Source organism: Sphaeramia orbicularis, chromosome 12 (genome assembly GCF_902148855.1).
Source record: "Sphaeramia orbicularis chromosome 12, fSphaOr1.1, whole genome shotgun sequence".
NCBI lineage: Eukaryota > Metazoa > Chordata > Actinopteri > Kurtiformes > Apogonidae > Sphaeramia > Sphaeramia orbicularis.
Window position 1 is genome coordinate 48,903,713 of NC_043968.1, and position 144,179 is coordinate 49,047,891.

At 37.4% G+C, this 144,179-nt stretch overlaps 1 protein-coding gene across 4 annotated transcripts; it reads right to left on the reverse strand.

The window, feature by feature from the left end:
- Positions 1–488: 488 nt before the first annotated feature.
- Positions 489–64,636, reverse strand: sfswap (splicing factor SWAP). 4 transcript variants are annotated; one of them, XM_030149090.1, is made up of 20 exons: positions 64,277–64,380; positions 63,160–63,303; positions 62,564–62,727; positions 59,833–59,964; positions 56,684–56,760; positions 52,665–52,890; positions 52,357–52,457; positions 50,565–50,715; positions 48,303–48,558; positions 47,988–48,143; positions 47,717–47,810; positions 40,184–40,277; positions 39,145–39,248; positions 37,813–37,942; positions 31,231–31,427; positions 19,548–19,903; positions 15,770–15,901; positions 14,459–14,599; positions 11,081–11,153; positions 489–1,257 (listed from the first exon to the last, which is right to left on the reverse strand). In XM_030149090.1, the coding sequence occupies exons 2-20, from the start codon at positions 63,186–63,188 to the stop codon at positions 1,192–1,194; spliced, it is 2,679 nt and encodes an 892-aa protein (XP_030004950.1). In that variant the 5' UTR covers positions 63,189–63,303; positions 64,277–64,380; the 3' UTR covers positions 489–1,191. The 4 variants fall into 4 exon arrangements, with proteins under 4 accessions (XP_030004950.1, XP_030004948.1, XP_030004949.1 ...); XM_030149088.1 differs by lacking the exon at positions 63,160–63,303 and having other exon boundaries at positions 47,988–48,140; positions 64,277–64,636; XM_030149089.1 differs by lacking the exon at positions 63,160–63,303 and having other exon boundaries at positions 19,548–19,897; positions 64,277–64,636.
- Between the last annotated feature and the right edge of the window lie 79,543 nt (positions 64,637–144,179).

Here is a 144,179-nt window from a genome sequence, read left to right on the forward strand (position 1 = left end):
TTTAAGTTTCCCCAGCAGCCTTCCAGGGTTTATCTTTGTGAATATTTAATTCCTTATGAGTTTGTACTCTACCTGAGGTCTTCTGGACAGATCTTACTAACACTGTGTTGTTTAACTGTGCAGGTCACAGGTTCTATCTCTACAGCAGCAACAGAGTCCTACAAGATATCAGCAAATCAAGTCTTAAGTTTATCAGCAATGTTGGTGTGATACTCGACGTAAACAATGAACATAGATGAAGGTATCAGACCAGTAAACATTATTTCTTATCAGTAAACCTCAAATAAAACAAGGTTAAGAGAACAGCTGTATAGGGGGCAGAGTACAATATAGTACCAGTGAGTGTTTTATAAGTGTTCATTAAGGTAACACAGGCATCAAAAAACTGACGTCTTTATAACTTTTAGAGGTTGTTTGGTATTAAACTCAGTTACATGTCATTTTTGTGCATGAAAATCATACCGAACAAAAAGAGCCAAGGCCAGAGGTAAATCACAATTGAAATTTTATTGACAGTTTGGATTAGAAAGTACTTCTGCAATAAAGTCATTACAGTACAAACCAGGAACAGAAATACAAGGCCACGCACTAGAGCTGAGGAATAGGGTAAAAAATTAAAACAGCCTCTCAAGAAGATGGTTGAAGTGCGTGAGAGAAAAGACAGCTGAGGATGAAATGAGAATTAAAATAACAGCAAAGAAAAATAATAAATGAAGTTATCAAAACAAAACAAGCCTTCATAGAAGGACAGAAATACAGACCCTTGGCAACTTCTTCTAATTCCACCAAAAATTACTGTCATGGGGGAAAAAACAAGTCATTTTAAAATATTTTTTAACAGGCTGCATGACAACATATTTGTTTTCTCCACTTTTCACACTCCTGCACCAAAATACATCCATTACTGACAAGATTGCCTGTCTGATGAGCCGTCTTCTCAGGTTAGGTGTGGAACCAGATTTTTCTGTTTTGGTGAGTGCCTTTACTCATTCTTTGCTGCAGGGAATGCACATTTACTAAACTGAATCTGTCGATGCTTAAAAAAAAAAAAAAAAAAAAAAAAAAAAAAAAGACAAAATAACAGACACAGCAAGTCAGAACAGTTTCAGGCTAAATAAATCTCCAGGACTCAGGAGAAAACACTTGATGATCAACTGAGCATGACAGTGGCGCATAGTAGAGAGTCAGGAATCAGGAATTAGGAGGATGGAAGGTCTTGGAGGTGGCAAGCATGGCTCGCACTTTGGCCATCAGATCCTGAGAAACGGGAGGACAGAGAGACAGAGGTAAGTTTCCTGGACTTAACCTGGAGACACAGCCTGTCCAGCCACATTAACCAGCAGCCTGAACCACAAACAGGAAGGTCTGAAGGACGTTTCCATCACATGTGTGTGTTGAGGCCGTGTCTGGAACCCAGATGAATGTGAGCGCTCATGTTTCATTTGCTCTGGCAGATGTGTCAGGTCCCCATCGTGTTCAAACAGATCCCCATCCAGATTAACACACAGCAGACCAATCACAACAGTTTATCTCATTTATGGAGTGCGTCTAATGCCATGTCTGCCACAGGAGTGTTTTTGAACAAAGATGGTCGGCTAGGATCTGCTGTCATGTCATCGTAATACACACCTGACAGTTTATTTTCTCTAAAATAACAAACAAATGATCTGTAATTATAGACTTCATTGATAATGATATGATGTGCTGTACATGTGACAACATTTGGGAAAAGTTTAATTGACCAAATGGCCCAAATGCCACACTGACATTTGACTGGTTCTACAACAGTTTTCCGTGGCCTTCAATTAGAAAGTGACAATTACCAGACTTTAACCTGAATTTTTAGTTTGTCACGGCCTGTTTCCAAAGCAGCTTGAAGGTAATTAAATTAATTTACTGTAATGAATGAAAACAACACTAATACAAGTAATAAACTGTAATATGGAATGGGATTGTCACTAAAGTCGGCAGTGAACTGGTGAAGATACTGCATATGTTGGATGAAATAAAGAACATAATGCTGGGAGAGGAGAGCTCCAATACTGTACTGAGGTGAAAGATGGGATTTATAGCAGGGCAGACTCCATGCATCTGCCATCCCCTCTGACGGCTCCACTTACTCCCACACCACAGCAGAGGTTGAACATACAAGCTGGCCATTACAGTTTTCACTTTTACTCCTTATATTCTAACAAAAGTATCTGCACTTTCTACTCATTATCATTTTAAAAGGCTTCTAATGATGTTTTTAATGCATCCGAGGGGGATCGTAGATTATTTCGCATCATGAGGATATGATAAACACACACAGAAAAGATGACCCTGGATGTCGCAAAACATCGGTTTTACACAAAATGTTAAGATGACTGCTGATTGACTGTGCATAGCTACGAACAATTACTCCCATTTTCTTTGAAATCTATCTTGATTGCAGTAGTTGTAATTTCCTGATAAACAGAGATAAAAGGAAGCAGGTTTTGACTCAGGCACCACAAGGTTCCTCTTTTAATGGGCAGGAATGGAAAATCCTGCTAGCATACCCAACCTGGTCCAATCAGTGCAGGGAGGGGCCATAGGTTCTAGAGAACAGGTTACGTGAAAAGGAATAATCAAGCAAAAAATATGCTGGGCATTTCAGCCAAAAAACTGGGCTGAAATGAGTTTACAGAATCCTAAAATGTGTTCACTAGCTGTAAAATGAAGAGACGTTCACATTTTGATGCTCCCTTGTGTGACTCAAAGATCCATTTATTTATTCATTTATTTTTACATTTTTTAGTAGAAGAAATAGGACTGCAACTAACAATAGCCCCAGTTGCCCAAAATGTAGTGCGTCATAGGATTTTGGCCATTTTTTTCTTCATATTCAAGTTTTGTTACATAAATGGCACACAATGTTTTGGCCAAACGGGGCTGCTGTGGTCACTGCGAACATAATGTAAACCTAGCCTCAATAATTTGGCCCAGCATCCAAAGCCTCAGCCATGCTGCTGTGTGTTTTCCTCTATTACATTACACAGTGTGTGGGCATGCCTCAATACTAACGTGCTCTAGACCCAACGAATCAACTGCCGAATTTGCTGCCAACTCTTAACAATCGATTTGGATCAAATTTAATCGATTCATTGTTGCAACACTAATACGAAACAATTAAGATCATCCAAAACGAAGCCTACCACATACTGCAAGAACAGAAAATTGTTGGCTTTCTTGCAGAGGCAAGAACAAGTACAAACTTTGTTCCGACTAGGATATTCCATACTTCTGAAGAAATTCAAATACTGAACTGCAGGGAGGTCCTCTGCTTTTCCGCATTAACCACGCCCACTTCAAATTTGTGACCAATCACACAATAGTTCTCGGATGATGTGGAGAACATTCTGTGAAAACACCTAAACCTGGGTTGTGAGAACAAAATGACGTCATTCTTTTCAGCCCTGAGGCAGCCCTGGGAGCGAAAAGAAATGTCTCTGTTCTTGAGGAGTATGCAGCAGGCTTTACTCTGTAGTGTTCTTGAAATTAAAAAGACAACCTGTAGAGCAGTGTACAGTATATCCCATATGACAGACATAACCTAGCAAACTAAAACAACACCAGAGAAAATGGACAATAGAGGAAGACTTAACAAGTAGAGAATGGTCACCTTGTAAATGAGACGTCCAAGACCAGGACAACAAACACACTTTTTACTTCTGTTGAGAACACTTCAGAGCTTGCACTTCAGTGACTAAAGAAGTTTCATCAGTACTTTTATCGAGTATTTTCTGCCTAAGTATCTGCGCCACTACTTGAGGAAACAATGTGTGTACTTTTTCAAAGGATATCTCATTAAAGAACTGGTCTGGTCATTCCAGGTGAGCAGACTCCAGCGACAACTCCTAATCTCATTTTTCTCCCTCCCTGTTCTTCACTGTTCCCTCTGCAAGTTCAACAAGAATGGAAGAATTGGAATCAACAGTGGAGCTGTTTACAATCACTGCAGAGCACAGAGTATTCTGAGAAAAGCTGTGAGAAAAATGTGTTTATTTGGAGGAAAATGTGCTTATTTTGAAGACACCGATAAATGGGATTGGATGAATGGGGTACGTATTATTTTATTAATGGTGTAATAAAGCTGCTGGGTAAAGACTGAGTCAATCTAATTACTCTGATGTGAAAGAGCTGCTGGTAATGCTGATCCCACTGGGAATGGGCTCCCCAGTCTGCAGCTCAATGCATAGGCTTAGATCCACCATTTTGTTCCTTGGTCTGTATGACTGGGTCTCCCCTGTCCAAGGACGACTTTGGAGGCAACGTCCAGCTGATAAGCTCACAAAAGCCAAGTGTGCTTACTCACAGTGAAATGGCTGGAGAAGAGCCACACAATGAGCAAGACACGGAGACACTGGTATTTTTCTCATGAGCTGTCAAACCGAACCAGAGCGAAAAGGCAGGTGAAATTACAGAATCTGTATTTGACAGCTGATAGAAAGGTCTCCGGTGGGATTCTCATGCTATTCTGAAACTGGAAACCATAATTGCACATATTTATCTCTAAACTATCTCAATACAATCCTCAGTCTGAGCAGTAGTACCCAATGAATGTAAACAGGTCAGGGAAACCAAGGACAATGTAGTGTTTAGAAAAAATTCTGTTTCAATACGCAGAGTTCATACATATTTTTCAAGATCAAATTCAAGCACTTTTAAGGGTCATTTTCAAATTTGTCCAGCACAACAACTTATTGCTGAGGTAAAATCTGCAGGAATATATATACTCATGATTATATTTTTTCACTTTTTAGCACAATGATGTACATTGTATTATGCTATAAACATCTAAGATTATATTTCATAATAGCAAAAAGTTTAGAAATTAAAGGAGAACACAAAGTTTTATCCAAGAAAAGGGAAGCCAATTGGTGTTCTTCAGGCACACGGGCACCGAGATAAAGATGAACATAAAATGTACGCAAATTTTCTTTTTTTGACATAAAGTTGTATTTTTCACTATGTATCACCTCTCTGTAAGTAGCTTCGGCCTGCCATCTAACCTGGCAGAGTTACTATTGAAAATAAATAAATACATCACATCACAGAGTTAGAATTAATTTAAGCGCTTAAACTAAAATTCAAGCACTTTCCAAACCCTGAAAACACAACATTGAAATTCAAGCATTTTCAAGGATTTCAAGCACCCGTATGAACCTTGAATATGTAAGAGTAAGTCTACAATATACAGAAAATATAGAGTTTAAAGTAGGAGGCCGGAGAAATGCCCTTTTTTTTCCCAGGCAGAACTATAAATTTCGCTGATCAGAGATCAAATGGATGCTTCTATGAAACTGGGTTCATTTTGGTACCTGGCACTATGCCAGCTTTTTAGACCCAATAATAAAAGAGACATTTAGACATATTTCCCCCCAGGATGTACCTAATGATGACCTCAGATAAATGCAAACAAATTTTTACTCTTGCTCTGAGCCATCCCAAAATAAATCATTTTTTAAATAAAATATTGGGGCCAAAAATAGGACCAAAATTGGGACATGAAAACCTACCTAGGTGTCAGTGCATTTGATCTGGAAAACATGGCTGGAAATGGTCTAATATACAACTATAAATGAAGACACTGTGTTAAATTTGACAAACCTAGTGGTTTTTCTAATCCAGACATGCAGGTTTTTCATGAATTGGCAGTCTCATTCCAGGTTTCGTGTATAACCCATCATGTCCACTCATGTTACACGCAGAACCTGCCCAGTTAAATGCATATAAATCATGAGTGATTTTGCAACAGCAGTAATTTTTGTGAAACACTCTCCCTTGCATAATTAGTTTTGACCAGGACACTCTTGAAAAAGAGATTCTTAATCTCAATTAGGTTTTCCTGGTTAAATAAAGGTAAAATAAAATAAAAAAAAGTTTGATTCCCAAAATGTACATGTGAGAGAATAAAAAGATATATGTTTAAAAAAAAAAATTGTAGCACATAATTTTCGTGTCCTTTTTACCATGTTACATGCAGATTTTTGTACAGAAAAATAATATTAAAAAATATAAAAATGTGATTTATCAGAAAAATAGTTTCTCTTTTATCTCAGTAAATATCTATTTTTAAAACAGACTCAAAGTGCTTCCAAACTTGCTTCATAACATTAGCCTACATCTGGTTTGAATTTTTAGCCCACATGTCCTGTTTTTAGGGACCAGTTTCATAGAAGCATCCAAATGCTTACACTGCTGTGAAGGAAGTGTTAATTTACATCCCAAGAGTGATTCATCCACGCATGGACAAATATCCATCCTTGCGCTTTCCTGAGAGATGAGACAAATTAATAGTTAGAATCACTGAGGGAAGGAGCTGTCATATCAGATCAGTGAAAAAGCTGTTTCTCACTAAACCCTGTGTCCCAGTATTCCCAAACACACAAACAAACATACTCACAGTGTTTATAAAACCAGCTCGGCTACTACTGAATGAATTACAGAGAAATGATATCACACTAGAAATATTCACTAGAAATATTACGCATACAAACGGAACAAATACTATGCCTGCTTATCACAAGACTGAGATAGATGAATAAATGGCAGGATGTTTACCTGAATATATTGTGTATTATCCAACCGAAATAAAAGATTAACACAAACAATTTCATCTTAAACCCTGAGATTCTTCTAAGCCTGACACTACATATGTAAAGATGATGTGGTTTGTTTTAGTACAATGTGAATTTTTTGTGTCTATATTGTGAGCAGATGCCAAAATTACTGGGCCTGTGACATGAGTGAACATTACCTTAACAGTAACCAGAACAGTAACTTAAACAAAAATTCAGATCTATAATATTGTATAACGGACACAAAATCTTACAGTTTCCATGTTTTTTTTTACAACTCATTTTATCTTGATATTTGTCGTGTCCTGGTTCCTCTTCACCACCAATCATCTATTATTGAACCTATCCCTCACAAAAAAGTGACCAAAACCTTGTTTGCAGTTTTCCACCATGGACATTAGGATCACAATGGTCCCATATCCATTTTGAACAAATCCAGAAGAAGTGTAAATGGGACAGTTACATGGATTACGTGTTTTTTTTAACCTTGAAATTATAAGTTTGTCCAAATATTTGCCTCTGCAAACATTTTAGACAAGCAGCAGTTCTGTCAGAGAATATTACTGTGTGTTTCATTTATTACTAGAAGCACTCGGAGAGCGCAGGCCTCCGCCAAGGCAGATCAGTGTCACGGATTTGGATGAAAATTTCAGGAAATGTTGATACTGGCACAAGGAACAAATTATTAAATTTTGGTGGTGACTGAGCGTGGGGGTGGGGGGGCCACTGATCTTCCTTGGCGGAGGTCTGCGCTGTCTGTTCTAGAAAAGCACTCGTAGAGCACAGACCTCCGCCAAGGCAGATCAATGCCCCCCACCCCCGATCACCACCAAAACTTAATCATTTGTTCCCTGTGCCAGTATCAACATTTCCTGAAATTTTCATCCAAATCCGTCCATAACTTTTTGAGTTACCTTGCACACAGACAGACAAACCAACGCTGACAAAAACATAAACTCTTTGGCGGAGGTAAAAATTCTCAACTGAGCAAACAGGAAGGTCTTAGGAATCAAATAGAGGGCATAAAAAGAATTCAAAGAGATGTACATTAAATTGCAATGAAATAAGTAAATAATCATAAAATCAAAGGCTTTAGCAATGACTTCTACCACTCCCTGAGCTTCATGTCTTTCCTAGACAAACACAACCATACACACTGTAATTTTATCTGCTTTGATGTCTCAAAGGACAAGTTACTCTACACTGGACCTCACCTCTGAACGATAACAGCCTTCAAAAGCACAACACATGAACACCATCTTCAAAATTTCACATAAGTCTGGAGAAACAGAATAAAACACGATGTGGTTAGAGGTGTGAAGGGCTACACTTTCAACCGCACCATGTATCTATCAAACAGAATAGACCCCGACAAAGAAAGAGTGTGAAAAGGAGAGAAGAGGAGACAAACAAAGACAAACAGAAGGCAAAGAAGAGATGGGATGAGGCGAATAGCAACCGGGCACCCTCAGGGAAGAAGAGACCATTAGGCAGATGAGGATGCGCTGAATTATTCAGGATGTGTTTGTAAAACATCACAGATGGGTACAAGTAGTTAGTGGTTGTGAATATGTGCATGTTGCAACAGCAGCAGTGAACAGCGTGTTTTCATCAGATGGCTCACGTTGGTATGTTTGACGTGATGAGAGGCAGTGTGATGCGGAGAACAGAATACGATAAAGAAAACACAATGTTTTGTTGATGAGAAAAGTATCAGGGGATATAAGATATGTGCTTTGCAATATGTGCTACATCTGAAAAGTAAACAGTGGAAACTCATTCTGAAAGCCATTTTCAATCTCACCCACTCTCAGCCTATGGCCACTGGCCAGCAGAGAGAATAGGTTTCAAAGTCTGCGTATCACGGTGTACACTGTACCAGTACTCACAGAATAGGCCCTGAATTCACACTCTATTGACCTCTATTAGTTCAAGTCCCAATGCTTCTTGGATTCTGAGGTACACTGCAGGCTGTCTACGTTCAATGCAACACTAGTTTTCTTGTAAATACGCTTCAGCATCTAGTTTCAGCGTTAAATGAGTCGATGGAAACCAAGGGCCAGAGTGGATTTGAATAACTGATTAAGCAGTTACTCACAATCAAAGCTACTATTTTGACAGTTTAACCAGGTCACTATGCACAGTTAGAAAGTCACATCTGAATATGACTTGAAAAAGCCTCCACACACAGTCTCTAATCTTGAAGTTGAACAACCTTCATCAGATGTGTCATATAGACAGAGTTAAAAGAAACAAGACAGATTGCAGGAGCATTTTCTTGTATTCACTTATTTCTCAACAAAAATGACCACATCTCTTTGTCCCAGCATGTTCTCTTTGAGAATTTATGTCTTTTTTTTTTTTCTTTTTTTTTTTTTTTTTATATGAACCACAGCAAGCATTTTCAAAGCATGGGCTGCACAGAACAATAAGACAACATTCAGCATGTTCTGACATTTTACAGATTAAGCTATCACTTCACTAGATTATTCAGGCCCTGAAGACTCTCAGTTGCATACTGGTTGCGTGTTGGCCAAACAGAGTCCGATAAGAGAATCAATATGTCAAAAATATTGCATCATTTCACACAATTCTGTGACAAGAAGCCAAGATAAAGCTGGCATTTCTCTGTTATGATGACCTAGACTAATAATGCAAAGAATGGACATAATTTACAGCCAGAGACAGTTCTTTCATCTTGGGTTTTGAAAAATGGAGGACGTGGAATTTTACTTTAAGGGGTATTTCCACAGCAACCAGAGAGTACATGATCAGTAGAGCACAGTCTTAGACTGAGCTGCATGTATATGCATAATTACAAAACAAAAAAAAACAGAGAAAAGAAAACTGTGACATTTGCTCTAATTACAAACGGCTGAACCCAACACCTTGTATCCCACATTAAAGCTGACAGCTCTCCGGAAAGCAGATTGGTGCTGCCTGTAAAAAGACACTAAATTAACACACAGCAAGTGAGAAGAGTATTTTAAATACAGTATACTGTGGGCTCTTATTCACACCTTTCACTCTACCTTGTTTATGTGCCTTTAATGACTAATATTCATGTATTTGATTACAGTGTGTTTTCGGAGAGCAGCAGTCATAAATTAAAGGCTGTGAATGTAAACGGGGTGGAGCAGGGAGAATTTAAATCTACGGCTTTTGCCTCACTGAAATGTCCAAAACGTCACTTTGTCAACTGCTATTTTAGTTAATAATGCTGTCAAGCTCAAACCTACAGAGGTCATATAATTCTATTCACTCTGACAGCATACACCTTCATGAAAATGCACACACAGTGACATAAGACAGGTAGATAAATAGTTGCGTGTGTGGTTACGTCTAGTATTTTCCAGACAAATGAGACAGTAAGTACAACTCTAGAGAATTAATACTGACACACATTCAACCTTCAGGGACCTGTGAGGTAGACAAAGACTTCACGAGTCAGACAATTTTCAGCTGAGCAGCTTTACAAACTAACTGAGGTCACGATTCTTTGAAGACGGGCTGTACATGGCTCAAATAAAAAATAATAATGGATTACATTTATATAGTGCTTTTCTGTGAACACATACTCAAAGTGTGTACAGTGGATCCATTATTCATTCACTCACACACATTCGCACTCTGGTGGTGGTAAACTACATTTGTATCCACAGCTGCCCTGGGGCAGACTGTTGAAAGTGTGGCTGCCAATTCCAGCCTACAGCCCCTCTGACCACCACCAAACATTCATACACATTCAAACACCAGTGTGAGTAGCAGCACTGGAGACAAGGAGGGAGAAGTGTCTTGCCCAAGGACAAAACAGTACATGACTAGGACAGAGTGGGATTCGAACCGCCAACCCTTATTGGACAACCCGCTCTACCTCCTTGAGCCACAGCCGCCCCAAATAACACCCAATACATGGCTTGGCCAAAAAATAAATTTCATTCTCAAGTATTAATCTTTGATTGCAGCACACACTGGCCTTTTCAATAACCTTATGTAATGTCACAACATTTATTTCTGTGATTTCTTGGACATGATGTCATGATACCAAACCCAGACCTGACCAACTGAAACAACCCCAGATCATAACACTGCCCACACAGGCCTGTAATGTAGACACTAGGCATGATGGGTAATCATTTCAGCCGCTCTGGAACAGGATCAATCTGGGCTCATCAGACCACATGATCTACTTCCATTGAAGTAGATCATGAAGTAGATTATGCTCTCTATCACACATGATATGCTTGGTTAAATCCAGCTGGGGACTTTTTTGTGGCTCGATAGCATGTCATCCAATGTTATACTGTATGGAAGTATCCATAAAATGTGGACAATACAAAGAACATACAAACATTAGTCCAAAATGTCTTTTGTCTTGTACAGAAAAAAAAACAAAAACATGGAGTACTTTGATTTGGCTTCAAAGTTCAGTAGCGAGCGCATGTGAGATAAAAGCCATTAAAAGCTTAGAACCATACCTGAGTTATTTTGGACTGAACTGAAGATACTATGGATGAGGACACAGCCTTGTCTTTCTCCTGAGAGCCATCCCTGTAGAGCGAAAAGAGGGAGACAAAGAAAGAAACAAAGAAAGAAAGAGAAAGCCAATCATGTTAACAGGAGAGCATATACAATATTTATCACATCGTTCTGAAATGCTCAATGTTGGACAGACATCAGAACAATGGAAGGCAGAGCAGAAGGCGAGTGAAGAAGCAAAGAGCAAAGAGAGGAAAGGCACATGACCTGTAAAAACTAAAATATCTACCAGAGATAAAATCCACCGCAAAAACAATATCAGGTGCAGCCGAGTATAAAATCATGCACACACAGTTTAAGTGCCATGTCGATGTCTCTCTTCCTTTCTGACATTTCATTAAAAATTCAAAGTCTGAAGTCTGAATTCAGTTCATTAGATTCAACAGGTGACATGAAGTAGCAGGGTGGATGGCGGCTGATGCTTTTGAGGTTTCAGACTTCTGGAAGAGGGACAGTGCTGGACGCAGTGCTCTGACAGTTTGAGGATGTGAATTTCAGCATTAAAAGTTGGTCTTATGATGGTGTAGCACTCTATCCATACCCTGTACAGATACATGTCAACCAAAACCACATGGAAATCATGTTAACCTGTATTAGTAAGCTGCTTCAAAAGAAATTGTGGAAAAAAAAATAAGGCAATGTTGTGTCAAAATAATCTGGCTCATATAGTGGCTCTGATAATTGCTGCTCTGAACAGGACAGAGCAATTACTGCGGTCACCCAACAAAGGGAAAAAACAACCCATCTTTAAAAAAAAACAAAAAAAAACAACAGAATTATCTGCCTATTGAGGTTGGCTGTGCTTATACAAATATAATGTTTTTAAATTATAGTGTTCAGTCTGTCTTTGCACAGAAAGGAGCTTTCATCTCCATCTATTATTATGGCACAAATATTTACAAAAGTATCCATTAAAAATATATTTAAAGGGAGCGGCAAGGGTGGAAACAAAAAATTGAAATCACTAGGTACGCTGACCAGCACATTTTCAAGCTAAACATTCCCTTAAAATCAATTAAACCCATGCATAATAATTTATTAGCCAAGCTGGATGGGTCCTGAATTTGACAGTTGACGTTATGTTTGAGAACAGAAACTGAAAACGCAGCATATAATCAGGCTGTGACCTGCACCTCTGTTTAACATGTAATAGGTGGTTCTTTCCATCTTCCTCTTGACGACCACTGGAAAATGTGAGGCTCCTACACATTTCAAGTCAAAGTAACACTGGAACAAAGGAAACTGACTCTCTGCGGACCGGATACTTCAATGAAAGGGTTTTGAGCTGTGTGGGAGATGTTCTTTATCCAGACTTCAAAGTGACATTGCAGCAGATTAATTCAATTTCAATGTTCAATAAGAATGTTTTTTTTTTTTAAAGCTGAAATAATTACTGTAATATTGGCATTTGCTCTTGCTGCTGTATGCCCCTTGTCATCACACACCTGCCTGTCAGCTTGTTAACAGTTTCCACCTCCCTTGTGTTCTTTGCTGAATCAATGACGAACTCCGCGGCAGCTTCCACACTCATCTTTCGAGCCCAATCTCTGTGGAATTCCTCTGCAAACAGCTCATTTCTTGAAAGTTAATGTCACACTGGCTTTAAAAGAATTTACCCTGTACACCACTGTTTCTCAACCTTTTTTTGAACAAAGGCCCACGAACGGCATTATGTGTCTCTGTTACTGTGCTATACGTTGGAGTTTACAGGGAGTCTTTACACAGGGGTCCCACCCCAGTAGACAAACACTGTAATAGTAAACCACCATCGACATGGGGGGAATCTGCTGCATCTCCTTTGTACTAATAACCAATGAGTCAGTGATTTTTTCCCTTCCCATCCTGTGCTCGCTGCTGTACACCTTTTCACTTATCATGTCTCCACATGTAATTACTGAATTCTTTGTTTGTTTGTTTCAGTTTTAATTGTGATGGTTTGGTGTGACAGAAGGCTTGTCCTACTCAGCCATCACAGTACAGTAGGCATACATTTAGAGAGTGTAAGGAGGTTGAGCTTTGCATTTGTTGTCCACTGCCTACATTGTGTCTTCTGCCATTTGAAACATAATTTTTGGTGCTTTTTACTGTTTTCGCTGGTGAAAATTATTCAAAAGCAAAAAAGCAAAAATGGCTGATGTTGTAAGCATGTTTGAAGTTACAACTGTCATCCCTAGAACTCACTTTCATGTTCTTGTTTTGTAAAATTAAAATGTTTATAAATAAAAAGCGTCAAAAAAAAAAAAAGCAAGATCAGCAAGATTAAGTTTCTGTTATCATGGTCATCCATAGCTCTTTACACATAGCATTATATGCTTCTATCCAAACTCCATTCAAAACCCCTTTCAAACCAAGAGCACAGCATTATTCATATTCATTATTGTTCCATATTTCATATTAACAGTTTTTTTTTAAACATATCTTTTCAAAGACTGTTACCTGGTATCTACTTATTTTGGTCTCAATGCAAAGTAATGGAATGAAACATTGCTACATCACTGTATAATGTCAATGATTTCATTATGTAATGATAGAAATGTGAAATTTTGTATCTTGCAAAACATTTAAAGTTAGACATTTCAGTGTTTGGTTGTATTATCATATGTCTTATGTCCGACTGTGGAACAAAGTTGATATACACTTAAGTAAGAGCCAAGAATGGACAAGGGAAAAAAAAAAAAAAAGGAAAAAAGAGTGTTTATGGCCACCATAGATGGGTGGGGGGTGTTTAGTTTAGAATCTGAACCTTCACCACTGCGTATTATTTTATATTACATTTTCAAACGTTAAAATGTCACCAAATCTAATGAGCAAATCTTTAAGCAACATCCAGTCAGCTACAAAATACCAGCAAGGTGAGACTAAATAAAAACATTAGCTCCTGAACATTTTCACAGGACTATGACTGTTACTCCTAGGGGGAAAGCAATCTATTCAGAAATGAGAAATTTCTTCAAAACAGAATTTTTAGGTGGACAAAACCATTAGATTAGAGAACAAAGTGCATCACATTTTTGACAGGTTGCTAAAGCCAACCCTTTGTTTCCAAAAGGTTTAAGATCTTACATTTATATATATATAAAAAAAAAAAAATTGCATGACTTTTAATAAAAAGCTCAGAGAGAAATAGTATCTCAATTCTCTGTGTGCTTTGTGCATCTAGTGGATTGACAATAAAATAAATAAATAAAAAAATAAAAATCTTTGAATCTTGAGTCCAACCATGACTCTTTGATGCTGTAGAGAACAGACTTTAAGTTAAATGTGGGAATGCAATCTAAACAGTTCTTTGTCTGACTGACAGTCTCGTAGAGGATTACCTGGAGTGGGCCAGGCTGGAGGCGGGGCTAGCTGCTGGCGACAAAACTCTGCCTGGTGAGGAGTATGGGGAGAGAGAGGAACCCACAGCTTTCATCTGTCCTGAAGATGACAAGGAGCTCCTCCTTTTTTCAGCAGGGGATCTGCATCACAAAGACATGGCAGTGACAGCTTGAGTAAAAATATTCCAAATTCAGGCAGTAACATCAGTCAGGGCACAATATATAAAGTGAGTCGAATTATTTCTGTAGGGAATGCTCATGTACAAGCAAAGCCTACATGAAATTCACATAATTCATTGAAGCAGATGATGTCCACTCCAGCCTATGTTGGCGGATATTTTGTTTATTGAATGTCTTTTTTCTTCTTCTTCTAATATGCTTAAAAAAAAAAAAAAAAAAAAAAAAAATAGGACCAATGGCCCTGTAGCTTACCGGCCAAATTAAAAGCTTGGGGAAATGTATCCAGATACCATTTATTATCACCCAGTTATGTGTATTTATTATATTACAGAAATAGCCCACGTTTTGGTCATATTCCAATCAGATCTGTAAAAAATTCCAATTCCAACTTGATATCATTGATACTTACTGATTTATTGGATCAATCCACTTCCTATCTCTTATAATGAGAACATCTTTCAAAGTCGCACCAAATCCAGAATCAGATCCGGATCAAAATAATTTCAATACCTTGTGTTGACATCATCATAAAGAAGCTGTATACCAAGTCTGAAGTCAATCAGAACTGGAGATCCTGATCAGCATGTGGCCATTATGTTTTGGTCATCTCCCCATCAGGGCTGGACTGGAGAAATTTCAACTTGATATCATTTATATTTACTGAGTTATTGCATCGATCCACTTCCTATCTCTTATAATGGGGACATTTTTCAAAGTGGCACCAAATCCAGATCAGATCCAAATAATTTCACTAACTTTTGTTGACATGATCATAAAGAAGCCGTATGCCAAGTTTGAAGTCAATGGGAACTGTAGTTTTGGAGAAGAAGACGATTGAAATTTTTGTAACGGACAATGGACGACAGACGACGACGACAGATGACGACAAACGACGCTGACGGATGCCGCTTGACAACAATAGCTTACGGCCTGTCGGGCGGTAAGCTAAAAAACTATCGTCTCACATGACCTCTTAACACTTGTAAGAAATAAACACACACTGTGGCACTGGGGCCGACTCTTGGTAGATGTGAGTCAGTGTTTCCTGTGTTAGAATAAACAGAGGAGTATGTGAGGCCTGATGGTATCCCCATGCCCCAGAGATGTTATGACACCTGCCGTTACATTTACCTGGATCTGGAATGCCCCTGGGGCACGTTAGAGCTGCTGCTGTGATGATAGCGCTCCCTCTCCCTCTCCTCACGCCTTCTTTCTGATGACGGGCCCCTCCTGCTTCTTCTCCCGGGAGAATATGAACGGGATCTGACCAGGCAACAGGACAAAAAAAGTGTAAGGAGGAGAAAAACCGGTGCCAAAACAGGAATAAAAACTGATGAAAGTGAATTGACTGAGAAAAAACAGTGAACAAAAGACTGAAAGAAAAAAACTGTGGAAAAGATTACCTAAAAATGTTTAGGAATTCAAAACATATTTCCAACATATCGTGCTTAAAAAGCTACTACAGCATGTCAAACAAGAACAAAAACATGTGTTACAATGATACATATATATATATATATATATATATATATATATATATATATATAAAATATGTTACAACACCATTGTTTCATTGTGTCTGTAAAAGCTGAGGTATCATGTGGAGTTCTGCAAAAGTCAGTTCTGCCAAATAATGAACTCCCTTTTAATTAATTTTTAGAGATGATAAGGATCAAACGCTGGTACCTACATTATATTTTGGTCTGTTTTAGCTTATTAATGCTCATTAGCGCATTTCAATCCTGTGGGGACCTGTTATTTAGCAGAATTAATTTTGTATCTGCACACTTTTCCATTTCCTGTGTTTTTTTAGGCCAAGATGAGTGTTACATGTATGAAATGCATGTTAATAAAAGCTAAAAGAGACCAAATATAAAATAAGTAATACTTGATAAAAGTGGGTGTATTATTAGGCAACATTTAGCACTTTTAATTCTTTGTGGTTTTCTTTTTTCTACTTGTAGTAAGTGCTATACATATTTCTGAACCATGACGTATTAGAAATATATTTGTAAAAGATGGTTTGTTTGTTGCAGAGAAATTAGCTCCATTGTTCAAAAACAAGGAAAGGAGCCATGAAACAGAAATAAATAAAACAAATAAATACTACTTAGAAGAATTAAATAAGAACCAAATATTACCATTGTGATACGCATTTGTGCTACAGAACTCAGCCAAAGGGTAAAAACAGAAAAAAACATTGTTATATGAATTACTTTAATAAAATCACATATATTGTCTATGTGTAAATACTGATTTTCTAAACCAGCATGAAAACAAAACATGATTAAATATTTATGGTTATTATGAGACGTGAATTTACTTCTATGATTTGCCTCCATAAAAGGTCAGTGCTAGCAACATTTTCTCCCACTGACTGGAATGCAGAGCACATCAATGCTTTACAAAAAATGAAAAAGCCAAAGTTAAGAAAATAAATGATACCTCTCTCATACAAACAATGGTAAAAGAGAAGGCTGTGCTCGGGTGGTAAAAAAAAATTAGTTATTTTTAGCAAATTAAATTTATTGGGATAAAATCCCTGAGATTGAACAATAGCAATATTGCACAATTTAAATACAAAACATGAAGACAAAACAATTTACTGTTAAGCTTTAAGCTCTTTTTCTGCACTTCCTTTTTACCATTTCATCTTAATTTTGTTTGAAATTCTTTTTTTTTTTTTTTTAATATAGTTTCTTTTTATTCTTCATACTATTTTGCCTATTTCCATTATCTTGTAAAGTTCCATCTTTTTCACAAGAAGAGGAGAGGAAAAAAAAGGCAAGGATGAGAGACAAGTGAAGCAACAAATTATTTTCTATTAATATTTTGTTCATATGAGCACAGCGTTCGTTCAAGATCAAGCTGCGGTGAGATGTAAATCAGAGGGTTATTAATCATGTTCTCAGCCTGTCACATTACATGTCTAATACCTTTAACAGCAGCTACACTGATCTGGTGTCTGGCCTCTTTCAGGTGGTTGTATTATAGATGCGCTGTATATATTCAATAGTGACAAGTGACATTTTATGGCTATGTGACATTAGTGAGACTAATGGCTTTAAATGAGATTTAAACATGATATCTGAAGTTTGGATGAAGCAGTAAGAGTGCATCTGGGTAAAGTTGCACAGCTTTGGAGACACAAAGAATGCTTACCCTTGTTAAGCTGTTTTCTTGACAACACAACAGGACATTCAAACTGTTGTCAAAATGTATATATAACCAAAGACATAATGAAACTAGAGGACAGTCTACAGAGAGATTAAGTCATACTCCATCTTGTGTGTCACATGGGAACCAATTTTCAGCGAAAGATAAATTTTCTGACCCCATTTGAATGTTATCAATTACACATAGGATGTCTGTATCAAATCGAATCAAATCACAGTTCGTTATAAAGACAAAAAAGCATAATTTAGTTTTGTGTGAAATCATTTAGTGAACCAATATCTGTTTTGTGTAGTATACATCACCTACACAAACATGACCTTGCAAAAAGTATTAAAAGGAAAAGAAAAGGGAAAGTTGGTTGGTTATGATGGCATTTGAGTGTGTAGTATTCAGAATTATATATTTACAATTCAGTGGTTTTACAACAACCTGCAACTTTGTTAACTTAAAAAATGTTTAGATTGCTAAACATTATAAATAGGGTTCCTACAGGTTTCTACAAGTCAAATTTAAGACTTTTTAAGACCTTTTAACGACTACTTCAAACATAATTTAATACCCATTTCACAGCTGTTCCCTGCCACTCATGTCAACCAGGCTGAGAATGATCTTTTCTCCAACCAGACATTATTACATTTGTACTTCCTCATGTTTACTTTTCCCTTAAGGTTCCCAAAGTCAGCTGCATCTGTATTGGGCTGAATGTTTCTCACCAGGGGTGACAACGTTAACAATAACTAGTTCCAAATTTCAATATAAATTGTCAGGTGTGAAAGGGTGGAACTGAGTAGAATAATGTTACTTTCTTTGCAGTTTGGACATTTCCCAGACACATTTAAATACAATACAGCCAACATGTTTATGGCAACATAACTAAAGACCTACCATATGGAATCTAATAAATTTTACAAACTTTTTTAAGGAATTAAATGCAGATTTGTAAACTCAAGACATTTAAGGCTTTTTAAGACACTGCGGGAATCCTGATAGATGTAATTAGTGACACAAGTCAATCGAAAAGTCTTGTTTCTTGTCACTGCCTACTGTACATTATTATTCCAAAATGAACTCTATAGTGGTACGTCAGAAAGAGCAGCTCTTCACCTATGTACATTTACCTGTAAGAGGCGAAAGTAGATCCGAGACAAGCATTTTTCACAATAAACTGATAAGTAAAATAGTAATATTTAATGTTACTGAAGCATGACAAATGAAATTAACGTGCATTTAAGAACTACTTTTTGTGTTAAATAATCTGATGGAGAAAACAGAGGAAGAAGTGTTTTTTAAATCGCAAGATGTCTTGTGTGGTTCACAACCCAAACATATTCAGTTAACTGACAGAGGAGAAAAGAAACCAGAAAATACTTCAAATTGAAGAATCTTATAGCTCAAACGTTAATTGTAAAATTAGTGCAGCTCTAGTGAGGATGATAATATGAATAATCATTCCAATGTTAATGTGCAGTTGTAGCCAAACGTTTAGCAGTGACACCCATTGGCTCGTTAAATAAAAGGGATTTCTTTTTGCCTTTGAAACGTGCTTATACTTGTTCTTCAGTGAACACGTGGAACACAGGAAAAAAAAAGTCAAAAATTTGAAGTAGCAAAGCTTGTGAAAACAAAATTTATGTCACTGCCAACTGTTTTGGCCACGACTGAAGTTAAATAGTCAGAAATGACTCCAGTCAAAACAGCCAGAATCATCTTGGTCTAAACCACAGTGTCTTACCGGGACCTGTGGCCTCTCCTGTAGGCACTAGGAAGGGAGTGCCTATTCTTTGATCTTGACCTCGATCTGGATCTTGACCTCCTCTTGTGTTTCTTCTTCTTTTTGTCTTTGTCTCTTCCTTTATTCCGGTCTCTGTCTCTGTCTTTGTCTCTTTCTCTGACCTTGTCTCTGTTTCTGTCTCTGTCCCGGTTTGACCCTTTGGAGGTAGTATAGGAGGATGATGAGGACGGGGCCTCCCTGCTGCGATAGGTTCCCTGGCTCTCCATGGGGGGCCTTTGATCCTGAGGATACGCAGGTGGCACAGAAGACACTTGTGTAGGCAGCTGGTCAGACAAAGCAGAAAGGGCTTCCTGCATCTGATGACAAAAGAAAGCAGAGAGGAAAATATCAGTGGCCGCATTATTAATGAGTTTGAAGATAAAAAGAAAACAGTCCATTGATCAGTCAGTCTTGTTCTTTGACATTAGGGACAAAGGGAATTCCCAAATGACGAGTATCTTTGTACTTCCATGGGCAATCAATATATGTATCAGCCTATCTAATGAGATGCAGGAGTTACACAAGGTTGAGTGGGTAAAAAGATTAAAGGTGTATCTTTGCAGCACTGAAGTATCCACTCTCACAAATGTTTGTCAGATGTCAATCTGATAATCGGTGTATACAAGATACAACGTGTAGAAATATGGACAAAAAAAAGAGTCAATTCATTAATGACTGCAGTTTTTATCTAATGATGTGAAGGATTTCTTTTTTACTTCTGGCAGAACTGATGTAGCTAAAATTCAAGGGCAGCATTTAAGACTGTTTGTGGAAAACACGATAGTAAAGAGTGAATCACTGTGAAACATGAATATTTCTGAATACTTTCTTCAAACAGCACTTCACTCAGCATTTTTGAGTGAGTGAAGCCACAGCCACTCAATCGCTGATATGGTTACATTGTTAACATTTCTCCAAACTGATCGAGTACGCAGTTTACTATGAGTTATTTCATTTTGCTTTGATGTAGAACAAATTCTCTAGTTACCGAGACAGTCACAGTGATGTCTTCAACTGCTCCCAGTCAACTTGTTGCCTTCTTTTACAGCAGGTAAATTGTAAAGACTTGGAAATTTCTCAATTTTAAGATGCGTCACAATGTGGACTTCTACATCAATCAAGTAAATCAATGATCAGGAGATTTCAGTTCACATAAAATTACACTATGCTAATGCTCATTAATAACTTTTCTACCTCAGCCCGGACTATTCATTTGCAAAATTATGTCACTTCTGCACCAACATGCATTGAAGTATGGGTTAACTTTAGGCTGATGTTTCATCTGACTTGGCATGTGGCGTTAGATAAACTACACACATAGCATTTTGAAAGCGGACATGTGGAACATTATGGATTTTATGAACTTGCTGAAAAGCATGAACTGGACTACTAAATCTACTGTCGGGATCCAACGAGTCTGAAGGACCACATTAGTCATTTTCACCCTGGACTAAAATGTGCAACCATAAACACACCAACCCCTTTTAAGCCAAAAAGAAAAGAAGAACCGCTTTTAACTTTTCTGGTCAATTCCAACAGGGTTAAGTGAATTATCCTGTGGCCTGTGTCTGTGGAAACCTTCATGGCATAAGGATTTACATTCTTATTCGAGCGATGAAACCCGTGGGTTTTGCTGTTAGTTCAGGACCATGGTATCATGAAGCCACGTTACTGAAATAGCTAGAATTATATCTGCAGTAAATGAAATCAAAGCCCAGATACCTGGAAGTCATTTGAAATATTCAGTCCTGGCAGTGATGTGACCTTTCTTAGAGATACAGTGTGAGAATAAACTTTATTTTCATGCATCAGTAGTTCTTGTACTGTCTGCAGATAGATCTCTGTTTTGTTTTTTTTGACAGCTATGTACAGATACTGGTATGCACAGCTGTTTATATTACGGACTGCTGAGGTCTGATTCATGAAACAAGTTAAGATTTGCCTGACCGCTAGTATTGAGTAATGACATGCAGAACTACAGAAAACTGAGGATGTAACATCAGGATTTATTTTGAATCACTGGCAGTTGGATTATGAAGATTCACACCGATCGTAAATTGTTGAAGTAACTTAAAATGTGTAAAACGTACACAATAAATAGATGCTTATTAGCAGAGTGTGTGAAAACAGCTTTATTACCTCCCTTATAACCAGAATTTTACAACAATTTTGCACGATGAGCTGATAAGTTGAAAACTGTATGAAGTTTTCTGAAGCTTTTTTTCCATTCTTGATTAGTGTCATTCCATAGCTAGCAAGCACTGGTTGCAAAATACAATACAGGCAAATTATGAAATGGTGCAATTTATTTTAATTTAATTCAATATTATTTATTTAGTGCAGAATTAGGGCAATTATCATCTTGAGGCACTTGAAATGGTAAGGTCTATTGTTTAAATGAGTAAATAAAAACCACTATGAATTGTAATATTGACATGCAATGCTTGTAGAATCACAATATATGCTGACTTAGGAAACAAGTGCATCATACCTGCCCTACAACTTTAAACATTAAACAGTTTACAGTTTTTGTATATTAGTATGTTTGCTTTATCTGGTATAATATCAGCAGACCCTCATAGATTTAGTGGGGCAGAGAATTAGTAGTTATGGCAGTGATATTTCTTGCTCATATATATATATATATATATATATATATATATATATATATATATATATATATATATATATATATATATATATATATACACACACACACACACACACTTAGTGGGAATGAAGCAAATACAGCTGTTAACTGTGTTACTCATCTCATGAGCAACTTATACAAAACAGGCACCAGAGCAAATAATTTTCTGGAAATTACATGTTTGGACCGTGTGTTTTTAATGGCGCTAAGTGTGTGTGTGTGTGTATATATATATATATATATATATATATATATATATATATATATATATATATATATATATATAAACTGTTTCGGTACGCACCTGTTCAGTTCATCACACAGCTGTACTGAAACAGCACAGTATGTTGAGAAAATGAAACGGGAACGAAAGACGTTGTTTGATGCAGAACTTTAAATCCGTGCAAGTTCCACACGGACATATGGAAGGACGCGCACATTGACCCAAAATACAAAATAGCAGCTGTTATAAGGTAAAAAAAAACAACAACAAATATGATATCAACCTGGAAGGAAGAGACTGAAGACCCTCCACCATCATTACAGTCCTGTTTGGGATCACTTCGGGCTCGGGTGAAAGACAACAACGGGGAAAGAGATGGCGATAAAACGGACATTATTTGCCGCCAATATCCAGTAGTTCTCAAACACTTACACTTGCTCTCTCTCTCACTCTCTCTCTCACACTCATTCATGCTGTATAATAGAGGAATAGAACCCAGGAGTTGGATGTTGAAAGTATGTAAAGCTTCACACCAGCATTAGCTATGGACACCCCCCATGTTTTTGATAAATTACATCCTGCATGCGCGCACACACACATACACAAATACACAATGTGGCCTATGCAGTTTGTTAGCTGTCCTAAAATAAATAATTTGGTTAATTTTGTTGTCAGTGTTGCTCTTAAGTTTGTTAAAAGAGAATATGAGTTTGCTCTTTTCTTAATATTGCACTTCATGTGGAATTTTTTTGTTGTTATTTTAATGCAGAATGTGAACTGACAGAACTGTGATTTGATTTTTGTTGTTTGTTCAAAATCACCTTTCAGGGAAAAGTGCAATACTAATGTTTAAAATACATTTACCAATATTTTATTTATTTATTTTCTATTTGATTTATAGCAGCAGAATTATATGAGTCCTGTTTTTATATATTCTATTGTCTCCAATGATTTGGGGAAAAATGTTCAAAAATTCATAATAAATGCATTAAAGACATTTTGAGGGGTTTTCTTTCTTCCCATACCAAATCCAAAAAACCCCCAAAAAAACCCAGAACCGTGGCTTTCAAAACCGAAAACGTACCAAACCAAAATTTTTGTGTACCATTACAGGCCTTATATATATATATGTATATATGTTTATTTATTAACATCCTTTCCAAATTACTGCTGATTAAAAGATGGTACAGATTAGACAACACAATGCAGCCCTCTGGCTACACACCGGGTTCTAAGTGTCAGCTGTTAAGTGGCTCTAATTACTCCAATGTGCTGCTGGATTTACCATGTAAAAAAGATGCTCCATCAGTGGATTAAACACAACAATAAATCTTCCAAGGTCAGACTTTATTTTCAAGGGTTAGCTCTTCAGTTGCCTCTAGGTGCAGCCATGTTACATATGTATGCACTCATGGCACCAGAAAGGAGTCTTCGTAATGACAACTGTCAAATGGCATATTTATATACCAACGTTAACATCAATTTTATAAATGGTACAGTTTTAAGTAATGAACATGGAAGCCAGAAAGAAAATGAATGTGTGTGTCTCCACAAATGAAAAAGGAACACCAAATAAATTAAACTGTCCCAGTTCAGCTCCATAAATTTAGATGTTCACTGTTATAACTTCAATCTCTCCATTTCAATCACCCCACCCCATAACTATCTACTTAAATTGGAAAGAAATGGGTGGAGCATAAATAGAGAGAATGAGGGAGGAGTGTGTGTGTGTGTGTGGGGGGGGGGTGATGATGAAAGAAGATGAAAGGAAAGGGGTAAATGAGGTAAAGAAGTACAGATGAGAAGGAAAAAAAGAAAGGACATACTGCAGACGACGATCAATAAGTATCTATAAACACATGGAGGTGTAGTGAGAGAAAGAAACAATATTTATAATACCTCTCTGTTTGCTTATGATGGGGTGTCTGGGCTAAGGGACAGATAATGAAATGATGGGAAGCACGTTTCAGGTTAAAGTTAGGACTGACATATGGGAAGCTTATCCCAACTCCCAGATGGAGAAAATGTCTGCCCCTTACACCTGCTCTGCCAAGATACCAAAGTTTAGAGGAGAGGAGGAAATGAGGAGAGGAGAGGAGAGGAGAGGAGAGGAGAGGAGAGGAGAGGAGAGGAGAGGAGGAACAAGGGGAATTGAGAAAATGAGATGAAAAATGAAGAGTGGAGAAACGAGGAGAAGAGGAAAGAGAAGAAATGAGGAAGAAGGGAGGGGCAAGAGGAATAAGGGGAGGAAGGGGGAGGAGAAATCACCTTTTTTAATTGCAATAAACCATCCAATTAATACTTGTTTAACTAAGACTCTTCTCATCATCAAATATTTGGCCCAATAATCAGGTTTTTTTTTTTTAATAATACATTTTCAACTTAAAAGGTTAAGTTAGATGTGACTCAAGAATCAGAATAAGAATACTTTAATAATCCCAGGGGAACTTATTGAAAGGGAAGGAGATGAGAAGAAATGAGGAGAAAAAATGAAAGTGTCCGTCCTCTAAAAGCCATCATAGGAATAGTACAGATGGATACAATACTAAAGTGTGTACAAATAACACAGAAAACTGACCAACTGTCAAGGTTTAAACACAAAAACCCTAACCAAGGGTTCCACAGTGCTTCCTCCACAAGAGAATCCAAAAAGAACATTGCAACAGCATCTGCACAGAACCAGTCTGAACTAAAGGAAAGCTTAGCAAAGCTTATTCAGCGGGTTCCCTTTCCTCATGACAGCTTACACTGGCTGCTTCAGTGCTGTGGCATAAACATGATGAGCGCTATGGGAAACAAGGCGAGCTTACATAAAAAAGATCAAGTCAGCTCATTTTGTCAACTCTACAAAGACATGCCATCAGCACTCACACCCGTCCCCAAACTATCTGAAGCCTTATACTGTACCTCTGCAACGCTCTGTTTTATGGCTTTTCAAAGAATAGCGCTGAGCAAAGGAGGTGGCTGTTGCCAGACAATTCACTGTAAACAGTTTCATATGACATTCTTTAGTGCATTTCATCTGAAGACATGTTCAGGCCAAACGTGGAGAGAATTTGAGTGGGTGGTTTCAATTAATAATAAAAATACACATATTTGAGTTGGATGGTGCAAGTACATATGAAAAATCAACACATACTGGTATTATCATAAACTCAAAAGCCACCTGTACTCATGGATTTATGTCATTGCCTATGTTGCATAACTTGAACAAAACATGTGAAACTACCTGTAAATATAATGGGACAAATTACAGAACTGCTCTATGTATCGGAACATGCAGAAGATTTTAGCTGATGTCCATGATGTTTGCTTCTACTATCTTCTCTACCTCCCAACATTCCCTCCTGCATTCTAAATTACTATTACTGTTAATGTTCACTGAACGCTATGATTAAATCGACAAAGACTGGTGAAATTGAAGGACAACCTGAGAAGTCTTAAAAATGTGCATATGTTGTTTGCTTTCAGATAATGGTTATACTTAACCAGAGGTGTCAAAAGCATTCCCATTCATTCCTCAGGTAGAAGTATAGACGCTAGGGTTTAAACCGACTTCTGTAGAAGCTGAAATATCAACTCAAGCTTTTTAGTCAAATAAAAATGTAAAAGTACTGGTTTCAAAACTACTTAAAGTGGACAATGTAGGAGTATGTATGACAGGAATGTACACTTATCTTAACACTGTAATCCCAAGGAATGTACATTTATACGAATGGAAGATGTATACATGAAAGGCTGCATTTTGCTTTTGTTTTATTCGTCTTACTGTATGATGAAATCTCATACATCTATTTATGTACAGAGAAAGACACTCTCAAGGTAATCTTGTTATGTACTGTTAATTACCTATCTTTTGTTGATAATGGCAATAAAGTAAAAAAAAAAAAAATGCCTAAAACAGTATAAAAGTAAATGTAAGAGGAAAAAAATGCCATTAGGACAAAAGGTTAGGCAGCGCCACAGGGGCTTATAGTACACTACCCCACCTCCCCAAAAAACATTTTTCTAAAGGCCATAATGACTATAATGTTATATTAAAATGTTACTGTTGAAACATTGAAACAACACTAGTCTACCCGTTTCAGCTACATATATGCCCATTGAAAATGAACGCATTTTAGTCCAATGCAAATGTATGCAATGCAAATTAATTTTAATGTTTCTTTTATATTCATATACCTGCCTTTTGCACCTGCTTTTTATCTGTTTTTAATGTGTTTGGTTTCTGTTTTTATCTGCTGTATCTAAAGTGTCTGAGTTCTATGAAAAGCACTATACAAATAAAATGTATTATTATTATTATTATTATTATTATTATGTGTCCTACTGAGCATGAACATGTGTTTTATGGAGCAGACAATATGATGACTAGTTGTTTATAAGTAGTGGAATGGTGCAAAAAGTCAGGTGTGATGGATCACGTACAAACCAATAGGGTGTCTGAATGGCATATGTAATTACAGTGGGGCAAAAAAGTATTTAGTCAGCCACTGATTTTGCAAGGTCTCCTACTTAGAAAGATGAGAGAGGTCTGTAATTTTCATCAGAGGTACACTTCAACTATGAGAGACAAAATGAGAAAAAAAAAATCCAGGAAATCACATTGTAGGATTTTTAAAGAATTTATTTGTAAATTATGGTGGAAAATAAGCAGTTGGTCAATAACAAAAGTTCAACTCAATACTTTGCAACATAACCTTTGCTGGCAATGACAGAGGTCAAACGTTTCCTGTAAGTCTTCAGCAGGTTTGCACACACTGTAGCTGGTATTTTGGCCCATTCCTCCATGCAGATCTCCTCTAAAGCAGTGATGTTTTGGGGCTGTCGCTGGGCAACACGGAGTTTCAACTCCCTCCACAAATTTTCTATGGGGTTGAGGTCTGGAGACTGGCTAGGCCACTCCAGGACCTTGAAATGCTTTTTACGGAGCCACGCCTTCGTTGCCCAAGCGGTGTATTTGGGATCATTGTTAGGCTGGAAGACCCAGCCACGTTCCATCTTCAATGCTCTCACTGATGGAAGGAGGTTTTGGCTTAAAATCTCACAATACATGGCCCCGTTCATTCTTCCCTTAACACGGATCAGTCATCCTGTCCCCTTTGCAGAAAAACAGCCCCAAAAGCATGAGGTTTCCACCCCCATGCTTCACAGTAGGTATGGTGTTCTTGGGATGCAACTCAGCATTCTTCTTCCTCCAAACATGACGAGTTGAGTTTTGACCAAAAAGTTCTATTTTGGTTTCATCTGACCACATGATATTCTCCCAATCCTCTTCTGGATCATCCATATGCTCTCTGGCAAACTTCAGACGGGCATGAACATGTACTGGCTTAAGCAGGGGGACATGCCTGGTGCTGTAGGATTTGAGTCTCTCTCGGCGTAGTGTGTTACTGATGGTAGCTTTTGTTACTTTGGTCCCAGCTCTCTGCAGGTCATTCATCAGGTCCCTCTGTGTAGTTCTGGGATTTTTGCTCACTGTTCTCATGATCATTTCAACCCCACAGGATGAGATCTTGCGTGGGGCCCCAGATCGAGGGATATCATCAATGGTCTTGTTTGTCTTCTGTTTTCTTACAATTGCTCCCACAGTTGATTTATTCACACCAACCTGCTTGCCTATTGTAGACTCACTCTTCCCAGCCTGGTGCAGGTCTACAATTTTCTTCCTGGTGTCCTTGGACAGCTCTTTGGTCTTGGCCATGGTTGAGTTTGGAGTCTCACTGTTTGAGGCTGTGGACACATGTCTTTCATACAGATAACGAGTTCAGACAGGTGCCATTAATACAGGTAACGAGTGGAGGACAGAAGAGCTTCTTAAAGAAGAAGTTACAGGTCTGTGAGAGCCAGAAATCTTGCTTGTTTGTGGGCGACCAAACACTTATTTTCCACCATAATTTACAAGTAAATTCTTTAAAAATCCTACAATGTGATTTCCTGGATTTTTTTTTCTGATTTTCTCTCATAGTTGAATTGTACCTCTGATAAAAATTACAGACCTCTCTCATCTTTCTAAGTAAGAGAACTTGCAAAATCAGTGGCTGACTAAATACTTTTTGCCCCACTGTATACTTCTCATCCAACCACAATCATATTCACTCTATCCGGATGGTGCCATTTATCTGGATAGTTTTTTTTTTTTTTTTTTTATTTGAACGATGACAAGCCAAAATGAAGTAGGAGTAACAAGGCTATTTTTAAAATGTAAGGAGTAGAAGTAAAAAGTCGGCTGAAAAATAATTACTCTAGTAAAGTATAGATAACCAAAATTTCTACTTAAGTAAGGTAACAAAGTATTTGTACTTTGTTACTTGACACCTCTGTACAAAACCATCAACCATGAAAGCACTAGTGTTTGCTTCTGTAGTGTCCATCTGTGGCATTTTATATAATACTTCAAACACTCCAGTGGGTGTACACCTGTTGGTACAGCAGTGTTGACTTAACATTAGGTCTGAACACAGCTAGACACAGGGCTAACACTGAATCATTATAGGTACTTTTTAAGTTGCCTGGTTGTGAGTCAGAAAAGCTACCTGCCTAAAGCCAATTTTTAAACCAAAGATTAAAGTTAACTGTCTTGTTTGGGAGGGATTCCTGGTTGCCATGCAAGTGAAACAGTGTAGGAGATTAGGCTCTATTATGGCACTCAAACTTAAGTAAACTGTGCAATATGTAATTGGAGTTCGACCTACAGCTTCTCATTGCACCCAGTTTAAGTCCTTTTTCCTCAATTCCCCCAAAACTCCATTTTAGTTTTCAAACTGGAAGGGAAAAAGAGTATTTTTTCTCTTATAATTAAAATTGGTGAAACACTATTAGTCAGTTCACCACCAATACCTTTCCAGTCCCTAAATCCAGTGCTTTCCACAGAATACATTCATCCCCTATCAGTGGTCAATGACCCGAATGCCAGTGGCTTTATAAAGATAGGAATGCTCTACTACTACTGTAGTCACAGAACATCTGGAGAAGAATGACAGACCTGGCTCAGCAGTGACGGGAGCCTGCCCATGGCCACCTGGCCTACCAGGCACAAGGCCAGTGTACCACGTATTAGCCGGGTTCACATGAGGCAATGACACGAAACATCCATCAAATAGACAGGCCATCTACACATCAAATGACCACCACCAGAACTTATTTACACTACAAAGAATTCATGCTAATTTTATCTGTGCTCGTTGTGAAAGACAAAAGACTTATTATTAATGCAGTCATGCATTGAACTTTACAAGGGATAATTATAAAACTTCCTTGCATTACTTCCAGATGTCTGGAACACTAAAGATTGGAGATGGTGGATAGAAAGAGTTCAGGCTCCTATGATTTTTATTTACACTGCTAATTTTTAAGGTTATTGGCTATTTGGTATTGATACTCTAAACTTTCATGTCACTTAAAGAAGTGATATTTTGCTTTTTTAAATGGAATTATGCATTTTAAACATTTCCCTGTGGTCTACATAAACTGTAAATGCTATGCTTGGGTCTGAATTCTTCATTAATTCAACTCCACAGGTCCATTTTCAACCCTATTTCTGAGTAATGACACCAGAAAGGTCATTTTGAGCACTGGCCCTTTAAATATAAATGAGCCACTTCTTGCCCCACCCCCTCCAGGTTGTTGACTGTGTGCTCTGTCCTGTTGAGCCACTCATGTTCATTAATACAACCAACAACTGAACATTTTGGGTAATCAGCTTGAAGTTTGGACATATTTTCAGCATGGACTACAACCGCTGCCGCTGAGAAAAATTATGGCGTACTTGGATAAATGTTTGTCAAAAGTCTTGACCTTATATGTGCAAATGTCGTGAAGTGACTAGTTATAAAATGTAACAAATTAAGCAGGAATTGAAATGGGTTGTAGAAGTCCACTTGATTTTTACCAGAATGAATATAAAGATAGCTTTGCTGCACCTGGAAGATTCAAATTCAAACTTTATGAACTGTTAGGGTCCAAATACAAAAATAAATGTACCAAAGTCTAATAAAAGTGGGTTTAGCAAAATATGACTTTTTTAAAAAATTTTAATAAAGAAGCCCATTAACTGTAACCAAAATTGATTGATCATTTATTCCATTTACACTAAGTGGCAGATTAATGCATAAAATATGCATCCAATTCAATGGGTAAGCAACACAATGCTTATTCAAATACCAGGATAACATAACCATACAGGTAATGCAGTCAACTGTAACTTTTTACCTTGGCAATTGCTTGTTGCAGTTAAGAGTAGAAAAGTTGCAGACAGCATTATATTTACCTCCGCCAAGAGCAACGGCGAAGGTTATGTTTTCATCGGGGTTTGTCTGTCTGTCTGTCTTTTAGCAAGATAACTCAAAAAGTTATGGACGGATTTTCATGAAATTTTCAGGAAATGTTGATACTGGCACAAGGAACAAATGATTACATTTTGGTGGTGATGGGGGGGCACGACTGATCTGCCTTGGCGGAGGTCTGCGCTGTCCGAGTGCTTTTGTAGTTCGTTTGTTGTTTCAACTTAGTTTTAAGTCTTTACATTCACAAATATAGTTAAGATTTTCAATTCGGAAAACACTTTTTATATGGTAAATTTGTCAGGGGTGAGATTTACGAAGGAACAAATATGCTTGCTTATGTATGTAAACACACTGTACAGTTTCAGTTATTTATTTCAGTGTGTTTTTTCACTCCTACTTTTGGTTACTCCATTAGTTTTCATTAATGCTAATAACCCTGGCACACACACTTAATGACAAATACTGATGAATCAACCGTTTACTTACCTCAAACTGCGCAGATGAGTCTAGCTCAGCTCTCTTAGCCTCCAGCTCTCCAGCAAAAGGGCTGCGGAGGGTTTGTAGGAAGAGTGCTGCTTTTCTCTTCCTCTCTGCCTGTAACTGTTTCTCTTTGGACTCCTTAGATGCCTGAGCCAGCTTCTCTCGGGCTGCAGCTGCCAGTCGATCCTCCAGTTTCTGCTTGGCTATGGATGGGGACATGAGTGGGTAAAACAGAAGGGAAAATGGTTAGATAAAGAATGGATTTTGAAACCTAAAAGATATAGTATATACCGCACCTTCAATATAAGTGGGCGTGAGGGAATGACAAAAAACAGAGAAAAGAAGTTGTTGATTTAATAAGTTTAAAATTTATGCAGGTAACATATAGCGGGGTGGGGGAGAGAATGACCTGGATATTTGGGTAACAATGGTGAGTATGCACAAGAACGATCAAGTCTGAGAGAGAAGGTAAAGAGAGGAAATGACAGAAAATGGCAGGTATGGAAAGAAACTAGATGAGCCACAGAGAAGAACTTGATGAGTGAGAAAGAAAAAAAAAAAAAAAACAGACAAAACTCTAAAGGATGAAGTGGATGAACGAGGGAAAATGTGCTGTTTAAGTTATGCAACCTCTGTGGCTACTGTTATCTCCTCAGTGTTAAAAATAGGCTGGCTGCCAAGACAAATCATATTTGAGTGTAGTGTGAACAAGTGGAGCAGAATCCCATCTGTACTGTGCTGACGGTGCACAGTCCTGGACAGTGTGATTTGGAGTACATGTAGATGTGTTCAGAGCACTGCAACTAGAGGATAAGACAAAACATAAAACAGTATTGGGCATTTTTAATTAAGATGTTGAGGAGTAAGCAAATATACACAGCCTGGCCTAAACTTAAAGTCACAATATTTTGTTGGACTGCATTTTCTGTGATGACAGTATTATACGTTTGCACCGTTTATGCTACACAATACTTACACCGTGTCACAATAAATGTCACAACCTTCTTTTCTGTCTAGAGTTGCATTAATATTTTGCTCAGATCTTGTATTGATCCTCAGGGTGTTGGTTGTGTTACATTTTCTCCATCACACATCACATCCCAAATATTCTCAATGGGGTTCAGATCTAGACTCTGCAGAACACAACCCATGTGTGAAAATGATGTCTCATGCTCTCTAAACCACACAATTTGACGCCATTGAAGCCTAGCGTCGTCATTATCTTGGACGTCTATGTCATCAGAGCAGAAATAAAATCCTCTGATGTTAAAACCTGGTCATTCACTAAATTCAGGTTCAGCTGACCTCATTTTATGGGCACAAAGTTACTGAACCTACACCTGACCAACTGAATCAGCCCCAGATCAAAACACTGCCCTCACAGGCTTGTACTATAGGCACTAGGCATGAAGGGTAATCACTTCATCCATTTCTGGTCTCACCCTGATGCATCTATCACTCTGGAACAGGGTCAGTCTGGTCTCATCAGATCACATGACTTTTTTTTCCCATTGAAACCAGGTCAAATCTTTATGCTCTCTACCACAGACTACTTGCTTGGTTATATCCAGGTGGGGATGTTTTTGTGGCTGAGCAATGTGTAATCACATGGTATACTGTATGAACAGTGTCCATAAAATGTGGAAACCTACAAAGAGGATACAAACATTCGACTAGACCACATGACCTTTTTCCATGGCTACAAACTGAAAAACTACTCAAGGCATCAGTTAGGGCTAAATAACATTACAACATCTCTATCACTATCATAATCATCCAATGGAAGGTTCTGTTCATAAAGTTAAATTCTGATGGGGAGTTTTATTTGTTTATCTACTTACAACAAAGCAGTACATATATAAATATGAGTAAAATGAAAAAAAAAAAAAAAAAACTCACTCAAAAAATTATTCATCAAGCAAAAATATCCATTTCTGCTACTTAGCTTTATTACTTGCTCTCAGATTAACAGCATCACTCTCTTAAAACAATTGACCAAAAACAAACAAAAAAATATCACATGCTTTATATTTGGTTCAGTTATTTTCTGTTTTTGGAAAAACCTGAACATTTAGGCCATTATTTTAAGACAGTGACAATTGTAACCCTGAGCGGATACTGGCTGTTATTTGAACAAAAGAAATAAAGTGAAATCTTATCCAGCCTTAAAATGAAATGTCAGCATTAAAAAAAATGCAGTTTATTAAACATCATCTCTTCACTGCTTAAATATATACGCAGCATTTTCTGCCACACAATAAAACATGCACATCCACTGGGAAATGGCTGCAGTCTAAACCACTCATGTACTTATCACTAGAAACTACATTGGGAGTGTGTGGCTGTTTTCCAGCCCATCAATACAGATTAGTGTTCAACTGTCTGCCACTGATTCTCCTGCTATCTGATCAAGTTAGGCCCGCTGACTGACAGCCACTTTGCCGCACAGCAAAGCCAATTCAGTCAGCTATTTATTAGCCTTTTCCAGCTTCTTTCTCTGGCCGTCTGTCAGCTCCAAGAAAGACCATTAGCTCTGTGACTGTTCTGCTGAACCTAAACAGGATCTGTCACCACCCATGACGGTGAAATGTAGCACATTTATCTTTACCTGTCCATCTGTCCGTCTTCCCAGTCACTTGCTTGCACCAAGATTACTAAATTTTTGCTCCATTGTACTAAACCTCATGAAATGCTAAAAACCACAGTTGTTAGAGCCCTACACTGTCTTTATGACACTTGACTGAACAGCTGACAGGTGGATTGGCACTTCAACCATGTATCTCTGATAGGCAGCCTCAGCCTCATTAGAGCTCTTTAAGTTTGACACTGTGACGTGAAGGACATAGTGAACATCTTGACTCAGCTCTGAAACTTAATTTATACCTAAGAGAGGAGTGCATACACAACAGAGAGAAGAAATGAAAAGGAACTAAAGCACAATCTGAAGACATGAAGAGAACGTAGGGAGTGAATAAAAAGAAACACACACAGCAAGGAATGGACACAAACACACAGAGGGCTGAACAGCATGCAGAGCAGGAAAATAGACAATAAATCAACAGTCCAACAGACAGGCAGAAAAAGAGGACGCCAGACAGTAATGCTTCACAATACTAAGCTTAGATAATACCATAATTATATTCACTACAAATGAACATAGATACAACCCGATGTTTACATAATTTCAAATACTTAAAGTGACTGTTGTACAACATTAAGTCCCTATGAAGCAACACTGTAAAAAAAAAAAAAAAAAAAAAAAAAATCTAATACATTTTGCATTGATCACTTTTGTTGCTATTTTTGGCCATAAAGACCCTGTTGAGAGCTCGTGTGAAGTCCTTATAAATAACACTGTACTCGCATATGCATTCTGATCTAATTCAATCATCCAAATAACTAAACATTTTATATGGGATGCAAAAACCAAATGTGCATAGCTGTTTGCTTAAAAAAGAAAATAAAAACCGCAAAGGGTAGATTTGATATATATAACTTACAATACACAAAGGAATTAGTGATACTACAGGTACAAATAGAAAGTTAAGCATTATCCATATGTTGTTGCATCTTGCCAGTCAAATCTCAGATGAATGAATGGACATAATAGTTGTTGATAATTAAATTGTTAAATCTGGATCACTGAATAAGAAACTTATTTAAGTAATTCATTAATCACTTAATATGGAACTAACCTTCAAACTTACAGCAATTTTTAGGGCTCATGTATTTGGAAAGATAATAATGTAATAATAATGCTGATAATGATAGTTTGTAAAACACCTATCTGCATCCTGTTTTTGTCATCTCTAGGTTCAATTAGCTGTTTTTACGTGTGATTGTGCAAAATAATTGAGGTTCGCTTGCATAACTGCGGTGACGCAATAATGTAATAATTGTGACAAGCCCAGAAAATTTGAGCTCATGAAGTGTAAATTGTGCTAGAAAAAACAACTGCTTTGTTTTCCAGTTTCTTTAATATTCAGATCCAAATTGACTGATTAATTACTTTAATTTTGATGCTATGTCATCTGAATGAACACTGGAGGTGAAAAATATGCCTTAAAACTGTTTCTCTTTAGTGTTGTTTGTTTGTGCACAGATGCTGATGCACAGCTTGAGAGTACAGCAGGCTGAAGGATAGCCAGTGAGCATGATTCTGTAAATATAACTGAACAGCAGAGACAGAAAAACAGTGAGAGATGAGAGACAACACCTCCATTAGGCCAATGGGAGAGATATATGACTGCCATTTACTGTACTATACTGCTTGTTTCTTACCATCGGATACACCCTGTTTAGAGAATACATAATTCAGACTCAATAGATTTATTCATCCTCTGCTTCCCCTGTTGTTTTCCTCACTATTTCAACCCTCCAAGAATATAACAACTTGGCTGAAGACGTGACAGAAATGTCTTGTAAGCACCTCTACTTGTATGCTGAGACAAACATTCAATTTTAGCATACCAACATCAAGTGGCCATGTGTATAAGGTGAAAAAAACAAAACAAAACAATAGGCAGTATGGACTGAGGGACATAAATGGGATCTACTGCTATCGCGTTTGGACTTGGGGTTTATTTAAATTCAGTCAGTCACACAGAGAATGAGACAAGACATGGTCTGAATGCTCAAAGTGAATACCACAAAATAGGACCAATGGCCCTGTAGCTTACCGGCCAAATTAAAAGCTTTGGAACATGTATCCAGATGCCATTTATTATCACCCAGTTCTGTGTATTTATTATATTACAGAAATAGCCCATGTTTTGGTCATATTCCAATCAGATCTGTAAAAAATTCAAATTCCAACTTGATATCATTAATACTTACTGATTTATTGGATCAATCCACTTCCTATCTCTTATAATGGGAAAAGTTTTCAAAGTCGCACCAAATCCAGAATCAGATCCGGATGGAAATCATGTCGATACCTTGTGTTGACATCATCATACAGAAGCTGTATACCAAGTCTGAAGTCAATCAGAACTGGAGTTTCGGAGAAGAAGACGATTAAATTTTTTTCCCCATAAGAGCCCATGTTAAATTTTCAGTAAGTTCCCGGATCCAGAAGAAGATCCTGATCAGCATGTGGCCATTATGTTTTGGTCATCTCCCCATCAGGGCTGGACTGCAGAAATTTACACTGGATATCATTTATATTTACTGAGTTATTGCATCGATCCACTTCCTATCTCTTATAATGGGGAAATTTTTCAAAGTGGCACCAAATCCAGAATCAGATCCGTATCCAAATAATTTCACAAACTTTTGCTGACATCATCATAAAGAAGCTGTATACCAAGTTTGAAGTCAATTGGAATTGTAGTTTCAGAGAAGAAGACAATTGAAATTTTTGTAACGGACGACAGACAACGATGACAGACGACGACAGATGCCACCGGATGCTGCATGACGACAATAGCTTATGGCCTGTCGGCCGGTAAGCTAAAAAAGGAGACAATGCAAACACAGCCAGATTGATTTATTTAATGGGTTTAAATATGATGCTTTTAAGATGAAGGTAATTAAATACTACACTCAAAAATCTATATTTGTATTATTTTAGTGAGACTGAACACAATATAATGTGATTCATAATATTTTTGTGAGGGAGAAACTAACATTTATTCTAAGGCTGTAACAAATTTGAAAACCATAACAAACCTTGAACTGAATATGTATCTTCATTAAGATGAGACTTTATGTAAACAAACAGATTAAATTAACTCATGAATTCCCCTTAGCTGTTAAACTACTCATGGATTCCATCCATGTTTTATATGGTGTTCCCATCTCCTATTTAAGTGTGCATGTTTGTAGTTACCCCCCACTCACCCTTTATCACCCTGCCCCCTGAAGGGGAGGCGAGGGGTATTGTTTTTGGTTTGGTTTGTTGTTTGTTTGTTAACACTTCAGCAGAAAAACTACTGATTGAATTCATATCAAATTAGGTTTATAGATTGCCAGTGGGCCAGAATAGATATGGTTACATTTTGGGAAAAGTAGGTCAAGTTTCAAATTTTTTTAATGAATGTTTTAAATCAGTCCCCCCCCCCCCCATTTACTTAATATGGGCAAAATTTCAATTGTCTATAAAAACATCAATTTTGTTTCAATTTACTTCAAACTTGGCACATATATAGAGAAAATTGATATGATGACATCAGCACATGCATAGACATGATGACATCAGCTGGATCGATGCCAAAATAAGATACAGTACATGCAAGGGGCGGGGTTTGTTGTGCCTGGCACCACTTGTGTTTCAGTTTATTTAAACATGTATGTTACAAATACACGTTTTATTATTCACTTTTTGTTTATTGCTCACATTACTTTTTTTTTCCATTTGTCTTTTAGCCTTACACTTCCAAACTTTCTTTTATATTTACAATGTAAATATACAAACAAATGCTATCCAGTTATATCACATGTACAATTGTGCCTGATAAAAACATAAAAGACAATAAAATCAGTATTTTTCCCCTTACAGCATTACTTCAATTTCGTGAAGGTCCCTCAGTTAGCACAGAGAGCAAGATTAAACAAAGCCAAAGGGATATTTCTTTGAAACATTGTTACCTTGTTTTGCCTCCAGCTCCTCCAGGCTGAGCGAGGGTTTCTTCTCTTCTGGTGCACTGACCAGAAGAGGATCCTTGTCAACTATGTCTGCTCCTCCTATCATGGCCTCCAGCCCCTCCTCCTCCAGCAGCTTTGAGGAAAAAAAAAGAGATAAGAGAAATTATTTTTAATTTGTTTATACAAAGTGTTAAAAGATAGTAACAATTAGGGATGGGTACCGAACCCCGGTACCAAACAGGCCCCTGGGCCAAATAAGTCAAGACTGGAGACTTGATAAGCTCAGATGCTGTACATTTCCTGATGGTACGAAAGAACACAAACAGAAGAACAAGTCACATATGTATTTAAGGAACTTAAAAGTTGTTTGGATAATTTTTCTCAACAAGTCTGTTCCTAAGAGGTTTGTCTGTGATGCCTTTTTGTGATTTTCAGACCTGGGTTGGGTCTCTGAGGGACAGGTCATCTCTGTCTCATACTAAAGCTCTGAGCAGCTCAAACACACAGACATCCTAAAGACAGCAGCTGGTGTTCACAGATAACTAAAAAAGCAGTCACTTCACTCGAGGACACGAAGAAACAAGTTTTTACCTATTCGAGCGGAAACATGAGTGATCTGTCACAAAACCTAGTAAAAAGTCCATCAAGTGCAGGCAAAGATTTGAAGAGTTGGATGCATAGCTCGTAGTACATCTTTCTGCCCTGTGTATATTATGCACGGCTATGCTAGCAGCCCGGAGATCAAATACAAACACCAGTTAATGGTTAAACGTGACCGGTAGCCATTGATTGTTTCGCTACGGGTTGGTTCCTACATTTGATGTGAAATGGTCAGAGCTTAATCTCATCTGTCCTTCACAGATTAAGACCACAAGGATTTAGAGATCTGGAGGCTGAAGGAAAACCATCACGCTGTCAAAAATACTAACAGTCCTGCATTCAGTTTTATACTTACAAATGATGATTGGAAGACTACTTTCTGCAGCTGTTAAAAATGATTTATGATGCGTGTTCCATACTACAACCATAGCAAAAATAGATGATGGCGATCAGTTTAAAACAGTGTTTTTGCATTTTCTTGATAAAGAATATTAATTATATAAACCTATGTGACAAATGAGAAACTAACAAATCATTTTGTTCAGATTTTACACTGTACCACTAACCTGACAAGTATGATAAGAATACAGTTAAAATACCTGATCAATAAGCAGTATCCATAATAGAAGTATCAATACCCATCCTTAGTAGCTATACATTATCAAGATTTAATCACTCATCCATCAACTAGATAACAAAAAGAAAAACTATTCATAGGAAACAGTTTAACCAAACCTTGTCCTCATCTGAGTCATCATCCAGTCGAACTCGGTTCTTCTCTAGCGGAAGCATGTCATTTTCCTTAGCTTTTATGGCAAAACAGATGGGGGCAAAGGAGGCTAAAGGAACAGAAAAAAAGATGTACCTTAGCAACAAGTAAATGTACAGTAATTGGTTCGTTTTATTATGATCATGCTTTAGCAAATGAAAAAAAAAAAAATCTTAAAAGTTCTTAAAAAACACCTGACTTATAATGAGAAGAGAACATATGAAATATATTTACAACAAAGTGTGCAGAAAGATGAAGAAATAGAAAGAAAAAGAAGTACAAAATGGATTTGCAAGACTACAAGAAGTAAAGCAGACTAAGTACAAACAGAGAACCATATAAAACAAGAAATGCATAAATACACAGAGGGCTGTAACGCATAAAGTAGACATTAACAGTCCAGTAGACAGGCAGAAAAAGAGCTGGCCATAAAGCAACATTCTGGACAGCGCAAAGTTGCATGATGTCTCACGCCAATTTCTATTTTATTTTAATACATTTCTGTAATCAAATGTGTCTAGAGGAGATGAAAGAGAAGACGGAAGTATATGACATTCCCTAAAGGAATAACCTCATTAAAAGGGCCGTGGTCTTTCTGTAGAATCCTGGAGAGTTTACTTGTGCACTCTTCCGACTAGTTATTAGTTTCTGTGGCCTCTTCAATGACCTGTCGCCTCCATTATCAATATGTGACTACATTTGCATATATGTGCATGCTTATGTATCCCACTAGCATTCTGGTAAGGAGGCTCTTTCATCTCTGCAAAGACATTTCCAGTCCAACACAACCAAAGCAAATTGCAAGCATAAATACCAAGAGAGTCGCAGATGACGCTGTGAATACACACCAAGTTACGACACTGAGATACACACTAGACAAAAATTATGCATGCATGCTCTCATGTAGAAGCATATTTACCCAAAGGTTTTGCATCTAATTTACAAAGTGTGTCAACTTAAGACGTAGCTCTGTGTACTTATGCATTTCTGTGTGTTAGAGCCCACCTTTCGTCAGCTTGGAATCCTTGGCTGACTTGTCTGATCGAAGCTGCTCATTCTCATCATCGTCGTCATCATCATCATTATTCCCTGCCCCAGTCTAAAGGAAGAGACAAATAAGAAAACGCCATAAAATAATTTCAATCAATCCCCTCCTTGTCTTGTTTACACAAAAAAAGCAACAACTTCTGTAGGGAATATCTCTATACTACCTCAACTCATTTCAACCTCTCTATAACATTTGCTCCTATTGGTAAACAAGTGGAATTCGGTGAAATGAGACAGATGGTGTTGAAAATGAGATTCAATGAAAACCTGCTCAACTTTATATTCATATGATCTACTGTTATGATGCATTACAAGTACATAATCAAAATGAGTTTGTGGTAGGAAAGTTTTAAAAAGGAAATCACACTGAAAAAACATTGAAAGTTTAGTGGAAAAAAAACACGCACAGCACAATAAAATGACAAAACACAGAAAAATTGTATTTGTATCATACACCACTTTCAATATATCACTAGTGAAAGGGTTCAAAAGTATAAGTCACTCCAACTGTTTTACCACAAAACTGTACTTCACTACAGTGATAATTACTTTTAGCTCATACCCCCTGTTAAGACTATACTTATTATGTTATAAAAATACTGACCATATGTACAGGATACAAAAATGGTAAGAAGTATGAAACAAATTAACCGATCAGCAGTTCCAAGCAGTAATCCAAGCAGAGAGTGCAATTTCTTTTATTTTCTGAAATCACTTTAATTACTCTGGTGCTTAATCAGCATCTTCTTTAATGTTGTCTTCCCAACCATGATTGCTGTGCACTGTAATAATTGTTTCTGTACTCCCACTTAATGCCTCCCCACATTTCTGAAAAGGATTTGATCTTTTCACCATTATTTTTTCTTGCCCTTACCTCAAATCCCCTTGGGTTTTCTCGGCTAATCACTTATCTGGAAGAGTAATTAGTTGTTTAAAAAAAACTTTAGATACCTTAATTGGCTTTCTAATACACCACTATATGGTATGTTAGTTCTTACATCAATACAATATCCACACAAGGCTTTACAGCTGGCGTGTGTGCATGTTCGAGATAACGGAAACCCTCAGTATACTACCTGTGAACAAAGAGCTTTAGGATCCAGTCCAAAATAGAAACTACGATGGAATGAGAAGGCACAAGTAGCAATGAGTGCAATGCCACCGGAGAATACCAATCCTCATGGGATGCATTTTACCATGTTTGAATGATGCTTCAAAGCCAACTTCCTGTCATTCAGTTGTAATTGAACAGTGTTTTCAACAGTCAAAGGACTTCACAGAGGCACCAGAGAATCTAACTCTTTACAAAAAACAAAAACTAAAATCAAAGCTGAGAGGATCAGAAGCTTGAGGAAACTCCCTCAAAGCCAAAATGTGAAGGTGAAGGATTCACACATGTTCCCAAAAATACTGAGCCACTACACAGTTCAAAAGATAATTGCCCTTAAAGGGAATCATTGTTTCATGGTGGAGCTGCCAAATCTGTATTGGTTAGAGGTTCAACTTAGGCTAATGCTGAAATGGAAAAAATGCTTGCTGGTGATAACCTGTTAGCTCAGCTTAACAATAAGTGCAACCCACAATCAGCATAACACCCTAAACCTTTTGTTTATACAAATTACATTCAATTCACTGCAAAAATAGGCCAAAGCCAAACATAGCATCTTGTGCTTTATGTGTTAAACTGACTTCAATAGACTCAATCAGGGATAATCTGACAGCAGAGAAGATGAAGATGTGCTGTTTACAGCGCTGTGCTCAAATCTAACAGTGACTGGAAGATGTCATTTGAATAATAGCTTTTAAATGAACATGTCAATGTAGGTTCAGGCTATACTTTTCTCTTTTTTTTTTCCTTCGTTAAACTTATTTATTTCTAATGGCTGAAGTTTTTCCTTCACAGCATGAGCTGCTGTCAGCTGCTGAACAGTTGAGCAAAATTGTTTGCAATTGCTGAAATGATGTGAGAACTTCCCAGTAGTGGAGCAGGGCTTTTAGACTCTATGAGTTGCCAAAAATTTCTGAACTTGCTTAAAAAGACCCAGTGCACAACATTTAAGAGGATCTAACTACAGAATGCTATGTACTAGTGCTGCAACAATGAATCGATTAAATCGATCCAAATCAATATTTAGATTTGCCAATGAATTCGGCAGTCAATTTGCTGGGTCTTGAGCATGTTAGTATTGAGGCATGCCCTCACACTGTGAAGTGTAACAGAGGAAAACACAGAGGAGCACAGCTGAGGCTTCAGATGCCAAGCAGTCCCGTTTGGCTGAAACGTAGTGCGCTGTTTATGTAACAAAACTTGAATATGGGGGAAAAAATGACCAAAATCCCACGGCACAGTATGTTTCGGGCAAACGGGGCTGCTATGGGCACTGGGAACAATATAAACCTAGCTTAAAATGGCATACAGGTCATGATTACTTTAGCCCACTAGCTAGTTAGACACTATTGTTCTAATCAATATGTTTCCATCCATCTCCGTTTATCAGGCCACCAGACTAATATTGCTTATCACTGACTGGAACTAAAAGATACAACACTAGTTTGATAGCCTATAACCGGAGCTGGTTGAAGACTATAACTTGTTAGTCTCTAGCCATAAGAAGTCTAGGTAGTGGGCTAGTGCTCACTAACTATACCCGAAGCCACTGCTGGGATGTTATTAGTGACTGGTCTGCAGCCTATGTTGCTTATCCGATGAAGTGATTAGTTATTAAAATAATCTACAGATAAATCAATTATTAAAATCATCATTAGTTGTAGCCCTACTATGTAATACATATAATTATGTTTTCATTAATGTTTAATCATGTGAAAATAAGGACAGCATTTTTTTACTTTAGAATCAGCTGTTTATATCTACAGACTCTGGATTCTGCTGCATTCACCACCATGTTTCCACAGTAGCTCAGAATAGACTTATTCTACCCTTTTTTGGTAGCATCCCTTGTTTAAGTGTATTACTGCAACCCACGACTGTATGTTGACATGTGGACAACATTCAATTAAAAAGACCAGAGTGGATTTTTTTCTCCATCCACAAGAGTGAGGAAGGTATTCAGTTTGTCAGTGTCAGCACCTTCACCACAACCTATCACTAAATGCTACACACTTTACCTCTAAGTGATAAATGTTTGTGACTATATGGCTTTAAGTCAATCATCCCATTACATATTAAATATAGTTTGTCAGCTTTGGTATCTGACATTCTGTACACACAATGATAATCTTAAACATGGGGATTTTTGCATCTTTATATGTGCAAACTAGTGCATTGACCGGTGGGGATCCATGGATTCTAGATGTGGTAGTTTTTTATGCTGTTGCATATTCATGCATGCTGTACCGCATGTCACTGCCAAAACACTCTGGCCATAGGAACGTGACTGTGAGGCTGTTGTATTCCAAAATTACTAATATCTCCTAAAACACTGGTCTTATCAGCTTCCCATTTTCGCTAGTCTCTTCCTTGACCAAAAATATGTAAGTAAGCCAAACTGCAGCAGTCAGCTCCTTCCAGATTTTGTGTGAATCCCCGGACACACATACACACGCATGCACACAGAGGTCACTTGGCTTTTATAATACAGATGACATTTACTCACTCTTCAACTGCAAAATTCACAGAACTTTTAACTTTACATTGATATAGCCAACAACTGTGCACCCCCCCGCTGTCTGTTTTGACTGATTTTAGCTCCCATTTTCACTTTTTTCATTAACTATGAAACTCTAAATAATACCACTGACTGAGAGAAGTGATATCTGCATTCCATTAACCACAGCACAAATCACAAACACAAAGCAGGTTTCTTGATAGGAAAGCCAGGCTGCTGCTTGTTGGTGCAGCCTGAGCTGTATCCTAATGGCCCACACTTCTCTACACTCTTGACAAGCTAATGGATTTGATTCATCAGATGACAAATTGCTCTTTGCTAAACTTTTTTCAAACACTTCTTGCCTTCTTCTCTCAAAGTAAAGTCAACAAACCTGTATGTTTGTACATATTTAAAAAAGCAAATGCAAGCACATGTTGCTGTCACTTTACAAAATGTACAAAGTGACTGATTGGATCATTGTATTTAATTCAACTGACTAGGAGGAAATGAGGCCAGATGGGGTTTCTGAGACCCTATAACCTCCCTGTTAACGTAACACATGAGTGAACACCAAAGCTCACCTATGAAACCTGTCTGGCACTTAAGTTAAGAGACACAGCGTAGGTCCTTCTTGTCAAAAACAACAACTCTACACAGTTGTTAAGAGTCTTTCTAACAAGTTAAAAGAATCACAGTGGTCATTAAGTTAGAGCTGACCACAATCCAATTTTACAAAGATCTTCATTTAAGCTTGTGCCACAATAAAGAACCTGTCTATAAATTAATATATTTATGTACATATTATATCTTCTACATCATAACACTGGAGGGTCTCAGAGCGTCTGTATGTGTGCATCTGAGTGTGTATCTGCATGATTCTGAGAAATTGAGACATTTTTAACTGACCAATTTGGTACCTACATTTGAGGAATAGTCTCATCTCCACATTAAATACCTTTTTGCTTTAAAATTCACTTTATTTAAGTCAGGAGGGACTGATTTAATTCACATCGCATCACGTCTCTGGCGATGCATTTCAGGCAGTTTGTCCAAGTAGTTACCATTGCACATGTGCAAATGGGCAGTTGGTCCGGTAGTGACAGGCAGCAGAACCAACCCATAAAGATGGAAGACACTAAACAACACGTTGGCCCTCTCGATGGGAAATATGAGTACAAAAAACCCCAAGACGGAAAAGTCGGTTGACATAAAGTATTATGCATAATCTGCAGGAAGGAGTTTTCTTTTCACTGAAGCACTTCCAGGTTCAAATACCATATTAATGCAAAGCACACAGTAGTTGGGGATTCTGCTAGCTTACCAAAATACTGGAAGGTCTTAGAGCACCTGTCTGTCTGTGTGTGTATCTGTGCGGTTCAGACAAATTAAGACATTTTTTAACTGGCCACTGAATAAAATATCCAAATCTACTGCATTTTGTTCTAATTAGGGAGAGGTCTTTTGGGATAAATTCAGGAGAGGGATAATAATTCAGGATATCGTTCATATCTTGGTGTATTCAAGTTCCCATAGGGAAATCTTCCCACAGCTACAATGGTGGATTTATGCTAGTCTGTCTGTCTGTCTGTCTATCTATCTATCTATCCATACATCCATACATATACAGAATACAATACGTTATTATGATAAGCATTTACAATGAAATATCATAATTCAATATTACTTTCTTTTAGTACAGATATATGCCAAACATATGTTGTACGCGTCATTATTTTTCTGGTTAAAAACATAAATCAGAAGACCAATTCCAGTGTGTAATCAGACATGTTATCAGAAATTAAATATCACTTTCCCCGCCTTCTCTCTCTACTGGGTGCAATTGGAATTAGATAAGAGATGGGTAAGATAAGACACATAAGATAAGAATAGTCCTATATTGCAATTTCAGCATTTTGGATTACAGTTTTTCTTAATTTACTTTTAAGTGTATCAGCAATTTCAAGGTTGACTGTAAGTGCAGTGCAGTGAATGCCTCAACAACCTTTTCCCTTTGGATAAAATGTGGGAAACTGGGAGTCTCAAGACAGGAGACAAATGACTGTTTCCTGTAAGTGCAAAGATCATATGTGGGGGAGAAACTATTACCCTCAGATCTATTGGGCTTTATCTGCTAACACAGCATCTACAGCAGAGTTAAATGATATGTAATGAGAATGAATAATGATAATAATTCTGTGAGACAATTCTAATAATTACGATACAATATCACAGGAAACAATAACAAACAAATAATTTGAAAAATAAAAACACCCTGATAAGAAGAAATCCCATTGAGGACACAGTTTCATCAGCACTTTACCACTGTATTTATTTGCTATCTGCCTGTGCAGGTGTGTAAGTGGGTGTGCGTATATGTGTGTGTGTGTGTGTGTGTGTGTGTGTTTGGGAGTGAATAGGTAGCGAAGAGCTTTTAAATTTCGTTGTATTGTGCAATGCAATGACAATAAACTATTCTATTCTATTTTAAGTTTTCATACTGCTAATAGTGCAACTACAGAATCAGGGAAATGTATGACCTGAAGGTGTCAAAAGGTAACAAATATAAAAACTGTACAGATATATTATTACGGACAACATGACTTCAGTAATCTGCACGTCACTGATGGCAGTGGCTGATTTATCTCATGTTTGCATGACTGATTAAAATGTGATGACGGCTTGAAATATTTGAAATGTTTTATAATCAAGAAATATTTGTGTACATGGCGAAATTGCATAAATTTCAACATTAATGTTAAGTGTAAAGTGATCTTAACCACCCTGAATTTCAGAGCAATCTAGCCAATAGCTTCTAAGATATCAAAGTCTGGCTCAGACTGGATGAACAATACGATGCAAATGAGAGCATCTACCAAGTACAATCATGACACCCCACACACACACACACACTATATATATGTATATATATATATATATATATATATATATATATATATATATATATATATATGTATACAGGGTGAGTCAGAAAAAACGCTCTTTCCATTTAAAGAAATTGTACTGCTAAAACGGAAACACTGATTTTCCTTTTGACCATACAGTCATATTGATGTGGTTATTGAGCATGTCTGGTGATGTAGTCATAGATTTATTGCATTGCATAAGAGAGAGAAGGTCCATTGTTTATTGGGCACTGAAATACCTGCCAACACAATGTATGCCACAGTGAACAAACTTGAAATTGACAGCAATTACAGGAGTCGGGGCTTTGCTTTCACACTCAGGACATAGGCCTACATGACAGTGCCCAGGGAGTTTTCATCATGGCAAGACCACAGTTTACGGATGTGCAGAGAGCTTTCATGGTGACAAAATTCTCCCCGATCCCCGGACTTGACCCCCCTTGATTTTTTCTTGTGGGGGTATCTTAAAAACCGTGTGTATCAGACTGTTCCACAAACTCTTCAGGAACTCCGAAATTGCATCACGGCTGAAATCCAAGCCCTACGACGAACACGAATGGCGAGAAGAGCTGTGTTAGAGATGCGACAACGAGCACAGATTTGCATCAATCTGAATGGTAGCCAGGTTGAAGGTCGTGCCGGACGACTTCGTTGAGACAAAACATTTTGATGGTGAGTAAACATGCTGTAATGGTTGACAATTTCAATTTCATTCACGGTGGCATAAACTGTGTTGGCAGATATTTCGGTGCACAATAAACAATGGACATTCCCTCTGTTATGCTATGCCATAAATCAATGATTCAATCGCCAGACATGCTCAATAACCACATCAATATGACTATGATCAAAAGAAAAATAAGCATTTCCATTTCAGTGGTACAATTTCTTTAAATGAAAAGAGCGTTTTTTCTGACTCACCCTGTATATATATATATATATATATAAAAACCTCGTACCTCTGGCCAGCCTTTTCCTTCTTTCTGCATGAAGTAATTCTTCTTGAACTCATAATAGGTGTTATACTGATGCCAAGACTGCAGAAAGTCAAACCTATAGCAGACAGAGACAAGAACACTTACTGTTAAAGATGAGGTTGAGCGCTCATAAAAAAGGAGCCAAAAGATGATAAAGAGGTTCACAACTATGTATAGGGAAACTTCCTGCTAAGAGTTGCTAAAATCAAGACCTGACCTGAGTAACAAATTTATTTCTGGTAAGAACACTTACCGTGGATCATTCTTGGCACGGACACTGGCCTCAAACTTTAGCCCATTCCTGGCAACATATTCAGCTAGCTTATCTATGACAGGTTGGATGTCAGGGGGTGGAGGAATGATGGCTGGCATCACTGGTGTGGAAACTTGAACTTCAGGCTTTGAACTGTTTTTATGAGGAAAAATTAAAGATGTTTAGTGCTTGATTTGTGATAAATAAAAACACAAAATGTAAAATTCTAAAAAAAAACAACAAAAACACAAAACAAAAACAGAACATTTTATAAGTTGTGGATAGTTAGACCATAGTACAAGTGGATCTCTGTACCTGGTTTCAGGTACGCTGGCGGGAGGAGCAGCTGAAGTGGTAACCTGAGAGGTGGCTGCAGCTGGTGGTGCCATGGTGATGGTTTCAGGAGGGGTAGGTGTGGAGCTCAAATGAGGCAAAGCCCCAGAAGAAGTAGCAGGGGGGGCCATGACAGCTGATGGCATATTATTATAGTAGGAAGTGGCATCTATTCCAGGTGGAGGGGGGGCTAAGCAGAATGTTCCATCTGGAAGCATGTAGTACCCATAGTACACTGCTGCTGAGAAAAATGGAGAGGAACTTATTACATGACACAGCTCCCACCTCCCCTAAGCTGTGTCTGATTAAAGTTGCATGGTTCTTTGTCCGTGGTTGGAATGTGTGAGTTATGGATGAATGGAGGTATTGACACAGTATATTAAGAAACAATTACTCATTCGCACACAATTACCACATGAAAAGTGATCTGTGATAACAAAAACATTAGGATACCTGGCCATCATACTGACAAGAACATGCACTCTTCAACCATGTTCAATAAATATGGAGTTGTTCCCCTTGTCTTCACCATATTTCTACTGGAGTTTGACCTCAGTTAAGACTAACTGTCATGTCACATTTGTCTTCAGTTACTGTGATGACATGACATTATTATGGCTGAATGGAAATTCTGGACAAAAATATAGTCAGCCTTTAGCAACGGAACCGGTAACATTTGTGCCAACTTGTCTACCATTCTACCCCAAAACCCAAGACTTGGCTGAGAATGTGTTTTTGATTAAAAAGTGAAATACTGAATTTTTAAAAAAATCCAATCTTCTGAGTGAAGCTGTAGTGTAAGCAGCTGTCTATATATGAAGAAATCTATACCGGTTAGTGCTTTTTCAATTATACCTTTAGTAGTCCAAATTAGTTAAGTCATAGACTGTCTGGTGAAGATTATGTTTTGTAATTTCTGTCTTTTTAACGGTGCTGTTAACTGTTAGTATCTTCATAATTAATAATATGACATGAAGGTTAACATGTTTGGAACAGTGATTAATCAAACTCAGATAACAAATTACCCTTTTTACAGGTAATATGTGTGTTCAGTTGTTTAACAGAGACTGAAAAGTGCAGAAACAGAGAGGAGGGGGGAGATAATGGGGGCCATACTGGGACAGGGGCTAAATAAATGAGCAGTGTCAAACAGGAGGCAATGTAATATTAACATATTAGTCACTGTGCTGGTTGACTTTAATGACACATCCAATTTTCTCTAGTCAGGAAAATGAAATACCAAAATGGGAGTTCTCACTTACAAGCTTGACATGTGTCACAATTTAGATAAAGACTAAAAGTGAGTAAGTGGATGTCCAAATAGTACACGAGGTTGAACGGTTGACTAGACACATGGATGTCAGTTCGACAGATGCGTTGATGAAGGTAATGATAAAGTTAATTTTTTATAAGACCTGCACATTTTCAGGCATATTTACTGTGTACCTACTAGGTTTGGAAGGAATACCTATAGCTGTCAACCTAAGCAATGGAATTCAGCACAAAAGATGTAAGGAAACAACTTACACTCACATAATAGTTGCCATAACATGTTCAAAAGACAGACTGCCTAGTAGGGCCAAGCCAAGCAGAGCCACATGGATGGGCCAATTAACTGTGCAGGTTTTGAGAAACAATGAGTATCAACAACATTAAGCTGCAAGGTCATCCACAACCAATTTAACACTAACATCATCCAGATTTCAGCAGCAAAGATCAGGTCAAAGTACAACCTCCTCAACTGTCTCAGGGATGAATAAATTGCACTAATGGACCAGTAAACACTCACGGGTCACTGATGATGGCAAGTTTATTTCAGCAAAGGTTTCAGTGCTGGATGAACGCATACTGTAAGTGGAGAAGTACTTATGTAGCAGTGTAATAAATAACTTGAGAGGGAGTCGATATGACTCATAACAAATAGATACCCATATGGCCTTCCATATGGTTTGCATGAAAGACAGGCATTCCTTTCATTTGATATGAAACAGTCTAGTTTCTTTTGCTCTTGTCTCATTTATTCTAAACAGTCTTTATTCAGTCTAAAACCGTCACTCCTTCAGATCCCATACTTTTTTTTAGAATCAGAGCATTTCTCTGAGTTTTCCGCTTTTGCTGTGTTAAGAAGAGAAGAACATGGAAAAGTAAAAATAACAATAAAACAGTTGCTAAACTAGATGCCATGAGGCTGTCATTATGAGATCACATGGAATTTGCTGTCAGTATTGATAACAGGGTACCCACGGTCGGCACTGTACTGCGCTGGAGCACTGGATGGAGCCACTTCTGCCACTTCCTCTGGTTTGGCTTCTACTGCTGCAGTGCCGTTTCTTTCCTGTTGCGCTTTTCGAACGAGTGCTGCCAGAGGATGGTCCGGGTCCATGACTTGTAAAGGCTTTGGAAGACAATTCACTTTATTTTCTTTTTGTAAAGATATGTTTACTCTACTGAAAACCCTGAATGGATAGTTTAAAATATACCCATTTAGTGCCATTTCAGAGTTTAACTAAATTGAAAGCAACATTTAATACAGCACATACAGGGTGGGGAAGCAAAATTTACAATGAACATTTAGTTGCTTTTTCTCAGCAGGCACTACATCAATTGTTTTGAAACCAAACATACATTGATGTCATAATCATACCTAACACTATTATCCATACCTTTTCAGAAACTTTTGCCCATATGAGTAATCAGGAAAGCAAACGTCAAAGAGTGTGTGATTTGCTGAATGCACTCGTCACACCAAAGGAGATTTCAAAAATAGTTGGAGTGTCCATAAAGACTGTTTATAATGTAAAGAAGAGAATGACTATGAGCAAAACTATTACGAGAAAGTCTGGAAGATACTATTAAAGAAGAATGGGAGAAGTTGTCACCCGAATATTTGAGGAACACTTGCGCAAGTTTCAGGAAGCGTGTGAAGGCAGTTATTGAGAAAGGAGGACACAGAATAAAAACATTTTCTATTATGTAAATTTTCTTGTGGCAAATAAATTCTCATGACTTTCAATAAACTAATTAGTCATACACTGTCTTTCAATCCCTGCCTCAAAATATTGTAAATTTTGCTTCCCCACCCTGTAGAGGAGTGGCATTTTGGCAGGAATACCCCTGAAAAAGGTAATTAAAGCAATATTTCTGAGTGCTGAAAAAGCTGCAGCAAATTAAGTTCTTGACAGACAGTAACCTCCTACTGCCACATTTACTCCTCAACAACACTGATATCTTCTGATCAACTCATGTCTAACTCGGAAATACAACTGCATGTTTATATCTGACACAATGGAAGCAGCAATGTACCCATTTAATATCTGACTTAAGGAATTTGGAAGCAAGGGAATAACAACCTTATTTTAAATGTTATTGTATCGGGGAGAACATACTCTGCAGATGCCCTTCATCATCGCTGGTTTGCATCATAGAAGCGTTACCAGACATTCTGTTGTTCTGACAATAGCAAAAGTCCAGATATCACTATGGGTTCACTGACACCGTAAAGTCATGATGATGGGCCTAAAAGCACTTCAGATCACATTCAGCTGATGGTGGCAGATGATATGTGACCCATTCAGTAAACCTGCTTTTACACTGATGCTCTATCGATGCATTTACTCAAAACACAATGCTAGAGATCTTTTAATGGTAACTGTGAGAAGTGTGAAAATAGTGTAGCATCAATTTCAGTATCCTTAATTATGTACTATATTGTGGAAATTAGCTAAACATTTTTTCTAGGTTAACTTGTTCTATTTTCTCTTCAACCATGTTTACTCTTGACTTCATTATGCTACCTGTTATTTACCCTTGTGTCAGATCAGCAAAGCGATTGTACCTTGAGTGCAGGGAGTTACATAGCTAAAGTAAAGTCTCTATGCTTCCACAGACAGAGAATGAATAAAGTGATGCTCTTCTCATTGTACAAAGCAAAAACTTGTTTTGTTGACTCAGGTTGGCACAGGTTTACAATTGGCTATGAGACTGTGGTGAGACAAATAGAACTGTGACGGGCTGTCACAGTCCGCAGTTACATTACCTTCATCAGTTCCTCTAGACGAGAGCTCTTTTTAGGGGCAAACAGGCTGGGATGAAGGTAGCTGCCATCTCCATCCTCATCCGAGTCATCGGATTGGGATTCTACAGAGACACCATTAATAAAATCATGTATACATGTATGAATGAAAGTCATTTTAATAAGTAATGCTAAATGTTACTGTCGTCTGTTTTCCTGTTATGTTTGATCACTCATGCTTCACATATTTGACAGTTTAAATTAATTATCATACATATCACTGTAAATGTGATGTCAGATTGGGCACAAGATGGATGTTTTCTGGAACTCACCCTGTGACTGCTCTTGTTTGTTGGTTGAGACAAGGTTGTAGCGACCTTCCTTCATGGCTCGCAGGATGTGTTTGTAATAGGGATTTAGGTAATGGTCGAAACGAAGAAAATCAAACTGGGAGTTACCAGCTTGCTTAGCTTTCAGCACTATCTCAAACTGAGCTCCCTGCTGGCATACAAAGTTTGCCGTCCTCTCAATGATGGCATGGGTCTTGATAGTTGCTGGCTACAAAGACAAGACAAGAAAATGATAAGAACTAAGCACAAATATTTCAACTGAACATATACAATTTGTTGATGAATGTCTTTATAGAATAATCAAATTGATTGAATTTCTTTCTGCAAGAAATTAAGTTGCAATAGCAGTAGTTTTTTCCATTTAAAATACTTCTGAATGTGAAAAAAGAGTGAAAAAGACCAGTGGCACAGGTACAGGTGCTGCTACATTAAACATTAAGCAGAAATGCGCAGTTCATGAATAGCATCTTCATACCAAGGACAATACCAATTTTGCATCTGAAGCACTTTCATGCCAAGCACTCTTATGTTCACTGTGAGGACATTAATTCTGAAAATACACATGGGGTGGAAATCAGTGGAACAAGAAATGGTCCATTATTCATTCATTATTGTTCCCCCTGTGTGCTTTCAATGATTAATCATTGTCATTACCTAGAGACTACCCAGAACTGCAGCAATCCCAGAAAGAACACACATATCTCATCAAGATAAAAGTCATAATAAATACCACCTTTCAAGACACTGGCCAAAAAGATGCCAGTGTCTAACACTAACAGACCATTATTGTGTTCTAAGCTGCCAAGGACTTTGTGACTTACAAGGACCCTTTACACACAGCTTTTAAAACCTAGCCATTAAGAAGAAAGGGGGTTGTAATACTTTTATATGTTGCAGTGATATACACCAGGAAACATCCTCCCCTGCAACCATAAATTAACAAAAGCTCTGCTATTCCCAAGACACAAATTTTGACATATTATGTGCAACAGTCAAACAGCATACCAATACACACAGAGCACTATATTCAGTATTACAATTCTTATTTTGTATAAAGGTTAGTTAAGGTAAATACAGTTAAATTGTGGCGTGTTCCATTCCATTCTGGCCTGGACCTTGTGTTGTCTGCTAGGAAGGTTATTTTATTTACTATTTGTTAATCTGTCCACTAGATGCAAGAGACAAAAACTAACAGACCAATTTTCATGAAACGTGATGGAACGGTAGGGGATGGGCCAAGGAATGATCAAAGACTGTGTATAAACATGTATGACACGATGCATCTATGACAGTGAAGCCAAACATCTCAGTCCCATGGTTGGCTGATGCCATGTAACCTGGCCAAACTAAAAACCCAAAACACCCATTTCATTCCAAGCACATGAACATATTCTGACAAAGCGGACAGAGAAACCACACACGCACATGTGCACACACACAGACATGCAACAACATAAACTTAAATTTGAACTAAAGGCTCCAATAAACCCCAATACTGAACAAAAACATAGGCTACTAAAGTCTGAAATTGTGGCTTACATCTGATGATCAGAGCAGCAGATAACAGGCTCTGTGTTGAATTGAGAGTATTTTATTACAGTCCAATAACTCCCCAGTTTTATTTAAAGCAGAGCAGGGACCAACAGTTCAGTTTGTTTGTCATCACTAATGTCCTAACACCAATTTTTTATCTAAATTAGAGTTGAAAATAGTCTTTTAATGGTGCAGTTGGTTATGTCTATGGTGACAAGGGCCTGAAGGAGGGGATTCTTTAGCGGGAATGTCAGTAAGTCAGGAGTCAAGGTTCTCAACAAATAATGAATTCTCTCCCTCTATCTATAAGAAACAAACCCCTTTTACATAGACATTTTTTTAAACCTGTTAGGGAGCACAAGATGGGCCTGTTTTCATTGCTTAGTACACCATGCTATGCAGGAGATTTTCTGTCACGTGTAATCAAAAATTACACTGATGCAAACTTTTTAACTCAAGGCTGAAATAAGAAATGCTGTGTATCCCCAGACTTAAAAACATATTGAATGCTGTTGTGCAGGCATGTATGCTGATCCTCTCTGCTGTACGCACTCTTCACTCAGGGCTGTCTACCTGCCCACGCAACAGAAACACTGTGCAGTTCCCAGGGGATGCAACAGCCATTGGTTTGACCACAAACAATGCTGTCATAGCATACAGGGATGAGGCCCAGACCCTGACAGCCTATAGCTTTGACACAACAGCAACCTTATCACCAGGACGATAAAGGAGATTGTGCTGGACTTGAAGAGGAAATTAAGTACGAGAGCGGACAGTTTCAAATTCTTTGGGATGAAGATTGTAGAGAAATTCTCCTGGGCTACATGTACTTCCACTACCATAATAAATGCTCAATAACTATTTTTAGAGAAGACTGAGGAGAGAGACTGACCCAGGAGCTTCTCAGAAACTTCTATCAAGTGTACTGACATGTAACTTTACAGCTTGGTACGCCAGCTATGCAAGAGAAGATCAGAAGGCTCTGCAAGAGGTCACCAGAACAGCTCAACACATCAGCAGCACAACTGCTGGCAGTGGAGAACATTTATCTGTCCAGATGTCGGAGGAGGGCCTCCAAAATCATCAGGGACCTTACCCACCCTGCCTCTTCAAACTGCTCCCCTCTGGCAAGCAATATAGGACAATTCACTCATGCACCACAGGGACAAAAATAGCTTCTTTTCAAGAGCTGTAAAACAGCTGAGCACTGCCTGATTCCTCTTGCAACACACACACACACACACCTGCAACTATACCTGCACTTTGATAGTCTGTCTTATCGTTTGTTCCACTGTCTTACTGTCATACTTACATTTAGAACTATATAATTTATTTTCTTGTGTTTCATAATATTGCTTCATCACTCAGAATACCAACATAATATAATGTCTTATCTCCTCCCATGCTGACCGTTGTTGTCCTCTATTCTTCCTTTTATAACTCTCTGATTGGAGGAAATACATTATGCCTCATCTTAAAAATAATCATGACAAAAAGCTGCACTGACATGCACTTAAAGAAATAAAAATCCTACAGACTCTGGGGACTAAGAGATGAATTTATCTGTACCATATACTACAGCTACTCTGTTCTTTGTAGGGAACACACAAGCATAGTTTGGGGTTTCCACAAAATATCCACAGTCATTAGCCAAATTAAAGCTTGTATTTCTAGTCAGACATAAGACAGTGGTAAATGAATGCAGATGACAGGGGACATGAAGGCTGTGAATGTGTGTAAATTTCACAACATGGGACAACAAATAACACAATACCAAAATGGAAAAAGTCATTACAGCACACTGTTGGATTTCATCTGCCATTACATGAATAGCTTGATTAAAGGAATACATGGTAAAATCCAACAAGTGTATTTAAAGACAAAAATATTATAAATGTTAACTTTCCTAGATCCCTACAGTGCTCTGTAGCAGAGCTGTGAAGTCTGTCCTTAAATAAAGACTTCAAAAACTGAACACAAACACATTTCAATGAAACAAAGCTTCTACCTTCAGGGGAAAAGGAAAATGCTCCACTTGTGAGTTTATTGGCTATTGTTCAGACCAGCATCCACAAGACAAGAATGGCTCAGCACCTCTGCGAACCATTCCCCAGGGCTGAACTTATACAGTTTCCATTCTACAATTTCAGGCTTTCCAGTGAAGTTACACTCTGGTTTTCAGTGTAAAACTGTTACAGTGGTCACAAGCTGTCGTTGAGAAAATGAGGCACAGTACTGTTTAATGTATAATGCTTTATCCATCTTGCGAAGTTAACATGGACATGTCGGTATTGTACCTAATGAGTCAAACTGATCAAATTTTCTCCAATAAAATCTTCACAATGCAATGCACAAAACCATTATCAAGTGGATATAAACAAAAATCATTTGTATTTGCCCTTCAAGCAATTAGTGTGTATGTGTACATCAGGGAATTTATCAAAGAAAGTCAAAATATCAACACTCACCAGCTCGACATCAGGAGGGATGGCCAATCCTGGGGGTGCAATGAACGGTTCTTCACTCTCCTCAGGCTCTGCTTCTTCTGTGGTGTCAAAGTTTTAAACATTTAAAAAAAAAAAAAAAAAAAAAAAAAAAAAAAAGGAAGAAAGAAAGAAATGTCTTGTTATTTGTTACAATAAATACATAAATATATGTCCATATATATATATATATATATATATATATATAGCACTATACTGTACTATTTGGGTTAATACATTATCAGGTAAAAAAAAGTCATAAACATAATATTTGTTCCCTTTGATGATGGGATGTATTCTCCTTGGCATCATTTATACCACACAGTCATCATGCAAAGTGACGATAAATGTCATAACATTTATTTCCATCCAGAGTTGCATTAATTTTTAGCCAAGGTCTTGTATTGATGCTGGACAGTTGGCGCGCTGCATAAAGTCTCCATCACATCCCAAAGATTCTTAATGGGTTTCAACTCTGGACTCTGTGGTGGCCAATCCATGTGTGAAAATGATGTCTCAAGCTCCTTGGACCACACTTTCACAATTTGAGCCTGATGAATCCTGTTATTATCATCTCTGAATATGTCTGTGTCATCAGGTAAGAAAAAAATCCACAGACATTAAAACTTGGTCATTCAGTATATTCATGTTCACCTGAATATACTTTTTGGACAGTTAATGTTGCTGAACCTACACCTAACCAACTGAAGCAATCCGAGATCATAACACTGCCCCCACAGGCTTGTACTGTAGTCACTGGGCATGATGGGTAATCACTTAAAACTGCATCTCATCTGATTCTGATGCACCCATCACTCTGGAATAGGGTCAGTCTAGACTCATCAGACCACATGACCTTTTTTCCATCAAAAAACTGTAGTGATGTCTCAATCTGGATTTTTTTGCTTCCAATCCGATTTTTGGGATTAGTTTTGCCGATACTGATCCACTCCCGATCTAATATGGACTTTTTACAATTAAATTTTGATTTAAAATTGGAGTCATTATTTATAGGTTATCATACTACTATTTTACTTGAGATCACAATTGGGCTGAATGTGGAACCTGAACTAAAACAAGTATGACACATTTGACTCTTAATAACTTAGTATAATTTTTGCACTTTCCAAATTCATACTATGGGACAAATTAGAACTTTCTATTTTCCACTGCTGTAGTGCAGGACAGGTCCGTCCAGGTATTATATGGAGGTGCGTTCGGTGCCGTGCATTAGTGATGTGAAGCGGGTTACTCACGGGTCAGGTTGGGGCGGGCCAAAAGAATGTCAGTTTATTTGCGGGGCAGGTTGGGTCGGGTCAAATAATTCCACAAAAGCCCCGTGGGTTGAAAAAAAAAAAAAAAAACAGACTCGCACATCACAACTGGACCTCATAATGCGTATAAGCGCAGAGTAAAAGTGGAACTTAGAGACGCTTTACTAAGTCCTCTAAGCCTCCTGCTGTTGTGCAGCTTCTCCCTACCTCCGGAAACTTTCATTTGATGGGGCAGGACGTTTGTCCTCCCCCTTCCCAAACCCGGATCGGCCCGATCTCGTGACTAAATCCGATCCGATCTTCTAAAAAAGGCCAGATCAGCAGCCAATACCGATCTGTAGATCAGATCGGGACATCCCTAAAACACAGTGCATTCTTTATGCTCTCTGTCAAACTGATGGTTGTTTAGGAAATGAGAAGCATCATCAGTTAGGGTAAAAATAACTTTATACATACATATGTTAATATATACATATTAATCATTAAAATTCCAGTGGAAGGCTCATACCTCTTAGCTTAGTTAAAACCATGTGTTGACTTCTTTTGGGCCAGTCAGTAAACATATCTTATAACTATACAATAGCCAATACTTGACAAAATAAATACAGTACACTCTTCATTCAATACTGTATTAAATGTAGAGATTGGGACCGATCAAATAATTTAATGTGTGATTCATGACAATGTTACAAATTCCTGTAATTAGAAACAATACATTCAAAAGGTTGCATTAAGCAGACAACTTCTAGGTAAATATTTAAAGCTATAGAATAATTTATTTCGAAACAAGAAGGAAGCATGCTTGTAGAGAAGAATAAAACACCCTGTAGAAATAAAAGTCTAACTTAGGCATACTGTGAGGCAACTATACAACAATCAGGCGAATGTTAAAAAGAATAAATCTGTCAGTATTTGAGAGGTTTAACAGGTCAAAAATTTAACTGCAATTACCCTTCTGGCTTATCTGCCTTTCACTCAGGGACAAACATCATAGATAATGATTTAAGTTATATTATGATTCTGTGTTTCACTCAACTCCCCATATTCACTCCTTTAAGCTGGTCATTTGCGATGATAGCTTTGGTCATGAATGTGTATCTAAAACAGTATAAATATATTCTGGCTTGAACTCAGCTTCACCATCTCCATAAAATGTACCACCAAGTACGCTTGGTCATTAAGTCACTAACTGGGAGAAAAGTGCTACCAGCAAAATCCACATCATTTGCATGTGTGTATGTGTGTCAGATAATATGATATGGATCATCTGTTATATATGGATGATCTGAACCATAGTTAATGCTCATGTTTACAGGTGATGAGCAGACTAAATATATATTAATCCCAAAAGTAAATGCCATCATACCGGGGTCTGTTATAAATGATGTTCTATGACACCCTGGAGGGGACTCTGCAGATGCTCTTATGGGTAGGAATGAAAAGGATTAGAGAAAGCTACTGTGAGGTTGATAGTCGACCGCAGCAGCCCAAAAAATCAACAGCTTTACTTTACCACAAAGGGCAAAGATCTAACTCTGAGCAACATATAATACACACAAGGGACATCATGAATTTGCTGTTCGCACATGTAAATGCACATTATACGTATATTTCTTCGAATAACCTTAAGTCCAGGATATGCAGATGCCTACTGGAAGTATTACTGACTGAATGTAGGTGCAGAAAGACCAAAGAAAGACTGTGTGGGCATTTGCTGTTTTTTTGTATTCTGCTAGTTTGCCAGGTTTTGTCACTTCATCTTTTTTTTACACTGCTGCACTTGTGATGGCTGACCCGAGTGCCATCTTCATTTCTGTATGAAAATGACTGAACAGTTGCTGGATGTTTCAGAGTACTCACCAGTTTCCTTGTTAGCTTCCTCCTCCTCTGTGGGCTGAGATGGGTCATAGTAGTCTGCACTGTATTTGAAAGCCACTGCATTGTAGGAACCTTCATCAGCCAGAGCTTCACTCAGGCGTTTGTACTCCTCCTCTGTCGAGACAAGAAAATGTAACATGAACATCTAGTATTATTCAAACTAGTTGCATTATATGTAGTATATATGATAGAGTTTGAGAAATTGAAATTGTTGTTGACTGCAAAATAAGACTTTGAGGAAAGTAATATTCATTTTCCAAACTGCTTGTTCCTTGGAAGGGTCACAGGGATATTGGAGCCTATCCCTGTTACCAATGGGCAAAGACAGATCTCCAGTTCATGGCAAAGCTGACATACATATATACAAAGAGCCATACATTCTCACATTGATACCTATGGGTGAATAAGACCAATTAACATACTGAAAGCCGGAGTACCTGGAAAGACCTCATGCAAACACAGGAAGAATATGCAAACTTGCTGTGAGGTGACAGTGCTAATCCCTGCACCAAAGTAAGATAATGTTGAATAATTTTGAGCAAGATTCATATAATTATATAAAGATATTAAATTATAGAATAGCATAACCACAAGGGTTTACTTTATTACTATAATGTAAAAGGTTTGTGAGCCCCAGACTCCTTGTCTTGTCTACTGAAATTAACAGCAGACTATATCCTTATTTAAAGAAGGGGTAAAATTTGCACTAAAACTATCAATATTACTAATGGTTTCCTGCTGTCCCTTTAGTGGACAGATGGGCAATAGCCTGAGTGAATGGGGTCAGGCTTCCAAATTCAAGGGCAAACCAGCCTGTGGGATGAACATTCTGCATTCTACAGTGTCTGTGTGACACAAACCATTGGCTCACTCAGTCCCTCCTGTCGGTTTAGGGATAAGACACCATATTTCACTTAAAACTATAACTTATTAATTCAATTACTGCCATTAAATCAGTCATTCAGAGGGGTACTCTGTCATCAAAATAGCCTGTTTCATTATAATGTGAAATGACCAAGAAGCCACAACCAAAGATGAGTTGAAAGTGATTTTCATAGAAATGTCAGCTCTTGAGCTCAGAGTCTAAGCCAGCAAATTATAAGCAGAAGGTGCCTCAGTGGGAAATACACTAGAGAGAAAAATATGATGGGTCTAAATTAAATCACAATGTAGTTTTAAGAAAGGCTGCACAATTAACCAAATCACAATATCAACCTGTGCAATTACATAACCATAAATACTACAATTTAAAAAGTCCAGATTTAGGAGGATTTAGGATGATCTAAATGCAGAAATGGAAAATGATATCAATACAACCAGGGAGAAGTACTGTCTAAGACATCCAAACTCAAAGCCACAACATTTTTGCATATCTTTATGCTAGTTTAAGTTTGTATGTTTGACTTGGCATTTCTAAACGAGAAAATCTGTGCACTGTCATAGACAGTCAAGTAATTATACAACTGCAATATGACTTTTTCCCCACATCAAGCAACTCTAGTTTTAAGATAAGTCACTTATGAGTCCGATCAAGCAGTAACACATTGACACATTTTGTGTTCAACAGTCTCTGTCATGTAAGCAGAGTAACTTATATGCATGTACTATACATATTTGAGTAGGTATTTATAAGCACTTCAACATTATGTATAACAAAATTTGGGGAGATAAAATATTTAGGTGAAAAATGTCAAATTACTGCTCGGTAACACATGGACTTGAAAAGGACATCAATTTTTTAAGCTTTCAACAAACATTTAAAACATGTGGTTCTCAACAGAAATTGATATCAAGTAGGGCAAAACCTTTTAGATATTATGTTCAACTATGCTGAAAATAAATTTTGAGTAAAATACTGAAAAGTCTCTTTTTTACTGACATGAGAATGTGGTAACACATGGACAGGCTGCCATAGTAACACATGGACGACTCTTTACCGTTGTATGCATTACCTAAAATGCTGACTTATTTTTTAAAACAACAACCCAGATATAATCACAATGCTTTATTTTATGTATTTAATACTAACACACTGTTATTTACAACTTGTGGTGGTCCATACTGATATAGGTAAATTACAAATAAAGAGTAATTTCTCAGTAACAGTTCACAGGCAGTCTTTTTAAATGTGACCAGTGTTTGAATTCACAAACTTCATCATTCAGAATTTTAATTTTCTCAAAGTAACTGACAGTCTTTTGCATGTTAATTTTGTTAATTTAATACAGCCTAGCAGGTTTGGAACTTCTCCTGTAGTGTGTAAGTGGTATTTTAATAAGGATAACAGTTCCATAAAATAGAGATCTTTAGCTAAAAAATGAGCCCACTTGATAAATGTGTGTAAATTTACTTTTTCATGTTGATGTTCACTTTCGCTTGGTCAGACCCTTATTTTTACACTAAATAGATTTGGTAGTACATGAACATGCCTTATATAGATTTTGTAGGTACAGTCAATTTATATTCTCAATTTTACACATTGTTTTTTCCCCATTTACAAAACAAAAGATGAGTGTATACACCAGATTTTTACAGAACAGACAAAAAGTACATTAGATAACAGTTATCTGGCATGCCTCTGATCATGCATCACAACAAGAAAATAATGCATTTTTCTTTACTTTAGAATCACCTTGTGTGACCCAATGCAGGCAATTACACATTAATACTCGCCAAACGTATTAAAGAGTGAGTGCTGGTTGTTAATTCCCACCTTGTCTTGCCTCCTCTTCTAGCAGGTCTGTGTGAAGAGCCAGGTATCTCTCCTCATCGCACAGCGCCTCAATTCTGGCCTCTTCCTCCGACAGCTGGTAGGATGTGTTCCATGACCCACTGTCATACTCTGAAAGGTCATGTAAGTGACCACGCCCATCGTATCTGTTGGATGATAAAAAGAATTAGAGAGAAAGACATTGACATAGCATTTTCTACACAACATGGACCTACTTACCAAGGAAAATGGACCTAAAACCCAAAACTTACATCAAAACTAAACTGTTCAGATGACTGGCATGAGAGAGTATATTTGTAAAGTATTAAGTTGGAAATTCTGTCAAAAACTTAGATTGGAATAACTCCATAATCAAGTCTTAATCCTAAAAAACTCAAGATACCTAGCAAGCCTTCTGCTGCCATTTCCTTTCTGGACAAGTCTTACAAACCAAGGGCCCTATATCAAAAAGAAAAACACAAAGAAAAGCAAACAAAAAGCGACTCGTCTCTTACCTTATAGGGTTCAATCCCCCTCTCATCATTATCTCTACATCTGTAAATAAAGTTACATTCACACAAACCCGAGCACATAAATACCTATCTGTAAGAACCCAAATGGACGACATTTTCCTGCGTTCGTCCCTCTACGCCATCTCTCAGTTGCAGTTTCTTCATGGAGACAAAGAAATGGAGTGCCGTGGTTGGCATTCGGGGTTTGGCAGGACCCCTTTGCCTACCTTGCTGGGGGAAAAGACTAGTTTATGTGATAAAGACACACATACATAGGCTGTACAAATAAAACACAAGGATCACTGCAGTTCAAGGTGATTCGTACATATTCGCTTTTTTTTTTTTTTTATAGTTTTCAGCATTATTCAGCGCGTTTAGCACATGTGGCAACAAAAGTTGCAAGTGACTTTGAAATACTTTTTATTTGTCAAACATCATAGATCAGCAATGGCATTAAGACAATATGAATCACCTTACCTGCAGTGACTTTAGTTTTGCTTAGAATTTGCTCTGGCCTTAAGTTATCTGGAAAGTAGGTGGATTTGGTGATATAAAGTTCAATTAGAGAAGGACAGTTTCTTAAAGGTAGCAAAATAGCGAAACATCAGATGTTATATTCAGTTTGTATTGTGGTATTATGCAACCATTAATGAAGTCTGTAGTAAAAGTTTCCAGAGGAAATTCTCACAACATGCCAAGATGCAAATCCCATCGACCAAATTAAAGTTTACACAATTAAAGAGCAATATGCAAGTTGCACTTTTCAATGTACTCGCCCTTTTAACACGATTTTCGAGGATGACAAATCTAGGCTTTTCTCGTCCTCCAATGTGTATTTGATAAATTACTGTCAATACACTCAACCATTTTTACACTAAACCTAATAAGCCTCCAAGTGAGTGGGCTACCGCGTCAATAGTGTTAGTCTTGCTTTATCAGCATCGTGGTTAATGTTAGCAGGGACAGGTTGGGCCTTGCATCTTTGCATGCTATTCTATAAAGTACCATAAAGATACCATTTGTTGGCAATTCAAGACGTCCAAAAACAAATAATCAAGTAAGAAAATAAAACATTCGTCGTCTTTTGCAGGTATTCCCAAGCTTCTACAAGACAAACTTCAAGTGGTCCCATGAATTGTGACACAGGCTAACGGAAAAGGTAGATGGTTAGCATAATGTTTCGGTCTAAGTTTGTTCAACCGACCTATCAATCATGATGTTCTTGTCCCCCATCCATGGGATAAGATGTTTTCCATGTTCATGGTAAAGAGCCCTTTCGTCGTCTGGGAACAGTTTGCAGGCATAGCCGAAAACCAAGAGGTCGGCGTATTTATCACTGTCGCTCACATCTTTCTTCACCGGTTTGTTGTTGTGGTCTTTCTTTCCCGCTGCCCGACGATACATCTCCAAATTAATCGTGGAAACAAGTTCGTTTGCAAAATGGATTAATAAAGGCGGTAGAACTTTATCTGTTTTGTCCAAATACCTCGCTTTTGATCCAAATTACATGATAATCGGTGTTGTTCTCCTCCAAAACAAAACTCTACGCGCTGTCGGTTGCCATATTGGATAGCAAGTAAATGTAGTCATGTAGTGGGTCAGCACTTTCGAGAATTATTTACACAATTCAAACGAACTATTATGTTATTTTTTAATATTGATACACTCAATTTTTATTTATTCTTATTTCTTTATTTTTATAAGTCAAAGTAGGCGCACAGAACTCCTATTTTGCCACTATACGGATTTGTCGAATGTGCTAACCTGAATGGATCTAAGCGCATGAGCCATACAGTAAGTGGTTAGGAAACTAAATGGAGCTGATGATAAGCGTGTCACGTGCACTACTATGTAAAAATGAAAACTATGTATAATGTTTTGTATGGTAGCATGGACAGAATAAAAGGTGATAAAAGATGAGCACTCATTATATTAAGGCATAATCCAGTGGGCCCACACAGGCAGGACAAGGTGGTATTTTTTATTTATTTATTTATTTATTTATTTATTTATTTATTCTCCAGACATTGGTCCCCCCAGGATATTTATGTTATGTTCCTACTCTGTCTTCCTCTCTTTCACCCTCTCTCTCTGTCCTACTTTTCTTATAATTTCATCTGTTCTCCCCCGTTTGTTAGATAAACCTGTGGTCAAATTTTAACAAAACAATGCCAGAGGTTGTAAATAATAAAGAGGAGAATCGAGGACTGTGTATTTACAGTAAAGCTACAAAGCCTCTCTTTCTCCTTTGTGTGAATGTAGTAGTGTAGCATCTTAGCTACGTAATATAAAGATTAGAGGTACCAGATTTGTGTAAAAGGAGAAAATGCCTGTGTTCATGCATGGAAATTCTAATTAGCTTGTTAATGTGGGTGTAGTGAAAAGCCACACATCTTTACAGTTCTTGATATTTCATATTTAGCTGTTGTGGATTTTTTTAGTCATTATACAATATGACAGTATTTTATAATTCAAATTTGATTACCAAGATACATAGGACCACTGCCTGTGACAGAGCTTTTCAAAATATCAGATATTTTATACTGGAAAATAAAATTAATTAATCTCTTGAGGATCTCAGCAAGTCACATTTCACTCTGTTCCTTTGCATTGTTTCCTGTGGTACCAGTCAAAAGGAGCTGCTGTGGCAACATTCCAGAAGCCAGCCAAGTGTCTCTGTTTTACCATAAGTGTGCAGATCCTCAGCTTTGCAGTGATTCCATGCTGAGTATTGGGAAGAAATAAGCATTTACATGTTCCTGTTAAAAGACTTTACCCCACCCATGAGGTTATGTTTACACTGTTGTGTGTGTGTCTCTGCATGGTGGAAGGGTAGGGCACTGGCCAAAGAGAAGCCTGTTAAGTTTTAGAACAGTTCTTTCTTTCTTTCTTTCTTTCTTTCTTTCTTTCTTTCTTTCTTTCTTTCTTTCTTTCTTTCTTTCTTTCTTTCTTTCTTTCTTTCTTTCTGTCTTTCTTTCTTTCTTTCTTTCTTTCTTTCTTTCTTCTATCCATCCATCCATCTATTGTGGTGGAAAAATCTGTCCATAGAGAACACAAAAATCAAAGCTGGTCTTACATGTGAGTTTTATTCACCCCGTGCAAGGAGGGAAACCTCTCTAACAAAAGCACAAGGCTAAAGTGTAGGAGGAAAAGGGGTAAGGAGGAGTACAGGCAGTGAGTTTTTATACACACTAGATATGGCATGACAGACATGATTCTTACAGAAATGAGGGCAAAGTGAAAGTCAGCTGACAAGTGGTCAAAACATCACGTAGCCATCATGAGATAGACAGGAAACACTCAGGGTCCCTCTACTTAGAACGGGGGAGAACCATAAGATGTAAGATGGGGGGTACCTCTGGTCATGTGTGTCAGCGAGAGACAAAACACTCCATGTTCTTCTACTGTACGATGGTCCAGCAGTGTCCTGTGACATTAGATATGGATAGTATGGGATGCTCTGTGCCATATGTCAGCATGATCACAGAAAGAATAGAAGACGTTTAAAATAAGAGGCACACAAGTTATATAATGACATGAGTATACCTAGTTAGATAGGAATCATACAAATGTCAGATATGAGCGGCCAAGTGACCTGGGTTTGATAGTTACATAAGCGACATATCATTTTGTCACTACACCATCCATCCATTCATTCATTCATAGCTCATCTGGGGAGGCACAGAGGTGTTTCCAGACCAGCTGAGAGATGTCATTTTTTGTGCACGGGCATCCTACAGTCCATGACCATAAGTGAGGATAGGAATGTAGATCGACCAGTAAATGGTGAACTTTGTTTTTCGGTTCAGCTCCCCCTTCAACATGGCATGCAGTGTCTGGATCACTGCCAATGCTACACTGATCTGCCTCTTGATGTCTTACTCCATCCTTTCCTCACTTGTGAAAGGCCCTCAGCAGGTTTCCAAATGAGAACCACAGCCTCAGACTTGGAGGAGCTGGTCTTCAACCTAGCTACTTCACACTTATTACACTGTATGTGCTTGTTTTATTTTCATTTTTAAAATATTTCCCCCCAGTTATGTCAGTATAGGGCTAAATGGATAAAAGTGAACATTACTGTAGTTTCCAGATGATTCATTTTCATTATTGTATTATACATCTTAACCACACATCCATCACCTTGACAACCACATTTATAATTTTATGTATATTATGAAACATCTCACAAATAGCTCTTTCTGCTTATGCCATTGAGTGATTGATACTGTGATGACGTTATTAACAATGTTATTTATTAATTGAGACATTACAGAGTAACAATTTACAACCTAATATTGTCTGTTGATCTGTTTTCAGAGCTATAACAGTGACTCCAGCAATAAGAAGAAGAATCTTCAAATTCTCTTTTCTCTCTTTGCTGAATATTTCTCTGAGAGGATTAAACTGTCATATTAGATACATTTGCTTTTGTGGAGAATAATATCAATTTTCCTATTCTACACAGTGAGACCATAACTGTATATGTAAAAAAAACAAAAAAACAAATAAACAGATGGCAGAAGAAGGGATTAACACTGCAAATCTTGCAGCATTTAGACACTTTGTTTTTTTCTTGTTATGCTTGCAGAACATGTCCAACTTTACTAAGGTAACAAACGAATAATCTATGACCCTGCGGAATGGCTGTTTATGAAAATTGAATTCATGGTTGCAGAAAAGTGCATCCTATATTGTTTAAACAAATCCTACTGACAAAGCTGCGGTAGTTCTGCTTAAACTGTAACTCACTCTGACGGCTGAATGCACAGTCAGCTCTTCCTCCTGTTTAATAGTCAAATGTCAGATGGAGCTGTTAGAAATGACCCTGTGACTCCCCCTGTAAAGTATTATACAATAAGAAAAGACACGCTCCGCATGTCAAGGGTCGTGCAATCAATCCAGGATCCCTTCAGTGAGTGGCAGGTTAGACATGACATGAACCAGCAAGGACAAATGTCTTGGTGCAACAGCCGTCACTACTGTTAAAGAGCAACACAAGTTGTATTGTACTGCACAGGCAAGTAGGAATATGGGGATTAGTCAGAGGCTTTAATGGGACTCTTGGGTTCTTATTATTATCTCACACACAGCCACCTATTGCAGGTAGGGTTAAATAAAGTTTGGAATTGATTTATGAATATTTATCGGCCACTAAAGTGAAGCCCCTCTGATCCATCGGGATTTTTTGTGGTAATGAAGAAGATGAGATATTTTGAGCTCGGTACTTTCAAGGGTGTGAATCTTGTTGTACTCAATAACCACATGATTAAGCCTCACACACATACATACATAATGATAATGGATCTATCTATCTATCTATCTATCTATCTATCTATCTATCTATCTATCTATCTATCTATCTATCTATCTATCTATCTATCTATCTATCTATCTATCTATCTATCTATCTATCTATCTATCTATCTATCTATCTATCTATCTATCTATCTATCTATCTATCTACCTGTCTGTCTGTCTGTCTGTCTGTCTGTCTATCTATCTATTTTTTACTATTTATTTATTTCACAACAACAAATCAAACAGTTGGACAAACAAATAAACAAATTGTGCAGGTGAGATCAGAAAACCCTGTGGGGCTTATAAAATTAATCTCACCTCATTACAGCATTATTTTAAAGAATGACAATAGGAATAAAACAATAAAATACAAAGTACAACAAAAATATAAACAGAGAATAAAAGAAAAATAGTATGTGTAAGGGTAGGAGATTGTGTGTATGAGAAATATTTATTAGATTAGATTAGATTAGATTAGATTAGATTTATATAGTGCTTTCTCTGAACACATGCTCAAAGTGCATACAGTGGATCCATTATTCATCCTCTCACACATTAACACTCTGGTGGTGGTAAACTACACATGTATCCACAGCTGCTCTGGGGCAAACTGATGAAAGCGTGGCTGCCAATTCGCACCTACGGCCCCTCCAACCACCACCGAACATTCATACGCATTCATACACCAGTGTGAGTAGCATCTTTTATATATCCACCAATGTCTTCAATTGGTGAATGTGATTCGTCTTCACATAATTTATACAACTAGGTTCATGTAAATGGATGGAAATTCAAGAAAGTGCCCGAGTTCAAACTTGCACATGAAGAAAAGAGTAAGTAAATGGTTACATCTTTTCTGTGGTGTGGTCAAAGATTAAGAAAGATTAGAAATCTTAGAAATGATTTATTGCACATCCGAAACTCCAGTCTGTGGGGGGGGTCTCATGTGAAAATGTCACCCTAAATCCCTATCATCCTGACCTTCATGCTTCTTTCTACCTTAAAAGGCAGACAATTTTCTGCATTAGCGTTGAACAGCTTTTAATATTTAGCCTGAAGTGCATAATCATCAGATAATTCCCTGGGATACAGGCCCTGTATATACAGCAAATCATATTCAGTGACTGAGCATTAGCAATTTAACTCTAACCATGAAATGTGTCTGGTAATGAATAATATTTAGATTGATTTGAATTAGGTCATCACCTGCAGAGGTAAGGAGCAGAACTGTTTTATGGTAATATGTTTCTCTGATCTTTCTTTTGATGGATTAATGTGGCTTGAAAGGAAAATGTGACATTTTGAATGAGTGTTTTTAGCAGAAAGTAATTTCACATTACACGGAGAGCATGTATGTTTGATTAAAGCAGCTGTGGGTGAGCCATGCATAGAACGCTTGATTTATGGTTTAAGTATTTTCCCCACAGTATACAGACAGATGTATTACCATAAAATGCCTCTGATCTGGGACATAAATTTAAGGAAGAAAGCATATAATGAATATAAATTAATAAGTTAGTATAAAACTTCCTCCTAATAGAAAACCAAAGTTCTGCCCATTCCAGTTTTACGTAATGAAAAAAAAAAAAAAAGAATCACAGTTAATGAAGAGAACCAAGTAATTTTTACATACAGGGTGGGGAAGCAAAATTTACAATGAACATTTAGTTGCTTTTTCTCAGCAGGCACTACGTCAATTGTTTTGAAACCAAACATATATTGATGTCATAATCATACCTAACACTATTATCCATACCTTTTCAGAAACTTTTGCCCATATGAGTAATCAGGAAAGCAAACGTCAAAGAGTGTGTGATTTGCTGAATGCACTCCTCACACCAAAGGAGATTTCAAAAATAGTTGGAGTGTCCATAAAGACTGTTTATAATGTAAAGAAGAGAATGACTATGAGCAAAACTATTATGAGAAAGTCTGGAAGATACTATTAAAGAAGAATGGGAGAAGTTGTCACCCGAATATTTGAGGAACACTTGCGCAAGTTTCAGGAAGCGTGTGAAGGCAGTTATTGAGAAAGAAGGAGGACACATAGAATAAAAACATTTTCTATTATGTCAGTTTTCTTGTGGCAAATAAATTCCCATGACTTTCAATAAACTAATTGGTCATACACTGTCTTTCAATCCCTGCCTCAAAATATTGTAAATTTTGCTTCCCCACCCTGTATATGCGAGTTTAACCCTCAAAGACCAAGACTATTAACTGTGGCTAAAATGGCTACTTTTCACTCATTTAATTCAATTCTACTGATTTGCTTTGAAAGTCAGATAAACTGGAGTTCCTCACCATTTCAGTGACATTACAGAGGTCTTATGTGGATATTTAGATACTCAATAGAGAATGTGTTTAGGCCCTAACATTATGCAGCCTCAATTCATCATAATTTCCTAATATGAACCAATAAATCGCTGTAACTTGCTTAGGAAATGTTAGATGTAGAAAATAATGAAACTGGATGCCATAAATATCTATGTTAAACTCTCTAATCTACACAAGATAAACAGTGACTCTAAATAAACCCAATGAAATCCAGGTTCTCCTGAATCAGATAATCTTTCACACTTGATGCTCACTGACACTACAGAAATACTTCATAAAAACAAGAAAATACCACTACAGATCAGTTACCACAAAAACTGCTGTTGGTCTCTGAGGGGTAAAAGATGCACCAATTAAACAAGTCACGATAGTTGGATTTGTTGTTAAATGGCTTGAGCATCAGTCTGTGAAAATATGTAAATATATGTATATAGTTATAAAGAATTGATTCTTGAGAGGTACAGTATTAAATAATGGCAATGAGGGCTGTTTGTTGATGGATAATGCTGTACTGATAGATATGCTGTAATTATTGAAGAAAATTGTTGAATTGTTGAGTCTGTTTCTACTACAGACTGTGCTACCATGATCATATTGTTGTGTATAATTCAATTACTGCATTATGTTTTAGCTGTGGTTGAATGCTAAAATTAGGTAAAATGTATTGTTTGATTCTTGTATTAAGTTAGTGATAAAGGTGTAAAAGCACTTGAGGGGTAGGATTAAATAAGTTTATACTTCTTCCTACTCCTTTTCGACCTTGCAAAATTCAGACTGGCCCGTACTTGAAGATAGATTGTGTTCATTTTGTTTTTGTCTTAATCTACTTCACTTTGTTTTATTTTGTTTCTTTGCATGTTCAAAATAAATAAATAAAGTAAAAAAAAAAAAAAGTAAATAAAAAATGTAATAGGATTTCACACCTCAAATTTGCAGAAGTGACATTGTCATAGCTTCTCTCTCCATAGTCTGTTCTGAGTCAGAGAAGACGTCTCTGCAGTGTCAACCTGACCAAGCCTGTAATGAATGTCCTTCCACCTCCCTCTCAACGAATGAGGTGAAATATTTCAAGGTGTGTCAAGGTTTTGATATTCACATGAGACAAGAGGCGCAGTCCACTGAGTCATTTCACACAAAACTAGTTGTTACTTTACCATCTCCAGCTCCACAGACACCCAGTTATTTTAATTTTGTTCAGCTGATTTGTACTTCATTTGACTTATGGAAAACAGGAGCGTTTTTACTGCCACGATAATGATATTGCGTCCCACAATGTTGTCTTCCCTTAGTTGTCTCATTTCCCTCAGGACTCATTCCCTTTAGTGGCCTCCTATAGCACACACTATAAGACTCATCCAATCTCTAAAATCAAAGTCAATAAGACACTTCAGCTTATTGCACACAAATAAAGGTTAGCCACATAAGACAGTACATTGTAATCATCAATCAGATTTTTATTTTGCCACCGCAATCACAACATATTGTTGTATTGAGTAGTTAAAGACTAACATTCCAGTAATCAATAAAAACTTTCTTTTAGTTCATTTACCTTTTGCTGTGCCCTTTCCCCATTGATAATTGAACTTCTGTGTGACAGTTGCTCTTGGCATGATAAACAGTGTGGAGTAAATCCCATTTTATCCCATCCATTGCTTAAGAATATAAACAATACTGTAGATACTTCCACAAAGGCCAGACTTGGCATTTTACTCTCCAGGCTGCAGGTCAAAGATATTTAATGACAAAAAGAATCTGTAATGGTACAAGAGACAAAACACCGAAGATCACAGAACCGACACCAGAGTAAACTTTAAACTGTTTTCAGAGTTGGTAGAAAGTTGAGGAGTTATGTTTATGGTCTGTTTTATTGATCAAGGTTCAATAACATTTTAAAGATTTGGCTTAATTTCACAGATTGTCCATGTTATTCACTTAGGATGTTACAGATTATTGAGTACAGAATTAGTTTGTACAATATTAAGCATTATTGTAGATAACAATAATGTTGTTATAGATTTTTTCCAAATGTATAAAAATTCAGTTTATCTAAAAAGAAAGGAAGAAAAAAATCTGTATCTACTGCATTTTCCAGAAAACCAGTAGACTTATGTAAATAGCAAACAGTAAAGACAAAGACTAATACATTAACAACAACAACAAAAAACCTAGAAAAGCACTTGGAGAGCGCAGACCACTGCCAAGGCAGATCAGTGCTGCCCCCCCCCCCCCCCCGATGTTCGTCTGTCTGTCTTTCTGTCTGACTGCCTGACTGTGTGCAAGATAACTCAAAAAGTTATGGATGGATTTGGATGAAAATTTCAAGAAATGTTGATACTGGCACAAGGAACAAATTATTAACTTTTGGTGGTGATCCGGGGTGGGGGGACTGATCTGCCTTGGCGGAGGTCTGCGCTCTCTTTTCTAGAAAAGCACTTGGAGAGCGCAGACCTCCGCCAAGGCAGATCAGTACCCCCACCCCCCCCACCCCCGATCACCACCAAAAGTTAATCATTTGTTCTTTGAGTCAGTATCAACATTTCCTGAAAATTTCATCCAAATCCGTCCATAACTTTTTGAGTTATCTTGCACACGGACAGACAAACAAACAAACAGACAGACAAACCAACGCCGGCAAAAACATAACCTCCTTGGCGGAGGTAAAAAAAAAAAAAAAAAAAAGATACAGATGAGGAGAAATCAAATGAGCTGAACAGTGGGACAAAGGGACAGAATGGTTCTTTATGTTTAGGAACATTCCTACCTGAGTGAAAAGGAGGTCCAAAAGGAGGGTCAGCGCTTCCTTTATACCTCCTTTAGCACATGTTACATTGGATCATCCTTTATGAAAGGAGAGGACAGTAGGCCATCCCACAATTCACTGCAGCAATGACATCAGTCAACCCGACTGTTCATGAAAACAGTTGATCCACATGACAGACAGGTTGTGCATTTTCAAGACAACTGTCTAATACTGTATACTGAAGGGTTTTTACTTTAAATGCTTATTGGGGTAATATTTTGTTAAAACAGCAGAACCTGTGCTTAGTTTGGATGATTTAGGCAATATCCGGTTGAACATCATTCAATTCCAGCTCATAAAACAAACACTGATTAATTTTCAGCGCCTTCAGTCACAGGTGTCTTAATAAAACTCAACTTTAAACAGGGAACTCTAAACTGGATCTTCAACAGGAGGAGAAAGGCTCCCAAATGAGACTGTAATGTTGTCTGTGTATTTGTGGGTTAAATTGCGATAAATGTGGGCAGATGATGTTTTCATTCACTATGTGAACTTGTATGGAAGTAAATTATAGATGTAATTTATCATTTTATGCTTGTTTTGCATAGATGTAGTATTTGAATATAATCATTCCTAAGTCCAGAATGCTCCTTTGTAACTTTTTTAACCTATGACGTCTTTCAGTGAGATAAGGTGGTAAGGAGAAATAGATAAGACTTACTTTTTGGACCCACCCAAACAGGAAGCATGCAGATACTCAGGAAATTTGTTGAGTTTCAAGTGTGATTAATTAATTCTGAGGACAAACTTTAAAAATTATGAGCCTTTGCATAAGACAGTGATATATGGAACAGTTCAGTGGTTCTGACTTGGCTGTGGTCAGTGCACAGCAAAAGGCTCATTCCTCATCTTGACCTGGTTGGAGTCTAATGGAATGACAGCCTGACAGTCTCTGACAGAGTGCAGACCAGTGGCATATTTCAAAATCTGGACATCGATGAGGATGATTCAGTCATTCATTTAACATCTTAATCAACATACGTAAGATATTCCTCTACAAGTTGATGTGTTTATTGGCCTGTGTAAATAAGCCATTTGTGCTTATGCTTCTCACAGATGTAAAATGGAAGTATTAATCTTTAAAGGAGTGATATTTTGCTTTTTTAAAATGGAATTATGCATTTTAAAACATTTCCCTGTGGTCTACATAAACTGTAAATGCTATGCTTGGGTCTGAATTCTTCATTAATTCAACTCCACTGGTCCATCTTCAACCCTATTTCTGAGTAATGACACCAGAAAGGTTGTTTTGAGCGCTGGCCCTTTAAATCCACATGAGCCACTTCACACTCCACCCTCTCCAGGTTGTTGACCGTGCTTCTCTGTCCCGTTCAACCACTTGTGTTTCTTAATACAACCAACAACTGAACATTTTAGGAAACTGGCTTTAAGTTTGGACATATTTTCAGTTTTTACTATAACCACTGCTGCTAATAAACAATTATGTCGTACTCGGAGAAATGTTTGTTGGAAGTCTTGACCTTATATGTGTAAATGTCATGATGTAGCAGTGGCGATTTCTCATAGACTGCAAGGGAAGCCCGGCTTCCCCTAAAATTACAAAAATTAAGTGGTTAAATATGCACGGTTGTGTTGACATTTTATTGACTACAAATGTGTTAGAACACGTTCATCTCACAGATGAGTTTGTTCAGAATCAGCTTTATCACAAATCAACAGACGCGGTGTTGTTCACTTCTCATCCATTCCCGTTGTGCTGTTTTCTCATACATCTCTGCTCAGTGCATTTGCCCGTAGATTCCGGGCATCTATGGGCTTCAATGGGACTGAGTGGAACAGTTTTTGTGATTGCCTCAAAACTGGACGGTAATTGGATAAATGCCACGATGTTGTCCCGGACGCCAGGCGTCTCTGGGGGTGAATGGAGCTGTGGGCGGAGCTCAGCCGGGCTGGACGCCAGAATCCCACGTGCTGATTGGAGGATCTGTCGAAAGGCTGAATCCTGTTTGATTGACAGCTAGTTTCAGATCTCCTCCTTCACTGACACAGTTCAGTTTAATACCGTCGCACATTCTGCTGTGAAAGAGAGAGAGAAACCACTATGAAATTACTTGTTCATTTCTTGCACTGTAAATAAAACACACTCATTGTACTTCCTTGTTTCAATTTATCAAAATTTCAGCGTTTTCTTGTTTCAGTTACATAATTTAATCATGTCTTGTTCGAGTTTAATATCGTTTTGTAGATAGTTAAATCAATCAAACTGTTGGCTAGGTCGGAGTTAAAGGAGCATCTGTTGTTTAAAAAGGCTGAAGTCTTACATTCGCAACACAATGGGCCAAGGCCGTCTAAGCAGCCCAGCTCTGCTGGACATTGAGAGGACACTGGTCCAGTCCCTGGAAAAGACGCCTACTTGGTACGATAAGGTCACTGACCATTTTCTTAAAAAGGAATGGAGAGCCGAATGTATGTTTAAATAACCTGACAATTTTTTTTTTGTTTTTTTTTTTGATGTAAGCCAACAATGAGCTTTGCCTGTCTGAACGACGAGCAGCCACCACTGTGATGTAGCTAGCTATAAAACGTAACAAATTAAGCAGGAATGGAAATGGGTCGTAGAAATCCACTTTTGCTGGAATGAATATAGATAGCTTTGCAGCACCTGGGGGTTCAAATTCAAACTTTATGAACTATTAGGGTACAAATACACAAATAAATGAACCAAAGACTAATAAAAGTGGGTTTAGCAAAATATGACCCCTTTAAAAAGTAGTTTCTCTGTTAAATTTCAAGCTTACATTTTGAAGCTTTACTGTATTCCTATTCGTATTGTGCCTTTTATTGCATGTACACCATGTGAATGTCTACACTAGATGAGGTCAGGTGAAGTTCATTCATTCTCTGTCTGTATTCAATTTTATATTTTTGGGTATCCATTTCGCCACAGGCACTCCATTCACAACTCACCACTGTGACCTGTTTAACCTGGTAGACTAGACCTCCCTCCACATCCGATGGCTCCACCACTGACTCCAGCTCATTTACAAAACCTTCCTTGGAAAAACACCTCTTTACCTGTCCTCCCCTCTGCACCTCTCCTGTTCTGCACTCAATCCTAGGTCCAGTAATCTCATTAAACTTACTATCCCTAAAGCTTGCACTGTCTTCGGTCACAGTACCTTCCAATTTGCTGCGGCTAATGACTGGAACACTCAACAAAACACCCTCAAACTCACTGTCCTCACATCTCTCTGTTTTTAAGCAAAACCTGCATCAAATTTTAGTTGACTGTTGCACCTGTTGAGTATTTGTTTCTCACATGTAGTAGTAGTAGTAGTAGTAGTAGCAGTAGTAGTTTATTTCGAGCACATAGAATCATCAGATAACAAAGAATCATACAACATGGTCAAAATAAATAAATACAATTTTTTTGCGCTCAAAAAAGAGTGGGAAGAAGTATAACTTATTGACTCCCACCCCCTTTTTACAAACTAATAATCAAACTAGATCCACTTCCTTTGCTTTGTTAACACACATCTTCCTCTGTATACTTTTTACAGTAACACTAAACATCCATAAAAACCATTCATATACACTTTTGTTTAGTCACCTCATACACAATCAGATTTGCAATAATCAACCGTTTTTAATACAAAATACTATATATATATATATATATATGCACTTTAAATATTTACTCCAAATACAACGATCAATAAATATGATAATATCTTCTTATCATGATAACCAATTAACTATAATATCTTATTTTATGCGTACTTCTTATGTTCTATATTTTGTTATTATAGTGGATTTATACATCCTTTTAAATGCACAGATTGAAGAAGACATTTGTAAGTTTTGCTCAAGATTATTCCACAGATGTACCCCTCTAACAGAGATACACTGGCTTTTTATGTTTGTTCTACACTTAATTTTCTTGTAGATTTCAGTTCCCTTTAAATTATAATTACTTTGCCTGAGCTCAAACATCTCCTGTAGACTGCAGGGGAGCATATGTTCATGGGCTTTGTCTTGTCTCACTGTTATTGCTGTAATGTACTTATTTATTAATTGTTTGTTTCTGTAATTGTTTAACCTTGTTTTTACTTTTAGCCCCCGTACCTCCTACCCCTCGAGGAGCCATTGCTCTTTGATCAGGCTGCATTTGTAAATAGGAATCTGTTCTTAATTGCTTGCCTGGGTAAATAAAGGTCAAATAAAAAAAAAAATAATAATAAAAAGGAGTGATAATATTATATCTGTGAGATAGTTGACAAATTTATAAGTATCTGTTTCATTGCTTGTCAGAATAGTGCTATTAAAATTTTTACAAAACATACACACCACTGGCTTACATAAAGATGAATATAGTAATATAATCCAGTATTTTACATCATGGCTGGTTTGAAGTCTGTACTTATATTTGGTGTCATCTTTTCAACACAGAGGCACGTAATATGTAAAAATATGACTAGCACATGATGCAATGTCATCTTCATGCTAATGTTAGAGAAGTTATGCTAATAGACCATGGATCATAATTAAGTAATCATAAGACCAAGATAGCTTTGTTTGATGGTTAGGGTGACCTCTTATTCATGACAATCATTACAATGGAACTGTCTGTCAGGAAACAGCCTTTATTCTTTAAATAAAAGCTCCATAGTCCAACTTACGGAGTCTAGACGATGGGGAGGAGTGTTGGGTGAATGAGCTGTCAATCATACCTGTCAATCAATACCCACACAGCAGAATACTAAATCTTATTAACAGAGTAATAATTGACAAAACAACCACTGGAGCATGAATAAGAAGGTCTGGATAAAAGGATGAATATACAGTAGTAATCTCTGGAAAATAAAATTCCATTAGAAGTTCTAGACATAAGTCAAAGCTTTCCGAATGAGAGACTGACGTGAACAAATCTAGTGGCTGTTATTAGTTGCCTTTCCATTTGACATATGCGCAAAACTTTATCGGTATTTACTAAATGTTGAAAAAACAGAAGTGCGTAATGTCAGTTTTTCCATTAAATCACAAATGTGATGATTTGTTTATTTATCATCGCGAGACACAAGAAGTCATTCCATAAACACAGTGATGAACATATATATTGTGTTGATTCAAAGATGTATTCATTATTATTATTATATATTACCCCTCTATCCCGTACTAAATTAGTGTCCACATATACCACGCCATGTTTCTTTTTAAACTCCCCTTCACTTGTAACCAGAGATGGGAGTAAGTCCCATACATGCAAGTCTCAAGTAAGTCACATGTCTTAACCCTCAAGTCTCAAGTAAGTCCAAGTCGTCTCTATAAGAGGATCAAGTAAGTCAAGTCCAAGCAGAGCTTTAGTCAAGCAAGTCAAGTCGAGTCGCGAGTCAAGTCATTCGTTTTTTCAAATGTCTGTATTTCACCAAAACCAAACACCAAAACTGCTATAACGTCTGAAAATAAAGTTTTGAATACATATAGCCTCATTCTAGGGATGTAGTTTTGGTGTTAAAACTCAGGGCTGCAAACGCAAAACAGAGAGAAAGAAACTAATTGATGCACACAAAGGGCTATGCAAAGCAGGTAGCTACGCTAACATTAGCCAGTTGGCGTTCTGGTGTTACAGCTAACTTGGTTAGCACTACGTTGGCGCTGCTTGCAGCTACTTGCCACTTTTTATTTTTTAGCTAAAGTAAAAAATCATTGATAAGAAAAATATTAACGTATCAAGCCACTAGCCTAGTAGTCTCTCTGATGTCAGCAGCCAAGTAGCAAAATAATAATCAGGACGTTAATCCATCTAGCTTTAACCTAAGTTACATCATGTTACTCACCTTTCTTTATGAGCTGTCCTGAAATGTCGGATGAAATTCGACGTAGTGCTTGCAGTATCACTAACTTTAACATTGCAGATGTTGCATGTCGCTCCTCTTTTATTTGCTGTTGTCTGGTAATCTTTGAATCCAAAATTTATTATTTTCGGGATGGTGTTGGTCTGAGTGCCCTCCATCGCTCTGCTGATCAGCACTAGACTTGGCTAGGCACGTAGACTAGGCACGTCTGCGTTGTGTGGAGGAGGGGTTGCCAGGTTTGCTGATATGCAGCAGGTCAGGAGCACTTGCTCACAATAAAGCAATGTCGATCTGATAATTTATTTGTTTAAAAAAAAAAAAAAAAAAAAAAACAAGACATGTTTTAACAAGACAGGTTTGTCATGTGACTTGGCAAGTCACATGCCAAAAGTCAAGTCAAGTCGCAGGTCAGGAAAGGCAAGTCAAAGTCAAGTCAAGTCTTTTCTTAATGTTGATCAAGTAAGCCACAAGTCACAAATCTGGCGACTCGAGTCAGACTCGAGTCAAGTCATCGACTCGAGTCCCCCCATCTCTGCTTGTAACATCCATCAACATCAGTTTTTTTAAAATTCATGTTACTGTAGTTGCAGAAAAAGGTCTTTCCATTGCAGTTTTGCATGATATACCAATTGTACTATGCCTGAAAAACCAGCTCTTGCCAGCGCAAAAACTTTTAATTGAAAGGTTTCCCATTAGGTAAATTTTTATGCACAAGTTACATTTGTGCAATTTGAAGGTCAATGGAAAAGTGACTAGTATCATTGCACTTCTCTGAGATACCTCCACATTGACTTCAGCTTCCAGCCATAGTTTTGCCCTCTAATACAGATTTAATGTTTATGATTTCATATTTTCATCAATACTCAAGATAAAACTGTTAAAGCAGCCACAGAAAGTCACCACTGGACTGGACTATGCACTGTGTAAGTACAAGTGTACTAAACTTCCTGAGGACGCACAAAGGTTTTAGAGAAACACTTTCTTCCTCCAACTTCTAGATAACTAGCCCATGTGTAGAAACTGTCATAAAAAATGATTTATTGTCTTGCGCCCCCACTCTATTATATTGTTTGTGTAAAGCAGCCAACATATGGTGTCTCTGCACAGCTGCTGTGGAGAATATTTAGCTGAAGTATTAATTTACCACTTTACTTCAGCTCTCTGTGACAGGCCTGAGAGCATGTTATGTACCCGTGTGCACAAGCCAACAACTGAATGAGTGCAATGTATTTTTGCATATTGGTCATATATGAGATGTAATGAGGTCCCTGTTCAGATGAAACCAATTGAAAGTCAATTGTCCAGTCTGTTCTCATCCCTCTGCATTTATTTTTTGTTTTTCATCCTGTAGAATGAATTAAAGCTCGGTGTCTCTGGAAGATTTATTGGGCCCAGTCTGTTCAACAAACATTCTTTGTTATACGTGATCATGACTTCAATTGGTTGCTGTAATTTGTTGTCTCGAAAGATGTATCTGATAGGGGACTATTGGTCTGACTTCATTCATTCACTTGTTTATCCATCAATCACACACATTAAACAGATAGCACTAATTGGATTTTGATAAATCTAGGGGGTTTAGTCAATCCGTACATTAGTCTAAATATAGAGCATCAAATATAAATTGTGAAAAATCTCTCTTTTAATTTTACTGACATGAGTTATGTGGGTGCATTGAAATTAAAGCTACCCTCAGCATTTTTAACCACCGGCAGAGCTGATCGTTTTTCCCATTGGTTACATCTATATATGTATATTGTGACGGCCCCAGGGCCTCTGTGCTGCCTGTCTGTGCTGTCTGTGTCTGTGTGTTTGTGGATGTGCTACCTTCCCCTGCAGTAGCTGCGTTGCGTCACTGTGCGTGAGGCGGAGTCTGGGAATTGGGAACACCTGTGGCCGTGGTTCCCAGTCTATCAAGGATGGCTGTCCAGACCACGCGCTCTCTCTGCTACCAGCTGGATGCTCAGCCTGAACCACATTTGTTTTTTTATTGTACTTTGTGTTCTGGTTATGGTTTCGTTTGCACTTATTCCTTACTTTGTAAAATAAATAACATGTTTAGCATTGATTCTCCGTCCTCCGTTTGATATTTTTGTTGTGGTCCCCGAGCCAGACCATAGCAATATGACCTTTATGAAACTGTATGACTGCAAACAATTTAATGCCTATTGACAGCTGATGACTGTGTAAGACAAGCAGTGCTGCATTATGTTAATAAAAGTAGAAGGTGATACATTCAAGTAACCCCATTAAAACATGAGAATGTTTTATGTGGTAAAAATACATAAATCATTTTTACATGTTCAGAACAAAGTGTTGATAGTCTTTGCTGACTTTAAACATGATCCAAACAAAAGAAACTGACTATAAAAATGGTTTGGATTTCAGAATTTAAAGCTGTGTATGACGTTTGGCACCAATTTTTCATTAAATCTGTAAAACCCAAGTGATAGCCTAAATATTACAAATCCATTAGTCTTTCCATGATTACACACCTGAATCATTCCCCTCATGGTGAAGAACTTCGAAGGGTACTCCACCACCAACAGTCCATTTGTTTACATAGCAAAACAAAACTCTTACTCTGATTTGTTTTTTTGGGGGGGATTTTACGCAGCCGCAGTAGCAAGAAGCAATAGAAGCTGTATCCGTGTTTGTTGCCGCTACCGCCATACTGCGACTGTGTGGAATCCTGAAAAAAACCAGAGTGACAGTTTTGTTTTGCTATGTAAACAAATGGACTGTTTGTTGAGGTGTACCCTTTGAAGTTCTTCACCATGAGGGGAGTGATTCAGGTGCGTACTAACAGAAAGACTAATGGGTTCATGATATTGAGGCTAACACCCCGGTTTTACAGATTTGGTGAAAAACAGGTAACGAACGTCATACGCAGCTTTAAGTACACAAAAACATCTGAAAATGCACAAAACATCACCACTGATGCAAAAAAAGAAATATCCCATTCTGATGCTTCATGTTGCTGGTTGGTGAAACTGACATGCCTGTATTAATGTACAAACGGCCTAGTATTTGTACTTGTATTTGTATTTGTTATGGCATCAATTATTCATATTTGACTAAAAGTTGCCATTTTTGTTGTTATAACAGTTATGCTTAAGTTATTACACTTCAATAAACTTTAATAATAATTTTGAACATGGAAAGCCACAGGTATCTACAGTTTTGTGTCATTGGGGAAAAATTGCATAATTACCTTTCAGAATATTGTAATTGAAGTGGCCTCAGAGGAAATAAGAATCCTAGACTCTCTAAATAGGGTGGATATTATGGTAATCCCTCTTCTGCTCAACATAGAAGTGTAAAATGGCATCAGGTCATCTCAGTATTTAAGATGTCTTGTTATTTAGACCCCAAGAAAAGAGCTACATGATTTGGTTTATGATTTTTGTAAACCAAAGAATAAACATGTATAACTATAAACATCATTGGAAAGAAAAGGATTTTAAAACTGTCACTTATTTCCTCAGTGAGCATGTTATGTAGGTGAACTAGAATGCTGCATCTAATGTACATCACATATCTAACAGGTAGCAGAAGATGCATAATATTATAGTGAACAATCTCAGCAAGCTACTTAAAGGTGGGGTGTGAGATGTTTTCCCGGAGCATTTTTTACTATATTGCTTAAAATCCCCTTCACATCCTGATTACAACCAATTAATTAAATGCTCTAACACAAAAATAAAAAAATTTAGTCCCCTGTGGAACGGACAGGACTGAAAAAACACCATCCAATCATTTTGAGCGCCCACTCGAAATGATTGAACAGTGATACGTGTGTCAAACTCAACTGCCATTTGTCCCTCCCCTCCCTCCCCCCTCTGTGCGTACCCCTCTTCGTGTATGATTCGAGCGTTCTCAGAGGCTTAGAGCACTGGTACAGGAAATTAAGCCAGAGCCAGAGCTTGGCTATATTAGTTATATTAGGATGGAAAGTTCACCGGTAAACTGTTTTGTCACCAACATAAATCACTAGGAAATGTAACGTTAGTCAGATAGGTATGAGCTGGGGCTGTTGTGTAAGAGCAGGGGTGTTGAAGGAGACTGAATGAGGTATGCATGGATTGGGGCCTTAGCTGGGGTCGGAGCCCGAGCCGGGACCATACGGGACTACAGCCGAGGACGAAGCTGGAGCCGGACTGGAGCCAGGACGGAGCTGGGGCTGGAGCTGGGGATGTAGCTGGGGCTGGAGCTGGAGCTGGGGATGTAACTGGGGCTGGAGCTGGGGATGTAACTGGGGCTGGGGCTGGGGCTGGAGCTGGGGATGGAGCTAGGGCTGAAGCTGGGGATGGAGCTGGGGCTGGAGATGGGGCTGGAGCTAGGGCTGGAGCTGGGGATGGAGCTGGGGCTGAAGCTGGGGATGGAGCTGGGGCTGGAGCTGGAGCCGGTAAATTGTTGCTGTGCAGCGCTCATGAATCCTCAGGAACAAGCACTGCATGTGTTAGTACTCTGGAGGTGTGGCTTCGGGGGGACGTCTGAAGAATGGGGTTAAGACTTTTGAATTGAGTATTTTCAAAATGTAGCTTTCTCGAATCGTATTTCTAAGATCTCGTACCCCACCTTTAAGTGTTAAACAACCAAAACAGAATAGTTCCTTATATGTTAATCAGACCATGCTCTTTTTGCCCTTCACTCATCTCTTGTTTCCCTGTCAAGTAAACAGTGTCTCTGCATTCACAGTTAGGATAAACATTGGCTGTTTGATGAGTATTTTTTCTTACTAAATACATATACATGTATATATATGTATGAAATAATTATTTTGAAAATCTCAATAGTTGTGCTTGGGGAAAGCAAATACATATGCCATATTTATATGTGACCCAAACCACTAATAGGCACAGCTGTTGCATGTATAAAAAGGATCTCCAGCTCCATAAACCCCTCCTCTCTTTTCTCCTACGGCAGTTGAGAAATGATGATTTGTGTGGATTGGTGCAAGATGCTGCAAGGCATCATATAGACAGGCTAGTAATGAGGATATGATTGCACAATCTTTCTGGACTGGAGAGAGTGGAAAGGAGGTGGAGAGAAGACTAGAAAGGGTATAAGAAGAAGTATTTCAATAGGAATGAATGCTGGATCTTACAGAGAGCACCTTGCCAATCATCAGCAACTCATGGGCATATTGGACACTCCAGTGAGTATGTTTAGTGTAATAGTCCCAACATTTAGGTATCATTCATTTATTGTTTTAGTTTGACATTGATAAACTACTGAGGGATGAATATGCACATATAATGAGTGAGCAAACAGTGGAAGTACTGTAATCACTTCTGCCTACGGGGACTCAATCAGTCAGCAAATCCTAAACCCAGCATAAGCAGCAATGCAATAGTTGAATTAATCACCTGGAATAAAGTAAGGCCTGCATTTTCCATTTTCATTTGTCATAATGACACAGAGAAAACAAGACTAGCAGTGATGATTAAGCACACTGTATTTGACACATAATAAGTCTGAGATCTGATAGATGGTCCAAAAAGAAGGCTAAAAATGCCCATGTGCTGAGGACTGTAATGATGTTTACCAACGGTTCTTTTCAGATCACAGCCTTTTTCGTTGCATCAGAAAGCACAATGTGGACTCACTGTGGCCTCAATTGCAGGGTGGAGTTTCATGTAGGTGTGCATTTTTGGTTTTGCTTAGTCAACAGCAAGTGATGACATACATGACAACATAGAAAAAACACGCTCCCATTACACTATACCTGTACACCTGATGTCTAGTTTTTATTTTGTTTTTATTTGTATAATCAGCCTTTGAGGTAAACGCTGCTGCTGCCCCCCACAGAACTGATTTATGAGTCAATTTGTTCCTTCTGTTGTTTGTAATAGATTCTTGGAAAGCACACCTCTCATTACTGGAGATGGAGAGTGGAATTTTAATTTGTTTTGATGGTGTAATTATGTCTCATAAATAGCTCAATCCCACCATGAATATGGAAATGTACTATACCACTAGTATTTTTACTGTTTGTCTACAAGGAGAAACAGGTCAAAACAAAATAAAAAAAAGTTTAATGAAGCACTGTTGAACTTACAGGTACTGAACTAACAAGATAGGTAGGTAGGTAGGTAGGTAGGTAGGTAGGTAGGTAGGTAGGTAGGTAGGTAGGTAGGTAGGTAGGTAGGTAGGTAGATAGATAGATAGATAGATAGATAGATAGATAGATAGATAGATAGATAGATAGATAGATAGATAGATAGATAGATAGATTTGGTTGCATTTTGAAATATTCATGTATAACTGTTTCAATACTTTGTATGACAGTACTCTAAACTGCATACGATACAAACATAAACTATCAATAAATCACTGTCCTGACCTCAACCACAGCACACCCACAAAATACCACAGTGTCAAAGGGACAGGTGCCTTTTTTTCTGTTGACATTGTGACTTTGCCTGCATTTGGAAAACTGTCGCAGGGTCGATGGTGACAAATCCATACCTCATGACTCGTCTGTTTGTGTTTTGTCTGGTCGTTGCTTCCCATCTTTGTGACTTGTCACTTTCTCACTAATTTTGTTGACTTTTTCCTCACAATGTCAGGAAGGCTTCTAGAAGTTTTAGCCAAATGTTCTTTGGAAGGCAATCTGTTTTATGGAAAAGTTAAAGCATTTCACTGAATTGTTAGAGAGGTGTCACGTGATAGTGACATGAACAAAAAGTATTACTGTTTTGAATCAGGCAAACGACTGAACAAAATAGTTTTACAAATCCTTTCCAAAAGTAATTGTGACTTAAGATATTTTGTTAAGACTTTGGTTAGTTTCACTACAGAGCAACTGTAGAGCATTTATGATGTGGAAAAGCAGCTCATCTTTTAAATCAGAGGCTGTAGATGAATATTTTGTCACATTTTGACATTATTCATGCTCCCATATGTACTGTTTAGCCCTGCTTTCCACCAGGACCATCTGTGTCATATCATAGCTCTGATGTGGTTTAACGCCATCCTCTGCAGGGCATCAACTGCCACCAGGAGCGTGTCTGAAGTGCTGTGTTGTGTCTGTCTGATCTCTATGCTTATTTTTTTTTTACTTTTTTTGTGTCAGTTTTGCTAATCACTTTTTCCCTAGTATTGTGTATTAGTGCCACTGTTGTGTTAGAATTCTGATAGTAGGATAATGCTTCAACGCTAAGTAAAAAAAAAAAAAAAAACTGACCTGAAATAGACTCCTCCAGGATGACAATGGCTCCTCCCACACTTACATACCGAATGGTTTTATGTAAATTATATGCATCGAATACTATGTTCACCAGATCCCATCCCTGTTGGTGACTGGGACTTTGTGTTGGTTTTATTTGTCACCCAGCTCTCATCACTGACCAGGAAGATCGTACACTGCCCATAGGGTTCAGACATAGTCCGATATTAACACTCACCAAATGCTAAGAGCACATAGCTTTTCATTTTAATAAGGAAATATTGGATTGTTATTCATCCCACTGACAAATATTTGTGCCAAAATAGTCGTACAGATCTGGAAAAAATTAAGAGACCACTACAATTTCTTCTGAAATCAGCATGTGTGCATGTATGACAGCCATTCCATTCCTGCGTCTGTTTAATTCCAACACAAGCACACCTTATTCCACTGAATAAACACCTGATCCATGCCTTATTTAAGAAGGAGAAGTATAAACACCACTACTGTGGCCATCACTATCTTCCTGCAATAGGACTAGCTAGGTGGCAAAAACAGTGCTATTAGTACCCCAAAGGTAACTGGAATCCAAAAATAACTATTGAAAACTACTGGACTTCTGCTCTGATGATGTTCCCAAACTCTGAGGACTGGTTCTTCTACCAGGACAATGCTCCTGGCCTCAGCTAGGTCAATAAAGGTGTGGATGACCAGACCACCAGATGAAGACCCTGTCATGACCAGCCCAATCTCCAGACCTGAACCCACTTTGAAAACTTCTGGAGGAAGATGGATGGTCACCAACCATCAAACATTGCTGAGCTTCTTGAACTTCTCTGCCAGGAGCTGCATAAAGTCATCCAACAGCAATGGTGGAGAGCCAAGACACATAAAAGCTGTCATTGAAAATCAGGGTTATTCCACCAAATATTGATGTCTGAACTTTAGTACAACATTAGTATTGTGTTGTTTAGAAATGAATATGAACTGGTTTTCTTTGCTTTATTTGAGGTCTGAAAATACTGCATCTTGTTGTTATTTTGACCATGTGTCGCGTTCTGCAAATATATGCTCTAAATAATTATATTTTTATTTGGAATTTGGGAGAAATGTTGTCAGTAGTTTAGAGAATAAAACAAAAATGTTCATATTACTCAAACACATACCTATAACTGGTAAAATCAGAGACAGTGATCATTTAGCAGTGGTCTCATTTTTTTCCAGAGCTGTATAATGAAAAAATTATTATTATTTTTAATTAGTATTTCTACTGTTTTTGTGTCGTTTCATGTTCATTCCATGTTCCTTTTTTGTGTGCTCTGCCTCTGATTGACTTTGGCCCTAACATTTTTTTTCCTAAGCCTCTCTATCTAGCGGTTATCCTAACCAAGCAAAAAAGTAGCCAATCAGAGCCAGAATAAGAGTGAGTCTTATTAGAATAGAAGTAGGATTACGTGGAGATTTTTACAAAGAAGACAATGACCTTTAAAACTCAAAACCACCCACGAAATGGAAGACCAAGTGCATACAAAAGAAAGTTCTGTGAAAAATTAAAGTTTGGAGTAAAGTATGGAGGAGCTGTAACAATGCGGCTACAGAAGGATGTATGATTTTATGAAATAAATGCATATGAAACACAAAAAGGCACTTATTATTTTGGCCAGTAAAAAATCTGCTTAGCCAGTGGATTTTTTTTCATCCTATGAGTCCTCTTGGCCAGTGAGTCAAAACATGGGCTATGACCAATTGAGGATCCGTTTTGCCAGTACTCATGCCTACTGCACTGGCTGCACAGAACTACTATTGGTTTGTCCTCAGGTTCCCTTCCATAGCTGCACACAGTCACATCCGCCCACTAGTTCTTACCATTGTGCAGAAACCTGGCTCAAGGCAGCACAAGAAAAATGAATTAGTTGATGAAAAGCCTTGACTCTCTGCCACAGCACCACGTCTGGGGACCTCCATAAGCAGACACACATGGTTCTAAGAGCACACTGCTGATGAAGGGGCTAACTGCCAGAAATGATGTATCTACACAGCATCAAATACCAACCCTGTCAAAACCATACAAACAGCTGCTTATCAGATCACTTCTATTCTTTCAGACACTTGGTGCTAATGAGTTTCACACAAACAGGCTGCAGTGCTGAGTTATTTTAGTGCTTGCACAGTACAAGCTTTGTATGAATGTGAAATTGAATAACGTGAACAAAATATGTTGTTTTACCTGATATTTGCAAACAACAAATTTCAGTGTCTCATGTCTCATGAATACATACTTGATAGATGCCTTAGTTTCTCACTGGATTGTGCTAAAAATTAAGCTCAAGACTAAACAGCAGCTGAAAGCAGTTATTGATTGTGTGCGCACTCATCTGTGCTAAAAAGGAAACAGAGAAATGTAAGCTGAAGGAAATGTGTGCAGAGGGAGTTGGAGGAAGTATTAAGCTGTGATGTTGTTTGTGTAGCTTCCAGCTGTTAGGCCCCTCTTGCAAGCCCTTGATGCTCGATGCTATTCAGAATTGCCAGAACATGTCTCTACATAGTGCATCTGACAACACAAGAACAATGCACATTTTCTGCTGGCACAATCAAATATTTATAAATAGATGTATTAGTTGGTTCAAAAACTGGGTTAGACTGGCTCTCATGGAAACTATACTGATTATCTAATGAGTAAGCATCAGATGTCAGACCTGTAGGGCCTGAATAGTTATCCATTATGGAAGCAGTCACCTTTTATTGTTGTATTGCCAGTGATTAGTAAGTACTGTATATCGCACAAAAGAAAGAAGCTTGAGGTACTTGTATTTGTACTTGAATATTTCCCTTTTATTGTACTTTAAGTAAATATAATTTCACTCCATTACACAAATGTTGCGCCTTTACTACATTTGTCTCATATATAGTACATGCACATACAATACAACACAGTGTTGAAGATTAAACCAGAATTTTACAGACTTTTTGACTTCTGATGCTTTACAGCAGTGGTTCCCAACGTTTTTTGGCTCGTGACCCCATTTTAACATCACAAATTTCTGGCGACCCCAGATATTCAAAACAGAGACTTTTTTTTTTTGTTGCTAAATTTAATTTGCTTTTGATCATATAACAGTTTGCTATACTATGTTACAAATAAATGTTAATTTTAGGATGACATTTAGTCTATATAATATATATTATTATGGACAGAAGCAGTAAAGTCAGGTGTAGATTACAGCACAAAGTGAGAATTTTATTTTCCTTGGTCAGGATATGTACAGTCAGTCCAGCTTGGATTTACAAGGCTGACAATTAACACTGAACAAACAAGAACTCAAACTATGAATTATGAAAGAACTGCAGCATCTGAAACCGACCACAATGAACATTTGAAAGATAAACAGTACCACAGTGCTTCAGTTTCAGCTTCACAGTTTGTCATGTCTTTTATGGATTGGGATTGTCTCTCTCAACTCACCATATGTTTTTATTAGTAAGTTTTTATTTTCATTTTTATCAATTACTAGAAATTTCAGGCGACCCCATTTGAATTCCAGGCGACCCCATGTGGGGTCCCGACCCCAAGGTTGAAAAACATTGTTTTATAGGTAGTGTATCACATTTCAGTGTCCTTAACAGGTTCATTAAAGTGTTCCCTCAAAATATCTGACCTGATTTAATTTCAATAAATGTTCAAATCATCCAATAAATGAGAGAAAAAAACCACTAAATATTATATTGTCTCCCGTTTCCTCTGATAAAATGGGTTCTTCAAGTGGTTTGAAAAGTAAAGCTAAATGTTTTTTGTAAAGTTAAACCCATTTAGGGATAACAATGATCTGAGAAGACTTTGCATGTATCATGACGACATCTAATTGAATTAAAATTACTGTCACAACAGAGGAGTTGAGATCAGGAAGAAAAAACATCAGCACAAATACATGTCATCCTTCTGCAGCTCTCTCTTCTCAGTCCAAATCAAAAGACTATTTAAATGAAACTAACATCATTTCAAGCGGTTATGCAAAGGTAAAGTATTTTTTCTGAGGTTCCTTGTCCATTTTCCAGGTTCTGTTATGTAATGGAAATGCAAAAAGGCTCAGTTAAGTCGATTCGAGCAGATACCACGTAGCAGAAACGCAGTGTACCCAAGTGTACCCAGTAATTCAAAGGAAAAAATTATTGTGTGATTATATTTAAGTCACCTTAATCAGATCTTATTGTGTTATAATTGCATACATTTGAATGAGAAAAAAATCAGTGGTACAAGATGGTACAAAGTAAATGGTCATTTTCAAATGTGTCATTCAGTTGGACTTTGAAAACTGAAACTTTATATAATTCTGGCTGAACTCATAACTCATCGAAATAGCCTTTTTTCCCCCCCTTTTTTTGTGGGTAGAATGTCAGAACAGCCACTGCCGTGCTCTGGTACTCAAGAAAACCTCCTCCTTCATTAGGATACAGATCCACCCACCCGTGTCTTTTTCAAATGGATGCTCGTAGACACATTTCTAAATATTCATGTCACTGGCTGCCACATATAACCAATACTGCTAACACTGTGCCATCTTTAAACCCCTTAACTCCCATGCGCAAAATTTCTAAATCCTATAACCCCTGCCAATCCATACTTGATGGTAAAATACAAACAGCTACCCCCTACCACTGCAACTGAAAATACAGGGATACAGACATACATAAGTGGGAAGCACAGCCGGAGAGAGCCAGAAAAAAGCAAGACCTGCTGTGTTTCCCTCCACAGGACATCAGGAGACATACCTCTAATTTAATAGAACGTGGTATTAAAGCTCAACTCTCACTGCGTCAGGGGCGGATGGCTACCCCAAGTGAGATATCACATGGAAGAATAGGTTTGCTCCAGAGAACAGCAATTACACTTGCATTTGGGGTAAAACAGTGAAACACCTACAGAGTTGTAGGTGGTGAAATGTTAATGCATCTCTTACTGAGATTTTAGAGGATCAGAAACATTGCTGTCCCTGAGGCAGAAATGAGCAAATTATGATATATCATTTTCATTGCATTTATTTTACCTGCCACTTCACACCAATGCAACAAGATGAGATTTATTGTTTCCATAGCAATGATTCTCTATACTTCTGTTCTCACTGTTTTGTGCTTTTGTTGTTGAATATAATTAATGTCATCTTAAGGGTTCAGTGTGTCCCTTGGTAGAGAGAGTTTGTTTTGACCATTCTGGGTTGGTAGATAAGGGGATATTTACTCTGATCTAAACTCACACACGGTAAACACAGCCTATGTTCTTATTTCTATCATTATTATTTTTGAAATAAGAAAAACCTAACTATACAATAACACTAGCTTTATTATAAGACTATATATAACTGCATACTCTCCATACAACAGCCAAAAAATATGCTTATATGCAAAATCTTCTTCAACCTAATAATACTGTTTTATAAATTTCTAACCAGTAAAGCTAAACCTAACCTTAACCCCATTCCACCAACTTGTATATTTCATAGCTAGCCCTTTTATTCACATCAGAGTATTGCACAAGTACAATGTTAACACATAAGGCCAGATCTGCAAAAATCCCAATTTGTGTCTAATTTATGTGTGCAATCTAGAATTTTACGTGTGGGGTTGAACCGCGGTTTGTGGGTGATTTACTAAGATTGCCTCTGCAAATGACAACAGTGCAAAGTCTTGGGGACCGCCCTATTTAAATGAGGATTTTGCGTGCACTACTGGTTGTCATCATGGAGACGAAACACTGGAAAAAACTGCTCTGGGATACGCCAGCACTAATGGCAACAGTCTGCTGGGATGATCCAGACGCAAGGAAATGTAACATTGCGAGGGGTTTTGTCATAGACGGTATTGCATGACTCCTCCTTGTGACTGGCCCCAAAGCATCCCCTAGTTCATCTAAAAGCAATGAGTTTGCACATGTTTTTATACATGCAAACCTTTAGTAGATCCGGCTCATAGTTACCAATAGGCCCTTTTCCACCAAAAGCCCAGGAACTTTATTACCAGGAACTTATTTGGGGTAAAAAAAAGTTCCTGGTAATTGTGTTTCCACCGCACCCCAAAGTTCAGGGTAATTTATTCAAATCAGGTTGATGATGTATGAGGGAGCAGTAAAAGAAACTGCAGTCTAGTTCATGTGCATTCACAAACTAACCTCTAGCACAATAAAATGACACAGTACTTCAAGTGGGTTTAACGTTTTACTGGTTGTTGAATCACTTAATCCCTCTGGAATACATTTTAAATGAAGTTAACCATCATTACATATCCTTAATTTGTATTTAAAAATGGCAGAACGTGTATTTTCAACTTCTCATTCCTTAAATTAAATCACATCTAACTTTAAGTGTGATGGATGGTTCTGTTTCATTTCTATTGTTTTATAGATATAGTCCAGGTTCAACCCTAAAGTCAGACAGATTTACTCAAATGCCTGCATTTAATTTGACTGCATATTACTTATAAAAGTACTTATACTCTACTCACATTTTGATGCCTTGTAAATGAACAGACAGTATTAGGTTAGATTTTTTTTTTTATTAAAAATTGAAACAAAACAAAAGGTGCAAAAAAACAAGGTGCCTTGAGATTAAAAGGGAAATAAACATGTGTGAAAGGTTCAGGCTTTTGGACCAGGGTCTGGTCCAGCTAGTCCAGGACAGCCGGGTCTGGAACTCAATGGTCCCGGTCCCTTTTTCGCTTTCCTACTGGAAAAGTAATAAAAATGATAAAATGAATAACAGAACACATGATGACAGATTCCTACCAGTGTGATGGGACATGTGACATGTCTGACCTGGGCCGTTTTAAACAGAAGGAGACAATGGACGAGGACACAAATGAGCCACAGGTTCCGAAAAAGAGGCGAGTCCGTCCGGTCCATTTCAGATGGAAATCACAAAAATACAGAATAAATCAATGTTCAGCTTACAGTGACAACACGAATACATCCAGTTCTCAGATTTTGGTTTAGCGTCAGACTGTTGACCAGTTAGCATTAGGTTAACCGGACTTCACTTTTGACTAAACAGCTGATGCCGCTGACTACTGTTACAGCATGGAACCAACTAACAGGGAATATTTGTGTCATATACAGACCATTGGTTTGTTTGACAGTTGGATCCACTGTGACTGTTGTGGTCCTTTAGTTTCTTTTAATCCTGCATAAATTTCTTCGGCTTTTCTCATATTTCTTTAGGTTTGTGTCTTATATTTGGTTTCGACAGCTTTTACTCGCTCATTTTGTGTCTGTGATTCAAAGTCCGTCTGAATTTCCTCGTTGTCCATCCACTTGTTGTAGCTTCTCTTTTGGTCCATTTTCTGAATTATCAAAATACAAAGCTTGTGGAAATTACATGAATTAAATATTGGCGGTGAACAGAATGCGAAAATGCTGCGAGTCTAGTCCACCACTCAGCCTTCTCCAGAACACAGCCCCACCCCTTAAAGTTCCTGGTAATCTGGAAAGTACTACCTCCCTACCAGGAGCTTCTTCGGGGTAAATTCGGGGCCGGGGGAAAGTAATTAACCCGGGTGATTTTCGGTGGAAACGTACCAGGAACTTTGAAAGTTCAGGGTAATGCACAAAGTTCCTGCAAAAGTTCCTTCGGTGGAAAAGGGCCTGATGTGAAGGGGTCAAAGAGCCTAAAACTGAATCTAACCAGCTAATTTTGATGTTGATCCACAACACTGTTGGGAAAAAGAAACTTACACTATGTATAAAATAGTGTATAAAATAGCTATAAATGTATGTTGTGTTACATTTAATAACAATGCCTGTTGGAGCAGGGCTTCATGTTAAACTTCAAAAATTCATTAAGAATATGATAACGATCATTAGGCTATTTTAGTTCATGATGCATAAAGGTAGTGGCTGCCATGTGTTTATGTAAATGGATTCTTGGAGTGGTTTGAAAAATAAGCCAGAGTAAAGCTAAATGTTTTTTATAAAGTTTAAAACCATTTAGGCAAAAAAATGATCCATCTGAAATGACTTTCCAATCTATCATAATAACATCTAATTCAATTAAAATTACTGCCACAAGAAACAGTGAAAATCATTTCTTTTCCCCTCTACCGTCACTGAATCATCACATTTTACTGCAGGAAAGAGTTGGAATAAAACTAGTAATCGACCTCATTGTACATTGGATAGCTTATTGGGTCGTGGCTATATCTCAGCTGTCACCACCCTTCTGTCAATAGGCTCCATGTTGGTTGTGGGTCAAAACCAATGATATTGATATTTTCCTTTCCCACAGGAGATGTAAGTGTATTTGGTGTAAAACAGCAACAACATCAACATTCAAACTTGGCTTGTTTGAGTCATGGAGGATTTCAGAAATGCTCTGAAGGGACAGCAAGCAAGGAAAGTCAATATTTGAAAATGGCTAAACATGAATTACCTCATACTTTGAAAACCAGACTGCATGAGTTGCTTAAAAATACAGACAACCTCACCATTGGAACAAAAACTAAAACTACTGTTGAGATGTCTCCACAAATTTAATTGGGGGATGTTTGAGTCGTTTAAGTCTTTCCAGGCTTGTGAAAGTCCCCAACTAAAGCTGTTTGTATGGTTGGCCAACCTTGTCAGATTTTTAAACACAATATCTTCTTCCCATTTTCGATTAATATCTACCCAAAGCCAGAATAGTTTGAAGGTTACATCATTTAAAGGTGACAGCGGCAGTAGAACCATATGATATTTTATGGATGAAACAAACACGACGCGGAAACGACTGAAACACGGAAACAGCTGGAGGAATATGCATAGAGGGATGGGAGCTCCTGCCATTTCTGCATTGTGTCTGTGGCAGCTGCTGCTAGGCAGCTGCACGAAACTCCATTTCCCACAATGCACGTCGCGACAAAATTCCGAAGATGCCTGAGTGACCTCCCTGCTCTGTTTGTAAACACACGGTTTGTTTATGGTGGATGGCACTTTGAAATTGTTCACCGTAATGCAAGAGATTCAGGTGAGTAATCACAGAAAGACTTACGGATTCATGATACTGAGGACATGACTGAGGTTTCACAGATTCGATGAAAAATTGGTAACGAAAGTCTCCCACACCCTTAAGTGGTGCTTTAGTGACATCAAATCGCTAGTGATAATTTGTGAGTGATGACAAACGTGACAACAGTGACGGGTAATCAGAGGTACTGTTGGACAAGTATTGTAGGACATAAGGCAAAGGTCTGGTCTAATTTGGAGAACAAAAAGCAAAAATATGTCTTTGGAAGGTTAATTTCTAATTGCCCATTCATATTTGAGACCATAAGCAGTATACAAAATGTGAATTCTGTCACTTATTGACTGTTTGTTAAACTAGGAGATGACCACCAAATTTGGTACAAAAGGAGCAGAGTGGAGGAGCATGCAGGGTCAGAACAATCTGTGAAGGGTTAATGTGCTAATGGCAATTATTAGCTTACTGATATAGTAACCTGGAAAACTTTCTGAAGAATTTGCATAAGAGAATTTCAAATTAGCCCTGTGATGAACTGGCAACATGTCCAGGGTGCTCCCCGCTTTTGCCCATAAGTAACTGGGATAGGCTCCAGTGACCCCTGTGACCCTAGTGAGGATAAAGTGGGTTCAGAAAATGAATGAATGAATGAATTTCAAAGTATTATTAGTGTAACATGGTAACTACAGCTACAGTTGAGCTGCTTGTGAAATGTACGACAGAATGACTAGCGACAAGTTCAATGCGAGGCGGTCCTCTTTTGGAGCCAGCACCCAGTGGTCATCAGTCTTGTCACTCTACGTCTGCATTGGCTTCATCTGGGAGCTAAGGTCCTTGCCCCTTGATTGGGACTCAGAGGAAATGTACATTCTGATTGGTTCTGATTAGATAAGCATAACCTCTGATGGTTAGAAAAGATTCTTTAATGATTAATGAATTGTACCATCTCAGTGTCCATATTACTGACTGCCTTACTCATTCCTACTTACAGTAAAGAACACATTCTGTTGCCACTACTATTCTTGACAATCCAAATCACAGCTGTTGCCACTGAGTGCTCATATGGTGCCTGAATTTCCAGGTTATTACTAGATGTGGGTAAATCGCCCGTTGTTGGTGTAAGCACGGTATGATCATTTTCCACACTTGATTCTTGCTGCATAGAACAGCCAAACAACAACATTACAACTGTGAGGAACTACAGGTTTCTGAGAAACTAACATGATAGAACAGAGGGATCAGAGAAACAGAACCCCATGAACTCTTAGTCTTCGCTGTAGGTTTTACTGTCTCCACACTGGGCAAACAACACAGTACGTTATTGCCGGTGTAATCTCATTCTCGGCAACACAGGAGTCCATTGGCTTACAACAGTACCTGGATATGGAAAGGCCAACTTGAACTGCTAAACAAAAAATATAGCTGAGGCAAATAAATAGCCAACAGATTAAAAAAGGGGGGAAAAAAGCTTTGGACAACACAATTGCGATCACCTTCAACCACATGGAAATAATTAGCTTGGGCTAATTTATAAATTAACTTTGGCTGGTGAAAGCTACCGGGCCTATCATCAAGTAAACTGTAAGCGCTAAAATTCTTTCCATGACTGAAGTATTAAATTATGATTCACCACTTCAGAAGACCAGTCTTGGAATGTGTAATGCATTGTAAACTTGTGCCAGCAAAAAGCTGGCACAACTCGGCTGGTAATTTTTAAACAGGCAAACATGAAGCAACAATTAATTCCCAAGATGTTTTAATGATGAAAACCAAGCAACGTCCATTGATATTGTTAACAAACAGGTTATTGCTTGACATGCTATGTCAATTTTTTTTGGAAAACCTTTTAGCAAAGGAGGCACAAACAGGGACATCTAGGAAATGCAATTATTGAGAATTGTAAATCTTTATAAAGTCTTAAAAAGATGCAGAAATGATGGAAACTCAAATTGTGGTAGGTATGCTGTTAGTTTTAACCACTAACTTGCAACACTTTCTTTTTACTGTTTACACACACATACTATGGCATTTTTGAAGTGTCCCATTTTTATTTTCATGCATGTAAATACCACTAAGGCCTTGCCCACACAGGGACGAAAATGTTTGTTGTCCATTAACATAGCATTGTCTGAAGAAATGCACACATCCACACAAAACCACTGAAAATGCTGTAACATATATGCCAAGCCTGGAAATGGTGGTGTAACTGCCACTGAAATACACTAAAAACCAAGAAGACATGGAGCATGTGCATAGAACAAGAGCAAGAAGAAAAAGATGTGCATTCATTTTAAGGGAGAGATGGGGCTATGGCTTCATTGTTTCAGAAGAGAGGCATACGTGTTGGAAAAAACTGAAATGGGACACTCAGGGACCTGGTTTAAAAAATGTGCATATTCAAGCTACGAAATTGTCAGTTCCGTATGGATGAAACACCCATGAAATCCCCCAAAAATATCCAAAAACTTTTGTGGGTACTCCAAACTTGCCCGTGACTTGACTCTAAATGTCATTAACAATAGCCAGTGTTCAGTGACGTTAGGGGACCGATATGATTGACTCCCAGTGATACATGTGATCAAAGATTCAGCTAATTTTCTACAGATTAGCGGTTTTATTTTCATCAACAGCACCAGCTGGATGATATCTTTCATCTTTAGTTTTATCTTTGGTTGTATGATGGTGCTCAGTTATGATGTCAGATGGCACCAGCTTAGCCTATGGGAAAACAGTATTTTGGTTGTTTAGTTTTCACATGTCATAACCAGTGTTCAACCTGATTGTTTAGGGATTTATTTACTCTTTATTTAACAGCAAAGTTTTGAAAGAAGAAGGATGATAAAGCTTGCTATTGCCAAAAAATGCCCCCCCGCCTTTTCATGGATGTGGTTTGTCCTTAGCTCATGCCTTATTCTTCCATCAAATTTACAGAAAATCAGTGAGATACTTGTTGTATAATCTGCAACAGGCAGAGAGAGACAAACGGGAGTGATCACATCCCCGACTTGGTGGAAGTAATAAATACACAAAGAGACACGTAAATAAATATAAAGATTTCAACAACAGCAAATTATTGGGGTACTTCTCTTTGTATCTCTAAATAAATCACTTTCTAATACAACTATTGTGTGCTCAGAAACTAATACACATACATCTGGTATTTGACTTTATAACCTAAATCACACTGTGGTTCTATTGTGTTGTAGTCAGAAAATGGTAATGACTTGTTTTGCAAACCAATGGGACTTCAGTCTAGTCCAACTTCATGGAAACCAAAGGCCAAGTTAAAAAGCCTAACCATGGTGCACCAAGAATACCAGGTGAGAATTGACTGATGTGATGGTGTTACCTAGTGCCAAAATACTGGATGAATGCCTTGTCAAGTTAACAAGTGAGGTCAGTATGTCCGAGAAAAAACAGTTGATCACTCTATGGGAGTATGTTGAATTTAATTGCAAATTTCATTACATACTATTTTTCATAAATCACTAGCTTGGGCAGCTTTTATCCCTCACTACAATTACTCAGTTGCTAAAACTGAAGTCATGGAGAGGTACAATCATTTACAGACAGAACACTTAAATACTTAAACATAAATATTCAAACTCTATCTATTAGACACTCTATTGAAAACCAGTAATTGATATTTGAGAGGTTTTATAACACTCACTGAGGTGCATTCATTTCATTCTAAGCAGTCTGGTACCTCTATCTTTTTTTGTTCTGTCAAGGTCTCAACCTCAAGTTTTTTCATTTCATTGTATTTTACTTTACTTTTTGTATTATTAAACACTTGAGAAGACAGTAAACATCAAAACAGAAACCAGATAGAAAAGCAAGTGGAGGGAGCATTGTGTTTAATCTCCTAGGAAGTCAAGAAGGGGAGACAGTCAGAGAGCAGGAACAAAAAAGGACAGATGAAACATGGACTAGAGCTTTTATGTTTTTACCAAAAAACCTGTATATATTCCAGACACTTATATTTGTGTCTTTGTGTTTATACATTAATGCACCCATGTATTACACTGCAAGTTGTAGAGAATATATCCTTTAATGTTATTTTAGGACATATTCTATTAGATTATTCTAAGTCTTACATCTTTATAGGATTAAACAGACTAAATGAATGTTATTCACATAATAATGTGACCTGAGTTGTATGTAACCCAGGAATCACTCTTAATATCTATTAACATTTACTATAGAGATGCTAATTCTCTGTAAAAAGCAGAAAAAAGCAATGCAATGCTATGTCTGGTAAAAAGGATGGGGACACAATTTTTCCTTGACCTTTTGTTTTCCACAGCATCAAATTAAAAACCACTCAAAGAAAATAAATAAATAAAACAGTGAATTTAGAGTGTAGTGGGACATTTGTTTTCATATAGTTTCTCAAAAGCAATTTTGATGTCTTTCTAATCCTCTTAAAAATGGCAGCACAAAAGGAGGTATTACCTCCTGTTCTCATGTCATGAAATGGGTAAAAAAATAAATAAATAACAATCATGTCCATCCATCCTGTTCGTGTTATTAATAGATAGGTGGGATACACTGTGTATATGGTAGGGATGTCCTGATCCAAACTAAAGATTGGTATCGGCAGACGATATTGCATTTTTTAGAAGATCAGATCGGCCGCGTTTCCACTACGTGGTATCGGCTTGACTCAACTCGACTCGACTTGGCCTTTTTGCGTTTCCATTATGAAAAAGGACCTGGAATCTGGTACCTGGTACTAGTTTTTTGGTATCACCTCCGCCGAGGTTCCAGGACTGGGGAACAGATACTAAAATGTGACGTGTAAACACTGCAGACCACCGACTGGTCAATGAGTCATCTCTGTGACCTGCTGTTTTACAAAAAACAGATGCAGAAGTTTATGGTAAATATATGGGTAGGTTAATCCACATGATGACAGCCCGCAAAACTACACCATGGTTTGTCGAGAAGGTTCAGACGTAAAAATTCAGCATAAGCTTGACGAGACAACACAGAATGAGTGAGTTTATCAGCAACTCTGAGCAGACGACACGGAAGTAATGCGCCACATCGCTATGATGTCCAGGTACTGTAAAGTGGTAGTATCCTGTAATGGAAATGGTCTCCAGGAATAGGACCTGGTACTCAAGTCAAATCGAGCTGAGCCGAGTCAAGCCGGTTCCACATAGTGGAAACGCAGCTCGTGATCTGGCCAATCCAGGCCCAGTTCTGGGGGGGGGGGGGGGGACAAACATCCTCCCCCCTCAAATTAAAGTCTCCGAAGGTAGGGAAAAGCTGCACAACAGTGGGAGTCTTAGAGGAATTAGTAAAGCATCTGTCAGTTTCACTTACACTTTAAGGTCTGCACATACTCATGAGGTATGCGCGAGTCAGGTTTTTCTCAACCCGCGGGGCTTTTGTCGAATTATATGACCCGACTCAACCCACCCACGCAAATAAACTGACATTCTTTTGACCCGCCCCAAACTGACCTGCAAGTAACTTGCTGATCCGCTGATTCATCACTAACTGCACAGAACACACCTCCATATAATCCCTGGACAGACCTGTCCATAGATGCGCTACAGCAGTGGCAAACATACAGCCCGTGGGCCAAAACCAGCCTGCCAAAGGTTCTAATGAGTCCCACAGTACGAATTTGGAAAGTGCAAAAATTATACTAAAGTTACGAAGAGTCAAAGGTGTCATAGTTGTTTTAGTTCAGGTTCCACATTCAGCCCAATTGTGATCTCAAGTAAAATAATAGTATAATAACCTATAAATAATTACTCCAAATTTAAATCAAAATTTCATTGTAAAAATGTTGGTGTTGGATTGATATCGGCAAAACTAATCCCAAAACAAATCAGACTGAAAGCAAAAAATCCAGATCTGGACATCACTAGTATATCAAATATGGTACAGATATGCTTTGACATTTTTTTTTTTTAAATCAGGATTGAATGTATAATTACGGATGCCTTTTGAAAAAGTTCTGCTTAAAAATAGGTTGATTTTAAGAATGTACCTGAATTGTCACAATCTACAGATATGGTGTCTACACATAGAGGGTGTTTATTCAAGCAATTAAGCAATTAAGTCACATATCTTTTTTTCTCAGCAGTTGCTTATGTAGTTCTTTTAAAACAAATATTACATGGTGAAAAAGCATTGATTTATTTTGTCACAAGATTTGATTTATTCAAATAATTTAATACTTCAGTCAATTTTTCCAAGCTTTTGTACTGTTATTGAAGGCATCATTTGTGTGATGTGAAATGTAATATGATAATAGCAATGCTTAATCTGATGATTCTAGTCAAACTGCCTTGAATGAAACACAGCAGTGATGCATTTGTTTTAACACTTGCACAGTGCATGTCATTTTAACAGGAAACCAGACATACCCCCAAAGGAACTGAGGACCAGACCAAGAGACAAGGACTGTGGCTCAACCACATCACCATTGGTATACACTACCAGGCAAAAGTTTGGACTCACCTTCTTATTTAAATGACATGAGATGGACCACAGATGGTCAACAAGAGCCCAGCATCATTTGGAACTCCTTCCAGACTTTTGGAAGACATTTCAGGTGATTACCTCATGAAGCTCATCAAGAGAATGCCAAGAATGCACAAAGCAGTAATAAAAGCAAAATGTGGCTATTTTGAAGAATCTAAAATATAAAACATGCTTTGAGTTTTGTCACACCTTTTTAAACTACATAATTCCATATGTGTTCATTCATAGTTTTAATGCCTTCAGTGAGAATCTACAATGAAAATAGTCATAAAAATAAAGAAAAACCAGGTGAGTCCAAACTTTTGCCTGGTAGTGTAAACAGTCTTGACAGAAAATATCATGGGCAAGTATTTGCAATGTTGTGTTGTTTTGTTTTTTGTCATGTCCCTAGTGTATCTTTACATCAGGGACATAAATACACATTCTAATTAAATGTATTCTACTACTACCCAACAGTCGGTAACACATGGACACAGTTCGTGTTGAACAGTCTCTGTCATGTAAGAAGAGTAACTTATATGCATGTATTATACATATTTGAGTAGGTATTTATAAACACTTTAACATTATGTATAACAAAATTTGGGGAGATAAAATATTTAGGTGAAAAATGTCAAATTACTGCTCAGTAACATGTTGACTTGAAACGGACATCAATTTTTTAAGCTTTACACAAACGTTCCAAACATGCGGTTCTCGACAGAAATTGATATCAAGTAGGGCAAAACCTTTTAGATATTATGTTCAACTATGCTGAAAATAAATTTTGAAGTAAAATATTGAAAAGTGTCTGTTTTATTGACATGAGAATGTGATAACATGTGGACAGGCTGCCATAGTAACACATGGACGACTCTTTACTATTGTATGTATCACCCAAAACGTTGATTTAATTTTAAAAACAAGCCAGATATAATCACAATGCTTTATTTAATGTATTTAATACTTACACAGTGTTATTTACAACTTGTGGTGGTCCATACTGATATACACTGTAAGCCCGGAATTTGTATTTACTAAAATGCTTTAATTACAGTGCACTTAGATGATTTAAGTTTTATGATGTTACTATAAAATGTTAAGTATATTCTACTAATTTGTAGACATAGTTGAAAGTACGAAAAAGTTTAAGCTGAATGGAATTAAATCACTAAGTTTTAGTCATGACCACACCTTTTTATCTTCGCATTGCATTGTGGGTATTGGGCATGTTGTTGAAAATGTGTTATTTTCATGTGCAGGGGTTCAGCGGGGTTGTGGTGTTAGTGTTTATCGGCCTTTTTGTGTTTGTTTTTGTATTTTTGTAGAGCCGCACCATGAGTCAGAGCCATAGGAAGAACAATGGCTTTCCTGTTCATCTAAGACTGTTATTGTATAGTGGAAGTCTTAATATCTTGTCAAATCAGAAGCACTTTCTGTACTGGCAAATGACATTGAGCTGACTTCCATTCATACAACAATATATTAAGTTGAGTAATTTCATAACTATTTTGCTCAGGAATAGGATTTTGAATTTGATTATCTTAAAAAAAGTTGTTTAACCAATGATAAATTAATCTGGCTGCAATTAAGAAAATTAGTCAGAGTAACCTAAAATGCTGAGTTGAATGGTTGGATAGTGGGGTTGATTTTACAACAGATTTAAAGCACAAGTAACCTGTCTTTTAGTGTTTTCTACTTAATAGTTTAAGTTCAATACTTTTAGCATTAAAGTTGAACCGACTTAAACCAATTGATTAGTCGATCATTACTCAAATCATTTAAGTGCAATCACTTGCCTCAAATTTTTTGAGTAAACTCTACATATCCGGGCTTACAGTGTAGGTAAATTACAAATAAAGAGTAATTTCTCGGTAACAGTTTACAGATAGTCTTTCTAAATGTGACAGATTTAATACATTTTCACATTTTTTAAATAAAATGGTTAGCTTCAAATTCGACCTATTTTTTTATGTCTGAGGCATGGCTATGGTGTAAAAAGTACAATCGATAAAATCGGTTGTAACTTTTTTTTCTACAAGTGGTATTTTAAAAAGGATAACAGTTCCATAAAATAGAGATCTTTAGCTAAAAAATGAACCCACTTGATAAATGATGTGTGCACATTTACTTTTTCATGTTGATGTTCACTTTCACTTGATTGGACCCTCATGTAAATACAAGTGTATTTGTCTACGAGGGGACAATGTCAGTCTGCTGTACAAGGGCCTTGCAACCAAAGGCCAGTGCTGGTCATCATTTATCATTGTGACTGTTATCTCTCCTCTTTATCGTCCTAATCTCTTTCTGTCTCACTTTCTCATTCAATCACCTCTTTCATGAGATACTATCTTGGACCTCCTAATCAGGTTACCAGTCACATCTGTTTATGCCCAAGGGAGGACAGAGTGTTGTTGACTGTCAGGACACATTGTTCCACTGGTGAAAAAGAGGAAGAGATGAAAAGATTACTGGTTACACTCATAGTGCTCCCGAGACTTCTGTATACAGACGGAGGTAAAGTGGAGAGCAGAGATGGAGAGAGACAGTGAAGTGTGATTGAGAAAATTCAGGTTGTGTGAAAACCTGGTGTGGCAGATTAGATTGTCTGGGTGTAGGATATCCAAAAACTGTATTTGTGATTGATCCAAGTTCCAACATGCAAGAAAAATGTTACCGTATTTTATTACATGCAAAAAAAGACTTTAATATAATTTGAGTAAATAAATATGAACAAAATAATATGGAGAGCACAATCCCCATCATGACATTTTACCTCATCAAGGAAAAAGCAAGTGAGTTCCACAGGCTCAAAATACTGTATCTATATTCCTATAATTGGTTGGTTGGTAGAGCGGGTCGTTCAATAACCGAAGGGTTGGCGGTTCGAATCCCGCTCTGTCCTAGTCAGTCCGTTGTGTCCTTGGGCAAGACACTTCACCCTCCTTGCCTCCAGTGCCACCCACACTGGTGTATGAATGTTTGGTGGTGGTCAGAGGGGCCGTAGGCGCAAAATGGCAGACACGCTTCTGTCAGTCTGCCCCAGGGCAGCTGTGGCTACAGATGTAGTTTACCACCACCAGAGGGAGAATGTGAGAGCGAATGAATAATGGGTCAATAGTGTAAAGCGCTTTGGGTGTCTAGAAAGGCGCTATATAAATCCAATCCATTATTATTATTATTATTATAATCCTTTTATAGTGTCGCCATTGATGCAGTTTCCCACTGAGAATGCAGTGTATGTGGGGGGGGGGGGGTTTCTTCCAATTATAAGGTGAAGCAGTTGTCAACATTACATTTCTCCTCTTGTCCACTTGACATTTGCTCTTTTATTCTCAGCTGCAGTTGTCGGTTTGACCCTCCTGCCCTTTGTCAGGCTTCATTATCATCATGCGACAGCAAAGTGGCTTCACAGAAATGTTAAACAGGTATATTAATAATGAACAAATGCATTTAACATCCTGGTAAAAAAAAAAAAAAAGTACTGTAGTGGAATGGGAATTGAATTCATGAATAGCATTGTGAAGCTACCCAACAACTGTCAGAAAATAATCTATCACACTGCCACAGCCTCGCACAACCCGTGAAGAAATTGCTTGCTGTAAAACAAAGAGCTTGAGACTTGCCCTATAATAAAATAACTCTATCAACACTAAAACACCAAACAATACAAATATCAAAGAAAAGAAGAGGCTAAACACAAATAAAGAAAGGGCTGGACTTAATTGATTCACGCTTCATGTGAAAGGTTTATATCAACATTGAGATGAGTATATGTATTCATTTGGGTTTTGCTCTTTACCCATAAACAAAAGCTAAAAACATTCTTGACACTTGAATTCAAAGCCACTCACCAGCCACTGCATTTGTCCTCTCTTGAACTTGTGTGAAAGGCACTGATTGTTTCTTAAATGCCACATTCTTAAATGCCACATATAAGTGATGTAATTGAACTTCATGCATTTAATTTTCCCAGGTACAAACACTCTCTACAGGTGGCCCAGACCTGTTGTTGAGATCCTGTGTAATTGTTTTTGCTGTTATTCCATCAACGTTTATGGCTAAATGAAATAATTAAATTAAATAATTCACTACTTTGGTGCGATTCTGACTATGAAAACCCCATATCCTTCATAGTTTGTTGCGATTCTGTTTCATGCTGCTAGTGGCACTGGTACCATCCATCATGTTAATGAGGGTCATCTACGAGTTATAAGAATTCGCTGGATCTGACATGGCACACTAATAGGAACCATCCAACAAAGGTAAGAAAAAAACATTTATCCCAGCATTTCACAGTGACTACAGCAGGCATGTCCAAAGTCTGGCCCGGGGGCCAATCACGGCCCGTGGTCAGATTTTATATGGCCCACAGCTTCGGTTTTATAATGTATTATTTATGGCCCGCTTGGACTGTTGAACAGAATACATGAATCATAAAAGGTTCAAAATGCAGTTCCTCCGTTCACCTCATGGTGGCAGCACCACTCTAACTCTATCTGGCTCTGTGACTTTGCTGTGAACCCTTTTCGCTAATTTGTAACCATGGCGCCTGTAAATAAAAAAACGAAAGTTGACAGTGAGGGCTGCCGCTTCCAGGAGAGATGGGAATTACAATTTTTTTTCACTGAAAATCAAGGTGATTGTGTTTGTGTAATTTGTCCACAGACTGTTGCCTTGTTTAAGGAATTCAACGTAAAGAGACACTAGCAGACAAAACATGCTAATGTATACGACAAGCTAGCAGGGAGTGAGCGTTCCGAAAAAGTGAAGCAAATTCAAACTGCTTTAAACTCACAACAGTGACTCTTCATGTGAACCTGGGAGTTCAATGAATTCACCACCAGGGCAGGTTACCAAGTTGCCAGGTTAGTTGCCTCTAACTACTGGTGTTATGTACTTGTAGATGTGACACAAAATACTACTTTCTGAATGATTTTGTGAAAGACAAGAATAAGAGTCATATGTTTTCATCTTAAATGTTAACAGACGTTGCATTACTGAGTAATATATGAGTAATGATTACTCACATAAGTCATGTTTAAAATGAATGTGGGATTAAGATTTTTATCGACTTCTTGGACGTTTAAGATATTCCACACGGTTTGTTCCATGTTATCTGACTCCAGATGTGAAAGGAAGGCAGAATTGTTTTTTTTTTTTTTATTTGTTCACACCTGAGTGGCTTAGATTTGGTTACATTGCCATTTTAAAAAATGATATTTTGACAATGAAAATAAAGTTGTTTTTAAAATTATCGCTTTTATATGTAATTTTTACTGTTTAAAAAACGTCTAACGGAACCACTGGCCCCTGTCAATCTCCACATTATCAGATCTGGCCCTCTTTAAAAAAAAGTTTGGACACCCCTGGACTACAGAATATGATAGTGTTTCAAATGGATGGAAAGCAGACTGACTGCCACATAAATATGAGGTAAACTTTAATTTTCAGATTCATGACCTTGTTTACATGACCTAAAAGGTTCAGTTCATTACAAACAACCGAATACGCTATGATAAAAAGGGGACATATGTAGTATTGATATTCCTTACTCTCAACAGCAGAGACAAATCATGCATCAGGTGCTTAAAGGTGCCCTGCCCCATATATGTCATTACTTTTGTGGTCATATCTGAAGTTCTGCCATGGGCTCTGTAACATTGGTTGCCAAGTTTTTAGCCATTCGAATGTGGTATAGAAAGTCTGCTGGAAGACTCAGCTCGATTTGCTCCAGTTCTAATGAATATTCAATGTGTTAATTTGCTTGATTCTGATTGGCTAACAACTAGCCAATAACAGCCTAGTACCAAGTACCAGATTTCAGGTCCTGTTTCGTAATGGAAACGCAAAAAGGCCGAGTCGAGTCGAGCCGGTACCACGTAGTGAGAACGTGGCATAATGTCATTTAGCCTTTTGGTCTCAGCATCCCCCTCTCAGCTTTCTCCTTCCAAACACCCCCCGACGGTGTCCCAACGCTGATCTAAAGGGAAGTGTCTAGATCTGACTCCACGGCCTTGGTGAAGGATTTTTAGCTGCTACAATTTGTAGGTCACCCAGGAGCTAGTGGGAGCTTCATCATCTGATTAAATGTGACATAAAGCTGTCAATTCAGACCAAAAGGGAATAAAAAGCACTTTAGGCTTCAGGTATCAAAAGGCATATCTTACACACGGCATTGACTATCTAAGGTGTCTATTTTCTGTTGAACCTAAGCTGTTGAATAGAAGGAAGGAATTATTGACCCTAATTTAATGGTATTCCACTATAGCTGAATTCAATTTGTATCAGAAATGCACCTGAGCAGAGAGTAGGGAGGGAAATTTAATAAAGCCCACTAATGTACCTTCACTGATATCCCTGCGTAATGACAGACTAGAGTATATTTAATGACAGGCGTCATAAGAATAAAGGGAGGGAGAGGTGTCAAGGCAGGACTGAGAGGGAAACTGCTGAGTTGGATGTAATAATAGTTCTCTTTTTTTGTTGTGATACTGGGTTTTGTGATATTCATGTAACTTAGGTGATGTCGTTTTGGTAATGATAGATATATATATACTTTCTGGTCATGTTTTGAAAATATTTGTTATTTGATCCTGCTCTGCGTGGTATTCACAGCAATTATCACCAGTAAATCTTTCCACTGAGCAAGTATGCTACAGCGGTGGCCTGAAGGCACTGCTGAATATATTTATAAGGAGTCCTGCTTGATTAGTTAAAATGTAAACAACCTTTTAAATAGTTGCTTTTGTTTGGTTTTCTTTGTATCCCCAAAGAAAAAGTCACAGAAGATGTAATTGAAACAAGAGAAAGATGTCACCCATTAAAAGCATATGAATTATTTATTAACAATGAATGAACTGAGTACTGATGAGAGTTCAATTACATATTAGGTGCACTGAGGGAGGGAGAGAGTGAGGGAGGAGAGGCGAAACGAAGAGAATAAATATGAAGAAATGAATATGAGAGAGATCGAGTGGGTGGGAAGACACAGAGTGTAGGACTCAGGAGTAAAGAGAGTTAAGATGATAAATAAAACAAACGCGCATAAGCCTTGATTATATTGCATTTTTATTTACACAGGGGAAACGAGTGAATAATTAATTAGAATTAAGATATAAGGGGGGGCTTATGATTTAAAGTGTCTCTTGTTTGTTTCTTCAAAGTTACTTTGTAAGCAAGAGTGGGGAAGGTGTGTGATATTATTAGTCAATTTGACAACAGTGCACTTCCACTGTTGCAAATTAGGCAGAGTTTTTTTACTTCCACCAAGGAGGTTATGTTTTTGTCGGCGTTGGTTTGTCCGTCTGTCTGTCTGTCTATGTGCAAGAGAACTCAAAAAGTTATGGATGGATTTGGATGAAAATTTCAGGAAATGTTGATACTGGCACAAGGAACAAATGATTACATTTTGGTGGTGATCGGGGTTAGGGGTGGGGGACTGATCTGCCTTGGTGGAGGTCTGCGCTCTCCGAGTGCTTTTCTAGAAAAGACAGCGCAGACCTCCACCAAGGCAGATCAGTTCCCTACCCCCCACCCCCACCCCCAGTCACCACCAAAATTTAATCATTTGTTCCTTGTGCCGGTATCAACATTTCCTGAAATTTTCATCCAAATCCGGGGCACTGATCTGCCTTGGCGGAGGTCTGTGCTCTCCGAGTGCTTCTAGTCTTGAGTTTTAAACTTTAACATTTTGGACTTTGAAGTAATTTATAGACATCTAATTGCAGTTTAAATTAAGTGTAATATTTATAATTGTGGTTACAGTAGTATAAAAAGTATACAATGAGCTTAAAATAATAATTATTGCATTTGTGTCACCTTGAAATGAAATATTTCATTTCAATATTGGTCATGACAAGTAATATCTTCATAGATATATTATTATTATTATTATTATTATTATTATTATTATTATTATTATTATTATAGTAATAGACTGAAACCTTGTATGCTTTTAATGGGGGACATCTTTCTGTTTATCCAGTCACGAGTTGATTGTTAGTCTACAGGTTGGAGACAACAGGATTACCTTGTTAGTTAATGCTAACATGGTTAACAAACAAAATAATGAACTTAATTTTCTACAGTGTAAAGACAGATGATCTTAGCTAACAGTGTGGATTTGGACTTCTTAGCTCCTGATGTGTTTTATTTTTTGGTGGTAACTTAAAGTACATATTTGTATGTGCTTCTGTTCTGTGCTCAATGCATGCAGAGTCAATCCGTTATTGTAAATCCAGTTTTATTATGCTGCTTTTCTACTGCTGGTAAAAATCAACTTACCTTCAATCCTCATGGCTTGGCTTGGTTTGGCCCCCAGTGTGTTTCATTTCCACTACAGGTGTGGTACTCCCTCACTGTCTCATAGTGACGCAGCATAAACTATTGTGATATTGTCCTTTGTGTAACTATAGCTGGAAGTGCTGCAACAATGAAGAAGGAAACTTAAATTTTATGTTGTGATTTTCAAAAATTAAATGTTATGTAGGATTTTTTCAGGCGATGATATAGTTGTTCACACTTCAAATCTGGAGTCAATTTATCAAAAGAGAACTTAAACACGTAAAAAATTTTCTCCGGTGTTTTTGGAAACTACACTGTACCTTGGCTTGGCTTCCCACATGATGGTATGATGACACACTGGGCTGCAGCGGTGATTCTGGATCGACCGATCTGCATGATGTATCGCTTTGGCTGGAACCTCGGTAAGGATGATACTATATACAGGCTGTTATTTAATCACAAGGATGGATCCTTTCAAGGATGCATCTGTGGAGGCCTCATGTCCTCCACACTGTTTAAGTACCTGCAATCCTCTGTGTGAGTCTTTTAAACATGCCACTAAATGAAAAAAAGAGCCAATGACAACCACAAATAAATCCTCTAAGTGACAGATAATAAATAATAAAGAGTCAATTGCTTTACCAGTTCAAAATGCATTTAATTCTAAATATCAGGTGATCTTATTAGGCTGGACGATACAGGTTTATTTATATTATATAGAGCAATTTATACACAAAGATAGTGTTATCTGCACCTAAATCATAAAAAGACAAAAATATTGAAAAACTAGAAAAGCACTCAGTGAGCGCAGACCTCCTCAAAGGCAGATCAGTGTCATTACCCGCCCCCAACCACCACCACCACCACTGATCACCACCAAAATTTAATCACTTGTTCCTTGTGCCAGCATCAACATTTCCTGAAAATTTCATCCAAATCCGTCCATAATTTTTTGAGTTATCTTGCTAACAGACAGACAGACAAACCCCGATGAAAACATAACCTTGGCCGTTCCTTGGCAGAGGTAGAAATAACTTACAGAGTATAGATCCTAATCAAATGAGTAAAATAATTATAGAATATTTAAACTGACTGAATAGAAGAAACCGTCCTCCTGGATTTACTAACAGTAAGTCACACAGTGAAAGAAGAATTATTGAGGAGTTAAATCACAGAAACAGGAGAAATTAAATGTTTCTCTTTTATTGAAAAATATCTTTTGGTGCAAAGGTAAATTAAGTTCAATTCCTGTTATGGAACACTTAAATGCGGCCTTTGTAAATGTATTTCCTACTTAAAAGTCAATGTGTTTCCGAAACACTGATTTGAGGAGGGGCTTTTTCTGTTCCTGTTAGACTCTTTCATTCATGAGTGAACTGATCAGAAGGAAGGATTCTGGTCTGGTCCGTGAAGGAAATGATTTGGAAGATAGTAACAACTAATGAAGGATCCCTGAGACTGAGAAGGGCCGTAGTATGTGATCAGTGTAAAAACTAAAACTAACTCTGCCAAACACTTTGTAAAACAGAAAACTGTCCATCCAAATTTGGAAGGGAACATGTCCTCACTGTCCATGTCTATGTGAAGTGAAGTGGGTTCACTTCAACATAGCCCATTGTTTTGTCTTCCTCTTCTTCTCTTCTGTTTCTGTTTTGTGGTGGGTGACATTGACATCCTGTGTTAAATCCATTACTGTGTGTGACTGGACCAAGGTTAATAAGCTCTTAGCTAAAGAGTCTAGTATGGGTAAAATAAGCACTGGCCTTTCAGTCTTTTTGTTTAATTGCTGCTGGCATCAAAAATAAAAAACAGTTTTGATTGCCTCTATTGCCTTTCTCTAGATCAGCGATTCCCAAAATGCAGGCTTTGGCCCCCTGGTGGGCTGTGAAGATACTGCAGGTTAATGACATTAAATTAGTAAGTATGTAAACAAGTCTGTTATCATGATAGATTTTTTTTTTTTCTTCCTTTTTTCATTTTCTGACAATAAGTGTTTCGGCAAATATATAATGTGTTGGCCTGATTCAACACTAAATAATTCAATTTATGCGTATACAATTATTTTAAGCCCTCAAGTTATAAGCTTGACAATTAACATTTTAACATGTATTGTTTTGTAATTGTTTTTTTGATTGTTTCCTAGTATTTGTTTTGGATGTATTATTCGATGTGTCTATTGGAGCGTGATTGAGGGTTTGGATGGGCTGCAGAAGATGAGGATTTTCAGATGTAAAAATAGGCTGTGGTATTAAGTATAGGAATAGCTGCTTTAGGGGCTAAGAAAACAAATACATATAGGATGACACATACACAATGCAAGTACCTTATTACTGTGTGCAATGTTTTCTCAAGGTTTTTAATTTGTAGTTCAGTCAATGTTGTACATGTAATAGCGTTGTGAAGATCCAAGGTATGTATAATAGAAATGTTTGCCGACTATCTATTTAAGTTTTTAATGATTTTCTGAGGCCAATACCCATTTTCAATCTTTGTTTTGATGTGTGAAGTCTAAAGAAAATGTGATTGTATGTGTTATTCATGTTGATGTGTGTTGATAGTGTCTGAGCTCCATGGCTCACAGTAGAATTGGCCATTTTCTGTTTATTATGTCTTTATTGACTGACTGACAGAACGAGTTTAGAACCAGCGACTCTGTGTGTGAGAAATGACTCGTAATAGGCTATTACAGCAAGACCTCCTCGTCTGCAGCTGTCTGCCTCTGGGATCTTCTCCATGAGTGGGAGGAATACAAAAAGAGAGAGAACGACCGGGAGGCCAATCAGTTTGCCTGACTGACAGGTAGGAAGAGGTGAGGGTGCTAAGAGCAAATCAGAGAAGGTCAAAGGCTCCAGGGAGATTACATGATATAAAGAAATGGAGGGATCGCCTCACCTTTCACAAAGAAAGACCACAGGGGAAATAAATCTTGGTCATAAAATGTAATTTCTATATTTTCTGTTTGATGGTACTGTCCAAATGTAAACAAAAGTGTTGCACAATTACCAAGTTCTGCTCACGTTCCAAAAAATAAATTAAAAAAAAAAACCCAAAATGTATAATTAGCAGCTTTGCTACACCCTCACAAGTCACCTCATCTATTCACTGGTACATTGGTACAGCTAATGACCCAATTATGTGGTTGCATTTCGACATGTAGACATGAAGTTTAAACTGAACATCAGAATGAGTAAATAAGGAGTAAATAAGGAGATTTAAGTGACTCAGAAACTGTTAATCTCCTGGGATTTTCATGCACAAATATCTACGCTTTGCAGTGAATGATCTGAAAAGTGGCATTTCTCAGGATGAACAAATGGAGTTCAAACCCAGGGTCAGAGGAGAATGACCAGACGGGCTTGAACTGATAGAGAGACAACAGTAACTCAAAGGTATGCAGAAGAGCATCTCTGAATGCAAAACATGTCGAACCTTGAAGGAGGTGGGCTACAGCGGCATATGCAATCACTGGCCACTTTATTAGGTACACTTGGTACTAAGAAGGTGTTGGCCTACCTCAGAAACTACATATTGAGTGTAAATCAGTGTAACTGGAATAACCTCTTTTTAACTTAAAGGGGTCATATTTTGGAAAATCCACTTTTATTAGTCTTTGGTACATTTATTTGTGTATTTGGACCCTAATAGCTAAAAAAAAATTGAATTTGAAAACTCCAGGTGCTGTAAAGCTATCTTCATATTCATTTTGGCAAAAAAAAAAAAATCAAGTGGATTTCTACAACCTGTTTTAATTCCTGCTTAATTTGTTACATCTATAACTAGTTACATCACGACTAGGGATGCACCGATACCGATACGAGTGTCGGCATCGGCTCGGATACTCAGTGTGTGTACTCGTACTCGTAAAAGATATCCGATACAAATGCACCGATACCACTTAAGGCCGTGTAACAATCTCCGTTCAGTGCAGCAGGTACGCGGCGGTGGAATAATGTGTGGGAGTGTGAAGAGTGTGGAGATTTTTCAAAATAAATGACGGTGATAAAAGTTAAGCTGACTGCAAGTAACGTTAAAGACACAGACAGATACGGACGCGGTGTTCTGTCCGTCCTCTGTGTACATTCCATCCGTTTACCAGGTGTTCGCGGATGCGTACCCAGACAGAGAATACCAGTGGGTGTACGGAGCGGAGCAGACCACCGCCAGCAGAAGTGAAAACGAAACTTATCACTCATTTGTCTTTTCTCTACCTGCTGAAGCTAAGCTTTTAAACCTTACCAGTGAAAACACTGCAATATTAGTATCACACTAGTGTTACCTCTGTCGTCTCCATGTTTGTTATTACTGACTTTCTTCTTCTTCTCAAAAAATTTTACTCTTCTTCGTGGTATTTGTCCAGCATGGTTAATTCAGAGCAGCGCCCCCTGGTGGATTAATTGAGAAACGCTCATTCCAACACATTAAATGTCAGTAGCAGCACTTTGTTCCAGTCAGACTAATGACAACGAGAATAAAGCACATTTACAAAAGGAACTAAGAACTGGAATGGGGTTATCAAGTACTCACATCAGTACTCGGTATCGGCAAGTACTCAAATGTAAGTACTTGTACTCGTATTTGGTCTGGAAAAAAGTGGTATCGGTGCATCCCTAATCACGACATTTGCACATGTAACGTCAAGACTTCTGACGAACATTTCTCTGAGTACGGCATAATTGTTTGTCAACAGCGGTTGTAGTCCATGCTGAAAATATGTCCAAATTTTGAGCCGATTACCTAAAATGTTCAGTTGTTAGTTGTATTAATGAACACAAGTAACTGAATGGGACAGAGCAGCCCAGCCAACAACCTGGAGGGGGTGGGGCGTGAAGTGGCTCATGTGCATTTAAAGGGTCAGCGCTTAAAACAACCTTTCTATTGTCATTACTCAGAAAATAGGGTTGAAGATGGACCTGTGGAGTTGAATTAATAAAGAATTCAGACCCAAACGCAGCATTTACAGTTTATGTAGACCACAGGGAAATGTTTTAAAATGTATAATTCTGTTTAAAAAAATCACAATATCACTCCTTTAAAATGGTCATTTTATGTGAGCCCTATCAGTCTATTGCCTGAAACACACATCACATGACCATGGGAGCTACAACAATAAGCGCTGATAACACCACTGGACACGGGGTTTTAACTTAATGATTTTCTGACTGAAGATGTCAGATTCCAATCTCCCAGTGTAAACATGTCATGGCCTTGGGGGTGTTCAAAAGGTAGACCAGAGGTAGATCTGTTTGAGTAGAGACCTATGGGAAAAGTGGTTCAATTCACTGAATAAACAGCTGTTTTGTGAAAACAGCTGGTTTCATGATAATCAAATGACCTCTGTGATGACCAAATTACAACACCATCTGAAAGGCCCTAACATTAACTTAAGGGTCATTTTGTGAGACGAGTGACAGTTTGAGGTGTTGCGACAGATGAGGCCTATTTACTTTGGCTTTACAGTTGGCCATTCTGTCCTGTAGCCCAACCACAGACCCAAACCAAACGCACATGAATTTTCACGTCTCTATTCTTTACATACTCAAAAAAACCAAAGTAGAGTAATGAGTTAAATCTTTTCTGTTATTGCACAATCATACTAAGTACATGGTACAATGAAATTGGAGTACTGCCCTACATGGTGCAAAGAGAAGGCATGCACCAATTAAAAAAGAAAAAAAAAAAGCAGGCACATTAAATAAAAAATAAAATAATTAAACTCATCAAACATGTCAATGATCTCCCATTACACCTGAAAAAATCCACTCTGCCGTGTAAGACCTTTAAAATTCAGAGAACATTTTGTAACCTCAAGGACCTGATGTGAGTGGTTCACAACGATACACATTATTGAAGCTCAAGGTAACTGTCGCCAACAGTTAGAGTGATAATTTGCTCTTTTTGAATGGAATTATACATTTTAAAACATTTCCCTGTGGTCTACATAAACTGTAAATGCTATGCTTGGGTCTGAATTCTTCATTAATTCAACTCCACAGGTCCATCTTCAACCCTATTTCTGAGCAATGACACCAGAAAGGTCGTTTTAAGTGCTGGCCCTTTAAATGCACGAGCCACTTCATGCCCCGCCCCCTCCAGGTTGTGCTACTCTGTCCTGTTTAACCAACAGCTGAAAATTTTAGGTAATCGGCTCAAAGTTTGGACATATTTTCAGCATGGACTACAACTGACAAACAATTATGAGGAGTGTTCATCGGAAGTCTTAACTTTATATGTGCAAATGTCGTGACGTAACTAGTTATAGACGCAACAAATTAAGCAGGAATTAAATAGGGTTGCTCTATTTTGGCCAAAATGAATATAAAGATAGCTTTGCACCACCTGGAGGGTTTAAATTCAAACTTCATGAACTGTTAGGGTCCAAATACACAAATAAATGAACCAAAGACTAATAAAAGTGGGTTTAGCAAAATATGACCCCTTTAAACCAGCCAGATTGGAATCTTTTGTCTTTAGTTAGAGTATCTTCATCGGCTGAAAACAGAGACAACAAGAACAAAATTCTCAAGATTCACACAGTTCAACATCAGTGTTGACTTAAAAGCTGGTTGTCCAGCACCACATCTTTTTTTCTTCCAGAATTTTGTTTAATATGAAGTGAATGAATCAGAAATGAACATGTAGTGACTGACCCTGGAGAGAACTCAACAATTTACAAACTAAAATAGGTCAGTAGCATGTTACATAATAACATATTATTGTGGAAATACTGTTTGTTGAATTGACCCTTACCAAATATCTGATCTTCACAATGTTAAAGACTGATGTGGGCCCTAAGCTGGTAATAACTCAGATAAGACTAGTTAAGGTTAATGGTGAGCCTATAACATACACTAATACTCTGATTGTTATTGGATTTCTGAAGTTATCAGATTATTTAACTGATCATGTAAACAGCATAATCTGAAATGCTTTATCAGATATTAGCGATAATCTGTTTATGAGAAATCAAATTAACACACCTGGATTTCTCCCCAATATGCTGATGTCTTTGTGCATGTACACAGGTTAGTCAGATTTATTAAGTTCTTTTACATCTGAAATATGTGTAAAAACAATTAAATCATTGAAAACAAAAGTGACAGAGTCAAATGTGAGCAGAAGACTATAATAGCAAGTTTGAGTCTACCATCACTATGTACATACTCTGAAAGAAATCCAATAATGGACTGAAACACCTAAATGTTACTGTTATCGCATTTCTGAAGTACATGTGAATTTAATTATTATATTTATCAGATTACTCTCAGTTATCTGATTTTTATGGTCATGTAAATGAACTTACTGACTCACTTGATCCCTGTAGGGAAATTAGGTCTCTGCATTTTACCCATCGTAATAGGCTTCATTACATACATTAGCATTAGCATTAGCATCAGTACATAGCACACTGCCATTGGATTCTTTCTGGGACCAAATCCAGAACTTCATGAGTACTGTGTGTCAAGGGACGATTTGAATCTCCGGACAATGTGAGTCGCGCATGCGGAGAAGCATTTATCTGCATCGTTGGCACAGAGACACAATTACCCTCCACCGCTCAGTTTCCCCCAGATTAGGATCCAAACATTTGTCAGCTGGATAGACTCTCAGCTGTGAAAGAAACCAAAAGTAGGCACATAAATTAACTCTTGAAATCACTTCTGATCACTAGAAAGATACTCCTTGAAGGTAAAGTCTCTGTGCTTTGACATAATTTGACTTGTACAACAGTGATTTGTCCTAGCGAGGTTGCCGTAGTGAGTCGTAAAAGATGGCCGACAGAGATAAATGCTTCTATGCATGCGTGACTCGCATTGTCTGGACACTCAAATCGTCCCTTGACACACAATACTCATGAAGTTCTGGATTTGGTCCCAGAAAGAATCCAATGGCAGTATGCTGTGTACTGACGCTAATGCTAATGCTAATGCATGTAATGTAGCCTATTAGGATGGGTGAAATGCAGAGACCTAACTTCCCTACAGGGATAGAGTGAGTCAGTGAGTCCATTCACATGACCATAAAAATCAGATAACTGAGAGTAATCAGCAGTGTTGGGAAGAACGGCATTAAATATAGCAGCGTTACTAACGCCGTTATATTTTTCCAGTAATGGGTAATCTAATGAATTACCATTTGAAACGTTACAACGCTGTTACTGTTGCCGGCAGTGAAATGTGGCACGTTACTATGCACTGATACCTAACAGCTGTTACCCAACCTGGCTCGCTCAGCCAGGCACGAGTGGTGTGATGTTCGTGGATGAGTCGAGTCTTTTGAATGGCTCTTTTCAGTGAACGAAAACAACTGATTTGTTTGCGAGCCGTTCTTATATTCAAATTGCCCGCACTGCCTTCATGCTTTACCTGTGTGTCCATGAGTCTGAGTTGTCCATGCTACCTTCACCTGAACAACTAATGACATCTCCGAGTTCGAGTTGTCCACAGCACACCCTATTCACTTGAACGCAGCTATGTGCGCAGCGAAATTACGGGGAGGAGTTATCAGTGAGAGTCCAACTGACTGGACTGAAGGTATTTACTGCTGTATCAGGGAGGAGCAACTGAAAAAGAGATGTGGGATTAACTGGAGGAGCATCTTCTTCCTATAAATGCAGATATCCACTTATGTGGTGGAAAAGCCAGGCCCTGGTGGACCCCAGCCTCCCCACAGTTACGGTATGAAGCAGTGACGATTTCTCATAGACTGCAAGGGAAGCCCGGCTTCCCCTAAAATTACGAAAATTAAATGGTTAAATCTGTTCAGTTGTGTTGACATTTTATTGACTACAAATGTGTTAGAACACGTTCATCTCAAAGACGAGTTCGTTCAGAATCAGCTTTATCACAAATCAACAGACTCGATGTTGTTCACTTCTCCTCCATTCCCGTTGCGCTGTTTTCTCATACATCTCTGCTCAGTGCATTTGTCCGTAGACTGCGGGCGTCTCTGGGCTTCAATGGGACTGAGTGGAACAGTTTTTTTCATTGCCTCAAAACTGGACGGTAATTGGATAAATGCCACGATGTTGTCCCGCCCCCGGACGCCGGGAGTCTCTGGGGGTGAATGGAGCTGTGGGTGGAGCTCAGCCGGGCTGGATGCCAGAATCTGACGTGCTGATTGGATGATCAGTCGAAAGGCTGAATCCCGTTTGATTGACAGCTGTTTTCAGATCTCCTCCTTCACTGACACAGTTCAGTTTAATACCGTCACACATTCTGCTGTGAAATCAAGAGAGAAACCACTACGAAATTACTCGTTCATTTCTTGCACTGTAAATAAAACACACTCATTGTACTTACTTGTTTCAATTTAACATAATTTCAGTGTTTTCTTGTTTCAGTTACATAATTTAATCATTTCTTGTTTGAGTTTAATATCGTTTTGTAGATAGTTAAATCAATCAAACTGTCGGCTAGGTCAGAGTGAAAGGAGCATCTGTAGTTTAAAAAGGCTGAAGTCTGACACCCACAACACAATGGGCCAAGGCCGTCTAAGCAGCCCAGCTCTGCTGGACATTCAGAGGACACTGGTCCAGTCCCAGGGAAAGATGCCTACTTGGTACGATAAGGTCACTGAGCATTTTCTCAAAAAGGAACGGAGGGAGAAATGTATGTTTAAATAACCTGACAATTTTTTTTTTGATGTAAGCCGACAATGAGCTTCCCCTGTCTGAAAGACGAGCAGCCGCCACTGGTATGAAGTACCTGTCTGCTGTTCTACTCTATACAACTGGCCTGTGAAACCCGCACAAAAATCAATTTCCTTTTACATATTTGAAGGTTTTTCAAAAAAGTAACACAATAATTACTTTCCCTGGTAACTAATTACATTTATGAAGGAGTAATTCTGTTACTAATTCAATTTTTTTGGGGGGGAAAGTAACTAGTAACTATAACTAATTACTTTTTAAAGTAATTTGCCCAACACTGGTAATCAGATAAATACAGGGTGTCCCATAAGTCTCCATACATAGGAGACATAATACATATGGTTCTAACATGTATTTCTTTATATTTCTTCTTTATAGTTCTTCAGCAGTGGAGGACACGCATTGAAATGTGTTCCCGACAAAATGGCAGTCATGTAGAGCATATTATATAAATAAAAATGGTTTATGTCAAGAAATGTTTATTTTTCCTATGTATGGAGACTTATGGGACACCCTGTATAATAATCTTATAATAATCTAACTCAGATCATCCCTTGACACTGTGGTCAAGTGAACTGTTATGAGAATGAACCTAAATGTAGCTGTTTTTAATGCCAGGGGAAACCAGAGAAACAGAAAGCAACTCACACGGCTTGGAGAGAACAGTTAAACTCACTACAGAAAGGCTCCAGTCCAATGGAGGACTGACTCTGGACCTTTCTCGCTGTGTGGTGGAAGCGCTAACCACCACACCGCCGTGCCATTCAACTTGGTTCAAGCACAACCGTTAGCTGGTATCAAGTAACAGACACACATTTTCAGATCTCCGGCAGTTTCACTCACTTTAATGTGAAGCACAGAGTTCTGGGTGAACACAAACGGCAACAATAACGCAGCATGCTGAGGGGGTTGTCTCAGGGGAGATGTCAGACTGCAGTAGGAAACTCCACGAATATTTGTTAAACACAGGCTTTCTTATGGTTAGAACATTTAAGCACACCTCATTAGCGTTTCCTCACAACACCTAAATCTAATGAAAAGGGGAAAAAAATGGATTCAGTATTGTCATTTGCACAGTCCAGAACTTTTGACTTGAACTTTTGATTATTTAACCCGTTAACCCCTTAGATATTATTTCAATGAAACAGGCTGCTGTGAATTTGTGTCCGTAGAAGTATCATAAAAGCTGCTGGGAGTATGTGCTTGTGTTCTTTTGTCTCAGTGTTTTTTTTTTTTTTCCTGTGTGTTTTAGGGTCAAAACAGGGTAGAATAACAGAAAAAGACAAAGAGAGGATCAAAACAGGGTGGAATAACAGAAAAAGACAACGACAGGAATTGAAGTTTTACAGGTTTTTACCAAATATGGCACTCAGTGTACATCAATAAGAGATTTAGGATGTTGAACATGAACTGTGAAGTGGACACACACTAAGCAACAACTATTAGAATTTTGACCCAGTAGTTTTGTTTTGCGGCTCTTTTTTTCTAAATCAGTCAAACTAATTTTTGGTACCTGGTTGAACTCCAAAAAGCAGTTACATGGTCAAAACTCATCAAAACACAGTAACAAAAAAAAAAACAAAAACCGGAAAATCCCCACAACACTGCAAACAACAGTAAAAACAAAAAAAGGAAAATGGTGTAATCAAAAAAAAAAAGAAGCTCAAACCATTTATTTTTATAGCAAATCGGTCTCACTCACAGCTCTGTGTTTTGCCCGCCATTACACAGGTGGTAGGGTAGATATCAATATCAGATATCAATAAAAAGAATGAGGTCTATTCTATCAGCATGTTTTGAAAATTTTCTTATTGAACAAACAGTTGAATTTTTATGAATATTTCAAATAAATCATACTTTCAAAACGCTCACCACAGACACATCAGATGTTAAAAGGTTAATCCTTGGTAGGTTGTTGTTGGTCATCACATTTGCCTCATCAGTGAGAATATATAATTTTTTTTTTTCATCTTGTCTAACTCCAGAGTGAAAATGTGGGCCCAGCATGCTTTTATTACATCATTATTTTGCCATGTAAAAAGTGCAGCTTTCAGTTGACTAACATCAAATACCCCAAACCCCTAACTGCACCTACATCCCTCACAATCATTATAATGGGTCCTTCCATTTTTTGTTTCCTTATTTTTACGGTTCATTTTCACATTTTGTGTTTTATTTGTGTTTTGTTTCAGTTGGTTACTGGGTTGATTCCTGTGTTAACACAGAGATGTGCACAGTTCTGCTTGCTGTTTCAAGTAAAGTTAGATGGACAGATCTTTTTACACATAGACTGAAACACTGGTATTCTTTTATTTATAAATGTATCCTAGGTCTTCTTCCATCCTATTTGGTGGTCTACATTTGTTGGAATGACTTGAATAATTACAGTCTCTAGTCCCAGGATCTGTTATCTTTATGGGTTCCAAAAGTCAGAACAGAATTAGGAAAGAAAGCTTTTAAATATTCTGCTCCCACTGCCTGAAACAACCTACAGAAGGACATTAAACTGAAGGAACTGTTTTTTTTGTTTTTTTTTAATACATTCAAAGTAATTTAAATCAATGGGAAAAGGACAAATATGGGTGCAGATGTTTTCCTAGTTGATTGAATTGGGTTCAGCTTTGAGATGCTTTTAAGGAACATTGTTATTATACTTTTAGTACCATTTAAAATAATGGTGACATTTAATATTTATGTTCTTATCAGTTTTAGGTTTGTTTGTAGTCCTGACTTTCATTGTGTTTTATGTATATTTCTATTGTGGATGTATGGCTGTGTTTTCCATTTTATGTGTAACTGCTGCTGCTGCCTTGGCCATGATACTCTTGAAAAAGAGATTTTTAATCTCAATGAGCTTTTTTCCTGGTTAAATAAAGGTTATAATAATAATAATAATAATAATAATAATAATAATAATAATAATAATAATAATAATAATAATAATAATAATAATAATGATAATTAAAAAATAAATAAATAAATAATAATAAAATGAGTTCTGGTCATTAAAACCTAACTCGTCTCCTCCAGTTGTTACTAAAATCTCAGCACTGATTGGCTCTAGTGAAAGTGTCAGTTTGGGACATTTCCAAGTTATGTGGACGTATGTGCCCAGCATGGCCTTGTCTTTACAGTGACTTTGTATCTAATCATGTCTTTTTAAGTCTACAGTGACAAAAAAGTGGTAAATAAATCCAGCCTCCAACCCTGTGTATGATCTTCAGTAGTTTTAACAGTCGCTCAGACAGGAATGCCCTCACAACAGATAACTATGTATGATTGCCATCGACTTCCTCTTCTTTCCACTGCAGCCACATGTAGCATGCAGCGAGTGGAAGAAAAGAAAGTAGAGGTGCAATACTTCCTATAAAACTAAATTTATTACAAATATACCCTCTGCTGTCCACAGATGGGATTTTTTTAACAAGGACATAAACATCAGAGACACCATAGACCTCTGATCAGTCACAATGAAAAACAGCTTTTCAGGCCAATAAGGCAGCATTAGTGCTCTGTTTTTGATGATAAATTTTTACAAAGTGAGGTCATAACTTTGCCTGCGGATTAAATGTCACAGAGCATCTTGCTGCCGGGCGGATGCATCTTTAATTCATTTAGTTTCTTGAGAAAGTGTTACCTCAGGCAGAAGATTTCTACCAGACAGTTGTCCAGTGACCTGAAGAGTATTTCACGACTGAGATGGGCTCTTTGTTATTTATTACACCTTTCTCTTCTGAGGTCGTTTGATGATATTTTGTTTAATTTAAAATCATTATACTAAAGGTCAATCTAAAAGTCAAATTCAGTTTTCCACCATACTAGACAGAAAGAAAGGTACAGGATGAAACATCATACTGTGTTACAACATTTTATTGATGATAAAGGCTCAGTTTAACCTAATGTGTCAATATACCGTGTGATATCTAATTGTTATTCACACTAGCTGCTGTAGTTCCGTGTCTGATGTGATGCCAATGAGACCGGACAGTGTGCTTTTTACCAAAATGAACCACATTTGCTTCACAAAATTAAAGCAGAAGAAAATCTCGCTTTACTTTCATGCTTCTGAATTATAGCTTTATGAAAAATAAAGTACAGAGACGAATGCCTCTCTTTCCAGTCACTCGGAGATGGATTATTTTAAGACAACAACCCTGCATCCTGGAAATGATGGAAAAAATTTACCAGGTATATTGTGATGACAGATGTAATCATTTGGACTCGTCTTCCCTCTGTGGGTGAATAGAAGAGGACAGAGGAAATGAATTGCTGTGGGGACTGTCTGCATGAAACCAGTCCACAGTAGTTTTACAACTTCACCGCAACTTTTTTTTTTTTTTTTATTATCTGCTGAGAGGATTTAAATTAGACCTGATCTACTGCATACATCATTAGACTGTCATGCTTTAAATATCAAGCAATATTTCACTCATTAGCATTTTTAGGTGGTTCTTAAAATGGATGTGTTGGGACAAAATGAAAGCACATTTGTATATGAGTGTGATGATGTAAATAGTGTAAGAAACAAAGGGGAATAAGGTTTTATATTTACACTGGCTTTGAAAAGTGTGATTCTTATAATCTCTGTCAATATGGCAACACAAAAAATCTGACGCACTTGTAGACGCAGTCCATAATAGTGGACGTAGCAGACGCAGAGGCTTTAATCTGTACTGGAGGTCAGCTGCAACAACTTAAGTTACAAAATCCAGTTACCTTAAGTGTTGGTTTGGGTCAGTAGTGTAGTGGTCCCTGGAGAAGTGGGTATACTCTCCATTTTTGCCTTTTTAAAAAAAATTATTATTCATTTAAGTAGTCCAGCAAAACGCCATTTTAGAGACAGTGACATGTAAGACTACTCTTTTTAGTTTATCCAAAAATCCATCAGTAGTATTTGCTCACTGTTATAAAATCAACATGACTTGATCGGGAGGAGTTTGTAGGTATTACTGGTCACAAAAGCAGCTACATGAATGTAAATGTATTCAAAATGAGGCAAACATAGGATAACGTTAGCCTTTCATAACATTAGCCTTTCATAATGTTAGCCTTTCATAACGCTAGCCTACTTGCACAGTTTAACCAATGGTGACAAAATCTCTTCTCCTCTAAATGTGCAGTCATATGACGAGTAGTTTAAAACAGTGACTCATTCTGAAACCACCTTAAAACTTACCTCAGAATTATGTATTCCATGAAAATAGGTTCTCTCGATATGTGTCACTCATTTGAAAGACGTTTATTCTGCCTTTCTCGTTCACATTTTCAATAATCACGCATCTTTCAACGAGACGTGCAGTGACCTGTCAATCAGCTGAGGTGGCACTGGCACCTGAGGTGTCCAATCAGGTTCCAGAGGTGGCCCGTGCTAAGATAGCAAAAATTTTCTCAGTATGACCCACCCTACTATGCCTCTGATTGGCTCATCAGTCCTCATGCCTAAAGTTAATCAATCTAATCAGTGACGGCAACGAGTACTAGCCAGTTAGAGGCAGAGTAGGGCGGGTCACGGCTTCACCATCCTAGGGTAAAACATGGACAATTTGGCTGCAGATGTTATTGAATGGTGCGCATCAGGAGGATTTAGAAGCGGGTATATGCAATGATGACTGAAAAATAAGTGGGTATACTCTGTATACCCTGGACTACACCACTGGTTTGGGTTGTCGAGGTGTCTTCTTTACACCACTCAGATTTTGCCTTAACACATCTCCAAAGGGTATCCATGCTGACCTTGATCTACTCCAGGTGATACACTGATTTATTCACCTGGATTTGATGTTTAAAGTGTATTCATAACACAGAGCAATAGCAGAGTGTGATGACATGATTTTTCAATGTCTGTTTTTCCTGAACACACAGATAGACACAAACTGGATTTATGAAAAGAGTTTAAATAAATATATCCTAAACCTAAAACCCCAAATGGTGTTTATGTGCAAACATGAGGCCAAAAAAATAGAGAAAAACATCTGTTTTATAAAAAAAAAAATCCCCATTAATGTCCAGTGAGGGATGAGGTGCAGGGTTTCAACCCTCATCCAAACACTGCAACTCAAAGAGAGCTGAGCAGAAATTATATTTAACTAGGCATTGTTTTTGTCTAAGTTGAATGTGTAGAGAAAGACTGAAGTTTTCCCTACCAAGTAAACACTGAAACATTGATGAATGAGTCTGCCTGGCATCAGCTGCATGCCTGACATTTTGCAAGTGCGAGCGTTATAATGTCAGAGCCAGACTTCAGTTTATAAACTTATTTGTTACGCTAACAAATTCCTCATATCACAGCTTCTCTTCTCTGTTCTGTTGTTCTGGAAGAAGGACAAATGGAGAGAGTGGATGACAGAAGAAGAGTACTATTTAGGAGCGCAAAGGGTTTTTATAACTAACTTATGGTGTTATAGTGGATTCTTTAAAAAAGAGAGTACAGACACAGGAATGGAGAGTGCAAAACATCAAAACAGAGAGGTCAAAATGATCTCGTAACAGGCAAATAGTTAAAGCTGCGAATGACGTTCATTACCAATTTTTCATGAAATCTGTAAAACCCAAGTGATAGCCTAAGTATCACGAATCCATTAGTCTGTCCATGATTACACACCTGAATCACTCCCCTCACAGTGAACAACTGAAGTATACTCCATCCCAACCAGTCCATTTGTTTACATACCAAACTGAAACCTAAACCGAACCATCTCTCACTCCTTTTCTGAATTCCAAACAGCTGCAGTATGGTCGCAGCAGCAACAAACACGGAAATGGCTTCATTGCTTCTTGCTGCTGCGGTTGTGTGGAGTTCTGAAAAGGCCCGAGTGACAGTTTGGTTTTGGTTTCGGTTTGGTATAACAAATGAACTGGTTGTAATGGGAGTACATTTCAAAGTTGTTCACCATGAGGGGAGTGGTTCAGGTGTGTAATCACTGAAAGACTAACAGATTCGTGATACTTAGACAAATGGCAATTGAGTTTGATAGACATATCACCGTTCAATCATTTCGAGTGGGCGCTCAAAATGATTGGATGGTGTTTTTTCAGTCCTGTCTGTCCCACAGGTGACTACATTTTTTATTTTTGTGTTAGAGCATTTAATTAATTAGTTGGAATTGGGGTGTGAAGGGGATTTTAAGCAATATAGCAAAAAATGCTCCAGGAAAACATCTCGGACCCCACCTTTAACTGAAGCGAGAGGTCGGATTCACAACAAAAGCATGGAATTTGTGCTCCATTATAGTTTTTGGCGCTCATATTAGCAATTTGCCCGCTACAAGATAATTTTCACCTCTCTGTTTTGGTGTTTTGTTCTCTTGACTCCTGTATCTGCGCTCTCTTCATTAAAGAATCCAATATAACGGCATACTGATGCTAATTTTGATGAATTATGTGCAGTGGGTGTTTAAGCAAGCACATATCCTGAATCCCATGCTAACCAGCTCTCTAAATGTGTTTATAATTTACTTTGTCTGACAGCAGGAGCCACAAGAGAAGAGGTGCTGTGGAAATCGAAAAAGACACCTCCGGAGGAAGTAGGAGGAGGATGTGATGAAGATGAAAGAGGAAAAGGAAGGAAGGAGGTCCTGATTTTACATGTACACAGAACAAGGTCTCCTGCAGTAGATAAACATGTTTTCAGATGTGCAATAAGACTGAAAGACCCCATGATGCTCATAGAAAATGTCAGCAATTGAAGTTGCAAGGGAAATATTTATCCTCAGACCTTCACAGAGCTTTGAAGCACAACTAAAAGTGCAATTAGGTGCAATCACTACGGTGATTTTAATCAACTTTAAAAAACAAAAAGACTGTTCACATTTATCCACTGTAATGCATATAAATCAGATGAAATCAGCTTCCACTACTCATTACAGTAGTGGAAGCTGTATTTAGGTTGTACGGTAACAAAAAGTAACAGGCTTCATACTCTGGAGATCTTGAACTTTATTTTTTGTGGAACTTGCTTTTTCAAGAAATTGTCAGATGTCAGGATATGTATTTCTTTTCTTTGTGAGATATAAAGAAAAACAAAGAATAGCAAGAACGTTTCACAAAAGGTTTGATTTCTTTCAGGAAAACATAGTGCTGTTCAACTGCATAGTATTTTCATATGCTTTAGTTTCACTCTTTTTTGTCATTATTTTTTCCCATAACAACAACTATCAATAACAGAGACAAAATATATGTGATACTGCTCCTCATTATGACCAAATATATAATTATACTGTATATATTTAGTTGCAGCTCCAGAAGAATAAATGGGCAAGTCAAGAATAATGAACTGCAAGTGTGTTTAAAAGCAGCATGTTGGGAAATCAAGAGCTTTGAAAGGAAACAAATGCATCATGGGTATTTTTAATGTAGTCTGAGGGCTTGTTACTAGACTGAGCAGAAGTGTAAATAACAGCAGTGACTTTTATCTTTGCATTTTCCTTTAAGAAATTTGGTCTCACTCCTCCATATCTGCTCTGAGATCCTCTATTCTGAAGGCATTTTCAAAAAATACAAATATAGTTTTGGTTTCACGCTTTCAACAAAAGTTATTTTACTTAGAAGAACACAGCTTAAATAGAGCAAATACAGAGACAAACCAGTGAGAAAGAGATTACTTCTCTGGCAGAGACAATTTTATCTAACTCTGTTGTAAGCCTGCCAAACAAACTAATCGCAAAGGGCAATCCATTGACATTTAATTGGTGTGAAATGTACATAGTCCTATAACAAGACGAAAATCAGTACTTTGCACTTACTTTTTTAATGAGAGTGTACCTGACAGGAGCTGTGTCTGTGAAAGTACCATCTATCAAAAACATAGTTAATAAAAAGAAAAATACAAGAAGAAACGGTCTTTTTTCAGATTGTGGTAATTAGAGATCAAACCGGGTTGTCAGCATATGAACTGTTTACCTTCAATACTGGTCAAAAAGGGACACTTCACTGATCACTTAGGTTATGAACAGATACGTCTGTTCTAACTTTTATTCATTCATGTCTTGTCAGTTTTACCATCGGACAGTTATTATGAGACATTTACTGTCTGGCTGCAAAGATGAACTGAATTCAATATAACGACAAATATCTCCTTTGATTTAATTTCCAAAAAGCACTGATGTAGATTGTACATCTTTTTATCTGAGAAACTGCTGTTTCACTTCACTGCTCTAACAATATTCTTAACAGTCTGATGGAGATAAAGATTTTAATTTGGGTCTTTTTTTCTCCTAGAACTAGTACCACAATAAGTGAGTAAATATACTGAACTGAGTGTTACAATCTCAAAGATCAGCAATGCTTTTATAATTTAATGATAACAGCTCGGCAGTTTATTATTTTATGCAGTTTTAGACCAAATGCCAGTCACTGTCATGGGTAAATGTATCTGTACCTTCTGACACAGAATGCAAAGAAACCTTTTTTTTTTTTTTTTGTAACTTGGATCCAGACTGTGATGAAGACTCATAAATATTGCAGGTGCTACAGAACGAGATTGCTACAGAAATTCTTTATAATTAGCTTGCAAGTATGACATGATATTGAGATGGATGGATGATTGAGTTTAAAACAGTCCATCTCTTCCAATGACATTGGGAGTGAAAAACCTGCTTATATTTCATGCAGCCATCAAAGCTGAATCCTATTTGTTTGTGCAAAATCATGTTTGCTCCCTGAATTGTAATATCTTTCAATGAAACAAGTTTTTGAATAAGCTGTTGTACTATCTATTCTGACTGGAATAGGCTGATAAAAACAAAACTGATGTGTGATTGTGTCTATTGTGACCAGGGTCATGAGAGATGTGTTTACTGAAATCTCATAACTTGAGCTTCAAAGATATGGAGCTGTGAGTCTTCACAGTTAAGAGTTACCCAGTTTCTATAAAATCTGTTGCTATTGCACGATTCTGCAAACATAGATTTGTATAATAATGACAGTTTTAACCTCCTCAATCACAGAACCTATTGACTTTCCCCAGTAGGCAGGAGGTGCTTGGGTAAGATGGTAAATATGGGCCTGGCCAAATGAAAGTGAACATCAGGGTCAGTTTCTTTTTTGTCTAAAACAATAATTTTGATTACTCAGTATGAAAGACATATTTCTCTAATTTCTAAACCTGTGTTTGTACCTGAATTACAGCTGGATATACAAGAAAATATATCAGGATACAATGTAAATTAAGAACAGTAAAGGTTGTAAATGAATGTATACAGCATCAATTCAGAATGTAAATAGCGAAGTGTAAATGAATATGTTCAAAATATGTGCCTGTGTCTAATCTTATATTTCATAGTAATCAAATACTGTAATGATGTTGAATGTTATTTTAAAAACAGCAGACAGATGTGTATTAAATATAGTAATGAAACATATATCATCAAAGCCTGATAATAATAATAGTATCTTATTATTATGGTGCATCACACTGAATAGACACCTCACTCTGCTCCTTTTTTTAGATTCTCACTCCATTACCATGAATTAATGTCTGTTAAAACTAAAATAAAAATAAATAAATAAATAATGCCAGTTCTTGTACCTAATAAAGTGGCCAGAGTGCGTATATGCTGCTGCTGTAGTCCATGTGTTTTAAGGTTTGACATGTGTGTTAAGAGATCCTAATGTGTGTGCTTTAAGTGTAACTACTGGTATTTACAGTTACTGGCGCCTTTCTATCAGTTCAAACCAGTCTGGCCCTTTTCCTTTTACCTCTGGCATCAACACGGCATTTTCACCCACAGAACTGCTGCTCAAAGGATATTTTCTCTTTCTTTTGGACCACTCTCTTTAAACCCTAGAGATGGCTATGTGTGAAAGTCCCAGTAGATCAGAAGTTTCTGAAATTTTCAGACTAACCCATCTGGCAGCAACAACCATGCCAAATTCAAAGTCACTTACATCCCCTTTCTTCTTCATTCTGATGCTTGTTTTCACCTTCAGCAGATCATCTTGACCATATAAGCCTGGCAGCGTTAAGTCACTGCCATGTTATTTGCCTATTACAGATACAGATCATCTTTATTTATCTCCAGGAGGAAATAAGTTTTTCCTTCAGCTCAAGAAAATAAAGAAAACCTAATAAAAAATAAAATTAAACAAGCAATCATCAGGCTATTAGTCATCAGACTAAGGTATTAGCATCTGATGGCTGTGGGGATGAAGCATATTTGGTAGTGTTCAGTCCAGCATCTTAATGAGGTGAGATTCCAACTGTATTAACAACAGATGTACCTAATAAAGTGACCAGTGGTAGTGACTGTGTTTTTGTTTCCAACTCATTGATATTATCTGTGGTTTGCAGAAACATACAGTCCTGTGCAGAAGTCACAGGCCACCTCATTGTTGTTTTTGGTGGACTGAAATGAGCACACAAATTTATTTCTCTTTTCTTCATATGAGTCAGCAAAATATAAAAAATAGTGTACGGCTTTCAGACCAAAACCCAGATCCAATAAAACTGACCCTTGATTAAGCCCCTCCCAAAAACGGCTGCAAAAACAGTAACTAGATTAGGAGGCCTGTCAACCTTTAAGAATGACTGAAGGCTCTGCAAAGGTCTTAGCCCACCTCTACCTTTGTTGTTTTGCAGGGTTGAAATATGCATACATATTTATTTCTCATTCTCTTTTATTCATATACAAGACAATATATAAAATATGGGCCAAAGTTAAAAAAAAAAACACAAAAACACACAAAAACTGAATTAAATAGGTTGTAAAGGTTAAAGTCAGTATTTCGTGTGACCCCTGACCCCATGATAAGAAGCAGCACAAACAATTACAAACATCTGATGTGCTGGATGAAGCTATGGAACAGTTACATTCAAATTGCATCTCAGTCTACCTCACTTAGTTTAAGTTGAAGCTTAGGACATATCTGATTCAACAACTTTAAATATTCCTCACATACACACTCTCCCACCCTTACACACACACTTACACATACTCTTTTTCTTTTATTCTCTGTTTATATTTTTGTTGTACTTTGTATATTATTGTTTTATTCCTATTGTCTTTAAGCTAATGCTGTAATGAGGTGAGATTAATTTTATAAACCCCGCAGGGTTTTCTGATCTCACCTACACAATTTGTTTCTTGTTTGTCCTTATGTTTGATTTGTTGTTGTGCTAAATAAATAAATAAAAAACCTGGTATAAAATACACTACCAAAGTCCTTCATCCCACAGTGTTATTGTCTGTTTTTCTTGTTTTTATCCTGGTGTATGTACGACATTTTATTTATTGTATTTCAAGCTTTTACTGACATTTTATTCTAAACTGTAAAGCACTTTATTTTATCTGTGAAAAGTGCTATATAAATAAAATCTACTTATGTTTACTTACTTTCTTATTAAAATTGATGCAATAAATCTCATATTGTCTGAACAAGAGGGTTAAAGACATGATAAGTGCAAAAGGAGGTCACACTAAATATTACCCCTTTGGTTTATAGAAGCTGTTTTTTACCTGAAACTTTTTTTTTTTAATCACCATACATATCGTACATATATGTGCGCACGAGACAAGGTGGCTGAGTGGTGAAAGTGATGGACTGCTAATCCATTGTGCTCTGCATGTGTGGGTTTGAATCCCAGCCGTGTTGATACTTTACCTTCCTTAATTTCCCGACCGCTTTGCCCGAGGGATCAATGAAGTTCTGTCTTTCCTGTGTCCAGATCGGATCTTAACCCTTTATAGGTCACTCAGAAACACTCTGCAATTCAGAAGTTCAACCTTGGTGTGTTATTGGAGGATATCCAATCCAATCCAACTTTATTTGTAAATCACTTTAAAACAACCACAGTGGACCAAAGTGCTATACAGAAAACAAATAAAAACCAAAATAATGGAGTAAAATACAAGAATAGATTAAAAGACATAGAACAACTGTAAAAATAAAACTAAAAATTAGAAAATAAATAAATAAAAATATAAAAGAATAGATAAATCCTAAATAAAAGAATAAAATACAAAAATAGATTAAAACATAACAAGATATGACAAGACTATGTTACTTCTGTGAAAAACATTTTTTATTGTCATGTAGAAAATCAAGGTCAATGAAGTTACCCCCCCCCCCCCCCCGATCACCACCAAAATCAACATTTCCTGAAAATTTCATCAAAATCCGTCCATAACTTTTTGACTTATCTTGATAACAGACAGTCAAACAAATAAACAAACAAACCCCGATGAAAACATAACCTTGTACAATTACAAGAAAAGCACATGTATTGTGAAAGGAACATGTATTTTAGAACATTAGAACGTCACTTTTAGGGCATTATAACAACATAAGCGCTGATCCAGACCCCTGTCCACATCCACATTCTCCCCTTGAACATCATTCCTTACATTAGTACCATTACTTCATGGTACCTAACAAAGCAGGTACACTCACTGTTCATGCAGAGGTGGACCTTACAGACCCTGTAGACCACATTGGACCTGAGATTGTTGACTCACTGTAACTGTTGCTATCACTGTCTTGTAATCTATGCAGAAATTGCCAGAAACAGTCACTTGCCCGATAAAGAGTTAATACAGAAAATGAAAAATGCGTATGTGTGGACATAAGCACTTTACTAAACCAACAAACCTCACGTTGGACTGGACTCTTGCACTCTACTGTATTATTATTATGGAGTGGACTGATGAGAGCACCCTGCAGCATCAACAGCCACAGGGGTCCTGGATGTCGACAGCTCATCAGTGATCATCCCGATCATCTAAACATGTCAGTGTAATGTTCTGCTCCAAAAACAGGCTAAATTCAGTGGATTACAAATGAAAAGACAAGATGAGGAATAAATATAAACTTGGTTTGGTATTTGCCGAAGTCAGCTCTAAGTTTTTTAATACTACTGATACTTGCTGTATCAGACAGAGCCTGAGGAGCGTTGTTGCTTATTTAAAAACCCTGAATTTCAGAAGCCATTAAGTAAGCACCGGAGTGACAAGCATTATCTAACAACACTAATCCCCTGCTGACATAATGGTGCAACGAGGCAGTAAAATATTACTGATTTCTTTCTTTAAACACTGTCCTCAAATTGACTCCAAGTGTCAGATATGATTTTCTCAGTGTGAAATGGTTTGAAAGAAAAAACAAAAAAAAAAAAAGTCTGCAGAGAGAGGGCATGTCTTCTTGTATTTTTGAGTCAATCGCTAATAAAAACCTCTACATTTAAGGATAGTCTTTTTTCAGATAAAAGCGCAGAGAAAAGAGCAGTTGAGAAGGACTTCAGATAGAAGACTATGGGGAAAAATAGTCAAAATACATATAATATTTCAGCTGCTGACTGAAGAGATGTACAGTTCAGCAATGCATTAAATTTGTTCAAATTTTCTAAGACGACCATATAACTGGTTTGGTAAATTGTTTACGAAATGAAAACAATAAAATAAATTTATTTCAATCTATGCTGATCTTCTGTGATTTAGTGTGTGACAGATTAGAAATGGCTCACCGCTTTCTCCATAACCTCCGAGATAAACAATTGGCACACAAAGAGAAATGGTACTCTACACTCCAATAGGCTTACTGCTCAGCCACGACACTTGGGAAAACTGTCAGCGCACACTCCAGGGTAATTCTAGCTAGATGTGGCAGTTTGGCTGTGAATTTGAACAAAGAACAAGATTCCTGTATCCAAAGGGAGAGGCTTTGAAGTGACCCTCCAGAGAAAAAGAGACGGTGATCAGGCGTTGGCAGGCTGCTGTCTGCCAGCCTTATAAGTCCTATTATTCTATCCTCTCATCTACCCCATTCCACCCAGACACTCATGATGATGATGATGATGATGATGATGATGATGATGATGATGATGATGATGATATTGCCACAGTGAGTAATAAAAATATATCTTTTCACACATGTAGTTTCTACATCTTAAATTTTGGGTTTTAATGCACTCATTTTGCAGCATTATTACCATTATATCAAGATTTCAATGGCATTTGGACTAAATAATAATATTTAGACTAAAACAAACCAAAAAATCTTCACCGCCTGAGACCCAGCAATGCATTTTTGTCCTCTGTTAGAGACAAAAGTTTGACAGTTTTACATAAAAAATCCTGTTCCATGCAAATGACATTCCATTACAAAATAAATAAGAATAATTTAAAAAAATGAATCTGAAAAAAACTGTTGCATTATGCAGTTTCCAGTCAAGACAAGTGTTTAATGTTAAAAAGGTAAAATTTTTAACTTTCCTGTGTCTCAGGAGGATATCACAATTTTTTTTCACAATTACAATACACACTTTTAGGGTTGCCAACATTAAAAATTGTATTACTACAAAGTCAAATACATTTTGTTAGCCTCATAGCATATTTGCCTATGTTATATTTTTTCAGGTCATAACCAGTGATGTAAAATAAAGTAGCAGCATTAGGAGAGTAAAGTTATGCAGATATCACAATTTAGCCAAAAATATGACTTGTTAAATATGCTATGAGGCGATTTGTTAGGATAGTGACATTAATGCTATCAGTTACCCGTGATACAATGCTCCCCATAAAACACTTGTATCCACCAATAATTACTGTGAAGCTAGTGTTACCAATTAATTATTTCAAAATGCAAAGAAGAGAATTCTGTTAAACTCTAAAATATTGTTTTCCTTTTTAGAGACATATTATTTATTATCATTCTGCTCACACTTCAGAGGGGAGTGAAATTCTTTCTGAGTGCCTCTGCTGTGGCAGGTCTACAAGTGTCGAGGCAGGTATTCGGTGGTAAATCACCATTAGGGGAAAACAGAAAAATACCAGTAAGTTGTCAACAACAAGAAAGTCACACTTTTGATTGTGTGTCTGCATCCTGCAGAGAGAAGTGAAGGAGATAGCTTTTGTTGTTTGGTTCGATATCAAAACAACAGTCGAATCATCCAGCATCACTGCCTTACATCATCATTTCAGCATTTGATATATGTTCAAACCACAGGTGTCAAACATGCGGCCCGGGGAACAAATCTGGCCCACCAAAGGTTCCATTCTGGCCCGCAAGATGAAAGTGCAGAAATTAACCTAACAGTCAAGGTTGTCCAAATCATTTTGGTTCAGGTTCCACATACAGACCAATGTGATCTCCAGTAAAAATAACAACACAATAACCCATAAATAATGACAACTACAAATTTTCTTTGTGAAAAATTATGTGGAAAAAATTTAAGAGAAAAAAATAACATTACACTGTGAAAATATTTACATTTACAAAACTTTTACAAATCTTAAAAATTTACAAATTTTTCACAATAAAATGCAAATGATTACATAAATAAAAACAGAGATGAACAACCCAAAATGTGCAATTTGAACAATATTCTGCCTGTTACTAAATGTTTTGTGCATTTACGTATGGATCCACTGTGATCTGTAGTTGTGTTAATAATGAGAGATGGAATATTGTAGAAATTCTTCAAATTTTAGTTCCATAATCCAAAATTTTGACAATGTTCTGCCGGTTACCAAATGTTTATGTGACATTGTGTGTAAATGTATGTGTATAAATAATAAGTCGAGGCATAATATTGCTAAAATTGCACTAATTTTTCAAATGAAATTTCTGTTTTTTCAGGTTATTCACATCTTTTTTGTAAAATGTAAATATTTTCATAATTTAATTGGGGTTTCTTTTGTACTAAAACAAAAAGAAAAACTCGAAGTTGTCATTATTTATAGGTTATTAAGTCATTATTTTACTGGTCTGCCCCGCTTGAGATCAAATAGGGCTAAATATGGCCCCTAAACCAAAATGAGTTTGACACCCCTGGTTTAAACTATAAAACTAAATATTACATTACAAAATATATATGAAATACTATGTGATATATAATCTCAAACTGTCTATTTTATAAAGTTTTTAGATATAAAGTTTGGAAATTTCTTTCTTTCTTTCTTTCTTTCTTTCTTTCTTTCTTTCTTTCTTTCTGCACAGTAGGGCAAAAGATTCACTGTGTGACATTTAATGACTGTGACTCTTCATCTGTTTTAGGCTTTTTTGTTAAGGTGATATTAACTCTACAAACAGAAGGTGACAGTAATGCACATTAACACTGAATGTCATCCAGGAGAGAATGTCATTAAAGAAAAAAGAAAAAAAAAACATGTCTTTTTAGACCAACTGTGCAAACTTACTGGACTATGTGAACAGAATGCTCTCCATATCTCAAAATAAATGGCTGTTTCTAAGGTAATGAAAGTGCAAAGATTTTAGTTGTTGGATGAGTTACAGTAATTTCATTAAACACATTAGAGCATTTATTACTTCTCTGATTTTTTTCCTTGGTCTACAGTGGTTTCTTATATACCAGGACACCACATAATATCCTTAACATCCATAATCCTTTGTGCTTAGCATGTAATCAATCAAAATACACATAGCAGTTTAGCATGCCAACAAAATGCTATTTACATCAAATGAAATACCTTGTTGGCCATTAAAATCGGTTTCTAAGCTCATTAAAATTGAGGTTTCAGACTTCTTCAGCACAAATCATGAATGAATAATTTATTTACAGCACAAATTAAGATTATCCGTTTTACATTGAGAACACAAATTGTGCAACATCTACATAACTCCGAATATTTTATTCTATTTCATTTAATTGTTCTTCTTAAATCCCCTACACCACAGGTGTCAAACATGCGGCCTGGGGGCCAAATTCGGCCCACCAAAGGGTCCAATCCGGCCCTTGGGATGAATTTGTGAAATGCAAAAAATACACTAAGATATTAACAATCCTTTTAGTTCAGGTTCCACACTCAGACCAATTCAATCTCAAATGGGTCAAACCAATAAAATATTATCATAATAATCTATAAATACTTGCAACTCTAAATTTTTTCTCTTTGTAAATGTAAATATTTTCATGTATTTACACTTAAACAAAGTAGAATTTCACAAAAAATGTGAATAACCTGAACAAATATGAACAACCTGAAATGTTTTAAGAGAAGTAAGTACAATGTTAACAACATTCTGCCTGATATTAAATGTTTTTTGTGTATTTGTAGACCTGCTGTGATCTGTAAGTTATAATGAACATGTGTAAACGATAAACTGAAGCATAATATTGTTAAAATTATACTTATTGTGTCAGTTTGTTCATGTTATTCACATTGTTTGAAAGGATAGTTTGTAGATGTAAACATTTTCATTGTTTGATTTTACTTTTTTCAGTCTAAAATGTGGAGAAACTTTTAGAGTTGACATTATTATATATTATCATGTTATTATTTTACTGGTTCGGCCCACTTCAGATCAAATTTAGCTGAACGTGGCCCCTGAAGTAAAATGAGTTTGACTCCTCTGCCCTACACTTTACTTTCAGTTACCATTCTGCATTTTGTAGTGCACATGGTTTTAACTCCATTTTCAAGCTTTACAAATTCGAGCTCATGGTGAGAGCCTTTAGCCAATAACAGGTCTCTGTATACAGAGGGTGCTCCCATTGGCTAATGCATATGCCTATGGAGAATAGAGAAGGGAGAGCTGCTGGATAACAGTGTCTATGCACCAGTTATGTCCTCTTATTCTATTTTCTTCTCCATATTTTTTGCCTACTACAGTTTTAGAACAAATACAATATTAGCAGAGGTTTACAGTCTTCAGTCCTCTAAAACTTCCTCACTGCATTATATATCCAATACTTAAACACCTGATGTAAGGGCAGTGATGCAGGATGACTCGCCTGTGGTTGTGTTGTGCAAAAAAAAAAAAAAAAAAAAAAAAAAAAAAGAAAGAAAGAAAGAAAGAAAGAAAAATCTCCTTCAGTTCACCCTGCGGGACGCAAACATGTAATCAGATGTGAGATTGTTGTTGACAACGTGTTGGTATTTTTTTGTTCTCCTCTAATAGAGATTTACCACCAAATAGCTGCCTTGACACTTGCAGACCTGCCACACTGGGGTAATTTCAGCACAGCAGAGGCATTCAGAAAGAATTTGACTTTCCTCTTAAGTGCGAGCAGAAAAAGTCTTTAGTCATGAAAGAGTACATTCAGATTTTAACAGACTTAAAAAAAAATCAACTAGCCTTGTTAGTCACACCGTAAGTTTATATTTTTATTCAGACTAACAGACAGAACTCATATCTTTTGTGTGTGTGTTTTGCACTGAATAATAGACTTTGACAGTTCATAGATTCTTGTTTCAGTCCGTGAACACATCCAATGAATTGGACTGAAAATGAGAGAGATAGATGAAGTATGTGGTGTATGAATGCATAGAGCTTTTCAAAATTCAGTAAAGCATTTTCCACTTGTTAAATTAATTCACTGACGGACAAACAAGACAAGGGCAAATAGTATCCAAAAACTCCATTAATTTCTCAACTAGAAATCACAATACATCCAGAAATTCTGAAGTACTAACAATACTTATGAAGATAGCATGGTAAAGTGGAAGGTGCAATATGTCAAATTATTTTAGTACTGGTTAATGGTACCTCCAAAATAATGAGAACACGATATTCTTATTGCTTTGCAGTAAAGTCTGGCAAGAAGAGAAGAGGGTCACTGATGATCTCTTTCAGGGCTTGCATTCATACTCTGTTATTTAACAGTATATCCAATTAATCCAACCCAGGGAAAGGTACCATTGTAGTGAAATAATAAATATTAACACCACTTGACAAAATTGACAATACTCTTGTTAGTGGGCATATCTGATTCATAGATATACATACTGTTTTTATAGGAAATACATACTGTTAATACTGTTAATAGAGATACATACTGTTTCATAGTCATACATACTGTTATTCATGGTGTTAAAGTTCTTCATAAATATACATATTGTCACATACTGTTAATATTATTAGCTGCATCTATTCATATTTTATCCAGTTTTATTTTATTCTACTAAGCTCTATTGTAAATTTGTATTTTTTTTAATCTTATTTTTAATTTTTGTAATTTTACATTTGCTCTATTCTTATTTCTGTAGCACTGTTGTTTGTTAATATTGCTGTACTGAATGGATTTGCACTCCTAATTTCATTGTACACACAATGACAATAAAGGCTATTCTATTCTATAATGTTATAGCTGATTGTTGTAGCTTTAAATCAGGTCCACATACAGGGTGGGGAAGCAAAATTTACAATATTTTGAGGCAGGGATTGAAAGACAGTGTTTGACCAATTAGTTTATTGAAAGTCATGAGAATTTATTTGCCACAAGAAAATTGACATAATAGAAAATGTTTTTATTCTATGTGTCCTCCTTCTTTCTCAATAACTGCCTTCACACGCTTCCTGAAACTTGCGCAAGTGTTCCTCAAATATTCGGGTGACAACTTCTCCCATTCTTCTTTAATAGTATCTTCCAGACTTTCTCGTAGTAGTTTTGCTCATAGTCATTCCCTTCTTTACATTATAAACAGTCTTTATGGACACTCCAACTATTTTTGAAATCTCCTTTGGTGTGACGAGTGCATTCAGCAAATCACACACTCTTTGACGTTTGCTTTCCTGATTACTCATATGAGCAAAAGTTTCTGAAAAGGTATGGATAATAGTGTTAGGTATGATTATGACATCAATATATGTTTGGTTTCAAAACAATTGACGTAGTGCCTGCTGAGAAAAAACAACTAAATGTTCATTGTAAATTTTGCTTCCCCACCCTGTATATTTGGACAGTAATATACATTTTGTCTTTTTGATTGTTTCATTTCAGATCCACTGTGGTGCTGTACAGAGGCAACATTGTCAAATTTGTGTCATTACATTTGTGGACCTGACTGCATATACTTAATTATTAATATGTTTTATCAGTCAACCAGAGAATAATATTCGAGGTATTTGACCAAAAATAATTAATACATTACAGAGAGCTTAAAAAACCAGTGTCTCTTTGGGTTGTTCATTGATGTTTTCTTACTAATTTAGAAATATACTCAGTAAAATAAAGTCCACAAAGCCATTATCAGAGACTGCTGCTGGGATTTTTTTTTATTTTTTATTTTTTATCAGTAACCAAAAGGTGACAACAGCAGGTCGTCCTGCCAACCACTTCTCTCTATTTTCAACCTCACTATTGTATAAAATGTCCAGATAACAGGGCCGCTGGGAAGATATCAGCCATCCGATCCTGTGAATTCAGGAGGGAGAGAGGACATAAAATGAGAATAAAAGGACCAGAGAAGAGTGGAGATGGTAGACAAGAGCATATGAAAAGGAGGCGCAGAGGTCTTTAATGCTCATGCAGCAGAAAAGGGAAGAAAGTCTTTTAGTGTCAGATTTTAGTGAGAGTCCTCTTCCCTGATCCCACAAGAATTAAGTGACAAGTAAAATGAAGCTCCTATGTATCCTCGACAGAAAGCTAGAATATTTGACACTTCTTTTGATTACTTTTTTAAAAACTTTGCTAAAGGTGGAAATCCACGTTCTACTGGTGTACACTGCCTAAAGTGGTAGAACATTCAAAGGTATATTTACAGAGGGACCACAGTCATCTGAATACAAGGCAAGGCAAGGCAGATTTATTTGTATAGCACAATTCATACACCGGGCAATTCACAGGGCTTTACAAAAATGGAAAAGAGACAGATTAAAAATACACAATTACAATTAAAACATAATCAATAAAACATAAATAATAATCAATTAAAACAAAATAAAAGAGAAGAGTGCAGATAGAACCCTTTCAGTTGTTCTATGCACAGCTGAACAGAGCCTGTGAACAATTTCACACGTGCAAATTTTTCTTTTTCTTTTTTTCAGTTTTAGCAACATAGGTAAAAGGGAGATGAAAAAGAAATTCTGATGAAGAAAGCTGATGAATTTAATAATACTGAACTTATTTTTCCATCTTAAATCTGGAAATTTACTGCAGGAGAGTTCTGCCAGCAGCCTGAAGCATGCTGGGAAAATGAACTCCTGTCAGTCACAAAAGCATAGCAATCTTATTTACAATTAAACCTAATCAAAAACCACTTGACTACCAGCATGGCATAGGATAAACTTCATAGACTGGCATCTATTGAGAAACTCATAGCAGAGATAAACCACGGAATAATTTGAGGATATGTTTGTGCAGTGCCCAGGTTGGTGTGGATCGACTGCCTTTGTGATTTCTAGGGTTCCATGCTGAATCACTGACTGTGCTTTTGATTAAATTCGGGGAAACTGCAGTGACAGGATGCATAATGCACACCTTTTATTCAAACTGTGCATCTATGTGACTAAGATATTGTTTACTGTGAACATGATAATGCTTAGTGGAAGATGGAATTGATTTGGCATCCATCACTTTGAAATGATCCATAAGTCTCTTAAGTCAACATATTATCATAAATCATCTATGAAAATAGACATCTTCACACTCAGCAGTAATGACCATAACTAATTAAACGAAGCCAACCTTCTTTAAGAAAAGTGGGTGTAATTACATGGCTGTCTTTATGTCTGCCAAACACCACTCGTTATTTCTCACATTTAAACCTTTTTCTCTTGATCCATTTCACTCTGTTCTTGGCCACTAATTTGCAAGCCGGTAAATACTGAGATTTAGTGCTAATCTACCAGGATAATTAGTCAGAAAGCTACGGTCTGTGTCCAACAATGAGTTTAAAAAGAACTTTAAATGAAAGCTACAGAAGTGGCACAAAAATGAAAAATCAGAAAAAGAGAGGACAGCCCGAAACACAGAATATGTTAGAGAATATTTTGCAATAGAAGTGGAGTGTGAATTGAAAAGCTGCTTTTATGTTTCCATTCGCTTCTTGGAAGATTGCTTTAGGCCAGTGAATTAACTCTAGTCTGTTCTCTGATTGAGGTTTTCACAAATGTTCACATAAAGATTTGGTTTGATCAGAGCCAAGTGATACATCCAAACCAAAAAAGATGGTTTCTTTAGCCATCAATGGTGTACATCCCTTCTATCACCATATGTGCTGGATTATTGCTTTCAGTCAAGGACATGTCTGGCCGAACGCCGGCTCTTGGCAGAGCCAAGTTGTGTTACTGGCTGCCAGGTACACCATTGGACAACTAGAGATGACAAATGGCCACTGACAAATGAAAGTCTCTAACACATGCTGTGAAGGATAGGTGCCTTTCAGTCAGGAAATGACAGGCTGCACAGCAGAACATCATGTTTTTGAACTGACAATATAATTGTATTTTCAAGAAAAAGAAATAGTACTTCATCTATTACCACAAAGTAGAAGCGTCTTGATGGAACCATCTGTACTGAAAACCATAATAGTTTATACTTTTAAGACATATGTGAGGGGATGACCGGTCATTTAGTTAATTATGTGTAAAAATAACAATGGAAAACAACAAACAAACAAATATGTTTTTCAGCTATATGCAGGCTGCTTTTCTACCTTTCGACCAGTTGGATAATTTGATGTATTTATTCCACCATTTGCTTTTTGATCAATCTTCAGTTCATATCTGCTTTCAGAGCTTTACCTTCCACTTGGGTAAAAGTATCATTTTCTCAGAATTTCACAACCAAGATATCAGAAAAATGTTACCATTGTACATTTCAGCAAACCATACGTACCCATAATCCTAAAATCATTTCCCATTGTAAGATTCACTACTTCATAAGTAAGATGCCCTTTTCCTGGGACAAAATCCAGGAGTGTGTTTACATCCCAAATCCAAAGGTTTCTAGAGGTTTGATGTGTTGCAGACTGCAACTTCATGAATACATCTTAACTCATCCTCCCCTATGGTGGCCATTAAAAACCCTCATTAAAAGACGTTTGTTAGAATCAAGGTTTGCTCTGGTTTACACTCTCACTCAAACATGATAGCTGGTAACAATATGCCTTATTACTGGATGTCATCTTCTATAAAACAGCTCCGACTTGCTGTAAAAACATGTTGGACTCAGTACAAAGGGACTTGCTCCCTCTGTAGGGGAAAGGAGGAAAAGTTATTCTTATATATTATACACTTACTTACATATTCTAAAAAAAAAATATGTTCAATTTATGCCGTTAGATCCTCCTAAATCTTACTCACAGTAGTTTAGATAATTCATAATAAGGCATTTTGATCAAATCTCTGCAAACTTTTTCTGCATTATAACAAGCCCCATGTGCTGCCAGTTTCTGACAGACATGGTAGAAATGTACCATGAGAAGTTAAATCATAGATGTACATGTATCTAGAGATCTTGAAGTGAAACACATTCTTGTATTAACATATATCTGACAACTTGATTGTCATTATATTGGTCATCATTGTCTTCTGAGACAAATTATCCTCATTCCCAGAGGAATATGTAATTCAGGCAACTTCCCTGAATATAAAAATAAAACTTTGTTCT

What these genes read in the sequence shown, in the direction of transcription:
- sfswap (XM_030149087.1), bottom strand. Translation starts at nt 64,476, where the DNA reads ATGTATCGTCGGGCAGCGGGAAAGAAAGACCACAACAACAAACCGGTG. An exon ending in AGAAGAGGAGGCAAGACAAG is followed by an intron (nt 59,965 to 62,563) that starts GTGGGAATTAAC and finishes TTGTCTCGACAG; the next exon opens with AGGAGGAGTACAAACGCCTG. An exon ending in CAAACAAGAGCAGTCACAGG is followed by an intron (nt 52,458 to 52,664) that starts GTGAGTTCCAGA and finishes GTGTCTCTGTAG; the next exon opens with AATCCCAATCCGATGACTCG.